We start from the raw sequence: 141,940 nt of genomic DNA, 5'->3' as shown, positions 1-141,940 counted from the left end.
TTTAGATTATAATTTTTATTATGGTTTTTCTCTTTTTTCCAGATCATTCTTGTTAACGATTTTTATGTAGTTTTGTTACTTTTCTCAAAGAATCTGCTCTTGGCTTTATTCATCCTCTACATTGTATCATTATTTTCCATTTTGTTCATTTCATTCTTATATTTTTATTTCCTTCCTTTTTCCTGTATTCTTTGGGTTTCTTCTATTGTTCTTTTTCTAATGTCTTGAGATGAATCCTTAGTTCATTAACTTTCACTCTTCTTTTTTGAACTGATGTATAACTGATGTATAACATTATTATTAGTTTCTGGTGTACAACATAACAATTTGATGTTTGTATATATTGTGAAATTATTACTACAAAAAGTCTAGTTAACATCCATCGCCTTACTTAGTTACAAAATCTTTTCTTTTACTCGTGGTGAGAACTTCAAAGATCTCTTCTCTTAACAGCTTTCAAATATGCAATACAGTATGATTAGCTGTAGTCACCATGCTGTAGATTACATCCCCATGACTTATTTGTGGCTGGAAGTCTGTACCTTTTGGCCTCCTTCACCCATCTCACTGACCCCCAACCCCTGCCAATTTGTTCTCTGTATTTATGAGTTTGGCTTTTAACGAGAAGAGTCCTTATATGAATAAGATCATATGGTATTTGTCTTTCTCTGTCTGACTTATTTCACTTACCATAACATCCTTAAGGTCCATCCATGCTGTTGCAAATGGCAAGATTTCCTTCTTCTTTATGGCTGAATAATAATTATAAATATATATATATATGTTTGTATATCTATCATCTATCTATAATTTTCTTAATTTTCTTTATCCATTCATCCATCAATGGACACTTAGGTTGTTTCTGCATCTTGACTCTTGTAAATAATGCTGCAATGAACATGGGGGTGCAGATACCTATTCAAGTTAGTGTTTTTGTTTTCTTTGGACAAATACACAGAAGTGGAATTACTGGATTAGACTTTCTTCTTTTTTAATGTAAGCATTTAAGCTTCTCCATTTCTCTAACAATCTTTCTAACTGCATCTCTAAAGTTTTGGTATGAAGTATTTTCATTATTGCCTAGTTTCTTCATATTTTCTAAATTTCCTTATGATTTTGCTTTGACCTGTGAGTTATTTTTTTTTTATTTTTATTTTTTGCGGTACGCGGGCCTCTCACTGTTGTGGCCTCTCCCGTTGCGGAGCACAGGCTCCGGACGCGCAGGCTCAGCGGCCATGGCTCACGGGCCCAGCCGCTCCGCGGCATGTGGGATCTTCCCGGACCGGGACATGAACCCGCATCCCCTGCATCGGCAGGCGGACTCTCAACCACTGCGCCACCAGGGAAGCCCTTGAGTTATTTTTTTAAGTGTGCTTTTTACATTTTGAAGAAAATGGAGTTTTATTTAGTTATTTAATTTTTGGCTGTGTTGGGTCTTTGTTGCTGCACGCGGGCTTTCTCTAGTTGCGGTGAGCAGGGGCTACTCTTCGTTGCAGTGCGCGGGCTTCTCATTGTGATGGCTTCTCTTGTTGCAGAGCATGGGCTCCTGGCACACAGGCTTCAGTAGTTGTAGCGCACGGGCTTATTTGCTCTGCGGCATGTGGGATCATCCCAGACCAGGGCTGAACCCGTGTCCCCTGCATTGGCAGGCGGATTCTTAACCACTGCACCACCGGGGAAGTCCGAAAATGGAGTTTTAAATACTATCTTTCGGTTATTGATTTCTAACATAGTTGCATTGTAGTCAGAACATGTTACCTATATGACAGCCATTCTTTGATGGTTGTTGAAATTTTCTCTGTAGTCTACTAAATGTTAAGTTTTTGTAAACGTTCCTATGTATTTGAGAAGAATATCTGTTTGCTAATTTTTGGTTGCAGGGTTCTATGTTCAAATCTATGGTTTGTCGATATATTAATTACTGAGAGAATCATTAAAATTTCCCACTGTGAAGACATTGAACATCTGTAGATTTCTCCCTGCAGCTAGAGTTCTGTCAACTTTTGCTTTAGGTTTTGAGGCTGTTTTATGAAATAAGTGTAGTATCATTTTGCCTTCTTGGTGAATTGAACTGTTTGTGTGGTGACCCTTTTAATTTCAAGTAACGTTTTTAGCCACAGTATCAATTTTGTCTCATATTAATAGAGCTATCCCAACTTTTTTTTACTATTGCTATTTTAGACTGTGGTAGATTACACATAACATAAAATTTACTATCTTAATCATTTTTAACTGTACCGACTTTCTTTTTTTTTTGCGGTACGCGGGCCTCTCACTGTTGTGGGCTCTCCCGTTGCGGAGCACAGGCTCCGGACATGCAGGCTCAGCGGCCATGGCTCACGGGCCCAGCCGCTCCACGGCATGTGGGATCTTCCCAGACCAGGGCACGAACCCACGTCCCCTGCTTCAGCAGGTGGACTCTCAACCGCTGTGCCACCAGGGAAGCCCCCGACTTTCTTTTGATTAGTACTCACTGTGGGGATCTATCTTACTTTCAAACTCCTTGTGTTCTTATGTTTTAAGTGGGTCTCTGTTAAACATAATTAGATTTTGTTTTGTCATCCAATCTGAGTAACCACATAACCGCATTAAGTCCATTTACATTTATTGTGATTATTGTTCTGTTAGAGTTTATTTCTGCCATCATGTGTTATGTTTTTTCATTGTCCTGCTTCTTCTTTGCTTCCCTTTCTTCACTCCTTTCCTGCCTTCTTTTATGATAGATTGACTAAACTTTTTAAAAAGTATTCTTTTCCCTCTCATGGCTTAGATCTTAGAATCTTTCTGATTCTTTAGTGGTTACCCATAAAAATGCTAACATGCATTCTTCTCAAGATCTAACATTCTTTACTGTTATTCTCCTTTCCAGGGATACTTAGTATGCTGTATCTAAAATCACCCTTTCTCTTTCTGAGGGTTATTTTTTCTGGTATTTTAGTTCCAGCTTACTTTTCCTCTACTAAATTAGTCATTGGTACTATTACTTGATACAGTCAATGTTTGTTTATATTTACCTACACATTTATCAATTTCTTTTCTCATTATTCTCTGGGCTTCCTTTGGGGATAATTCTCCTTTTTCTTAAAGTGCACGCATTAGAAGGGCGTCAGTGGGTGTCTCTGGTGGCACACACTCTCAGTTTCTGTTTGCCTGAAACGTCTTTGTTGCGCCCTTGTTTTTGAATCATAATTTTAGCTGACTGACACTTTGAAGTTATTGCTGGTTGACATCTCTCAACACTTTGAAGTTACTTCACTGTTTCTGGCTTCCATTGTTGCTGTTGTTTAATTGTCATTACTTTTATAGAGAATTTGTGGTTTGGGGTTGGGGAAGCACTGTTTTTAAGATCTTTTCATTTTTGATTTTCTGAAATTGTACAACAAAGTATGTATCCAGATATGAATTGCTTTTATCTTGTTTGGGATTTGTTCTTCCTGTACCTGAGGATTCACATCTTTCATCATTCTGGAAAATGATGAAAACATCTTGGCCATTATCCCTTCATATATTCCATCTCCCTCATTCTCTCTCTCTCTCTCTCTTTTTTTTTTTTTTTTTTTGCGGTATGCGGGCCTCTCACTGTTGTGGCCTCTCCCGTTGCGGAGCAAAGGCTCCGGACGCGCAGGCTCAGCGGCCATGGCTCACGGGCCCAGCCGCTTCGCGGCATGTGGGATCTTCCCAGACCGGGGCACAAACCCGTGTCCCTTGCATCGGCAGGCGGACTCTCAACCACTGTGCCACCAGGGAAGCCCCCATTCTCTCTATTTTTGACTTTTGCAATTAGCAATATAATAGGCCTTCTCACTCTCTCTTCCTGGTCTGTTATACTCTTTCTTGTCTACTTTTTGTCTCTCTGTACTGTGTTCTCATTATTTTTCTCTAGTTCTTTGTTTCAGTTCACTGATTCTTGCTTTAGCTTTGTCTAATGTGCTATTTAATCCATCCATTGAGTTTTTAAATTAGGTAATACATTTACCAAGATTCAAAAATCAAAACAATATAAAAAGATATATAGTGATTAAACTCCTTCCTGCTTCTTTACCCACCTGCCCCCGCTCTAACTTACCTCCACAGGTGCCACTTTTTTCCTTTTCTTTTTTCTTATTTTTAGTTTCTTTGGTGTCTTCTCAGAATTTTTTCACACTGATACAAGCAAATACTAGTAGAAATGTTTTCTTATTTTCTCCCTTTCTCACACAAAAGGAAGCATGTCATATGTCTTGCTTTGTACTTTGATTTTGTTATTAAATAGTATAGTTTGGAGATATTTACATATCAGCACATAGTTTCCTCATTCTTTTATTTTTAAACACTTGCATAGTATTTTATTATATGGATGAACAATAACTTATTTGACCAGCCTCCTATTGATGGACATTTGAGTTGTTTACAGTCTTTTTCTCTTACAAACAATGCTGCAGTGAATAACCTTGTAGATATCTTATTTTGGATATGTGCAGGTGTATCTGTGTATAAATTTCCAGAGGTTGAATTGCTGGGTCAGAACCTTATATACGTTCAATTTTGTTATAAACTACATGTATACATGCACACATGCATACACATATACACATATATATACACATATGTTACACATATACATATAGAATATATATATACATACATATGTACATATATACATATATGTACCCTCCATAGGGCTGGCATCAGTTTTCACTCCTACAGCAATGCATGAGTGGACCTGTTTTCCTTAGCCTTATCTACGGAGTATGTGGTCAAACTTCCAGATTTTTGTCTAGTTCATTTTTACTTTCAATGATTTATTATTTACTTATAAACTCTCTGTTTCATTCTGTTCCAACTTTTGTGATTATGTTTTCTATTCCTTTAAAAAAGTTTAGAAACATTCAAACATACTCATTTAAAATTTTATGTCTAGTCATGCCAATACCTGTAGCCCTTGGTGTATCAAATCCTTTATGTTGTTATATCAGCTCACTCCCCCCTCTTAGTGGCTTGCATCCTTGAGCGTTTTGCTTGTAAGTTTAGATTGTGAGCTCATGCTTGATTGCCTTTATTTGTGGGAATCCCACAAAGCCTGGGTTGAGAAATTCCTCCAAAGTAGGTTTGCTTTGGTTTTATGAGGCACCTCCCAGTTTTACCAACCCATCTATTTGTATTAATTTTTTGGCTTGGCATACTAACCCATACATGTGGTGTAAATTTGAACCTCAAATGAAGGGGGAGGGGGAGGTCTGTGGTTATGATGTTTTAGGAGAGATTTTGTCCTTCCACTCAGATTTGAGAGTGAGACAAACAAATATCTTTCTTGACTCCCTTTCCCAATAAATACTTTCTCTTTCTAGTCTCCCCTTTCATTGACATTATTAACCCTTTGAGCAGTTATTTAGGTTTTATGTGGGATGATCTCAGCTTCATTTGCCCTACCCCACCCCCGTCCTTAAGACATGATTGCCTTTTACTCCTCTGGTCATTATAACTTGGGCTCTGGTTTTCCTGGATAGGCACATGCCCTCAGGGCATCCATGGCTGGTCTGCCTGCTTTCCTCCCTAGTTATTACTTCTTTGGTTTTGGCTCCTTGGGATTTCTCTTACTTATTTTAAATCTCATCTATGTTTTCTGATACATGTCACTATATTTAATTTAACCTTTCTAGGTGTTTTGCAGCAGGGGAGATTTTAAGGATAATTATTCTATAGTATTTGATCTCACAAATATTATTCATTCAATAAATGTTTTATTCATATTTATTCAAATATTCCTATTATTCAAATAAAATAGCACCTACTATGTGCTAGACTATTTTATTCTATTTTTTCTATTTTATTCCAAAAGATTCAAAAGCCTCTGATAAGTATAGCAACCACCAGCGAATTCATACACCATTAAATTAATGGAAAGTTTTTCCTGTTTTAACAAAGAGATCTAAGCATGGTGGATGCTGACATTTTCATGTGAAATCAACCCAACTTGGACAGCACTGAGAGGGCATTTGTAACACCCTTGCTTTGAGGTTCACCCCACCACATTAATATCTACTGAGAAGTCTCTATTAATAAAACAGGAATCTAGAATGCTAATGTGTGTATCATAGAAATGAGTAGTAGAAGTAGAATCTCCTGCTTTTTTTTTTATCAATAGAGATAATGAGGGTTGCTGTAAGGATATATTACTGTGGGAATCTTTCAGAGTGCTGGAACTACAAAGACATCAGGCTCCTCCCTCTCTCCTGTCCTTTCTGTATTTCTCTTTCAGACTTCGCAGTCTTTCATCTCCTCTTCTTTCTCTGCTCCGTTCTTCACTTTTCACTAGGTGCCTTCTTGTGTCACTCATGTGCTTCAATGGTCCCTTCATGGCTGTTTAAACATGGCAGCCCAGCCTTCCCAGTTGGCTCCCATGGCTCACTCTTTTGATTTTGTATAGCATGGACTTTACAGTTTACAAAGACTGTCACATACGTTATTGAATGTACCCCTAACAATGTTGTGACATAAGCAGAATGTTGTTATTCCTAATTATTTTATTTAATGAAAGACTGAGACCCAGCAAGAAGTACTTGCCCAGCATTACACAGCCAACAACTGACAGAGCAGAGACCAAACCCAGGTTTTATGGCTCAAGGCTGGGTCTTTCTCAGAAGCCCAGTTCACATACAGCTGCCTAGTAAGTCCACATCCAAGTGAAATTCCAATGTCTGGAAAAATTGGATTTCTAACTGACCAGTGAGCTCCCAATTTTCTGATATTTCTATTAAAGAACAGTAGGTCTGGGATTTCTCTGTGAGAGTGGTGGCCTCAGATTATAGAGTTTAGAAAATTGATGTGGGTTTTGTGAATGTCTTGAGGGCCATGCTTGGCCATGTCTGGGAGTTTTGTAATGGGTTACTAGTGGCCAAGGGCTTGTGAAAATTTAAACGTCTCACTGAGCTTAAAGCTGAATGGAAAAAAAAAACAAACAAAGAAGCTCTGAGTAAGAGTCTGACTAATGGCTCTTTGGAAGAAATAGAGCAGTGTAGGAGACTTTTCCATGTGCCTTTCAGCTAGAAAAGTTTTGTCTTAAAACCCTGAAGCCTTATGCATTTGACCAGCACAAAGTACTGTGCACATTCATCTATTGTAACTCACCCATGAAGTCTTTACTGACCACCTACTATATGCTAGGTGCTGATGATTACAGAGCCACACAACATAGGATTCTATCTTTAATGGGGACTACAGTCCGGAGAAGTTTTAGCACCGTGGCTGAGTTTATAGTCTTGGGAGCCAGACTGCCTGGTCAAAATCACTGCTGTATCCCAACTAACAATCAACCTTGGATAAGTATCTAATCTCTTTAAGCCTCAGTGTCCTCATATGTAAAATAAGGCCAATAATTGTACCTATCCCACTATGCCTGTAACTGCAAGTATTGCTGTGGAGATTAAAAGGTAATGTATGTACAGGGCTTAGCACAGAGTAAGAGATCTAAATAAAAGGTAGGTCATTGGCATAAAATTTTAAAGGGGGTTTGGGATATGTAGCTTAGAAATGAGGAGCTTCAGTGGTCCAGAGTAGTGGTTTTAGGTTCAGTTAACCCACTGATGTCACAGGACTCAGACGCTCTTGACGGATTGGTAGGTGGCAGACATGGCGCATTGGTAGGTGGCAGACATGGTTTTCAGGGGGCAGGATAGCAGGAGCAATGGCATGGAGGCAGGAAAGAGAGAGACCCACATCAAGGAAATAGCTTGTGTTTATGAGTAGGACTAGTATGTAGGAAAAATGGGTAGGTATTAATGATTATAATTATTATAAATATCCCATATTTAACACTATCTGCCAGGCACCTTGAGAAGTGCTTTAAAATTATGATGTAAATTAATCCTCCCAGTAGCACATGAAATCTCCCCATGAAACGTTGAAAGTTGCCAGCCAAATATCCGTTTTAGGACAAAGCCCTACACTGAGGAGAAATGGCTGGGAGTGGAATCCAAACCAAACAGGACAGTGAGGAACCAAGTAAAGAGAAGATCCAGATGAAAGTAGGGGAGTGTAACAGGAAGCAGTTCTCAAGCTCCTCCGAAGCCACATCTTAAAGCCATTTTCCAGTACAACAGAAGGGGGAGCCCTAGAGCCATGAATCTTGGCCAAGAAATCTGCCCATTCTTCCTATTCAGGAGTACAGGGAAACCTACCCCACTTAAACACGGGCAACAGAAAAGAGTTGAGGGAAGGAAGCCAGCCCCACTCAGTGTTCTAATAAGAAAAGGGACTAATGAGCATAAACAGGTCCTCAGACAATGAGGTTCTCTGGAAAGGCATGCCTACAAAACAAATGACATTTTTACTTTAATATTTCAAAATGAGCTAAAAGAATTTTTTTGAAAAATGACTGAAGGTATGAAATTAAAGCATAACACAGGATCATAAAAATTCATAAATGAGGCCCTTCCCTGGTGGCGCAGTGGTTGAGAGTCCGCCTGCTGATGCAGGGGACACGGGTTCGTGCCCCGATCTGGGAAGATCCCACATGCCGCGGAGCGGCTGGGCCCGTGAGCCATGGCCGCTGAGCCTGTGCGTCCGGAGCCTGTGCTCCGCAATGGGAGAGGCCACAACAGTGAGAGGCCCACGTACCGCAAAAAAAAAAAAAAAAAAAAAAAAATTCATAAATGAGATAATTGGACAAAAGGAAGAATTGAAAAGAGTTCACATAGAATTTAGTAAGGAGAAACTATTTTTCTTTTCTAAAAAGAAAAACCATCTCAGAAATGAAAACTAGAGTGAATACCAGAGTGAATAAATAACACAAATAATATCATAAGGGAAACAGAAGATGAAAAGAAGGAAAAAGAAATAAAAATAAACTGGAGAATGGGGGGAGAAAAGATATGAGAGAAAATGATAGGTATGGAAGAGAAGATCCAGCCTGTATGTAAAAGAGCATCTTCTTTTAAGGGCACATTGAACATTTCTCTAAATTGTTTATCTATTGGGCCATAAAATAAGTCTCAAAAGTGGAATCAACTTCAATGGATTGAAAGTTTACAGAGAATGCTCTGTTATCTAATGGATTTAGCTAGAAATCAAGAACAAGAACAAAAGAAAATCCCAAGATGTTTGGAAATCAGCCAATATCTTTCAATATGACCCTAAGACAAAGAGTAAATTAGAAAATACTTTGAACTGGATGATAATAAAAATATAAAATGCTAAAATATGTGGGATGTGACAAAAGTCAAGCTTCGAGGGAAATTTATAGTCATAAATGCATATATTAGAAAAGGAGAAAGATTTACTATCAATAATTAAAGTATCTATCTCAAGATGCAAAAAAGGGCAACAGATTAAATCCGAACAGTGTAGGAAGGAAATAATAAAGAGAAGAAATTAATGAAACAGAAAGCAGATATACCATAAAGAAAAATCAATAGCCATAGTTGTTTTTTTTAAGTGACAAATAAAATTTATTAACCTTTAGCAAGACATATAGAAAAAGAGAGAGAAGGCACAAATTAAAAAGATCAGGGAAAAAAAAAAAGATCAGGAATGAAAAAGGTGATATCAGTACAGAGCCTACAAACATTAAAAAGATCATAAGATATTATGGACAATTTCATGCCAATAATTTTGACAATTTAGGTAAAATCAATATTTTCTTAAAACCATAGCTTACCGAAACTAACATGGAAAGAAATAAAAAATGAGAATAAGCCCATACCTAAAAATAAATGCTTTTCCTTTTTAAAATTAAGATTTGTGTACCATAAAAGTCACCCTTTTAAAGTGTAAAATTCAGTGGCATTAAGTACATGCATAGTGTAGTGCAACCATTACCACTATCAGTTCTAGAACATTTTCCTTACCCCCAAAAGAAGCCCATATCTAGCAACTAATCCACTTTCTCTCTCTGTGGGTTTGCCTATTCTGGAAATTTCATATACATGGAATCATATGATATATATATGTGACCTTGTGTGTCTGGATGCCTTCACTTAGCATAAGGCTTTCAAAATTTATCCATGTTGTAGCATTTATCAGTACTCAATTCTTTTCATCTCTGAATAATATTCCATTGTATAGTTATACCACATTTTGTTTACCAATTATCAGGTGATGGGTTGTTTCCACTTTCTGACTATCATGCACAACGGAGCTATGAGTATTCATATACAAGTTTTTGTGCGGACATACATTTTCATTTCTTTGAGGTATATACCTAGGAGTGGAATTGCTGGGTCACGTGGTGACTCTAGGTTTAACTTTTTGAGAAATTGCCATCTGCACGTGGGAAGTGGCATCTCGTTGTGGTTCTGATTTGCATTTCGCTAAGAACTAATGATGTTGAACATCCTTTCATGTGTTTATTGGTCATTTTGTATATCTTCTGTGGAATAATGTCTATTCAGGTACTTTGCCCATTTAAAAATTGAGTTATTTGTCTTACTGTTGAGTTGTAAATTTCTTTTATATATTCTGGATATTAGACCCTTTTCAGATATATGATTTGCAAAAATTTACCCCTGCTCTGTGGGTTGTCTTTTTCACTTTCTTTTTTTTTTTTTGCGGTATGCGGGCCTCTCACTGTTGTGGCCTCTCCCGTTGTGGAGCACAGGCTCCAGACGCACAGGCCCAGCGGCCATGGCTCACGGGCCCAGCCGCTCTGCGGCATGTGGGATCTTCCCAGAGTGGGGCACGAACCCGTGTCCCCTGCATTGGCAGGCGGACTCTCAACCACTGCGCCACCAGGGAAGCCCTTTTTCACTTTCTTGATATTGTTCTTTGAAGCACAGAAGTTTTTAATTTTGATAAATTTCAGTTTATTTATTTTTTTCTTTTGTTGCTTATGTTTTTGGTGTCAAATCTAAGAAACAATAGCCTAACACAAGGCAGGATTGCCTAATCCATGAGGATTTATACCTAAATTTTCTTCTACGAGTTTTGTAATATTAGATTTTAGGTTTAGGTCTTTGATCCACTTTTTTTTCAGGTGATAAATTAATTTTTTAAAAATATCCTAAGAAAATCTCCAATATTAGAAAGAAAAACACAACTGCTATCAATGATAAACATTATCATGAGAAGACATTAGTATGGATATGGAAAATCTACTCCTAAAGCATACAGAGTACAGTCTGAGTGAAGTTGTAATGGTGGAATAAATAGAACTCCTGCTTGCTATTACTTTTTCCTTTCAACTTTATTGAGAAATAATTGACATATCTTGTAAGTTTAAGGTGTAGGTACCGCATGATTTGACTTACCTATGTTGTGAAATGATTACCACAGTAAGTTTAGTTCACATCCTTTGATCCATTTTAATTTTATATATGATGTGAAGTGAAGGTCCCACTTCATTAGTTTTCCCTGTATGTATAGCAAGTATGTATTCCCAGACCATTTGTTGAAAAGACTAATTTTTCCCCACTGAATGGTCTTGGTACACTTGTTGAAAATCAATTGGCTATAAAAGCATGTGTTTAGGGAATTCCCTGGCAGCCCTGTGGTTAGGACTCCGGGCTTTCATTGACGAGGGTGTGGGTTCAATCCCAGATCAGGGAACTAAGATCCTGCGTGCCGCAGAGCGTGGCCAAAAAGGCATGCATTTATTTCTGGGTCCTCAGTTTTATTTCACTGATATACCTCTATCTATGCCACACAGAAGAACCTTATGAAGGTCATTCTGAAGGGGCAAGACCTCCAGTTACCAGGAGTGTTTTATTTCCACCATCAAGCTTCTATTCTGTCTGCATGCACTGGCCTTGGAGTCAACTTATCCTCTCCTGTGGCTTCCATTGCCACCCCAGAGGCTGATGATACTCGGATTTCTCCCCAGCCCAGGGATCTGGGGTGGGTTCCATGGGCTGAGTTCCAGAAACCTCAAACCTTTGTTCCAAGAAACTCTTCCCTTTCCCTTCTGAACTTCTCTTCCCCATTTCAGGGGGTGATTCCCACCTGCTCCCAGTCACCAAGACAAGAACCAGTGGGATCATCTTTATTTGCTCCTCGTCCCTCCAGCCCCTTCCCTCAATCCATCAACAGCTGTGTATATTCATCCAACCTCTTGGGTTTGCGTACCCTTTCCTAGACCTGCAGCCGGTAGGGTCAGGCCTCCTCATGTCACCCATGGCCTGTTGCACAGACCCTCATGTGCTCAGATCCTCTCCTGTAGAACAGGTTCATTCCCTGTCCAACCACCTTCCGTGCCTCCCTATCAACTAAGGGATAAACATCCAACTTGGGAAGGGAGCCAAGTAGGAGCTAGGCATCTGGAGGGTATAGAATCATGCGAGCAGAGGAGCTGGCAGTGAGGGGAGGGTGCATGCTGTGGATATTGGAGGATTAAAGTTCAAATTTAAAAGTATTGTTTTGAGCATCTATTGGGGCAGACACTGTGTTAAGCACTTAATGTGCATTATCTCATTTAATCCTTACGCAAGGTCACGTAGTAGGCAGCAGAGCTGGGCTTTGAACCCAGGTGGGCTCAGTCCAGAACTCCTGCACTTAACCACCAGATGGCTTCTTTGCAATGTTGCCGGCAGCCAGTCCTGCACAGGGGGTAAAGTGCCAAGGAGGAGAGCAATCCTTGCCTGAACAATCTCTCGCCCTCTTCCCCCGCATTTTCTTGTCCTGCTTCTCATTTTGCAGATGAGGAAAGTGAGGCTGAGCGGTCCCTCAGCCAGTGGGAAGCAGAGCTGGGACTGACACAGACCATCCGACCCCAGAGCTTCCTGGGAGTGTGATCCAACATGACGAACGTGGCACTGACCGAGGAGTGGGGAGGCCTGGCTTCCAGGTTGGTGCACTTGTTTATGCATGAACTGGAGGCGATGGGAAAGTGTCCTGAGTGTCCGCCTCTCCATCCGTGCCCAGACTAGCCCTGCCTACTGTTGCGAGGCTGTTGCGAGGCCCAAGGAGCTAGAGCCGGTCAAGTGTTCTAGGGACCGGAAGCACGCTGTGCGTGAAGAAAGGCCAGTGAGCAAACCTCAGGGGTCCTTACTGCTGTCCAGCGAGGCTGAGGGAGGAGCGTGTCTGGGTGCCCGGAGAAAAGACTAGACCATGAGGGAGGAGGGTCAGGCTTGAGCTGAAGGTGAGAAAACAACTGTTAATGAGTCATCCTTAACAGAATCATCCTGTTATGAAATGAGCATCCTTCAGAGGTAGTGAGCTCCCACCCCTGGGGAGGGGCAAGCAGCTGCTGGAGGGTGTGCACTGGGGGAGACAGGAGCTGAGTCATCTCGGTTCTGAGACCAGTTCATATGGAGATTCTATCTTTCGGAGAGGCTGTGCTTCTCAATGCAAATGGAGTTCTGAGAGTAGACCCTACTATATTTGAAAGTTTATTGTCAACAAGTGGGGAAAATGCTATTTTAGGTTGACCAGCAGATTTTAAAAATTGAAGAATAGTTGATTTACAGTGTTTCAGGTGCACAGCAAGGTGATTTAGTTATACATATATTTTTTTTTCAGATTCTTTTACATTATGGGTTATTACAAGATATTGAACTTAGTTCCCTGTGCTATACAGGAGGTCCTTATTGTTTATCTATTTTATATATGGCGGTGTGTATGTGTTAATCCCAAACTCCTAATTTATCTTCCCCCCTTACCCCTTTCCCCTTTGGTAACCATAAGTTTTTATTTTCTATGTGCCTGTGAGTCCATTTCTGTTTTGTAAATAAGTTCATTTGTATCATTTTTTTTTAGATTCCACATATAAGTGATATCATATGATGTTTGTGTTTCTCTGTCTGACTTCATTTAGTACGATAATCTCTAGGTCCATCCACGTTGCTGCAAACTGCATTATTGTATTCTTTTTTATGGCTGAGTAATATTCCATTGCCTATAGGTACCACATCTTCTTTATCCATTCCTCTGTCAATGGACATTTAGGTTGCTTCCATGTCTTGGCTGTTGTAAATAGTGCTGCAATGAACATTGAGGTACACCTATCTTTTTGAATTACAGTTTCCATCTTTTCAGGATATGGACCCAGGAGTGGGGTTGCAGGATCATATGGTAACTCCATTTTTAGTTTTTTAAACAATGTCTGTACTGTTTTCCATAGTGGCTGCACCAATTTACATTCCCACCAACAGTGTAGGAGGGTTCCCTTTTCTCCACACCCCCTCCAGCATTTATTATTTGTAGACTTTTGGATGATAGCTGTTCTGATCGGTGTGTACCAGCAGATTTTTTTGTTTGTCTTCATTTGGTTTGGGGAAGAGCTAAAAGATAGAATTTATCTTTGGGTTAAAGATGGAGCTTTGGTTAAAAATAAAAACCACTTTTGGGCTTCCCTGGTGGTGCAGTGGTTGAGAGTCCGCCTGCCGATGCAGGGGACATGGGTTTGTGCCCCGGTCCGGGAAGATCCCACATGCCGCGGAGCGGCTGGGCCCATGAGCCATGGCTGCTGAGCCTGCGCGTCCAGAGCCTGTGCTCCGCAACGGGAGAGGCCACAACAGTGAGAGGCCTGCATACCGCAAAAAAAACAAAAAACAAAAAATCCACTTTAAAATGGGCCTTTGGAGAAGAGGAAGAGAATAGACCAGATCCTGAGGGACCTTGGGGTCAGGCCTGTGGGTCTGAGGTGGGCGGTGAGGAACAGAATTGTCTTCCCTGTGACTGGGTCCCACAAGAGTCTTCAGGGCCTGGCCTCTGGGGGTGGAGTGGGGAGTGTGATTGTCTCCTGTCCCACCCAGGGTGGGTAACATGCAACATGTCAGCAAGCGGAGGACATCTGGGGATAGCGAGTCAGGAGCCTCTGTGGAGGTGGGCCGCCAGCAGACCCCACGGGCTTCAGATCCAGGGTCCCGCTGAAAGCGTTCTTTGCTGTGGCATAAGGCCCTCTTGAGGATTATAGGAAGGTTTTTGTTGAATGTCATATTCCAGTGGCTGGTACACCTCTTTCTTCAGTTTCCACCAAGAGAGAAATACACTCACGACAGGCATTTTTGTTGTTCCTTGGAACCCCAGAGCAGCTTACTAATCTCAGAGGGACCCGGAACTTTTCCATGAGTAGACCCACCCGGAGAGGGTTATCAGGACTGAGGTGGGTGACAGCGAGGCCAGGACAGCTCTGTTTGGTTCCCAGTGCAGGATGGGTAGGATGGAAGGAAGGCCCCTAAGTGGTCTCAGGAGATTTGGGGTTAGAGCAAAGTCAAGTTCATTGCAGCCCCTTCGCTCCCTGGACAGCAAGGGGCTCTGAGCAGGACAGGCCGGGGCTGAGAGCCACCCAAAGCCCACATCACAGGATCCAGGTAATTAGCAGCAGGCTGTCCTCCTTCTCAGAGCCCAGCAGCTCTAAGAATAAACCCCATGGTTCTCCGTGCCCGGCACAGCATTGGAGGGACCAGTTACGGGTCGTATAAGGATTCGTGAATTCATTGCCCAGCCAGGGCATCTGGAGAAGACACCTTTACAGAGCACCTGGTGGAATAAAAAGCAGGGGAGATCCCATCCCCATCCTACCTCCTCCCAGTAGCCCTTGATCTGCCCCGTCAGCCACCTCCTATCCCTTTATTTCCCTGGACGAAGGGCCTCAGCAGAGCTATGTCCCTTGCATTTCAGCTTCCTGGGAACCCAGATGTCTCGGTTGCTCTTGGGGAAGGCAGCAGGCCCAGCCTTTGGGTGGGATGAGCCCTCTCCGCAAGCCCCACTGCAGTTCCTGAGAGCTCCCCCAAGACTTCCTGAGGGCTGTAGCGCAGGCATCCGGCTCCTCTCAGGCGTGGGGCGCCAGTCACCTTGCACACGAACTCCAGGGTCCCTTCACTGAGGGAACAGGTGTCTTTGACCTCCGACTTCCGTGCAGTAAGCGTGGGGTCACAAGAGCCAAGGTAGTCATCGTCCCAGCCAGAGTCCTGCACCCTCAGGTCCCCCCACCCCGTGGGCAGGGCGTGTCGTCCACCTGGGGTGATCGTTGTACCACACCATGCCGGTCCTCAACTCCTGGCCGCCAAAAAAGACCTTCAGGTACGTGTCCGTGGCAGTGGTCCAGTCTCCCCACAGACCTGTCACCAGGAAGTTCATGACCCCCAGGCGGGCCAGCCCCTTCTGCTGGGACCGCAGTCCTGGTTGGTGGCCGCCGAGCCATGGCACCGGCACTGGCACAGGTCACAGGGGCTCTTTCACTGTCCCTCCAAGGAGCCAGGAAGAACCTTGTGGAAGCCACATAGGTAATGGATGTGGATGAGCCTATAGGTCTGATTTTGTTTAATGTTGCCCCCAATTATGAAAGCAATACTTACTCACGTTGAAAGTTTGGAAAGTACAGAAAAATCATTTAAATAACATAGTAAATGCTCTCTCAGCCTAATTCTCCATCAGTATCACCAACCACATCACTGACCCCCCTGTTAGTAAACTAGCACTGCTGGATCCATCCTATCCCGGGAAGGCTCCCGTGAGGCATCCTGAGTGTCCTCTGCTCATCCCCCTGTCTCCGTCTCTATGCTTCTCATTGCAAATAGAACATTGCTTCTTCTTCCTCCTTCCCAGCATTACATTCTCCTTGACCTTTCCCCCACCCAGCAGGCCTCACTCCTGCAAGAAGCAACACTCCACCAAGTTTGTGCTGAAGCTGTACTGGTTCTGGAACACTGGCCAACTTCCTCGGGAGTGCGGGAGAGCTGGATTTGGCCCTGGCCAGGTAACACTGGGAGCTGGAGCTGTAGGTGGGCCAGTTGGTGGGGGCCAAGGGCAGGTGCTGGAGAGAGCCCCACTGCAGGCATCGTGTCAGAGGGTGCAAGTGCCGTTGGGCCACAGAAAGTGCTATGTGTCCTCCAGGAAGGATCCCAAGTGCCGTAGGCTGGTCACATCCATGGGTCCCCTGCCGGCCACAAGCAGGGCAAATGGGCCGCAGTAGGAGGAGGATGCCTGGGAGGAGCTATGGAGACAGGAGCATCAGCTCACGTGGAGCTGAGCCCGAGAAGGAAGTATAAGAGCATATAAGTATATAAGTATAAGGTCTCTGCAGCTTCTCACCTCCTTCCCTCCTCAGCCTCTCCACACACCGCTGACTCAGCCACACCTGCCCTCTTTCTAGCACCTCCACCTCCAGCACGGGCAGGTCTCCTTGGCAACAGTGGAGTGAGTGTGGGGTGTGAAGCAGGAGCTGAGAATGGCTTCTCTGAGGGTACTCAGGGGCTCTCTGGAAGGGAATAGGCCCCATTCTGAAGCCAGTGGCTCCTGGTCACTGTTAACTGAACTGGACTTGGGTCTGCTCGCCCAACATGAAACAAAACCAATCTGCTGACCCTGGGTTGCGGTGAAGGAAAGTACAGTGTTTGTTGCAGAGTGCCAAGCAAGGAGAATGGGCAGCTAATGCTCAAAAGACCCAACTACCTGATGGCTTTCAGGCAAGGGTTTCTACAGACACATTAGGGGTGAGGGTTGCAGGGTGTGTGATCAGCTTGTGGACATTCTCTGATTGGTTGGTGGTGAGATAACAGGGTGGTATTTCAGGAATCTCAATCATCAGTTTTCTCGTTCCAACCTGTCTGGGGTCTATGTTCTGGTGGTCATCATGCAGTTAACTTCTTCTACCTGGTGGGGGGGGCGGGTCTTAGTTTCTGCAAAACAACTCAAGGATATGTGTTAGGATATTATCTATAGCCCTTGAGGAGGAACTAAGTGTCCTTGACTTTGTTTTACGGCTAAGCTATTATTATTTTGTTTTGTTTCACTGCTTTCCTTTGTTTTCCTCTAATTATTAACTGATTACGTTTGCTCTTTGGAACTCGGGGAATTCCTAGGAGGCTAAAACTTTTCAAAATATAAACAAGAAGGGGGGGGGCATGGGAGGTCTGACCCAGGAAGGTGCCCTCAGGGCCTGCTCGATTTCATGACCAACCATCGCAGTTTGCCTAACAGGGACTTTGAATGCTACAACTGGAAAAGTCCTGGGCAAACCAGGATCAGTTGCTCACCCTTGTCACGCACCCAGCCAATGCTTAATCTGATCTGTGAGAAATAGGACAGAGGACCTCTAGATGCTGTAGACCCACCCGGCTCTGGCCCCACTGTGGTCCCTACATCTTTGGGACCTTGGGTGTTCTGTTGAATGGGTTCCAGTGCTGGCTCTGTGACCATGGGCCAGAGCCTCTGTTTTCACATCTATAAACAGGAGTATCGATACCCACTTGTCCAGCGAAGCACACAGGATCGTTGTGGATATGAAAGGACCTAGTGGGGACCTCTGACAGGCGGCTGCTGGCATTGTGGTCATCTTCACCCCTGTTCTCATTCTAGTGTAGGGAGCTTAGAAAACTGAGCCCAGCCTGTGGTCACCATGTCCTTACCCTGCTGCAGCTCTATGTACTTGCTCTGCTTCCAGGCCTTTCTGATGGAAGCACGTTTCTGGGCCATTTAATCATTGCCTCTCTCACCTGCACAGCTTAGTATAGTTTAAAAGGGCTTTCACATCCATGCACAGTCTTATTTGGTAATTTCTCAATTTCTCATTTACAGAGCACAGAATATACCAAAGCCCCCAGACCTGTGTGTCTGAGTATTTTGTCATCCTCATTTAGAGCAAGAATACTAAATGCAGTCAGAATAACAGCTGACATTTGTCGAGTTCTTACGATGTGCCAGGCACTCTGCTAAGTACTTTGTATACAGTAACAGTCTGATAAACCAGCTCTGTGATTTTCCCACTATACAGATGGGGAAACTGAGACTTGGTGGGGCGGTTGTTTAAGAAACATTCTGTAAATCACAGAGCTGGTAAGTGGCGAGCCAGCATTGCTTATTTTCCTTAAGCCCTTTGGGATCCTGCAAACCAGGAGCAGTGCATGGAATCCCCCTGCCACAGTATCTACTGCCCGAGTTGGGGGTATCAGGCTGCTGAGGTTGGAGAGACGATGGAAAGAAGGAGGTAGAGTTGGTCGATAGGGCACCCCCTGTTGGTGTGGGTGCACAGGGCAGGATGTTGGGGAACTGGGTTGGAATATTAGAGCTTGTGTTCTCCTGCAGTGTGACTTTGGCCAATTCACCTACACTTTCTGCCTTCAGTTTTCCCACCAGAGAAATTGTTGGCATACTAGTTGTCATCATTCACAGCATTGCTACTTTGTGATAGCTTAGCCTTTCCCATGGGTTATCGGGTTAATCTTTGCAAGATTCCTCATGAGTGGGTACCATTTTCTTTTCATTTTACGGAGAAGGAAAGTGAGACACTTGAGTGGTGAAGTGACTTGGACCAGGTCACTCAGGTGGTTGGTTAGGCTTGGACGTGGACTTGAACCTGGTGTACTGGGCTTGAACCTGGGCTAGTCTGGTTCCAGAGCCCAGAGCTTTAACCTCTGGGCTGAATTTGTAGAGCCCTCAGGTTCCTACCATCTGGATGAGATCTGGGTTCCACTGGGACTTTCTGTCTTGTTAGGGTCGGGGAAGTAACATGGATCAAGCAGGAAGAAATCCCAAGGGTAGGGTCCTCTGTGGGCAGTCACATCTGAGTCAGACGCTGCACCCCGGGGGGACCTCCTTATCAGTTTGATGTGGTCCTGGAAGTCCCCACCCTGTCCCCAGCCTCCTTCCCTCTCCTGGACTCCAGTTACCTGGCTCTACCACCAGCCCTCCCCTGCGTTGTCTTGGATTCTGCTTCTAGATGCTCTAGTCCAAGGCAGAGCTCAGCCAAGGGCAGAAAAGGATGTGGCTCAGAGCTCGCCCTTGTGTTTATGGAGGCGGGTAGCCTCTCCGGCTTAGCTTACAGGCTTGCATTGCCCCCACAGTAGCTTTTGGGAGATGTCTATGGCTTTCTGTACAGAACTATCTCTTTGAGGATTTTTGCATAACAAATGGCCCTGCAAGGTGAAGATCTTATCTCTCCCCAGGGCAGAGGGCAGATTTTTTTTGCTGTGCCCCCAGGGCAATGATTGGGCAGGCTTGCTAGTAGCCCCTTATAAGATTGGAATTTCCTAAACTCAGGGCTCCTCAGCTGTGACCCAAACCCACCGAGGGCATGGCATCCACCCAGGCCCGCCTCCAACTTGGTGGAACTTGGGGGCAAGGGAATGTGAAGCTCATGCAGCTAAGAATGCTGTGAGCCAAAAGGCCCTTGATCTCTGGCCCGGGAGTTTCGTGTCTTCTGTCAGGGAACTGGGGATTGGCGTACAAGGGGGGGTGACATCTCAGGGTCTTCGCAGCTTCACAGGTTTGGTGACAAGGATGGGTGCTGATGGAGACGTATCTTTCTGGAAGAGGAGAGGATAAGAGCCCGACAGAGGCAGCTGTGGGGAGGGGGGGATATACCCCACAGACGTGGTAGCAAAGGCTCTCACCCAAGGGGTTTTTGGGGCATAAATGTTCCCCACTGTCCTTCTTGGTAATGAGGCTGTGGGGCTCGAGGGAGGAGGGAAGTGCGCTGCCCGCCTGTCACTTCGGCTGCTGTTTGCACTGCTGCAGCCAGGAGGAGGAGGAAGGACCAGGCGTCCCCGAGGCTGACAGACAGCGCTGGGTGGATCCAATCTGAGCCCAGGCTGTTGCAGTGCTGCTTGAAACCCAGAGCGCAGGATGGACCGCAGCTGTGGACATTTCTTCCGGTGACGGCTAAATCCACCTGCTTTCTGGGCCATTTGCCCCTTGACAGCGGTGCACCTTCCAAAAGCCGCTCCCTCGGGACTGAGGGAGGGCCCCCCCCCCCCCCGTAAGGCAGTTAGGTCACCGGGTGTGGCTGCCTCCAGAGAGGGCTCATCTCTCAGCTGCTCTCCGGGCCATGGGGCTGCAGGGGTATGTGGACCTACTTTGATCACTCAGTGGAGGTCGCTTGCTTCCGAGTAGGAGGAAGCTTCCCCTGGGCCAGCTGGAGCGGACTCAGGGAAGCACACGGCTCAGGAGCCCTGGTTCTGCAGCTTGTACTGTGCAGTCTTAGCCTATTTCACATGTGGGTCTTCACTGTGTACCTCAGTTCTCCCTGCACTTTGCTCTCTCCATGACCTCGTGTTTGCAGCTCTCTACCGCTCTGCCCGAGGCTCAGCTCCACTGACCCTAAGTAACCATTCGGTGACTGAATCAGGGGCCCTGGGAGGGATTTCTGCCCTGCTTCCCACCCACACAAGCCTCCCAGTTTCCAAGGCTGACTTGGCTAATTGATCTGGAGGCCTGTGGAGCGTGAATGTGCACGGCTGGCTGCAGGGCTCAGCTGGCCTCAGCTGCTCGGAGTTATAAAAAGAACAGAAGTGCTGGTGGCGGTTGGGTGACTAATGGTGACCACTGGGGGTGTTGCCATCAGCTGTTGGGTGAGATGGTGTGTATCCAGCCTCACTGAGTTCCCAAGGCCTGAGTATCCCTGGAGCCTGATAGCCTTTCTCACCTTCCAGCTGGGCCTGCGGGGACTGTTTCTATCAAGAGCTTGATCAGTGCACAGAACTCAGTCAGGCACAGAACTTGATCAGTACCCTGCAGTCTCCTGAGAGCTGGCTGTGGATCCAGCCCAGCTCCAGGCACCGTGGGGAGCCACGTGCTATGAGGAACCATTAGGAAGCTAACAATCTGGTGACAAATGCTGTGCTTGCAGACCCTCCAGGAGCTTGGAGAGCGTGGATTTTGGAGTCTATGAGCCGACTCCAAGTCCCAACTCTGCTGCTTACTTGGGCTGGTTACTAACTTCTCTGGACCTCAGTTTGTCTCATCTGTAAATGGGGACAATCCCTAACCCACGGGGGTTAAATGAATCAAGATGGTAAAATCAATTTTAACTTGACATTGGGTCCTAAGGGAAGGAGACGTTATCCTTGGCTGGGTCACACTTAGGACATCCAACCCTCCCTGCCCCCGCCCCTGGCCGAAGGCTGAGCTGGCCTAGACCAGCCCTAACAGCAGTCTGTGGTACCTGCACTTCGCTCCACAGATGTACCATTATCACTATTATTTAGTAACAGGAGATAGGAGAGGTTCTCTCCTTGGTGACTTTTTTTTTTTTTTGCGGTACGCGGGCCTCTCACTGTTGTGGCCTCTCCTGTTGCGGAGCACAGGCTCTGGACGCGCAGGCCCAGCGGCCGTGGCTCACGGGCCCAGCCGCTCCGCGGCATGTGGGATCTTCCCGGACCGGGGCACGAACCCGTGTCCCCTGCATCGGCAGGCGGACTCCCAACCACCGCGCCACCAGGGAAGCCCCCTTGGTGACTTTTTACTTAAGCCCGGGTTGGTAAACTATGGTGGTGATGGTCATCTTGGGCACGCTGTAGGAGCTGGCGGGCTTTTCTTTGCGATTAGCTCCCTGCCAATGGGAGCCTGACCTGCAGCTCCCCACACTGGTGCCAGCGTAGACATTTTCTATCCTAATCTAATCCCTAATCCACACGCCCTTCATGGCAATGAGTTCAAACTCTTAGAGGAATCATTGAGCCCCCTGGAGAGAGTGGCTCACCCAGTATGGAGGGCTGAGGGGAGGGTACCTTGATGCTGGTCCATGAAACACACATCCATTGAGCACCTACTGGGTGCCAAGCTCTGGTGAGACAAAACCTGAGCCAAGAATGGCCCCTGTCCTTAAGAAGTTGATAAGAAATGCTTCAACAGGAAATATGTGTCTTTCTCCAGACCACAACAGGAATCTCCTAACACTGCAGCAGACTTAAGAAACCACAAATGATTAATTGATGCATTCATTCGTTGATTCATCCAACATTTACAAAGCATTTACTGTGTTCCAGACTATATGCTAGGCAGTAAGTAAAGGTGGAATGAGATCTTTAGTTCACAGTTATTAAATAGATGGATGATTTCAGCACAGGAAGTCCTACGGACTTGTCCAAGGTATAGACGTGGAGCAGAAGAGGGTGTGATTGGATGATTTGCTGGCTGGGAGAGTGGGAGTAGTTCTATGTCTCGGAGCATTTCATGGAGGAGGTGACCACTGACAAAGGATTCGAAGGAAGGGTATTGGCCTGCTGGATGGAGGCGTGGGGCAGAGGCACCCGGGCTGAGGGGTGCAAAGCCCTGGGGGCTGAGTCATGGATGGTCGGGGCTTAGAGGCACCACAGAGATGATCTCATCTACCCACTCCTGGTGCAGAGGGCAGCAGGGACTGCCCAGAACTACCCAGTCAGTCAGCAGCAGAGTTCTGACCAGAGCCTGGCCTCCTCACTTCCCAACCAAGTTTTTTTTCTTGCTGAGCAAACGCTAGACATGACACGAAACATCATCTTCCCACTTGAATCACAAGCAGGTATGCATTCAGGTCATCTGAATTTAGCTCAAAGTTTGTAAATGGAGAGCAGAGCTGGAGGGGCTGACTGGGGTCAGAGCTGGGGTCTCTGCAGTGCTTTCCATCGTGCCCAGTACATAGTTGATGCTCAATAAACGTCTGCAGCCTTCTCCATGGCTGGATGGCAGGTGACAGCCTCTCCCTCTTTGGGAGGTTGCACACATGACAGTTTTTGACTCGCGATGACTTGAAGCTAGGGCTTATGAAAGCTCTGTGCGCTGGAAGGCAAGAATTTCACAGGCAAAGCGTGAGCACCTGGGTTGCCCTCAGTTTGAAAAGGGGCAGGTCATCCTGGAAATGAGTGAACGTAGATTCACCTCCAACCACTCTGCCCTTTGAGTGGTGCAGAGGGCAGGGTCTTCTAAGTCACTCAGGGCTTTCAGTTTTAGGGGCTAAGAAGGAAGCAGAAGTGCCAATAATATTATGCCTTCTCTGTGCTGGTTCTTAAAGAGCTTTCAGACATGGCTGGTGCGGTTAGTGTCTGTTCTTGATGGGAGGCAGATATTTGTAGTCTCATTATCCAGATTTAGAAAACTAAGGCTCAGAGAGGGGCACAGCCCAGGGCAACCTATTGGAGCAAAGTTGGCCTTGAGTAAAGAGAAGTCACCACCACCTGAATTGCATTTCAGAGACTCACCACCAGACTGCTACTCCACTGTGTTGACAATATATAGAAACAAAGTAGTATTCTCTGTCCTTCTGAAGTATATCAAATATATATATAAGGCAGATACCTTTTTCTGGAAGATTTATTATTTGTTTATTTATTGGCTGCGTTGTGTCTTAGTTGTGGTACGTGGGATCTTCATTGAGGCATGCGGGATCTTTCATTGCTGCATGTGGGTTTTTCTCTTCGCTAGTTGTGGCACGCGGGTTCCAGAGTGCGTGGGCTCTGTAGTTTGCGGCATGCGGGCTCTGTAGTTTGCGGCACGTGGGCTCTCTAGTTGAGGTGCGGGAGCTCAGTGGTTGTGGCATGCGGGCTCAGTTGCCCCATGGCATGTGAGATCTTAGTTCCCTGACCAGGGATCGAACCCGTGTCCCCTGCATTGGAAGGCAGATTCTTTACCACTGGGCAACCAGGGGAGTCCCAAAGGTATATATCTTTATATTATAGTTTATATCGATACATAATTATATGACATATAGTTACTAAAGTATGTATTGTATTATATATTAAATATGTTATACATTTATATATAATATATTATACATTTATTTATATACATTATATATAATATACATTTTATAGTATGTATTATATAAATTATATATTTAAATATAAACTATAACACAAAGATCTACATCTTAATATATGTATATCTGCTATATTTCAGAAAGACAGACAATCCTGTGATAAGCACCCCCTCCCACTATATCTTAACATTTTCACCCCTTCAGGCTCTAAATCCTCAAGTGCCCAGTACCACAGCGTGAGTGAGGAATTTGAGAGCAGTTTTTACATCTCACTAGCTTTCCAAATCCTAACACTGCTCCTGCCCACTCATAGAAGCTTCTGGTGGCTGCTGGAGCCCTCTGGATGGGCCAGAGCCCTGGACATGGCCTTTCAGGCACCTCAGGGTCGGATCCCTGCCCACTTCTCTCCACCAGCCACAGGGCATGTCCTCCAGGAAGCATCTTCCATCGGTTCACCTATAGGTTTGGAGTCCCTGCTCTGTGCCCTCAAGCACCTGTGCCTACACCCCTCCCAGCGGGTCACCCCCCCAACAGAGCCCCCTTGTCTGTGACCCTCACTATGTTGCAGGAAATAGAGTGAGGCTCAAGAGGATGGTCACGTCCCAGGTCTCAGACGAGTCCCTGGGACAGCCACCAAGCGTGGGTCCTTGGCTTTGCGCAGGAAAGAATTCAAGAACGAGCCGTAGTAAAGTGAAGGAAGGTTTATTTAGGGAGATACACACTCCATGGACAGAGTGTGGGCGATCTCAGAAGGCGAGAGTGGCACCAGGGTATGGGGTTGTCAGTGTTTATAGGGGTGGGTAATTTCATAGGCTAATGAGTGGGGGGAGTATTCCAGCTATTTTGGGGAAGGGGTGGAGATTTCCAGAAATTGGGCCACCACCCACTTTTTGACCTTTATGGCCGGCCTTGGGACTGTCACGGCGCCTGTGGGTGTGTCATTTACTTGCTGATGTGTTACAGTGAGCGTATACTGAGGCTCAAGATCTAGTGGAAGTCGACTCATCTGCCATCTTGGACCTATTTGGTTCTTTTTTTTTTTTTAAAAATAAATTTATTTATTTATTTTTGGCTGCGTTCGGTCTTCATTGCTGCACACGGGCTTTCTTTCGTTGCGTCGAGCAGGGGTTACTCTTCGTTGCGGTGCGCGGGCTTCTCATTGCGGTGGCTTCTCTTGTTGCAGGGCATGGGCTCTAGGCACACGGGCTTCAGTAGTTGCAACACACAGGCTGCAACTGTGTTGTCGCTTGGGGGCTCTAGAACGCAGGCTCAGTAGTTGTGGCGCATGGGCTTAGTTGCTCCGTGGCATGTGGGATCTTCGCAGACCAGGGATCAAACCTGTCCCCTGCACTGGCAGGTGGATTCTTAACCACTGTGCCACCAGGGGAACCCGACCTACTTGGTTGTAATCAGTTTATGTCGTGTCCTCGGGCTATGTCATTCTTTCGTTCTTTTAAAGGTTGTGCCCTGCCCCCTTCCCTCCTGTTTCAACTAGACGGTGAGTGCAGAACACACAGACTGGTCTGCCACGGTCACCTCTGACTCCCGGTGTCCAGCACAGAGCTGCGACGGGGGCATGCCAGGAGTTTGTTAGATGTTGGCCACGAGTTGGAAGCCAGAGCAGGGAGAATCTGTGTCCTAGGAGTGAGGAGGCCACCCTGACCATTAGAGCCGCAGAGGGAGACAGGACCAGCTGTGGCATTTTGCTGAGTTGGCTCATTTTGGAAAGTTGGAATCAATCTGGGCTTCCCACATAGTAACCATTCACTGCCCTCCCTCCTTTTTCATAGAAACATGATTTGTTCATCTTCTTCAGAGCAGCTATGGCTGCATAGGAGGGCCTTGGCCCTTGTTGGGGACTGGCTGAGGAATGGGCTGAGGGCAATTCTGGACTCTGAGGGCAAACTGCTGCAAGGGGGCCTCTGGAAGCCTTTACCTTGTTCGTCAAAAGGGGCACGAGAAAATGCAGAATTCTGTAGGACAAATGTCCTGGTTTCTTCAATCAAAAAATAGAGAGGAAAAAAAGAGGAGGAAATTGTTTAGATTAGGGGTCAGCAAACCTTCTCTGGAAAGACCAAGTAATAAATATTTCAGTCTTTGCGGGCCATGCTGGCTCTGGAGAAACGACTCCACTCTCTTTGTAGCAAGAAATGAGCCAAAGAACGTGTAAACAAGTGGATGTGGGTGGGAGTGTTTACAGGGCGGTGGCGGGATTTGGCCCTAGGTGTAGTTTGCCCACCCCTGGTTTAGATGAAAAGACTCTTCTGTGACACATCAGCCAAATGCAATGTGTGGACTTTGTTTGGACCCTGATTCGAGCAAACCAAGTCTTAAAACTAAACAAAACAAAAAAAGTCGTGCCAGTCGGGGCAGTTTTAACAATGATGGGATATAAGATGATCTGAAGGAATTGTGGTTAGGTGTGTTGTTAGGTGTGACAGAGACATTATGGTTTTTGTTGTTGATGTTGTTTTGTTTTTAAAGAAGAGAGAGTCTTTATCTATTAACTACTGATACTAAATGGGAGATAATGCCTGAGATTTGCTTTCAAATAACCCAGGGTGTGGAGGGGAGGAAGTAAAGAAAACGTGATTGGCCAGGGGCTGCTAATGATTGAAGCTGGGTTATGGGTGAAAGTGGGGAGAGGCGGGCCTTCATACTATTCTGTCATCTTTTGTGTATGTTTGAAAATTTGCATAGTAAAATTTTTTTACAGTGGGGACAAGAAAGAACTCCCTCTTCCATTGCCTCTGGTGATCTTCGCATCTGGTGAACACATGTTGCCTGGCACTAATGCAGCCACCTTGTGACTCAGAAGGGACAAGCCTGAGGATGAGACTAACCACCGAACATGGCAGAGTGGAAAGAGGAAGGAGCTGGGGTGTCGGATGATTCTTTTGGGTTGCCAAATTAACCAGGCCGGAATGGGCCTGCTCCAGTATTCCATATTACATGGGGTACTAAATTAAGCTATATTTAATTTTGTTGTTGTTACATGTAACTCAACTGATCTGGAGAAAGGAACAGAATGGAGGCGTGGCTCTTCTCTGCTGCAGGGTGCCACCATGGCATTTGAGGGGACACCAGGATTGGAAGAAAGGCTTGTGAGAAATGGGTCCTTGCCAAATCTCTCCGAGTCCTTCTGTCATACCCAAGGGGCTCCAGGAAATGGGAGTGGTCTCTGCTTTCTGCCTAGTGATGCCGAAAACTTGGCCTCTGTGCACTGGTGCCAAATCAAATCTCAGAGACAGAGTTTTGGGTGAAGTAGAAAAGAATAGGTTTATTGCTTTGACAGGCAAAGGGGGACAACAGCGGGCTCATGCCCTCAAAATCTGTGTGTCCCAACCTGGGGGATTTGGTGCGGAGTTTTATAGCACTGGTTCAAAGGTGGGGTCGCTGCTAAGGATCAGGGTGTGTGCAGGGCCTGCGGTCCTTTAATCTGAACTCAGGTGGTCTCCTGATGAGCTTCTGTGGTTCTCGAGGTAATCAAACTGTGACCTCTCTGGAATGACGAATGCTTCATCAAGTACTGTAGTTAACATCTTCCATTTGTTGGGGGTTTTAGTTCTGCAGAAGAGCTCAAAGATATTGTTATGTGTATCCTTTGAGGTGGAACCAGGACCCTGCCACAAGGCTGCACTATTGTTTCTTTCTTTTTTTCTTTAATAAATATATTTTTTAAAATTAATTAATTTTATTTTTTGGCTGCGTTGGGTCTTTGTTGCAGTGCGCAGGCTTTCTCTAGTTGCGGCGAGTGGGGGCTACTCTTCCTTGCGGTGCCTGGGCTTCTCATTGCGGTGGCTTCTCTTGTTGCAGAGCACGGGCTCTAGGCATGTGGGCTTCAGTAGTTGTGGCACGTGGGCTCAGTAGTTGTGGCTCATGGGCTCTAGAGCACAGGCTCAGTAGTTGTGGTGCATGGGCTTAGTTGCTCTGCAGCATGTGGGATCTTCCCGGACTAGGGCTTAAACTCATGTCCCCTGCATTGGCAGGCGGATTCTTAACACCGCGCCACCAGGGAAGCCCTGCACTATTGTTTCTTGATTGCTCCTTCCTTGTCTCTGCATCCCCTCACTTCCCTGATTAGCAACCCGTTGAACCTGCCCTTTGGAACTCAGGGAAGGTCACGGAGGCTGAAGCCTATTCCCTACAAACAAGAAACAGGGGACACAGGGTCCTGCTCGGTTTCACTACCTCTCTTGAACCCCAAAGGGCCAGTGTCAGGGGCTGCACTGGACTTTGGCTAGAGGGATGCTGGTATTGTAATTGTAGACCGACAGTTTGGGGAGAGGAAATGGCAGAAGGAGAGTTCCTGAAGGACAGCTGGCCTTTCTGGCATCCTTCCTTACAAGGCCAGGGAGACCTCCTCTCCCTGAACCCTCAACACACAGTAACCACGACCACAGAAGGTCTACACACAGGGCACGACAGCATTGTTTCTAACTGATCTCATGGTTCAGCTGGTCTCGGGGGTATCAGCTGTTCTGTAATGCATGACAAATCACTGTGGTTAACTTAGCCCATCCGGGTCTCCTAGATACGGTCATTAGACATTTGCCAAAAAATGTGCAGAGGGAATGCTCGGGGAAAAAGGGAGAAGGGTGATGTGGAGAAGGGCCTGGTTCCTCTGTATGTCCCGGAGCTCTGCCAAGGACTCAGAGTTCACATAAACTCAAGCTCAGGTTTTGGCGACGGGATGGGAGGTGGGGGGGGGCAGCCATCAATAAGGAACAGGTCACAAATCCTCAGTGAGTTTGTTCTCCGTCCCACTCTTGCCCCTATTTTCAAGGCTATGCTTACAATAATGATTCTTAAATAGGAACATGCATCAGAATGCCCTGGAGGACTTGTTAAAATACAGATTACTGGGCCCCTCCTCTGAGTTCCTGATTAAGCAGGCCTGGGGTGGGGCCTGAGAATCTGCATTGATGACAGACACTGAAGTGATGCCGATATTCTGTTGCTCCGGGAAACCCTGATTTGAGAACCACTGGCCTAGGACTTCTTGGCAGGACAGTGGCTCTCAGGTATCAGGAAGAAGAGATCCAAACTTTTCTTCATCTTCACTTTGGGCTGAGGTGGGAACCAATGATGAACGGCCAGAGGGGCCTGGTCCTGGGTGGGAGGAGCCTAGAGTGGTGATGCTCTAAGATCACCTGACCAGGAACCGGGAGTCTTGGGGTATTATTTTGCTCCTGAGTGATCTCACTGTGTGGCCTTGAAAAGGTCACCTCTGCTCTCCGGGCCTCAGTTTAGCCCTTTGTAAAACGAGCACATGGCACTTGTCTGTATGTGTTATAGTTTTCACAACAAAAAGGTTTTTTGAAAATAAAAGGAAGACAAAATGAACCAGGTGACGTCTAAGGGGACGAGGGTCGGGGAATCTCATGCAGGCACCACGTGTACTCAGAAGCTTGTGGGCTGGAATCCAACTTGGGAGTGAATATCCCTGATGTTAAGTAGCTGCAAGTACTGCCTGGGGCAATCGCCCAACCTTGCAGAGCCTGGAAGGGGGATGAGGATACTCATGCCTAGGGCTGTTGTGGGAACTGATGCAGATATGCAAAGTGCCTGGTCAGCAGGTGGCTGCTGTGGTGATTGCTTTGTTATTTTCAGTATCTCTTCAAGGGTTGGGGGGGACACAAAGGCGACTCTTCTCCCCCATCTCTGCCTGACTGTGGAGCCTGGTGACCTTCTTGTTGATGGTGGAATCAGAACTTGCAAGTATATGTCTCAGGCTTTCCCCTGGAACGATTATTCTGATAAATGCTTAACTCCCCAAATTTTCTTTCTTCCTTTCTTTCTTCCTCACTCCCTCCCTCCCTTCCTTCCTTCTTTCTTTTTTTAAATTTTTATTGGAGTGTAGTTGATTTACAATGTTTTGTTAGTTTCTGCTGTACAGCAAAGTGAATAGTTATGCATATAGATATATCCACTCTTTTCTGGTCATTACAGAGTATTCAGAAGAGTTCCCTGTGCTATACAGTAGGTCCTTATTAGTTATCTATCCTTATCTATCTATATATAGTAGTGTGTATATGTCAATCCCAGTCTCCCAATTTATCCCTCCTCTCCACCCTTTCCCCCTTGGTAATCATAAGGTTGTTTTCTACATCTGTGACTCTATTTCTGTTTTGTAAATAAGTTCATTTGTATCATTTTTTTAGATTCCACATAAGCAATATCATATGATATTTGTCTTTCTCTGTCTGACTTACTTCACTCAGTATGACGGTGTCTAGGTCCATCCATTTTCCTGCAGATGACATTATTTCGTTCTGATTTGTGGCTGAGTAATATTCCATTGTATATATGTACCACATCTTCTTTATCCATTCATCTGTCAATGGACACTTAGGTTGCTTCCAGTTCCTGGCTATTGTAAATAGTGCTGCAGTGAACACTGGAGTGCATGTGTCTTTTTGAATTATGGTTATCTCAGGGTATATGTCCAGTAGTAGGATTGCTGGGTCATATGGTAATTCTATTTTTAGTTTTTTAAGGAAGCTCCATAATGTTCTCCATAATGGTTGTACCCAATTTTTTTCTTATTTTTTAACAGCTTTATTGAGATGTAATTCACATACCATAAAATTCATTCTTCCAAAGTGTACAATTCAGTGTTTTTAGTATAGTCACATATATACTAAATATATGCAGTCATCACTACTATCTGAATTTAGATCGAAGCCCCACAGCCATTAGCACTCACTCCCTATTCCTTTCCTCCCCAAGCCGTGGCAGCCAGTAACCTAATTAGTATCTCTATAGATCTAGCTATGCTAGGCAGTTTTTATAAATGGTTAACTCCCCAAATTTTCCATGAACTGTTCCTTCTCCAGCTTCCATTCATTTGATTATTAATTTAACTAATATTTATTGAGGGCCCACTAGGTGCCAAACACAGGACAGGCACTGGGGATACAATTTGGAAAAAAATCCAGACAAGGTCCCTGCTCCCTGTGGAACGTGTGGTCCAGGGAGGGAAGCAGATGTTAATCTGTGAATCACACAAAATCAGGTGAAACTCAACAGTGAGAAGTACTGTGAAGGAGATGGACAGAGATGGTGTCCCTGGTTGGGCGGGCCAGACAGGCTTCAGGTAGTGACGACTAGAAGGCTGTCCAAAGGGTGAGCAGGGATTGACTGGGCAAAGAGGCAGGATAGAGCATTCAGGGCAGAGTGGACAGCCTGTGCAAAGGCCCTGAGGCAAGATGAGCATGGTGCCTACAAGGAGCTAGCCTGGAGGGCTGTGAGTGGGGGGACACGGAGGCAGGAAGGACAGCAGGACCACCCTGTGCAGAGCCTCATAGGCTGTGTTAGGGAGTCTGGTCTTTATCCCAAGAGTAACAGAGCCTTTGGAGGTTTTATAGCAAAGACACATGATCTAAGATGTGATTCAAATATGTCCTCGGATGCAGTTGGAGAAGAGGTGTCAGGGGCCAGAGCTGGGGGGAGGACCTGTTAGGACAAACTTATGGCAGTGGCCATTGAAGGGACGCTGGTGACCTGGTGGGGCAGGGGACGCATTTGAGATGGAAGTAGCTGTATTGGGGGGTCCTTTGGAGTTGAGCGCATAGGGCTTGGAGGTGAGCTGGTGACTAGGGTGGCCTGGCTGTCTGGCTTCCTAACTGGGTGGATGGTGTGGCTGTCACCGAGCTAGGGGGGAATTCCCTTTCTCCTCGCCTGAGTACGTCAGAGCCCAGAGGGCCACTGGTCCCACCAGGAGACACAAGAAAGGGCCGCTCTGTGTGTGTTTCAGGGTGACATGTAAAGCACAGCAGCTGGCACTCAACAAATGACAGCCACCTGCTGGGCCCCCAAGCTGTGACAAGCCTATGCCACTAGTGTGCCGTGTCCCCCATCCACATCCTGCCAGGGACTTCCGGGCTTCTTGCTGCGCAGACCTGTCTCAGGCTGAGGCTCTTGCTTCCTTAGGGGCGTCTGTGACGCCCCCTGAGGTGGGGAGATTTTGCTGTCTCAACCTCAAACCCCCTCTTCCTCCTCTTGGAAGGTGGAGCAGGGGAGGGAAAGAGCTGGTACCTGGGAGAGAGGCTGTGCTCCTGCAGGTGAGAGAGCAGGTACCTGGGTTTAGTCTCACTGTAAACTAGCTGTGTGACCAGAGGCGAGCCCCCTCCCTCTAGACAGAACCTGTAAAATGGGGTTGGGGCACTGGCTTGGAGACTGTCTTAGGGCACCTCCAGCTCCAGTCTCTAGGGTTTTGTCTGTGCTCAAAGGAGAATGTGCCAGTGGTTGGGGCTGTCTTCCTCCTCAGGGGGCGCTCGCGGGTGACCCTCCTCCCGCATCCACATCCGGTGAGCACTTCTCCGTCCCTGTCTCTCCTGGTTGTCAGGCTTTCTCTTGCACCTGTCATGTCTTCCAGGTGGTTGCCGACTGTGTGCAGTGCAAGCTGTTTGCAATCTCCCCATCTCCTGCCAGGGCTTTGGACGGGAGGAGTGTTGGACAAGTGTCGGAGGGCTGTGAGCAAGAGAAACATCCAAGCAGAATCTCAGGTGAGAGACTGGGAACCCAGAACCTGCCGTCCTTGGAGGGTTCCAGCAGATGCCAGGAGATTTCTTTGCTTTGGCTCCGATCATCTCCAGAAACAGGGCCGGCCACGCAGCCATTTCCTCCACCTTCTGGCCCAGGCTCTGAGCTCTGCTCCCATGTCCCCTCTTCCTAACAAAGGCTTCCTCAGTAGAAAAGAGCTTGGACATACAATATTTGCCAACAAAAGCAACCATTGTAGCCCCAGGGAAGGGGGTTGGGGTAGAGAGCCAGGGAAAGGTTTTGCTCTCTGCTTGCCGAGACTGGCTCCAGGGAAGGCCTCAGCCCACAGTTCATGAGTCAGGCTGCTGGGGTCCCAGCTGTAGTCTCTCCCTCTTGACTTACCAAGTCTAAGGCAGGAAGTATGGGGTGGAGTCCAGGGAGGGCGCTGCAAGCTCCTCTGGGATGGCCCTGCAGAGGGAGAAAATTAGCAGTCACATGCCACGACTTTTCCCTTCTGTCGCCACAGGGCCCCCACTCTGCAGCTGGGAAAACTGAGCCCCTGAGAAGGGAGGCAGGCCATTTAATCCTGAGCTCATCCGGCGGGTTTGCGGAGGGCCAGAATGGAGACGGTTCACTGCCTCTCCTGCAAGTTCCCACTGACACGTGGACACCTCACACTCTTGCTTCATCAGCCCTCACACACAAAACCACAGTCTGGCCCTTGACTTCACGGATCTTAAAGAACCAGAAAGAGGAGAAAGAGAACTCTGTTCTTCCCAAACTTAATATAGATCTGTTTGCTGGTGCCATTTCAAATAACTTGATGCTCTGATGTTGCTTGGAATAGAACACACTCTGCATTTCCACAGGACTTTAAAGTTTACGTCTGTGACTCCTGTGATCCTCACCATTTCCCCTTTGACAGATGAGGTACTGCAGCCCAAAGGGGGAAATGACTTGCCCTTGGTCACTTGGTCTGTATTGGCAGTCTAGCCTACAACAGCCTTCTGACCCCTACCCTTGTCTCTCTCTCCTGCTCAGCACTAGATTCTGGGTCCTGATGCCAGCTCTGCTGCAAATGAGCTGTGTGACCTGGGACATGTCACTTCAGCTCTCTGAACCTCCTTCATAAATGTACTGGCCCTCCAAAACCCTGACATCATTTCATTCATTCCACAAGTGCTGCTTTCCAGGAGGCCTGAGTCAGGTCCTGGAGCCGTGAGGATGAAGATTCCAGCTCAAAGTGGGACCATATTCAGAGCCCAGGGAGGGTGTGGACTGGGAAACCTCACATGGGGAGAAGAGGGCAGGAACTCAAGTTCTCTTTCAGGGGACCCAGGGATTCCCAAGAGAAGTCTGGTCAGAGAATTTGCATCCACAAGTTGGCCACCCTTTAAGAAAGCCCTACAACAAAATGTCTGAACTCAAAAGAAAGATTAGGGGTCTTTATACACTTTACAGAAGGGTTCTTTACTCTGCAGTTCTTAAAAACAAAACAAACCAAAAATAACAAAACTCCTTTCTCCACTTCCCACCTCTGGATTTACAGTGCATTCGAAAATTGTTAGGAACACATTCACAGAGTAAAGCAGGAAAGGAAAGCAGGAGTTGGCCTGTTTGCCTGACTACTGAACGGGTCTCAGCAGCATTGCAAAACCAGCAGCCACTCTTATCTCTTAGACTCAGTTTTTCCCACCTTAGGCTGTGTGGTGGATACATTGGTGCCAGGTGTGGAAGCAGAGAATGGTTATTTATTGAACCTTACTATGTGCTATAATTAACACCCATTTCGCAGACGAGGAAACCGAGGCTCAGAGCTAGGATTTCAATCAGGTCTGGCTGACTGTAACGCCAGGGCTCTCGGCTCACCTTGCTCAGCCCTGCTCTTGACTAAGACACAGATCAGTCACTGCACTTGGGGGCCCAGGGAGCTGTAGTCTGCAAAATGGGTAGATTCAAGGGGCGGAAGATTACTGGGGGCATCAAGACCATTATGAGAGAAAGGAGACACTCTCTTGGGGGGGGGTGCTCACCATCTCGCCATCCAAAGGCGAGACATCCCATCGGCCCAGGAGCTCTGGAAACTGGGCCCTGCAGTCAAGTAAAGGGTGGTGGGGCGGAGGAGCCTAGGAAAGTAAGGGCCATCACTCCCGGGGAGCCCATGAGCCTGAGGGGACACTCGCCCAGGGAGCCCGAAGCCCCAGCTCGGGCTCCGCGTGGCACTTCCGATCCGCGCCCTGCGCCCCGCCCACGGGCGCTCTGAGCCCCCAGCTCCGACCCGCGCCCGGCCCCGCCCCGCCAGTGTGCCCACCCCCGGCCCGCCCCGCGGTCCACTTGCCCGGCTCCCGCAGCGTCCCGGAGCGTCAAGGCGCTGGCGGATTGACCCGCCAGCGGTTGGCAGTGGGGGCGCTGGCGCGTCGGCCGCTCCGCTCTCGCGCCGGCAACCTCGGGCTCCCGGAGCCAGCGGTCCAGACGGCGGCGCCGCGCGGGGGGCCGGGATCGGGCGGCTGGAGGCTGCGAGGCGGGAGGCGGCGGAGGAGGCAGAGGCCGGCCGGAGCCCCGAGCGCGCCCCAGTCTCGCTCGCAGCCCGGAGCTCGGGGCTCGGCGCCCTCCCGGCCCGAGTGCCCGCGCGGCCACATGGCTCCTCTCCGCGCGCGGCTGTCCTGCCTGCTGCTCTTGCACTGTGCGCTCTGCGCCAACGCGGGCAGCAGGACCCCAGGTGCGTGCGGGTAGGGCGCGCAGGGGCGCGCGGGGTCCGGGGTGCACGCGGGTCAGGGTGGCCCGAGGGTGCCCGAGGAGCCCGGCAGCTTTCGAGCGGGTGGGAGGCTGTGCACACGCTGGGTCTGAGCTCTCTTTTCTTACCCCAGTGCCACCGACGCTGTCCGGGGATTTCTCTTCCTTTCTGGCACAAGACTAGGGAGAGACTCCAGGAGAGCACTTGAGGATAGGAGCCTTTTCTTCGGGGTTGTGTATCTGTCTCTTGGTCTCTGTGTCTCTCTCACTCTCTGTCTCTCGCTCCTGTGTGTCTTTCTCTCAGTGTCTTCTCTGTCTCCAGCTTGTATGCATGTGTGCACATATGTGTGTACGTATGTGCAAGTGTCTGTCACACACACAGAATCAGGCTGGCAGGTGGTTGCCCCACACCCCAGCGAACACCGGGCACTCACACTGCTGCACAGAAACACACACACATCCCTCTCCCCCAGCATTCTCACACTCTGTGCTGCGCAGCCTCTCACACGCAGATCAGACACACTCCACCCTCACTTTGCAGGGTGAGGTGGCCTCCTGGTGGCTCTGAGCATGGGGAGGGGGCTCTGGTCAGTTCCAGGCAGGGTGCCTGCTTGTCTCTGAGCTCTGTTCACGTACCAAACAGGATCCCCCCAGCTGAAGTCTTGGGGGTGTTCTGCTGCAAAGGGTAAAACCAGAGGAAAGTTCGTCATCTCCCTCCCCGCCCTCCAATAACTGCCTTGGGCAGGAGGGATTTTCAGGGCACATCATTTTCTAGGTTTTATCAGTGCCGTGAAGGGGGCTGGGGACACGAGATAGAGCTGTGTGGAAATGAAAATTCCTCCCTAAGTCCTGTCCATGAATCACTAGGCCTAGAAGCCAGGGAGCTGTCATTCCTGCCCTGCCTGGCTCGGCTTAGCGAGAGCTGTGTGAGGACGGGCTGCTGGCATGCGGCCTGGAGCATGGGGCCATGACCTCACGCTTAATTCAGTCCGAGTGGGCAGGTCACCCCTGTGTCTACTTTTATTTTTGAAGATCTATATTTACCCAGCTTGGGGCTGGGCCATGTGAAAATCTCGGCAGCCACTGCTGCTTAAAAAAGTTTTCTTTCTAAACCTGGAAAAATGTGGAACCTGCATTCCCTCCCTTCCCTCTCCAGCTCCTCTTTTCTCCTTGACACGTGCCCAGGAGGCCCTGAGCTTCTAGGTGTGTTTGTTTTGCCAGCTGTGTTCCGGGAGCTTGGCGACGAGGGCCCTACCTACCCCGGGGTGGGCTGGTGCCTTCAGGGCACTGGGGAGTTTGGGCACATCCAGCCATCCCTCTTTGCCCTGGGGGCTTTCGGGGAATTTCCTCTGTAGTGCCCAAGGTTGGAAGGTTTGTTGCTAGAGTGACAGGACTCTGGCATCATTTGTTTCCCTGCACCAGCTGTAACAAGGGCCTGGGGACTGTGGGGAGCAACGTGTGTCTAGCAGTTTACGAACTTGAACACCGATCATCCAGGTGCAGAGATCCAAGGGCTCTGGAAGCACTGGATGAGAAATAGATGAAATTGGGCTAAGGGGTTCCTCCAAGGTGACGGTCAAGGTTGCAGAGCCCTTCCTGCCCCCATGGGATTTCCAGCTTCTCCCGCTTAGCTCTGCCCAGACGGCACCGAAGTAACTCTTTCTTTATTTCCAACAGAGTTGCGCTTCTCAAGAAAGCTCAGTGACTATGGTGTGACAGTGCCCTGCAGCACAGATTCTCAGGGACGCTTCCTCTCCCACGTGGTATCTGGGCCACCAGCAGCCTCCTCAGGGAGTACAGAGGTGGACAGACCACCCGCACCACTGTCACACTCCGGTCACCTGCGGGTGGCTCGAAGCCCACTGCGCCCCAAAGGAGTGACCTTGCAGCCTGGCAGCGGGGGGCGCTCCTCCCTCTACTTCAACGTCACTGTTTCTGGGGAGGAACTGCACTTACACCTGCGGCCCAACCGGCGGCTGGTGGTGCCCGGAGCCTCGGTGGAGTGGCAGGAGGATTTTCGGGAGCTGTTCCGTCAGCCCTTGCAGAGGGAGTGTGTCTACACCGGGGGTGTCACGGGCATGCCAGGGGCAGCTGTCGCCATCAGCAACTGCGACGGATTGGTAAGGGACGAGGCTTTCATCAAGCAGCACCCCCCACCCTCCCCCTTTCCTCTCCGTCCCCCTCACCGAGCCAGACCTACATGGTTTTCTCCTTGGCTCCCGTGTGTTCGGGATTCCTGTGGGCACAGCCTGCAGTCTGGGCCAAGTCAGGGGCTGCGCCGCGTTCCAGAGAGAGCCCCGCGTGCCCCTTTGGCCACCAGGTTCATACTGTGCCAGCTGTAAAGTGGCCGAGATAGGATGGTACCTTATCCTGTTCATCCCCTCACCATCTACGGACACACGGGACCACAGCTCGCCTGTCGGGGGTCTGAGAGCAGACACACGCAGGCGTGAGGCGGACCGGCTCTGCTGGGGTTGGGTCCTGGCTGTGCCGCTCACTGGCCCTGTCACTTCGGATGAGTTACTTGCCCTCCTGTGGTCCTTTCCCTTACCCATGAAGTGGGATTTATTCATTCTGCACATATCTACCGTGCGCGCTCCACGTGCCAGTCGGGTGCTGGGGATACGGCAGTGCCTGAGACAGACACAGTACCCTGCCCTCTTGGAGCTGATGTGTGGTGATGAAAATATGACCTGCCTCACCAGGCAGCACGGCCAGTGGTTGGCACCTGCTTGGCACATGGTCAGGGCTGTTGGTATCAGCTGCTGTTATTATTATTATTATTAATTTATTTTTTTTTTGCGGTATGTGGGCCTCTCACTGTTGTGGCCTCTCCCGTTGCAGAGCAGAGGCTCCGGACGCGCAGGCTCAGTGGCCATGGCTCACGGGCCCAGCCGCTCCGCGGCATGTAGGATCTTTTCAGACCGGGGCACGAACCCGCGTCCCCTGCATCGGCAGGCGGACTCTCAACCACTGCACCACCAGGGAAGCCCGCCGTTATTATTTTTACTGCTGTGTCCTTCCTCGTGCCCCACTGTCTCTGGTCCCGAAGCCAGCCTGCTCTTCCGTGGCTCTCTGATGTGAGTTCCCTTTCTCAGGACCTGCTCCCTCCTCCCAGGCACAGGGAACCCCCTGCTAGTTGGTTCCATGTTGCAAACCAGAAAGCCACAGGTGGCTTCTCTCCTTCTTGTGCTCAACTCAGGCTGGATCCCATTCCCCTTGCTGCCCCGTCTGCTGTATATCAGGCCCTTGTGAGCCTGCGTGGCAGCTCCAGTGCCTTGATGGGCACTGTTTTCATGGTCTCTGCTTTGCCAGGCACGAGCCGATATGTCCAGGAAAGGACCTGCTTGCCCGTCTGCCTTTGAGCTTTAAGAGAGGGATGAGTCGGATGCGGGGATGGTAAGGGGAGGAGTCTTTCCTTACTGGCAGGGCTGGGAACGCTTCTTACCATCTTCCCATCCTTACGAGGTATCTTCCTGCTGAATGTCATGGCTGCCTTTCTCTAGACCAGGGTTTCTCGATCTTTTTTTTCATTATCATCCCCGAGGAGCCTTTTAGACATTTTTTTCCCCAATTGCTCCCCAGTGAAACCTTAATACCACAGCTATACTGAATATCTGTGCTTTATATATGAAAAGAGTAAATTTTCTGCCTCCCAGATAACCAATTTTTGCCCCATTGGAGGCACTAGAGCCCCCATTGAGAGGCATGGTCTAGGCAGTGGTCGGTTTTCAGAGTTGAGTGTGCACCAGGATCACCTGGAATGCGAGGGTTCTGTGGAGCGGACTCTGAGGAACACAGATTGTAAGGATAGCTGGAGAAGGCTGAGATCTTGTCCTGGTGCCAGGGTGAGCCTTGGCCGCCGTCCCGCCCTGGCTCAGCGGTCCTGGGACTCTCCTCAGCCTGTGGCTAGCGCTATGCTGTGGCCACAAGTTTTGGTTGAAAATCCAAAGTGACGTGAGGAATCGCCTAGAGATGCAGTGTCTGTGCAGATGGAGAGATAGAAGGCACCAGTGCACGTCAGTGGCTTGGGCTGAATGACATGGTGACCTGAAGTCATCAGCCGAATGGGCCGTAAGCTGTTCGGTGACATTCCTTGACAACCTCCGTCAGTGTCCACGGGGACCTAAACAGAGGCGTGAGTGGTTGATCATCGCCATTAATATGTAACTGCCCACACCCTTTGCACCCTGGAAACCTTCTTATCGTTGAACCAGCTCAGCAGACATCGACAGGTGGTCACTGGATGCTCAGCTGACGTTGCTGACTTTTGGCGGCTTCTGAGGAAACGTTCTCATTGGCTGTGTGACCCGGGCAAGTCACTTCCCCTCTCTGGGCTTTACTCTTCTCATTTGTCCAAGGAGGGGCTGCACTCACGCCGCCCTGGCAGACAGAACTCGATTCTGTGTGACATTTGCAGAAGCTGCGTCAGGTCTCGGAGGCTCCAGGGATGAGCTCCTGGAAGCCTGTTCTGCGGTGGAACTGAGGCTCCGGGAGTGGCTGGCCTGGTCCCTGCGTTTGGTGAGAGGCAGAACTGGACCTCCTGGGCTGGGCCCCTGCTTGTGCCCTGGGCTCCAGAGTCCAGTCCCTAAGAGCAGTTCTCAGGGGTCTCCCTGACCTGGTCCCTGACAGGGACCACAGCCCAGCACAGAGGCTCCTTGTCCAGGGCAGGGATTTCTTCACCTCCAGCCCACTCCAGAAAACGGCCCTGTGTCCCGTGAGAGCAAGGGCTGTTCACTGTCACCCAGCTGAGCCACCTTTGGATTCAAAGGCCACAGTGCAGCCCTTCTGATGATAAGATTTCACCCTGCATCTTTACGTGGACTCTGGGTTTTAACCCCATCTTCTTCCATGTCTCAAATGCTGAAGTCATTCCGTCCAAAAAAATACGTACTGAGCACTGGCCATGGGCAGGGTCCACACGGAGATGTGAGAAAGTGAAAGTGACACAAATAATAACAGCAACAGTCATGAGCCGTAGCCACAGCCCAGGCACAGCACACGTACTGTCACGTGCATTCATTAACTGAGTCAAGTGGGGAAACTGAGTCATGGGGAGGAGGTGTGAAGATAATATCAATACATAGAGCTTCTATTGGCAGAGGACTTTATAGTTTATAAAGCCTTTCAGTTGTATGAGGTGCGTACACAGATACTGTTGTAACCCTGCTTTGCAGAGAGTCAGGTCTTTAGGTCTCTGTCCTCAAGGAACTTGGGTGCTAAGCAGGGGGTACCCCACAAATAGTTTCAACAGTAACTTTTTGGTTTTCTGTAGCACAGCAGGGAGGGCTACTCGGTAAGTGGGAGTGATTATTATCTTTGTCTTAGAGAAGATAGTATTTGAACTGGGTCTTGAAGGATGAATAGAAGTTTGTTGGGGCCAGAGGGTGGGTAGGGCGTTCTGGGCAGAGGAAAGAACTTGCCAGTGAGGGAGCACCATGCTGGACGGGGCCGGGGAGGTGATCCTAGAAGACAGTGGGCAGGTGGGCCTTGGTCTGACCTCGAAGGGAGGGCAGGATAGGAGAGGGGGCCCAGGGCAGGGAAGCAGCAGCCTGTTATCTGAGAAGAGTCTGGGCTGGGAGTTGGGAGCCATGACTGTGTGACCCTGGGCAAGCTGCCCTCCTTCTCTGGGCCTCCCTTGCCTCCTGGGTGTATCATGGAGCCTGTAATGGATGAGCTCAGAGCACCTTCTAGCTCTGGCATTGGTACCTTGTGACACAGGGCAGGCCTTGCTGGAGGAGTTTGAAGCCAGGCCACTGTAAACGTGTAGTCGACTGCCCCTTCCTGGCGGGTCCTGGGTCTGCTCCTGCCAGGCCTGGGCGGGGCTGCAGGTGCAGAGAGGAAAGACACCAATCCTGAGCTTGGCCCTCATGGCTTAGCAGACCTTCCAGTTGGAAGATGGTCGGAACAAACCCTCCTCTGTGTGGACAGACTTGCAGCCGTTTGGACTTTAGCTGCTCTGGTGAGAAGTGCTGTGTCTAAACTGATGACTCGATCCTCCTTTCCAGCTGGAACCTGCAGTGGGAGCAGTGACCATTATCTCTTCCACGTCTCCTGCCGTCCCACAGAGTCAGTCACCACGGGCACCGGGACAGACCCTGGGCGGGTTCTGTGCACGGCGGTTAATTCATGCCTGACACTGAGGAATGGGCACTTTATCTCACTTCCCACCTGCTCTGCTGGAAGGCCTGGTGTGTCATAGTCAGGGAGGGGGTCGGAGGCGGGGGACCAGGAATGAGGAAGCCAGGACCCCTGCCCCAGATGAGTCTGGAGGATAATGGGAAGCCAGACATAAAAGCAGACGGATTACAATCCTGTGAGTCGGCAGCAGGAGGACCCGTTTGTTTTGGTTAGCGGATCAGGGAGGGCTCCTGGAGGAGGTGGCATTGGCTCAAAACTGTTCAGACATTATAAACGTGAAAGAAAGTGCCAGGCCCTTGGCCAGCAGAGAGAACTGCTGACCCAGAGCAGGCTTGTGGGTGTTTGGGGGAAGGAAATAGGCGATGTGGGGAGGCCCAGTCGTACCTGCAGTGTTTCCTCTGGGGTTGGGGGCAGCTGTCAGATACTGGGGTTCCAGATTGGGAATGCGCCCAGGCAGCAGTGGCAGCCTGCTGGTCTACTCTTCAGAGCCTCCCTTGGGGATCCTGGCCAATCAACGTGGCAGTCCCCCCAATGCTCCTGTGACCCGAAACCTCAGGTCCTGTGGGCAGGGAGGGCCTGGGTCATCTCAGGTCCCCTGGCTGGGGCCAGGTGCAGGACAGACTCTCTGCTAGCAGTTGTGGTTCTGAAGTCCTGAGAGGCACATAGAGGCCTGGGTGGGGGGGCCACTACTTTGTGGGTCCTGGAGGGGTTGTGGGGTGCAGGAATGAGATCAGCAGAGTGGGACCCCTGCATACCATCAGGAGCCCAGGCTGCCAGCCTCCTGAAGGCCACTTGCCCCGCTTCTGCCTCTGTCTCTGGGGCTCCTGGGCCTCGCTGCCCCTGCACTGGGGTCACGGGGGCTGGGAGGCGTCACGTCCCCCCCTCTTTGCCCTCAGTGCCTCTGTGAGTCAGGGGCCTGGCGTGGAAGCAGCCGCACGTGTAAGATTTGTCACCATCTGGTTCTGTTTTCCACCCTCTGCAGAACGTGCATTTTTAACGGGTTACAGAGTAGACCCCTGGCAGGCGGTATGGGGAGAGGGCAGGGGAGGCTGTGTCCCAGCTCTGCTTCCTATCCTCTGCCCAATGGTGTGCAAGTCCCAGCAGTTCTCTGAGCCTCAGTCCTTTTGTCTTTAAAATGGTATTAAGATGCCAGGTGGAGGGCGTGTGTGTTGGGACTGACAGTTGAAATGGCCCGGGGTTTCTCTGTGGGGTGATGAAACGTCCTAAAGATGATTGCGGTGGTGGTTGCACAGCTTTATGCAGAGACGAAAAGCCATTACATTCTGCACTTTGTTTTTTTTTTAATTTAAAAAAGAAATTTTTTTATTGGAGTAGAGTTGATTTACAATGTTGTGTTTCAGGTGTACAGCAAAGTGAATCAGTTATACAAATACATATACAGACATTCTGCACTTTAAATGGGTGGATTGTACGGTACATGAATTATGTTTCAGTAAAGCTGTTACCCGTAGGGCCTGGCCCATAGAAAGCCCCGTGACAGGCATTTTTAGTCATAATTAGGAAACAGTCTAGGGTGGCAGAAATTGTGGAGTCTCTCTACTCTAGTACAGACTAGCTGTGTGACCTTGAATAAGTTTCTAAATCTCTCTGTGCTTGGGATTCCTCATCTGTAAGGAGGAGAGGAGAACAATCGTCTATAGGACTGTTCAGAGGATTAAATAAGAAAATGTAAAAAAGTGAAGGGCCTGGTATATGGTGGGGCCTTAAAAATGGGGATTATTAATAGTAATATTTATTACTTTTTTATAGTAATTACTACAGTAATTACAGCTATCATTAACGGTGAGAAATACTAAAAGTATTGTTGGAGTCCCTTGTACTGCAACAGTACGTAGATTATCAGTGCTCTCTGATGTGAGCCCGAGGCCACCTCTGGTTCCCGGGTTCGCCAGGCCCTGCCTCCCCTCTGCTGTGGCAGCTTTCTCTGCAGAATGGTGCTTGCTCAGTGCGCGGGAGTATATTACGACTGGTCTGTAATAACCCCACATGCCTTCCAGGGCAGGAGGGTGCTGAGAGGTGCCAAGTGGAGCATTCTGTTAACAATCTGTAGGCATCTTCCCCCAGCCAGGCCCTTGACTAGCTCCTGGGGATGCAGGGTTGAAACTCACCCCTCTCTCCCTGTGCTTCAGAACCCATGGTTTAAAGAAGGCCGATATGCACAGTAGACAGCATGAAACAAGACTGATCGCACTAAACGTCAGTGTTGTGTAGGAATGCAGGGAAGTGTAATGCACTTGGTAGGTGGCCTAGAGGTGAGTACTGAGAAGGAGAGGTGCTCAGGGAAGGCTTCCCAGCGGAGGGGACATTTGGCCTGGGTATAAAAGCATCAATAGGAGCTTTTAAAGCCAAGAGCTAGGAATTTTAGGCATTCGCAGGGAAGGACATCCTACATCTTTGCAGGATTCAGGAAATGGTGAGTCATCTCAGCTACTCTCCACTGGAAAGGGGGGCGATGAAAATGTAGTTTGGAGAAACTCTGCCTCACTGTGGACTTAGATTTGCCCCTGTGGCCATAGGGAGCCATGGGAGGTTTGTAAGCAGGAGTCACTTTAGTGTTTGGGGAAGCTGCTAGTCTTTCCAGCTGCATGCTGGCACAGTCCTATTGTAGCAGATTTGCCTGGGGCTCATCGGTGTCTTTGTGCCAATATCTGTCCTTGCCCCGGGGTTGCTCCATGACGTCTAGGGAGTGAGTGGGCTTTCCTGGCAGCTCCTTGGCAAGCACCCAGCTCTGCCTTGCTGTCTGTGCCTGCCCTGGGATGTGGAGTGTGAGGCCTGGAGTTTCAGAGGTGCCCTCACCCAACTGCCCTGCAGGCCTGTCCCCACACATCGTGGCCTGCGGGCTGCCTGCCCCTACACATCTGTGCCAACAACCCTGGGAGGGGCGGGGGATGTCTGGCCCCGCATTGGTGCAGAGCTCGTCGCCTTGCTCCACCTGCCTCTCCAGCCCCGATGGTGGATCCTGCCCTGCAGACCCTCACCCTCCCCAGCCAGCCTGGTGTGTTTGCACCTCACTTTGGAGCCCATGCCTTTGCTCATGCTGTTCACGCCTCCCACGGTGCCTTCCCTTCCCTCTGCTTGAGGCATCCCCCATCTTGGCCACCCAGTTCCCAGAAGTCAGGAACTGTCTTAAATGTTTGCATTTCTCTTCATGCCTAGCACAGGGCTGGGTTCGCGGTACACAGGAGGTCGGGACTTCAGCTGCCTCTAGGAGCAGGGATTAGCGCAAGGGAAGAGGGCCAGGTACTAGGGGAGAGGTGGGACAGCGGCAAATTCCTGTTTAAAGGGAGTGCCGATCTGGTATCACATTTGAGAATTTTAAGAGAGAAATCAGAAATATGGATTTTTAAGCAAAGTGTTCTATTTTTTTAAGACAGTGTGTGGGCCCAATGCAGCAGGGCTCTTAGCTGGAGGCCTCAGCTTGCCAGTGAGCAGTGCAGGGGATGAGAGCATGACCCCTGCAACCAGACTGCCTGGGTTGAAATCCCAGCCTTGGCTTTTTCATGCTGTGTGGCCTTGGGCAATTACTAAGCCTCTCTGTGCTTCAGTTTCCTCATCTGCAAAGTGGGGATAATATTAGTCACTTCATAAGAGCTGTCATGTGTGCAAAGGGCTTTATTAGCGCAGTACCCGATATGCTTCAGCCGTCGCTATTAAATGGTGTGGATTTATTGGTTGAGTCTGCCGGGTCTGAGGGGATGGGAGCAGGAGAGAAGAGGAGAGGAAGTCAAGAGTACCCCAGTTTTCTGCTTTACAACCCCAGAGGGGTCTCTGGGCCTTTAGCTGGGCAGGCAGAGCCCATTCCTCCCAGCCTCCTCCAGGCTTGTTCATTTTTTTCTCAGGCTGCAGCTTGCTTCTCACTCCCGCCTACATTCTTCCCCTGGAACATTCCCATTGGGCTCTCAAGGGCAGGGTCTGAGCTTAGTCACCTGTGTGTCTCTATGACCCCGGCACCTGCCACAGGGCAGGCCCTCAGTGGATGTTGAGTGAGCTGACGGACCGGGAGAGGGAACGTGGCGGGCTCCCTTTCAGAGGCGGCATAAAGCTCACGTTGGCATCTTCTCACCTCTGTCAGGTGGGGAGGGACAGCGGGCCTGTCCTCCTCTCTGTGGCTGTCTGTCTGCTCCTAGGCCAGCGATGGATGACACATGGCACTCGCAGTGCCACTTGGCCTCCTGCACGCCCGGCAGGCCCAGCAGGCCAGCTGTGCCCGCTGCCCCCGAGTGCGTGTCCCAGTGTGTGCTCCAGGCACCCATGCCCCGTGGGCCTGAGCCAGTGGGTGAGGCGAGACTGTTTGCTTTCCTGCCCCCAGTGTGCCCTTTACTGGCGAGTTTCTGTCTCCAGAGCTCGCATCCTCTGCGAGGGTGCAAACTGCTTCATCACGTTTGCTCTTCAGGTAACACAGTTCCCTGAGAAGCCCTCAGTCCTTTGTAGAATTTATGTTTCTATAACGAAAACAAGAAATTGTCTTTTTAGAGAAAAAGGGAGCTTCTGACCTGCCACATCAGGGTGACTGTGGGTCTTTAGGTAGAAAGTGGCCTACAGCCCTTCTTACACTTCATAGAGCATGTCCCCCGTGGTCACTTCCTGCTTGTGGGGCTGTGGTCTGGGGGCTGCAGGCATGGGCAGCAGTCAGCATGCGGTGACTTGACCCCAGCCAAATCCCAGGAGGCGGGAGCACAGGTTTTCCTGGGGAGATAGGCAGTGTGGGGAAACTGAGTGACTGAATCAGTTATCCACAGCTGTGAAACAGACCAGCCTAAAACTGCTGAACTTAAAACAACGGCATATTCTTTCCACAATTCTGTTGGTTGGCTGGGTGATTCCTCTGCCGGTTGCTGCCCGGACAGTTGGTGAGGCTGGAAGGTCCAGGCTGACCTCATTCACACATCCGGCATTGGCGCTGGCTGTTGGCTAGGCAGCCTCAGTTCTCCTGTCTGTGGCCTCACATCCTCCAGTAGGTAAGACCAGCTTCTTTCACGGCAGTCTCAGGGTAGCATTGCAAGAGGGTAAAAGTGGAAGCTGCAAGATCTCGTAAGGAAGATCTAGTCTTGGAAGTTGCATAATGTTGCTTCTGTGCATTCTGTTGGTCAAAGCAAGCCACAAGGCCAGGCTAGATTTTCCAAGAGTGGAGGAATGGACCCTACCTCATTTCGAAGAGGCATGGGAGCAGAGACAGGAGGCATTGTTGCAGCCATCTTTGCAATCGTTCTCCCATACTGACCCTAGGCAAGTGGCTCGACCTCTCTGAGCCTCAGTTTCTGTATCTGTAAAGTGGGTGTTCCTACCTTGTAGTTTTGTTGATTAGAAATCAGGCACTTGCAAGTGCTGCCACAGTGTCCAGAACAATGAATGGTAGCATTTGCTGTTATTATTGTTGATCTCTGGGAATAAACATAGAAACTGAGGCAGGTTCCACAGTGGGTTTGTTTCCAGACCCCTGGACGCCCATTCTAGTGCTCTTGCCTCCCAGAAGGCCCCATCCCAGCAGGTCCTCTGTCTGAGTGGCCCAGGGTCTGGATCCTGGGTGGTTTTCCAGTCTTCGAGGCGGTCAGATCTTGCAGTTTCACTTCCCTAGTTTCCCCACGGCTGTGCCTTGCTGTCTGCTCTGGGTTAATAACTTATTTATGATATGGAATAGAAGCCAGACATCACCTCACTGCCGCTCCTTCCGTGCAGAGCCGGCCTCCCATTCCAGGGAGGGCTGGTCTAGGGGCTGGTTTTGTTTTACTTCCCTGGCATCTTCGGGCTGGCTGGAGGGAGGGTGGCCTCTGGGCTGCTCCGTGGGCTGGTGAGTGGGGTGGGGGCTGTGCTTGCCTTCCACCTGCCTTCCAGCCTCAGTGCGGTCCAGGCCCAGGGCTGGGCTTTTGGTGAGGACCTGGGGAATTTCCGCATTCCCCGGACCCTGCAGTGGAAAGTTCCCAAATCATCCGCCAGGGCCGGCCTTCTGTTTTCAGCATGTGGGCCTTTTCCGGCCTATAAAGCCTTAGAAACAACAAGAACAACAATAAGAAGAACAGTAGCAGTAGTATTTGTAGGCTGCCTCATCCCTGGCAGCTCCAGGGAGCTCCGTATCAGCACAAATAACCCTCCTGTTATGAACACCTCCGGCAGTGCATCTCAGCTCAGCGTCACTGCCAAAGTTCACCCTAACTCAGCTATGACCGGAAGAGGCTTTGGGGGCCTCTCGGTCCCCTTCTCACTTTTCCAGACAAGGAAGCTGAGGCTCAGGGAAGGGAAAAGACTCACCCAGGGTCACGCAGCGAGCGACTGTCAGGGCCAATGGGGTCCAGGTCCCTGACTCCCAGTCCCGTGCTCCCCCCACAATCCCACACAGCTTCTCCTGAGTTAGTAGACGGGAATCGTTCCTCGAGGTCCTAAACCCTGTAACGGCCAGGGCCTCGGTGGCCGTGGCAACGACTTCAGAGCGCAAACACTGAAGGGATTGGTCCCTCAGTTGCCTCGTGGGGGGCGTCCTGGGAGTTCTTGGGCCTGGGTGCCGAGTGGAGGTGTTTACGAGGCTTCCCCTGCAAGGGTGGACAGCTCAACTTCTGCGTGTCGTTGTCCTCCTGAAGACTGGGAAACCTGTTCAGAGAAAACAAATGCCAGCCTCCCAGTGAGCAGGATTTGAAGCTCAAACGAAACCTTCTGGTGCACCTCAGCTCCAAGTCGCCATTGCCACTGTTTTATCCATTTTCAGAATTTTGCAGGGCAGTGGGTTGCCGTTATGCACACATCACTTGACGTGGAACATTAAAACCCTGCACTCTCCTTTTCTTCTTCTTTCCATAACATGGCTGAGGGGGCAGTAGATCAGGCCCTTTTAGAGAAACCTCTGAATGTGGGAGTGTTTGTTAGGACCTGGTCGGTCTGAATGCAAACCCTGTTCCCAACACGTTGCTTGAAGCCCTTTGTCAGTTTTTGCTTTTAAGCCAGCCAAATATTTATACCTTTGATCTGTCCAGAAAACATTCGTCCCCCCAGGCCGCCCCGCCCCACAGCAGAAGTTAATTTCCGCCCCTTGAGGTTGGCAGGAGCCCACACTCTGAATTAGCTCCTCCAGCCCAAAGAGGCCTTGTTGAGTGCTTATATTTTCTCACCTCATAATTCACAGTCCCGAGGCTGTCCCCTAAGCCACAGCGTGTTTTGTGGGAGAGGACTCTCATTAAGGGTGGTATGCCCAAGGGGGTTCATTCTGGAGGCTTGGACCTGAGAATGTTGGCCGAAGGTGCCTTGTTCCGAAGTTGGTCCTGTGTTGTGGATCAGTACTTGTCCTCTTGTGGAGAAGCTCGCATCTGGAAGAGGGACAGACAGATATATGTGGGCGGGATAGAGCACCCGCCAGAACCACTGGGGACGTGGAGGAGGGGGCGGTGATGGGGTGACACGTGAGCTGGGCTGGAAGGGCATCCCGCAGAGCTCTCCGCAGGGCACAGGCACGGAGGCCCACGTGCACAGGTGTGGCTTTCCAGCTAATGTGGTTTTGTCCACTTGTCCCCACTGTGCAGAGGAGGGCGGCGATGCCTGGAGGGGTATGTGTGGTCAGGACCCCCATGTGGGGTTAGACCTGGGCCCGGCACAGGAGTTCAGGCGTCTAGGTCCACTCATCTTTCCATTCTCCTGTGCTCACCTGCCTCTGCAGGGCCCTCTGGGGGCAGGCTGATGTCAGGATGGATCAGAGGGGAGCCCTGGCTGGGACAAGTGACCTGCTGGGGGCCAGCCCTCCACTGCAGGTAGGACCGGCCGCACCCTTTCCTGGAGCCACCCCACTGTCCTCTGGCTTGCTTCTGAGCTGTAGGGTTCAGGCCTAGAGGCGGGGAACCATACCCCAGCTCAGGGCCTGGCAGCTACACCGCCTCCTGGCGTTTGAGGGCTGCTTCCTGTCTCCTTGTCTTGAAGCCTCCGCTGCTGCCAGGACTTTGGGCCAAGCAGGGAGCCAGGTGGAGCTCTCAGCCCAAGGTTGGTGGGCCGTCCGTGGTGGTGACTGAGGGGGGAAGCCTCAGAGCCACTTGGCTCCTGGGCGTAGGGAATGGAAATTAATGGTGGCTGCCAGCCTGGCAAGGTCTGCCCTTGACTCTGGCTGGGCTCCAGGGTGGGGGCTTGCGGCACAGGGGGACTCTCTGAGCACCTGCATGTGAGGCCCCGCCCTGCCGCTGGGCCAGGACCCCTGCCACTGGGCAGGGAGGGGTGTCATAAAAAGCAAGCACCCTTCCTGTAAGAACATTTGCCAAGCCTGAAGCAGAGCTGCAGGAAGATCTAAGCAGCTCTGTTCCCCGCAGAGCCAGAGGACAGACTCGGTCGCCGCCTGCAGCAGCAGGAGCAACGTAGAGATGTCGCTGTTAATGTCCTCACTCTCTGCACTGTGGGCTCCCAGTTGGGAGGGCTGTGACAACATTGACTGGCCACTGGCCGCCCAGTAGATCACAGCCTCCCTCCCCACCTCTCAGACCCACCCAGCTCAGGGCAATTTTGGCGAATTACGCTTCACTCGCAGTGAAGTGGCACCTTAAGGGCAGGCGGTGGCTGGGTTCTAAGGTAGCACCTAAGGCACAACTCACGTGTCGTCCAGGTGATCCTTGGTCGTGCTCAGCCCGGGGAGATGCGCACAGCGTAAGAGGGGTGCAGTCACCCGGCCTGTCTGGACTCCCCTTCCCCGCCCCCGCCCCCCCTTGGTCTGGGTGTATACTCAGTGTCCTCTTGTCCCCTGTCTGTCTTTCTTGCCCACTTCCTGTATTATGACCGACTGATTCTGGTCGGACACCTGATGCTGATACTGCTGTTTGTGAAACATGGATGATCACTTAAACATCCCATTTAGTGCCATTACACCATTTGGGAGCTTCTAGAATTGAGACCAGGGGTTCCTAGCCCTGGGTGCACGTGAGAATCACCTGGGCAGCTTTGACACAATGCTGATGCTTGCCGCTCCCCCACCCACCCACCGCCCCACCACTGCCCCATCTCCCCAGATGTGATTCATTTGTCTGGGGTGTGGCCTGGGCGTCAGTCGGTCTGCAGATTCCGCAGGTGACCCTAATGGACATCTAGGGGTAAGACCCACTGCTGTAGCCTCCTGGAAAAGTCTACTTTGTGTTTGATGGAAAAGTTGGGGGACCAGGGGAGCCAGTCCGAGGAAGGAAAGAAAGGAAAAGGCCACACACCTGCTGTGGGCCAGGCCTCAGCAGGGGGCATGTCCCGTTCATTACATCATTTCATTTCGTTTCAGGCATGGAAACTGAGGCTTGGAGAGTGTCACCCAGCGGGGAAGGGTCCAGGCTGGGACAGAGCCCCAGATATTTCACTCCCAAGTGTAGCTGCTGCATCACTTTGCAGGGAGGTTGGATGACAGAAAAGGAGGGTTACATTGGGTTCGTTTCCTTCTTTTAAACTTTGTTTTAAAGTGATTGTTATACAATTTTTTCTTGCTCATTGTAGCAGGCAGACATGCTGTGCGGAATCAGGTTTCCTTTTCAGATAGGGGAATCATAGAAACGTTAGAAAACACCTAAATGTTTAAAGAGAAGGAAATTGCCTACAAGTTCACACCCAGGTGGTGCATTTCCACCAGCCTTTGGTTTGCCCATGTTCTGTCTCACATTTACAATTCCTGTGAATCAGTCTTTTCTTGGTAAGGACTTTTCCCTTAAGGATGCCGGGGAGAAGGATCTTTGCTACAAATGGGCTGGGCCCACCAAGGCCCCAGTAGCCTTTCACCCAGCACCTCCCAGGGTGTGAGGCCTGCAGAGGTCATGACCCTGGGAAGTGGGCGGAGACAGCAAGCACTCATCCAGGGTAACTGCCTCCAGCTGGTGGAGGCTCTCCTCTTCCCGTGCTTCATCTGAGCCTCAGGGCCTTCTGGGACTTCTGCGGCGCCCGCCCGTGTGGGGTGTGCGTTGCCCTTTGAGGACAAACCTGGCGGCTCTCGGCTCCATCCTCCGAGGGCTCCTTCCTCCTGCCTGTCCCCAAGGCTGCAGCTCGGCGTGAATCAGCTTTCAGACTCCCCTTGGCTTGGGCCCAGGCCTTGGCAGCCCAGCCTCCAGCAGAGCTCCTGTGGCTTGGGGCTTCCACATCAGGTTTGAATTATGTGGAATCTCAGCGTCCGCAGGCTTTCATCCCAGCCGTGCTGACTCACGCTTCCATGGTAGCGGGCAGCCTGTGCACCTCATGCATGTGTGTCGTCTGAGTGCCTGTGTGTCGTCTGTGTGTGTGTCATCTGGGTGCATGTGTGTCCCTTGTTCCTGTGCATATGTGCATCTCCGTGCTTATCTCCCTGTGTGTGTCATCTAACAGCTTTATTGAGATTCACGTACCATGTAAGTCACCCATTCAGAGTGTACGATTCGGTGGATTTTTATTATATACCCAGAATTGTGTAATTATCACCATGTTCAATTTTAGAACATTTTCACTATCTCAGAAAGAAGCTCTGTGTCCTTTAGCTATCGCCGCCCCCTCTCGCCGCCCCCTCTCGCCACCCCCAGCTGGGATCCATTACTCCAGCCCCCGGCAACCACTAATCTATCTTCTGTCTCTAGATTGCCCTGTTCTAGAGTTTCAAATGAATGGAATTGTATAATATGTGGCCTTTTGTGACCGGCTTCTTTCACTTAGCATAATGTTTTCAAGATTCACCTACGTTGTAGTATTCTTCAGCATTTCTTACTTTTTTATGGCTAAATAACATTCCATTATATGGTTACACCACGTTTTGTTTATCCATTCATCTGCCGATGGGCATTTGGGTTGTTTCCACTTCTTGGCTGCTGTAAGTAATGCTGCAGTGAACATTTGTGTAAAGGTTTTTATGTAGACTTATGTTTTCATTTCTCTTGAGTTTATACCAAGTGGAATTGCTGGCTCATATGGAAACTCTGTTTAATATTTTGTGGAACTGCCAGACTGTTTTCCTAAGTAGCTGCATCGTTTTACATTCCCACCAGCAATGTATGAGGGTTCCAATTTCTCCACATCCCTGTCAACACTTGTTAGTGTCAGACTTTTTGATTCTAGCCATCCTTGTGGGTATGAGGGGTATCTCATTGTGGTTTTGATTTGCATTTCCCTAATGACTAATGATGTTGAGCACCTTTGCATGTGCTTATTGGCCATTTGTATATCTTCCCTGGAGAAATGTTTACTTAGGTTCTTTCCCCATTTTTAAATTGGGTTGTCTTCTTCTTAGTGAGCAGTAAGGGTTCTTTACCTATATTAGACGCAAGTCCCTCACTAGGAGGGCAGAGGCTGGTTTCATATCTTTTTGCACCCCACCCCCACCCCCAAGCCCAGCACGCAGTAGATGCTTCGTAAAGACCTACTGAGAGAGGGAACGATGGTCTCAGGCTATGGGGGCGTGTAGGGTGGCACTGGCCACCTCACGTTCGTCGTGAATCAGAGGCAATGGCCCAGGATGATCCCACAGAGGGTCTGGTCCCTGCAGGTTATGTTGGGTGTGTCTTTCAGTTGAATTGATTTAACAGAACCACTGGGGAGGTGGAAGGACTTGAAAAAAACCTAATCCCTGGGCCCACCCCTCCCCTTGGTTTTTGGCTTGAGTAACTGGGGAAAAGATAGTGTCATTTGCTGAGATGGGGGAGGCATGGGGAGGAGGAGTAGGTCTGCTTTAAAGTTTGCGGTGCCCAGCGGAAGCCCAGGGTCTCTATCAGGGAGACTGTTGTACAGTCTTACATGGAATTTCGGGAGGGGTCAGAGCTGAGGATGTAATTTTGGAGTTACCTGCAAATACATAATCCCCATAGGATCAGGAGAAATCCCCAGGGAGCATGTGTGTGTGTGTGGCTGGAGGAGCTGAGTGAGACCAGGACAAAGAAGTGATTTCTGGCTCTGGCCACATGAGGTCACAGGTGACTGTGATGAGAGCAGTTTCCAGGAAGTGGTGGTTCTAGAAGCCCCTGTGGTGTGGATAGAGGCGAGGCATGGAGGTGCAGGCGGTGAGTGTGGACAACTCTTTCTGCTGTGGAGGGAAGCAGAGACCCTGGCAGTAGCTGGACAGGGCTGGGAGGGAATTTCACATATGGGAGATCCTCAAGTGCGCTTATCAATACATGTCAACGAGACTGAATCAGGAGAGAGGGAGGGCCTGGTGATGCCAGAAAGAGGGATGCTAATTGCAGGAGTTAAGTCTTGAGGCGGTGAGAAGGGGGTGGTCCTGAGCACAGGGCACGGCTATGGGAGCTCATGTGGTGGTGGGAGAGCCCTGCCGGACGGTGTCTGTTTTCTCCTTGAAAACAGGAGAGGGTGGGGGCGGGACCAGTGTTAGATGTCCAAGCCAATGGGAAAACGGGAACACAGGTGTAACAGGGCAGTGCTGCAGAGTCCCCTGCCTGCATCGTGCTCACGTGAGAGCTCTGGACACTGATTCCAAGGGAGACCAGTGGGCACCGTGTGCGTTTTCTCCATCAGTGTGCAGACGTGGAGTGGGTGGCGGCTTGGGTTGAACCAGGGCAGAGGCTTCTCTGGGAGAGCAGGATGGAGGGAAAGGCAGGAGAGAGTTATGGGTGTTTGCACAAGAACTATTATGTGTCTGGATCGAGAAGTCCAAGGTGGTGAGAGGAGAAGTGAGGACTTGGAGGGGGGATTGACAGTGGTGGAGTGGTGGGGCCATGTGTTGGAGGTCTTGATGAAGTTTAATTGTAGCTGGAGCCAACGTGCTAGAGTTAGGTGAGCAGGATGGTGCGGGGAGAGAAGGAGACACCCGCAGTCAAGGTTTCTGAGGTTGTAGCAGGTGATGTGATCTCGGAGGCAGCCTGGCTGGCAGTGGCTGGGGATAGAAGTAGGTGGCTCTGTTGGGGGCGAGCCTAGTGGAAGCCACTGCTGATTCTCATGCCATTCCCAGGGTGTGCATCACCCAGCCTCCACTTGCTGGGTTTACTTTTGTTTCCTCCAGTGGAACAGTTTCAATCTGAATTTGCTGGAAGCCTAGAACCTGAGACAGCACAGCTGGCAGTCAAACCCTCGTAATGGAATTTCCAGAACAAGTTCAGGCCCGAGAATGCACTCTCCTTGGGAGGTGGCAGGATGGTAGGGTTGGGGGTGGCCTGCTCTGTTTCTTTCCCTGCCGGGGAGGCCCCACATAGGCCGGCCTTGGAAGGAGGAGGAAGGGGAGACCTGGCCCACACCTCAGCTGGCTCCACTGCAGCCGCCATCTCGAAATGGGCCCTCCTTCTGGGCATTTGACAAAGGTTGGCCAATCTGAGGGGGCAGCAAGGGGGCTCGGGATTCCCCTTTCCCAGACCCGGGCTGGGTCCTTGCTCGTTGTCTCTGCACCTGACTCAGCACAGATGGACCCCTGTCCTTGTCCAAGTCTGGACTTGTGCACTGTCCGAGGTGTCCTTTGGGATCTCGATCTCTGGCCTCCCTGGAGATCTGTTTGTTGGCTCGTTTTACCTGTGCCTCCCAGTTTACGTGCAAGTCCATGCAGTTTTAGAATAAACATGTTTATATATACACATTTCCACATACATACGAATTTCAAAATAGTATGACTTCAGTTATCTGCTGAAATATTTGGGACCTCACCCTGATGCTAGACAGCTGCTGGTAACCAACTGAGCTCTTCAGTTATGACCCATGGCAGGACACAGGTGATTTCTAAGGCAGCAAGTCACCTACGCTGTCGTCACGCGTCTCCTTCAGGTGCTCTGGAATTACACTCTGGGTTTGGGGTTTTTTTCCTGTGGGGAAGCTGGACTGGAAGACCTTAGCTAGCATGGCCTGAGGGCCTCTGGATGAAGACGCAGAAGAAGCTGTCACCTTTGCAACCAGAACGGTGTCACAGCCGTGTTGGAAAATTCAAACAGGCCCCTCCCTCAGCCACACAGCTTCCAGGAAAGAGTCCTCAGGAGCAGCCGTATTAACGGGTCTAGAGCAGGGCTGAGCGGGCCAGGCTTGCCCTCTGGTGGGTTTCCATTTGGAGAAATTGCCCGAAGGCCTATATAGTATGTGGCTCAATTGGATATAAACAGCTATTTGTTGTCATTTTTATTGCACGAAGGATCTTTCTGGAATATATTTCCTACTTATCTGCTGTTTCCAGAAGAATAACTTATGGGTGAAAACAGATACAGCTGACATTTATTTTCCATTCCACCAGAACTTAGTTTCTCCCCCTTTCTTGATTTCTTATACAGAAATTTGATTTGATTTTAGTGCTTAAAATTAGCCACCACTTGTCGGAAATATAAACATCTCATAAATTGAGAGACGGGAGTAATTTGGTGAGGAGGCAGAGAGCCAGAAGGTTCCCGTTGCCAGGCTGTCTGCCCTGAGCGGTGCCTGGTTTCCTGGCCAGGGCAGCGCTGGAGGGGAGCGCGGGCCAAACCTCTCCTGGTGCAGACGGGGAAACGGAGGGCCGCGGGGAGGAACTGGCCCAGGCCGCCTCCTGATCTGGTGGCCGGGCCTGCCTTGCCATCCCTTCTCCAGGAGGAGGGTCTCAGAGGCCAAGAGGGAGCCCAGACGTGGCCCAGAACTGCCAAGGCCTGGACACGATGCCCTAAATAGATGAGGGTGATCACTAGGGAGGTTCTGATCTGGATGTCAGTGAGGGGGTGGGGTGGAGGTGGGGCTGGTGGGATCTGCAGTTACAAAGAGGTTTGAAACTTATTTCCTAGCATATGACAGGGCTTGGGTCTTTGCCCTAAACAGTTCACTGGGTGGAAAAATAGGGGTTCCTTTAACTCTTCCCTGGGGAGAGGGCTGAGGGTATGGGGGCTGGTCCAGTCCCAGGAATCCCGGGGCTTCCATGGCTGGTAGAGGAGAGCTGGTGTGTGCGTGGAGGGTGGTCACCAGGCGGTGGGAGGGGTCTGCACCCCCTAAGGCTGTGTGCTGAAGTTTCTCCTCATCCTCACGTCAGTGGTGGCAGGTGGACTGGCTTCCATCGAATGTTTTCGTCCAGAGGTGGGAAATGAATATCCTGCTTGCTCTGCAAGGCCAGACCAGAGGCCCAGGGACTTGCAGTCGGGACTACGAAAGAATGCTCCAAGTGGGCCGCCAGGGCAGGAGCAGGGCCCGAGCGGCCTGAGGTAATAGAGCCTAGGTCAAACAGCCACACAGAGCTGGGCTGTTGTTCTAGTGCTGTTCCTTACTTGCTGGGTGACTCTGGGCAAGTTACTTAGCCATTCTGAACCTCTGTTTCCTCATCCATGAGATGAGTCTATTTTTTTTTTTTTTTTTTTTTTTTTTTTTGCGGTACGCGGGCCTCTCACTGTTGTGGCCTCTCCCGTTGCGGAGCACAGGCTCCGGACGCGCAGGCCCAGCGGCCGTGGCTCACGGGCCCAACTGCTCCGCGGCATGTGGGATCTTCCCGGACCGGGGCACGAACCCGTGTCCCCTGCATCGGCAGGCGGACTCTCAACCACTGCGCCACCAGGGAAGCCCGAGATGAGTCTAATATTAGTGCCTATCTCATAGGGTTGTCGTAAAGATGAATTAAGATGTGTAAATATAAGTGGCAGGTACTGTTATTAATAGCAGTGGCAATAAGACTGTTCATAAAGGGCAGAATGTAGAGAAGTGTGTTTCAACTCAGTAAGCCATTACGAGTGTCCCCACCCAGAATAGGTTATATCTTGAGAGGGGGAGCTCCCTGTCACTGGAGGCATCCAAGCAAATGTCAGAGGTCCCCTGACTGGGGATGTTGTCAGGGTATTGAAGCCTCAGACTGGGGCAGGCATGGCCATCCTGAAAGGGAGGGGTGGGCTGGAAGGTAGTACCTTGCAGCCCAGCCCTGTGCTGTGCGCATCATTCTGGAACCTGCGTCCCTCATGTGAGGCACTGAGGTCTGGCGGCCACAGGGACCCAGTGGGTGATGTGGCAGGGAATGCCAGATTCTGAAGAATCCTCCTGTGTAGTAGGTTAACCAAGTCCCAGAACGGGGGAGGCTGTGATCAAGTGACCCAGTGTCGGGGGCGGGGGGCGGTAGCTGGATGGAGTCTCCTGCCCCCTGGTCTGGAGAATTCTCCTCTGCCGGGCTGTTTGCAGAGCTGTGATGGGCAGAGAGAAACAGAGCAACTATAGCCCTCAGTGAGCCTGGGTTTGTGTGAGTTTGGCCTGGATGAAGCACAGGTTGTCTGACTTGTGCTGTGAGGGTCTCTTGCTTTGCTTGGTCCAGGGGGGCTTTGGTGGGGTGGCAACAGTGCCCTTGGGTATCGGATGGGGGTACAGAAGTTGGGATGGGATGGATGGGCGTGGGGCTTGGCGGAGAGTCTCTCTTGGCAGCCGAGCTGCAGTAGCTTTGGGGGGAATGCCCTGGGCCCTCCCATCCTGCAGCCCTATGTACCCTGGAAGACAGCTTCCTTCGGCAGGCTCTGCGGGTCCGCAGTGGCAGAGGACCTTCGACTTGGGCCTCTCACTTATGCAGGTAAGAGGCCCATCACTTACGCAGGTTTGGCTCAGTCTCTGCCCACGAGCCTGAATGCCTCCCCAGCCCCACACTGCCCTTCCTGCTTCCACACCTGTGCCTGGGTCCCCTACCTGCTGTGCCCTTTCCAGCTCACGTAGGTTTCTTTTGCTACCCTGTCGGTTTCTCCCTTCTTCCGATGCACTGATTACCCTGCCGCTGGCCGTGGAGGTTGAGCGGAGACTGCCAGTCCCAGGGTGACCATGTGACTCAGGCCGGACCAACCACAGTCTCCCTTGGGCTGTTCCAGATGAGACTATGCAAGGAAAGCCTGCTTGTCTGTGGTGTCAGAGCAGAGCTGTGCCTCTAAGAACATAGCCTTGTCCGGGAGAATGAAGCTGATGCAGAGCAGCCCATGAGGAGGGTGGAGAGGGAGCCATGGGCACTGGGCCCCTCACTTCCAGTGCCTGCACCTGCCATGGTTTGTCCAGGGGCCAACACGCTCCCCTTTGGTCCACGGGGGTTCAAGTTGAATTTCTGCCCCTTACAACCGAGAGCCTGATGGATACCTGTCCCTCAGGTATATCCGCCAGTGCGCCAAGCCCAACAATTTGGATACCCTCTGCTCCTCTGTGGGCCCCTCCGTCCAGACAATGAGCAACTCACAGCCAAAGGCTGGGCCTTATTTATCTGTTTCTCCCTGCCCTGGGCACATGGCAGGTGCAAAAGTAAAAAAAAGGGAAAGTGCTTTAAATGAAAGGACGTGTGCTTAATATAGAGTTTGACGTTGTCATTTTAGTAAGCAGACCAGAACTTTTGCAGACAATTGAGTGTCACCTGATCAAATGGTTACCTTGGGAAGCCCCAAACTTATTCGGGTAAGGCTGGCTATTTTCCCTAGAACGTTTTTTGGCCTCCTGATTGGAGCAGAAGGCCATCCTGGATTTGATCCAACATGGTGTTTGCAGTTTGATGGAGAGACATAGCAGGAAGGGACAGGAAGAAGATGGGCTGCTGCTGGGAGTTCGCTGTTGTGTGCTCAGGAAGCCTTGAAGGGGGTTCCCTAAGAAGCCAGCTCAGAACAGGCTGAGGTGGGACAGTTGGTGGAATTTTGTTGCGCACAGTAGCGGCTGCTTTACAAAGAGGCAGCTCCTATGCAAAGGGGAAGGTTTATAAAAATGGCTCCTTCCTTCCCTGCTTTGTGTTCACAGCTGCGTTCCCAGCGTCTGGCGCAGGGCTGGTATGTCGTAGGCACTCCGTAGGTATTTGTCGAATGAGTGAAGGAATTCAACAAGTATATATTTTTAAAGGATTGCCTCCTGTTTTCCAGGCACCATGATGGGTGTCTCTTACTGCTTTATAGAGCTGATGTGTGGGTGGTAGGTAGGGGACCTGTACCACGTCTATTCACACACATCCAGTTATATGTTTCATTGGCCCCTGTGAATATTGCCTTCATTGGGACCTAATAACATGTTGGCTGGGCTTGGCCAAGGTTATATTTTTATGTTTTCATTTCCAAGGCAACACTTGGTTTTTTTTTTTTTAAGGGTCTGTTTTGATGCAGGCGAAAAATTAGAGTAAAAACAGAGCGCACACTCCTGGGGCACTGTCCCGGCTCATTTATCGTCAGCAGACACGAGCTGCCCTCCCTGGTGTGTATGCGCACATGCTTTAAATCTGAAATAACAGCGCTTTGTCCTGGAGTTGGGGTCCAGTGCCCACCTTAGGTAGGGATAATTAACCTTTACTGATAGGACTTTCCCCTCTTGTCTGTCTGTAGATACAGGCAAATCTGCAGGATAGTGATAGCACTTTGGGGTGCTTTGGTGTGTGTGCCTAGTCCCTGTGACAGTGACCTGCCATTTTAAGCACTGGAACCCTTTGTTTAAATGAAATGTTACGTGGAACCCCGTGAGTGTACAACACAGTGGAAGTGGATCTGCTCTGCTTGCAGTGGGCATGGGAGCCCTTGCTTGGCCCCCTGACACCCCCTCCCATGTCCCTGCTGGCATCCCAGGGCCCCCCAAGCCCCTAGAGGAAGAGTCTGTACTCGTTTAGTCGCACTCGTTTGCAGTCGCACACGCTCACCCGTTCTGTCGTGTGTTCACATCTCTTCTCTCTCCCCCTCTTTCCTTCTGCTTGCTGTGCCCCTGGTTCAGGCGGGCCTCATCCGCACAGACAGCACTGACTACTTCATTGAGCCCCTGGAGCGGGGGCAGCAGGAGACGGAGGCCAGCGGGAGGATGCACGTGGTGTACCGCCGGGAAGTCATCCAGCAGGCGTGGACAGAGCCTCTCGGGGACCTTCACAATGAAGGTAGGCTGTGGGCGGGGCCCCCAGCTCTACCTCCGTCCACACCTCAGGGGTGTTTTTAGGTAACTTCTGGCCTGAACTTCTCAACTCCTGGCCTCAGTCTTCTCAGCTGTGTAATGGGACTGGGCCATGTAGACCTACTGCACTAGCAGAGAAATGCCACTGGGTTTTAGGGGCTACCATAACAGGCTGGAGTTGGGGCCCAGAAGGGTACTTGAGTCCCCTGAACTGTAGTCCTTGGGACTCCAGTGTCTCTGAGGGGCTCAGTGCTGCGTTGCAAGGCTGTTTCTCTGCCAAGGCAGAAGGTGGAATGGCTGCAGTTAGCTCTTCCCCCCCTGAAAATCATCTCAGCCCCTGGGAACCACGGGAAGGAGGTTCTTAGGGCACTTGTAGGGAGACTGCCTGGGGTCAGACCACCAGGGTCAGCTCTGTGTCCAACAGACCATTTAAAAATCCTACCTCCACCACTGTCTACTGTGTGACCCCAACAAGTTACTTAACATCTCTGAGCCTCTTTTTCTAATCTGTAAAGTGGGGGCGATCGTTGTTACCTCTAAGGCTGTGTGTATTATAGTGTGTACAGAAATCCCCGCATGGAGCTTAGCACCTAGTAGGTGTTTGATGAATGGTTGCTCTTATCACGGTCTTGTTATTGAGGTAACTGCTGCCATGTTAGGGTGAGAGCCCTGCGAGGGGCGTCTCTGCACCCCAGTGACCAGCACTAGAGCCTGCACCCCGGCCTGCACGCCTACTCAGGACGCGTGGTTAAGTGAATGAAGGAGTGGATGCAACCTGTGCTGGTCCTGGGGCCGTGCCGACTTCATAGTCGGACTGAGCTTTGTCTCGAAGCCCCTTTGGCCACTAAGACATGAGACCCTGGGTGGAATCTGGCCATGAGTGACCACACCCTCCTGCCTGGGCCCTGGCAGGGTTGGGCCCAGTGTGAAGGAATGCCTGGAAACCAGTTGTCCCCACATATAATGCCTCCGCTGAAGCCCCAGCTGCTGTCCCCCTGTTGCTCACAGTGATGCTGCACTTACGTTGCGATGGTGGAGGCCTGGCGGCGGCGGGGTTGGGGGCAACTGAGGGACTGGGCGGAGCCTCCGGGGGGCTGGGGAGGGTCTCAGGAGCAGGTGGTGACCGTTCCCACCACCATGGCTGGGAGGAATGACAAGTCTCCCTCGGGCTCCAATTTTATCTGAGGCCAGTTCTGAATCAAAAGACCGTAAATCCTCCCTTATGGGGAGAGACCTTGGGGAAGTCCTACTCCAGGGCTGTGAGCCTGGAACCGACCACACAGTCCACCACCTCGGTCACTGGCTGGGAGGCTGAGACCGCTGAGCTCAGGGTGGGGTTCAGGCCCCGAATGCTGCTTTGACTCCCTTTCATCAGGCTGCCCGGCTGAACCTCCTGTGGGCCTGTGGGTGGTGTCGTGCCCTTGGCCCATGTGGGTCCTTCCTTAGAAAGACAAGGGTGATAGGGGACTTCCTTGAAAACCTGTGACTCACTCACTGTTAATTTAAGGCCAGCTTTGCATCTGAGCCCAGTTTGTGAAGTGTTTCTGGGTGCGGCTGTCTCCATTTAACATCTCAGTTAAGATGAGAGGTTTGACCTTGGAGGCTGTGCCCTGGACGTTCCTATGCTCCTAATGCTGTCCTTTCCTCAGTCCTGCTTTGTAGCCGCCTTCCCACTGTCCAGGTCCCTGGGACCTGGATGCCAACAGGACATACGTGCCTGTTGCCAGAGTTCTGGCTCCTCGGCTGGGGGCCGGGGCTGCCAGACGCCAGGGCAGCTCGTCCCCTGGCCAGGCTGGGGCTTAAGGCTGCTGCTGCTTTTTTTAATCGAGAGAAAATCCATTTTAACATATACAATTCAGTTTGGGTTTTTGTTGTTGTTTTGTTTTGTTTTTTTTAACATCTTTATTGGGGTATAACTGCTTTACAATGGTGTGTTAGTTTCTGCTTTATAACAAAGTGAATCAGTTATACATATACATATGTTCCCATATGTCTTCCCTCTTGCATCTCCCTCCCTCCCACCCTCCCTATCCAACCCCTACAGGCTGTCACAAAGCACCGAGCCAATATCCCTGTGCCATGCGGCTGCTTCCCACTAGCTATCTACCTTACTAAGTTTGTTAGTGTGTATATGTCCATGACTCTCTCTCGCCCTGTCACAGCTCACCCTTCCTCCTCCCCATATCCTCAAGTCCGTTCTCCAGTAGGTCTGCGTCTTTATTCCTGTCTTACCCCTAGGTTCTTCATGACATTTTTTTTCCTTAAATTCCATATATATGTGTTAGCATACGGTATTTGTCTTTTTCTTTCTGACTTACTTCACTCTGTATGACAGACTCTAGGTCTATCCACCTCATTACAAATAGCTCAATTTCGTTTCTTTTTATGGCTGAGTAATATTCCATTGTATATATGTGCCACATCTTCTTTATCCATTCATCCGATGATGGGCACTTAGGTTGTTTCCATCTCCGGGCTATTGTAAATAGAGCTGCAATGAACAATTTGGTACATGACTCTTTTTGAATTTTGGTTTTCTCAGGGTATATGCCCAGTAGTGGGGTTGCTGGGTCATATGGTAGTTCTATTTGTAGTTTTTTAAGGAACCTCCATACTGTTCTCCATAGTGGCTGAACCAATTCACATTCCCAACAGCAGTGCAAGAGTGTTCCCTTTTCTCCACACCCTCTCCAACATTTATTGTTTCTAGATTTTTTTGATGATGGCCATTCTGACTGGTGTGAGATGATATCTCACTGTAGTTTTGATTTGCGTTTCTCTAATGATTAATGATGTTGAGCATTCTTCCATGTGTTTGTTGGCAGTCTGTATATATCTCTTCACAGTTTTGTGGGACCATCACCATTATCTAATTCTAGAACACTTCCATCACTCCCATAAAAAACCTGATACCCATGAATTAGCTGTCACTCCCGTTCTCCTCTCCTCAACCCCCTGGCAACCACCAATCGATCTTCTCTCTCTAGAGATTTGTCTCTTCTGGACATCCCCTGTATGTGGAATCATACAGTCTGTGGCCTTTGTGACTGGCCTTCTTTCACTTAGCACGTAGGGGTCATCCGTGCTGGAGCATGTATCAGTACTTTACTCCTTTTTATGGCAGGGTAATAGTCCATCCTGTGGAGAGACCACATTTTGTTTATCTGTTCTTCTGTTGGTGGACATTTGGGTTGTTTCCATTTTTTCGCTATTATGATAATGCTGCTATGAACATTCTTGTACAAGGTTTTGTGTGAACATATGTTTTCAGTTCTTTTGCATATATACCTAAGAGTGGATTGCTAGGTCCCATGGCTACACTGTGTTTAACTTTCGGGGGAGCTGCCAAACTGGTTTTCAAAGCAGCTGCAGCACTTTCCATTCTCATGGGGCTTCTTGGGTGGGCTCAGTGAACGTTCCCAGTGACCTGCTGCCCTCACCTCTCCTCGCTTTGAGGATTCCCTATATCTGGCCCATGAAAGAGGGTGTGACTGGAACATCTCCAAGGTCTATAGCTGATGTCAGCAGGCCCTCCCCAATGCCCGTTACTGTTTTTGTTGAGAGAGAAACCTGGGTGCTGGTTAGGGTGTGATAATGGGGAGTGGCAGGTCTGGGTTTACATTCTGGCCTTTTGCCGTGAACTTGCTGTACGACCTGAGATGAGTCAGGCAACCTCTCTGAGCCTCCCTTTGACAGGCCTGGCAGGGAGAGCTGTGAGGGGTCAAGTTCCCTGTTTCACTTGCACTGCTGCAACCTCCGGGCACTGCTCATGTGTTGGAAGTGGCTGTTATGATTGTACTCACTCCGTGGATAGAGCCCTTGCCCCTCCTTCTCCCCTCCTGGGGGTCTTCTCCCCTCCCAGGAATTTGTCTCTGGGCTGCTGCACTCACTGTTGGACTCAGACAGCAGGGCCACCAGGAGCTCTGGTGCAGTGTCACCTGCAGAGAGAGAGGCGTTGGCTTCAGGGGCAGGGAGGGTGGACACCAGCCTGAGCCCTGCTCACCAGGCTGTGCATTGCATTGTTCAGAGGGCCGGCTGCCCATTTCTGGTTTCTCCACTAGGCCAGTGGCCATACATTTTCCCAACTCTTTTTTTTTTCCCATAAATTTATTTATTTATTTATTTTTGGCTGCGTTTGGGTCTTTGTTGCTGCACGCGGGCTTTCTCTAGTTGCAGCGAGCAGGGGCTACTCTTCGTTGCAGTGCGCGGGCTTCTCATTGCGGTGGCTTCTCTTGTTGCGGAGTACGGGCTCTAGGCATGTGGGCTTCAGTAGTTGTGACACACGGGCTTAGTTTCTCTGTGGCATGTGGGATCTTCCCGGGCCAGGGCTCAAACCCATGCCCCCTGCATTGGCAGGCGGATTCTTAACCACTGCGCCACCAGGGAATCCCGGCATGCGGACTCTTAGTTGTGGCATGCAGACTCTTAGTTGTGGCATGCATGTAGGATCTAGTTCCCCAACCAGGGATTGAACCCGGGCCCCCTGTACTGGGAGCGCAGAGTCTTACCCACTGGACCACCAGGGAAGTCCCCATTTTCCCAACTCTTAAATCTAGTGCTTTCCTTCCTTTGCACGATAGCACTACTAACCAAAGGGAAAACAGAAACAGTGACATGGAGCCCTGTGGTTCCCTGTTGCCCTGTGATCTGATTTCAGTCCCTGAAGTACCCATGTGCATGGAGGCTTAGAGGCAGAACTCGGGTGTCCGTTGATTCATTCCTGAGGGTCAGTGGGCGGGGTCTCCTTATACTCACAATAGATGCTGCAGGCGCAGCTCCCCCTGCTCGGGGCCCTGTGTTCCCCGCACTCCAGCGGGTTGTCTCCTGCTCTCCGCCAGCCAGTTCCGATACGCCCTTCTCCAGAAGCCTTCCCCAGCTCCCCAGTCCTGGTGTGGGTCTCGGTGTGGAAGCCTGCCCTAGTCAGTCCTATTATAGCCCTTGTCATACAAGTTAATCATGCAAGTTTAAATCATATCATACAAGTTAATAAATGCTGGTTAAAGAAGTAAATATTTTGCTTTCATCCAAAAGGCCAAAGCTGTGATGGTGAAATTTGGAGTTGCTGGCGGTGATTGGGAGGGATTTGAGGGGCACAGGGCATACTCCAGGGGTCCCTAAAATGCCCCGCATAGGCCACGGTAACATCACAATTTTTTTCCTTTATTAAGATGTTTACACCCAGCGCCACCTTTGATTTTTACAGCAAGCTTGTGGGGCAAGAGATCAAGGATTATCCCTCCCCATGTCACAGCGGGGGAGGGAAGCCTGGAGCAGCAGCGGCGCTTGGGCTAGGATGCACGGGGAGATGGGACCGAGTAGGGACTGGAACCCGGGCCAGTTCTCGCCTCTCTGCTCTTCATTGCCTCAGAGACTCGCCGTGTCCTCGTGCCAGGGAAAGGGCTCATGCCCACCAGTCACCTGGTATGGCACAGACCCTCATGATGCCTTGGCTTTCAGAGGCAGGGAAAGGGGCACGCTTGACGGGGGCGGTGTCATGGTGACAGTCCCTTATGTGGGTTTGACCTCGGTTTCTTCCCGTCCCGGTTCCAGCTTTTGGCCTGGGTGACCTTCCCAACCTGCTGGGCCTGGTGGGGGACCGGCTGGGAGAAGCAGAGCGGAAGCGGCGACATGCCAAGCCGGGCAGTTACAGCATGGAGGTGCTGCTGGCGGTGGACGACTCGGTGGTGCGCTTCCACGGGAAGGAGCACGTGCAGAACTACGTCCTCACCCTCATGAACATCGTGAGTGTCCCCGAGTCCCGGGGCTGGGGGCAGGGGCTGGGGTGGGGGCCCCCGGCGCTGGTCTGATGGACAGTTTCTCCTGGGCCTGGTGTTTTCTGGGTAGACTCGGGGAAGTCACTGCCTGCTCCCTAGTCCAGCTGGACAGCGATTTCCGTGGTGAGATGGGCCTGAGCAGGCATGACGTCCATCCCAGGCCTCAGCCTGGTCTCAGCTGTGCATGCCTGTGCTGAGGTGCCTACAGGCAAACCAGAGCCCATGGCCAGTGGCTTCTGGGCTTGGACACATTCAGAGCCTGGGTCAGGCACGGCCGGGGGCCTCACTTGCCTTAGAGTCGAAGGGACTTCCCTGAGATTCATCATCTGGAGAAAATGCCCAATCCCAGGCTGGGGAGACTGGCTAGTGAGCTGTCCGTCTGCTAGGGGGTATCCCAGGCCGCCAGGGTGGGCCTTGGGTGTTCGCAGAGATCAGACGGGCAGGGAAAATGAGGGTCATGGGCAGATTTTGAGACTGTGAAGCAGAGAGGCCATGCACTGTCCAAAGCAGGTGGTCACTGCTCAGCTGCCACTGGAGGCTCTCATGCTGAGATGCAGGGCTCTTGTCACAGAAAGGCCAGTTTTTTAAAGAAAAGTTAGAAATGCAGACAGTTTTGTTTTTTTAAAAAAACTTTTTATATGGAAAATTTAAATTGAGATATCCAAGTGGAACACCCAATTTTTTAAAATGCTAAAATAAAGAAACCCACTGTGAATGCGGAATAAAACCTATTTACACACCACATTTGGCCTGTGGGCTACAGTTGGGCACCTCTGACCTAAAGGGGCAGAGACGAGGGAGGCCAGGGGAAAGGAGGGTGAAAGCGTCAGGGGTGGGCTTGCACTGTTTCTCTTCCGGCAAGAGGCCTTTGTCAGAGGCGCCTGCGGCTGTGGCTCTGGGAGGATGGCGACCGGTCTAGGCACAGTGGGACCTATGGTGGAAACTGCTCAGGCCTCGGCCGGATGCTGGAGAGACGGGGCAGGACCTTAGGCCCTCCTTTATGAAGCCAGGTGGAGGGGTGACGTGGGGGTCAGGCCCCAGCTCAGAATACTAGGGTGCTGTGGAGTTCAGGCAGGAGGAGGCAAGCACCCCATCAACAGGAGACGACAGGGCGGGGCCTTCAGCTTGGAGTCTGCAGGAGACCCAGCTCGACGGCTCATCATAAACATTCATCCGGAACATAAGAGCTGAGAAGGAAGATATATATACATGGTGGGACCTCTTTATTTTTTATTTTATTTAAAAAAATTTTTATTGGAGTATAGGTGATTTACAGTGCTGTGTTAGTTTCAGGTGTACAGCAAAGTGAATCAGTTATACGTGTACAAATATCCAGTCTTTTTTAGATCCTTTTCCCACATAGGCCATCACAGAGTATTGAGTAGAGTTCCCTGTGCTAATAAGGACCTACTGGTCCTTATTAGTTATCTATTTTGTATATAGTAGGGTGTATGTGTCAATCCCATTCTCCCAATTTATCCCTCTCTCCCCCTTCCCCCCGTAACCATAAGTTTGTTTTCTACACGTGACTCAATTTCTGTTTTGTAAATAAGTTCATTTGTACCAGGTGGGGCCTCTTTAGAAAGCCAAAGTTTCCAGCCCCTGCATGGGCCTCCACTGGCCTGAAGGTTAGGGTCCTCTGACCTGAGGCCTGTAAGAGAGTTGGCTGGCTGCATTCTCGCGCAGACCAAAAGGTGACTGCAGGCGGGCCAGGGCTGCGATAGGATCAACTTACACTCAGTCTAACATGCAAGGTTCTTGGAGGCTGTGACAGACGGACGTGCAGCCAATCACAATGATCACAGTACTGCGTGGGGAGGAACATTAGTGGATTGGCCAAGAGCGTGGGCTTTGAAATCAACCAGTCTGGCTCTGCCCCTTCCTGTCTTTTGACCTTGGGGGCAAGTCAAAACCCCAAAACACCAACCCTCTCGAGTGTCCCTTTTTTGGGTGCTTCAGGTCTTACTTGCGGCATGTGGGTTCTTTCATTGTGGCGCGCGGACTTCTGTCTAGTTGTGGCACGTGGGCTCTAGAGCGCATGGGCTCTGTAGTTGCGGCACGCGGGCTCTCTAGTTGATGCGCATGGGCTTAGTTGCCCCGCGGCATGTGGGATCTTAGTTCCCCGACCAGGGGTCGAACCTGCGTCCCCTGCATTGGAAGGTGGATTCTTTACCACTGGACCACCAGGGAAGTCCCTCCCCACTTTTAAAACAGCATTACCTGGGGACTTCCCTGGTGGTCCAGTGGTTGGGACTTCACTTTCCAGCACAGGTGGTGTGGGTTCGATCCCTGGTCGGGGAGCTAAGATCCCACATGACTCGTGGCCAAAAAACCAAAACGTAAAACAGAAGCAATATTGTAACAAACTCAATAAAGACTTTAAAAATGGTCCACGTTAAAAACAAAAGCAAAAAACCAAAAAAACCAAATAAAACAAAAACCCCCCAGCACTACCAATACTTACTATGCAAGGGTTTGGGGAGATTAAATGAGGCGCATAGCACATAGCATGGTACCTCGCATGGCATAAGCTCCCAGTAAGTAGTTGGTGATAATAATATGGCGTTCATGAGGGACGTGGTAACACATTTCTGGGAACTAAACAGCTGATGAGCAGAAGTGTCAACTCCATGGTCATGCCAATCCCCCTGGCAACATTTGTAGGAAAATAAAATAGTGTGATGCTGCCTGTGCTGTCTGGGGTCCATAATCCAGCCACACGGGAGGCAAGGTGGCTCTTAGGAGGGCATGCAACCAGACCCTTGTAAGCTGTGTGACCTTAGGCAAGGGACCTGTATTCTTCGGAATGTGTAGCTTGTAAGTGATGGAAAACGAATTCAAACTAGGTTAAGAAAAACAGGGCTAAAAGAGATGGGCCAGGTTGTGGAAGGGACAGGATGGAGCTGGTTGTAAGTGTAATCGGTAGTAGAGGCTTACATGGACTCTGTTTTTAGGTTCCCTTCTCTCTGTGTGACATCCTAATTCTCTTTGACCAACATCTCTACAAGACAGATTCTGGCTATTAGCATCATGAAGCTCTTCTTTTTTTTTTTTAAATTTTTGTATTAAAGTATAGTTGATTTACAATGTTGTGTTAATTTCTGCTGTACAGCAAAGTGATTCAGTTATACATATATGTACATTCTTTTTTTAAATATTCTTTTCCATTGTGATTTATCATAGGATATTGAATATAGTTCTCTGTGCTAAACAGTAGGACCTTGTTGTTTATCCATTCTATATATAAAAGCTTACATCTGCTCACCTCAACCTCCCACTCTATCCCTCCCCCAGCCCCCTCCCCCTTGGCAACCACCAGTCTGTTCTCTATGTCCGTGATTCTGTTTCTGTTTGATAGATAGGTTCATTTGTGCCAAATTTTACATTCCACATAGAGGTGATATCATATGGTATTTGTCTTTCTCTTTCTGACTTACTTCACTTAATATGATCATCTCTAGTTGTATCCATGTTGCTGCAAATGGCATTATTTCATTCTTTTTTATGGCTGAGTAGTATTCCATTGTATATATGTACCACATCTTCTTTATCCATTCATTGATCCATGGACATTTAGGTTGTTTCCATGTCTTGGTTGTTGTGAATAGTGCTGGTGTAAACATAGGGGTACCTGTATCTTTTTGAATTAGAGTTTTGTCTGGATATATGCTCAGGAGAGGGATTGCCAGATCATATGGTAGCACTATTTTTAGTTTTCTGAGGAACCTCCATACAGTTTTCCACAGTGGCTGCACCAACTTACATTCCCACAAACAGTGTAGGAGGGTTCCCTTTTCTCCACACCCTCTCCAGCATTTATAGTTTTGTAGACTTTTAAAAAATTTTTATTTATTTTATTTATTTTTGGCTGCGTTGGGTCTTCGTTGCTGCACTCAGGCTTTCTCTAGTTGCGGCGAGCGGGGGCTACTCTTCGTTGTGGTGCACGGGCTTCTCATTTCGCTGGCTCCTCCTGTTGCGGAGCATGGGCTCTAGGTGCACGGGCTTCAGTAGTTGTGGCTCACGGGCTTTAGAGCGCAGGCTCAGTAGTTGTGGCGCACAGGCCTAGCTGCTCTGCAGCATGTGGGATCTTCCCGGGCCAGAGATTGAACCCATGTCCCCTGCATTGGCAGGTAGATTCCTAACCACTGTGCCACCAGGAAAGCCCTGTAGACTTTTTAATCGTGGCCATTCTGACCAGTGTAAGGTGGTGCCTCATGGTAGTTTTGATTTACATTTCTCTAATAATTAGTGACATTGAGCATCTTTTCAGTGAAGCTGACTCTTATTGCCATAGCTCCCTGGCCAGAGACAAAAGAAGTTTCCCCTCAAGTTCCCAGTCAAAAGTTCCTGGGGCTGGGCTCTGATTGGTCTAAGTTTGGGTCACATGACCACACTTTGGACCAATCACTATATGCTGGAGAAGGAGAGAGTTTTTCAAAGGAGGAGAGGGACTGGACATAGGCATGGCCACTGGAGAAATTGTTCTGAGCTCACGAGACACCCCATTCTGTGTCTGTTATACTATTTAATCCCTGAGAGCCTCCGTTTTTCAAAATAGCGTCTGCTCTTGGGTTGAATATGTGTAAAGTATTTAGCACACACCTGGCACATAGAGAGTACTCAAGCAATGTGTTCTGCGTTCTTATAGCTGTATTGTCTTTGTGTGTGTGTATATGTGGTTCTTTGTCAAAGTCTCTGAAGGTGGGGTCCTTGAGGGTGAGAACTTTGACTTAGGCTGTTTTGAAACCCAACAGCACACAGCATAGGTGTCTAGTACAACACCTGATAGGTGATCGGTAAATGTGGAAGTGAATGGTGTCTATGGGAGAAGCAGGGAGCCAGCATGGGAAAAGGAGAAAACAGCAGATTTCTGTCTACAGTGCCAGCGTTAAGAAAAGGGCAGGGGTAGAAATCAGCTCCAACTACAGGAGCCCCAGGGAGGGGAGGGGGGCCAGAAAGTCTACCCCTTGCCACCTCTTTGTTCGGTTACTAATTCTTTTATCCCTAAAGTAGCATGTGGTTTGCCACTCAAAGAGCAAAAGCTACCATGTGCAGCCATTTGAGAAAGAGAGGGAGGGGGGGAAGGTGACTCTGCCTATGAACACACCCACCTCACTGGAGCACTTGACCGCCCACCCAGACTCTATAAATTGCTAGCCCGACCTAAGACCACACAGCTGAGTACTAATCCCATTAATGGCAGAGCCAGGCTGGCCCCTGGAGCCAGCAGGTGGAGAACAGGAGGGAGAACAGGAAGCGGGCAGGGGAGACCTTAGGAAGCGCTCGGTGCTGGGACCCTCGGTCCTGAATCCTGAAGACCCCAGGAATGTGAGCTGGGCTCTATTCACAGCCCCAGAGTTTGCTAAAAGAGAATTCTCAGAAAAAGGTAAGATCATGACTCTTCACACAGAAATAAAAGCAGACGTTGTGTTAAAGATTTTACTCTACTCACTGATCAGTGAGGGAACCAGACAGATGTTACAAGCCATTCAAAAGAGAACCCAAAGAACAGAGACATTTATAGATCAGGAATTTTGAAACGAAAACGTGCAAATAGAGCCAAAATTGGCTTTTTCACAGGGTGGAAGGGAAGACAGAATTTACATGTCTGTAGACAAGAGTTTTGCATTGCTATCAGTTACCTAACACCGCTCTCAGTTGCAAAGTAGCTTCTGTAGCATCAGATTCAGATAAGGCCAATAGGTGTGCTGTGGACGGTGCATAGCTTTCACGGAAGTACACATTTTTATTCCCTGAATTTGCGGCCTGGACTGGGTTGCAGGTAGAGAGCCCTTTCCACGGATGGCAGGGAGTCTGGTGGTGCATCTGACTTACGGGCTGCATCCTCCCTCCTGGAGCTAGAGAAGTGGCAGATTCCCTCGGGACACAAGGGCACACCCTGGATTCTGGCTGTGTGAGAGGACTAAGCAACTACATGGTGGGACCTTCCCCCCCATACCTCCCCAAGAGCTGACCTGCCAACGCCCCTCCCTTTCTGGATTCTGGTTGGGGAGTAGGGTGTGGAGAGAAGGCCTAGAGTTTGGAGTGCTTGAGAGTGGGTAGTCTGAGGAAGACCATAGAGCTCTCTTTTCTTGGGCCACATGCTCCATTCTCTCTCGCATCTCTCAGAGAAAGCTTCCCGTCTGGGCCCCTGCATTAAGGATTGCGTTGCTCAGCTTCTCTTGGTTGGACTGAAGTGTGAGCACGGCAGCAGGTTCTGGAAGGGTAGAACAGACTTGCTGGAGCCCCATTCCCCAGCCGGCCTGAGCCCCAGTCTGGGCTGTCATTCATTCATTTGTTCAGAGCGAGGTGCTACGCTGCCTCAGTGGACCTCCCCTGTGCCAGGCATTTGGCAAGATGGGGGTGGGTGTGATCTGGGCTCTTATGGTCATAAGTGACAGAGACCCAGCTCACACTAGCTTAAGCCAAAGAAGGGATTTATGGGACAGGACAGCTCCAGGGACTCGGGCCTTAGGTCCATTAGGATGCTCTCTCCTTTCCTCCCTGCTTGTCTGCTTGGTGATATAAGCCAACAGGAGCCAGGCTTTCTCTCCATGGCAGGAAACAGGACCACTGGCAACCCCAGATTCCCACACTTCCTGCTCTTAGGACCCAAAGGCAAAGGGATCCTTTCTGCCCTCCTAGGGAGGATTAGCCTGGGTTGGGTCACATGGTCATCCTGGACTAATTGCTGTGATTGGAGCGTTGGCTTGGGCCCCCAGGTGGAATCTACTGCTGTGAATGCGGTCAGGTGGAGCAGTGTCTGTTCCTAGAAACCAAGCGATGAAGCATGCAGAGAGAAGAATAGCTTCCACAGTGGAGGGCTCCGAAAGAGTGGAAAATGTATGTACTCCCTTCCCTCAGAGCACGTCAACTGTTGTATGTCCACAGACAATCACAAATTGGGGACTTCCCTGGCGGTCCAGTGGTTAGGACTCCACACTTCCACTGCAGGGGGCCCAGGTTCGATCCCTGGTCCAGGAACTAAGATCCTGCATGCTGCACAGCACGGCCAAAAAAAAAATAAATTAAAAATAAAAATAAATAAATAAGACACCATAGTGAAAGCCTTCATTTATTCATTAAAAATACATTAAAAAAACAATTGCAAAGTACATAATTCTTGAAGTCATTAGAATCATTTTTGAGCAACCGCCGGGAGCCAGGCTCTTATAAACGTGACCTCGTTTACTCAAGTCTCCCAATAACCCTGTGAGAGGTCTGAGTATCCCGGATGTCCTTACACAGAAACCGAGGCGCAGAGAGCTGGCTGTAACTTTTTGGTCTCCCAACTGGTCGGGTACGGGGCTGAGATGTGAGTGACAATCTGTCGACTTCAGAGCCACCCTCTCCCCACGGCCTCTGCAGAGGTCTGTAGCCTCAGCCAGGTGGTGTTGTCCATGGCTGGTGACCCAGATGTCAGGGAAGAAACAACTCTTCCTCTACGCTCTTAGGTTTAGTACCTGGAGACATGCAATTGAAACTGACAAAAGACAGATTAGCAAGAGAAAAAGAAAGTTTGTTTACGTATGCAATGTGCTTGTCCCTGCAAGTGCTCAGTGATGAGTAACTCACAAAAGGGTGGTTTAGAATTTGGGGCTTATATGCTTAACTTAATGAATGGACGAGAGGGGAGAAGAGGCTCTATGGGAAGGGCAAATAGGTTTCTTTAGGAAAGATAAGTGGGCTTTAGGAGAACAACTGGGAAATAAGAAAGTTTGTGATAATATATGTTTATGCAGGTGCAAGTGGGCTTTCTGCCTTTTTTTTTTTTTAATGACCATGAAATTCCCCTGGGGAGGGGATTTATAGTAGCTCATTTCCCCAGAAGTTGCTGCTTTGTCAGAGGTGGGAATTTCTGAGATGGTTTCTTTCTGCATCTGTTGAATCTCAAATGTCTTCAGCTTAAAATAATATTTATACCAACTCTACAGTTCTGAGTGGGTCCCCACACAGGCCAGGAGTGGGACCCTGGGAGTGACCCCAGGAAGTGAGTGATGATATGTGTGTGTGTCCTGGAGGGACCAGGGCCCCGTGCCAGTCCCTGAGGTCCCCGCTTAGGGTAGAAACCCACATGTTGTGGGCTCTGTGCCACTGTGTGCCCTTGGCAAGGCCCCTATGGGACACACAGCACTGAAGGCCGTGCCAGGAGGGCCTGCTTTGGAGGCCTGTTTCCATAGTCTTGGTGCTACCTTCCTTCTCACAACCTACCAGAAAGTAGGCGAGGAGGAGAGTAAATGTCTTCTCTCAGAGGTTCTGGAGGGCTGTTTGAGGCTGGTTCCTTGCTCACTGCTGCCTCGCCCTTGCGGGTGTGGGAACAGAAGTGTGCAGCTGAGACAGAGCTTCCCTCGAGGGCTTGTTCCTCGGGGGAAGAGAGGCTCACAGCACTGAGATGGACCACGCCTAAGGAGCTGCTGCCTTGCAAACCTGCGGCTGCCCCAGGGGGAAAGTGAGGGTTTGGGGTTCGGACTTTCCCAGGTGCAGTGGACAGCTAGCCAGAGTTCCTCCTGTGGCAGTGAGTGGAGGGGCTGCCCACAACCTCTCGCTCCCAGGGGACCAGCAGCACATCCTGTCCATCGTGTGGGAACTTGTATTTGGCTGGAATGCTTGAAGCGCTAATTCCCTTAGGGATTTCATGAAACCGGTAAAAAGGGTGTCCCTTTGCTCTTCCCTCGCAGCACCTGCCTGCCTGTGACCGTTTCTGATCCCGGTTTCCGGGGCCAGGGCTGGCCTGGTGGGATCAGAGAGAGATCTGGTTCCCAGGATGGATGGTCTCATTGTGCTAACGCAGGGAGGAGGCGACAAAGCCCTTAGTGGAACTCGGAATGATCTGATCAGGCCATCAGGCCCCAGTCACTGTAGCTCTCAGGGGCATCTTGCCTCTCACTTTACTTTTGCATTAACCTGGGCATGTGCTATAAATATTCATGCAGCTCCAGATGGTGGGCGAGGACTCCTCCTCAGCAGTCCCTCACATGCTGCTGGGCCCTGGATGGACTTGGCTTTCCAAGCCGTTCCTTGCTTTACCCATCTGTAGTGGGTCTCTTTCCTTAAGGCTTCTTCAAATCTCAAGGCAAGGGAACCATTAAAAAAATTTTTTTATTGGAGTATAGTTGATTTACAATGTTGCGTTAGTTCCGGGTGTACAGCAAAGTGAATCAGTTATACATATACATATATTCATTCTTTTTCAGACTCTTTTCCCATATAGGTTATTACAGAGTATTGAGTAGAGTTCCCTATGCTATACAGTAGGTCCTTGTTGGTTATCTATTTTATATATAGTAGTGTGTGTGTGTTAATCCCAAGCTCCTAATTTATCCCTCCCCTCCACGTTTCCCCTTTGGTAACCATAAGTTTGTTTTTGAAATCTGTGGGTCTGTTTCTATTTTATAAATAAGTTCATATATATCATTTCTTAAACCTAGATTCCACATGAGTGATATCATATGATATTTGTCTTTCTCTGTCAGACTTCACTTAGTATGATAATCTCTGGGTCCATCCATGTTGCTGCAAATAGCATTTTTCATTCTTTTTTATGGTTGAGTAATATTTCATTGTATATATGTACCACATCTTCTGTATCCATTCATCTGTCGATGGGCATTTAGGTGGCTTCCATGACCTGGCTATTGTACATAGTGCTGCAATGAACATTGGGGTGCATGTATCTTTTTGAATTATGGTTTTCTTCAGACATATGCCCAGGAGTAGGATTGCTGGGTCATATGGTAGTTCTGTTTTTAGTTTTTTAAGGAACCTCCATACTGTTCTCCATAGTAGTTGTACCACTTTATATTCCCACCAACAGTATAAGAGGGTTCCCTTTTCTCCACACCCTCTCCAGCATTTATTGTTTGTAGACTTTTTGATGATAGCCATTCTGACCTATGTGAGGTGATACCTCATTGTAGTTTTGATTTGCATTTCTCTGATAATTAGTGATGTTGAGCATCTTTTCATGTGCTTTTTGGCCATCTGAATGTCTTCTTTGGAGAAATGTCTATTTACTTATTTTTTATTTTTTTGGCCACACTGCACGGCTTGCAAGACCTTGGTTCCCCGACCAGGGATTGAACCTGTAGTCCCTGCAGTGGAAGTTCGGAGTCCTAACCACTGAACCACCAGGGAATTCCCAAGGAATGTCTATTTAGATCTTCTGCCCAAGTTTTGATTGGGTTGTTTGTTTTTTTCTGACATAGAGCTGCATGAGCTGTTAGTGTATTTTGAAGATTAATCCCTTGTCGGTCACTTTGTTTGCAAATACTTTCTCCCATTCTGTGGGTTGTCTTTTTGTTTAGTCTATGATTTCCTTGCTGTGCAAAAGATTTTAAGTTAAATTAGGTCCCATTTGTTTATTTTTATTTTCATTACTCTAGGAGGTGGATCAAAAAAGATATTGCTGTAATTTATGTCAAAGAGTGTTCTGCCTATGTTTTCCTCTAAGAGTTTTATAATGTCTGGCCTTACATTTAGGTCTTTGATCCATTTTGAGTTTATTTTTGTGTATGGTGTTAGAGAATGTTCTTTTTTTTTTAAATTTAACTAATTAATTTATTTTTGGCTGTGTTGGGTCCTCATTGCTGAGCGCGGGCCACCTCCACTTGTGGTGAGTGGGAGCCACTCCTTGTCATGGTGCGCGGGCTTCTCATTGTGGTGGCCTCTCCTGTTGCGGAGCATGGGCTCCAGGAGCATGGGCTTCAATAGTTGTGGCTTGTGGGCTCCAGAGCGCAGGCCCAGCAGCTGTGGTGCACGGGCTCAGCTGCTCTGCGGCATGTGGGATCCTCCTGGACCAGGGATCGAACCTGTGTCCCCTGCACTGGCAGGTGGACTACAAACTACTGCACCACCAGGGAAACCCAGAGAATGTTCTAATTTCATTCTTTTACATGTATCTGTCCAGTTTTCCCAGCACCACTTATTGAAGAGACTGTCTTTTCTCCATTGTATATTCTTGCCTCCTTTGTCACAGATTAATTGACCTTAGGTGTGTGTGTTTATTTCTGGGTTTCCTATCCTGTTCCATTGATCTATATTTCTGTTTTTGCGCCAGTACCATACTGTTTTGATGACTGTAGCTTTGTAGTACAGTCTGATTCCTCCAGCTCCCTTTTTCTTTCTCAGGATTGCTTTGGCCAAGGGAAACATTTGAAACATAAGGGGCAATTTTCAGCATTTAGTGAGTGCCTGTTGTGTACCTAGTATGACAGACAGACTCCTGTTCTAGGGGACCTTTGAGGGCAGTGCTGAAGGAGGCGGTATCCCTATGGACTTGGGGAGAGAGGAGAGCTTTCTGGAGGAGGTTGGTCCTGAGCTAATCTTGGCAGGGAGGGGTCTGGCAAGGTGAAGAGCATACAGGCCAAGCGTGGTGGCAGCCAGGCTGCACAGCCCTGGTGTGCAAGGGAGGTGACAGAGGCCTGCAGAGAACTCTCGGTAGTATAGCTGTGGTAGGATGGTCCATCAGGCAGTAACGTGGGCTCTTGAGTGGAGAGAATGCATGAAGAACATTGCCTGATGGTGGTACCCAGGTGGATGAGGGCAGGAGAGGATGGATGCCAGAGGCCAGCTGAGGCTTTGATGGGGCAGCAGAAAGACCCAGGATGTGGGGACTCTGAGCTATCCTGTCATTCCAGTACCTACCGCATATCAGGCACAGAGCTGAGGACTTCACAGGCAGGCTCCTTGAATCCTCACTGCTGCCTTATGCAGGCAACGTTCTGCGGCTCTGAGAAGCTAAGTGGCTTGCTCAGAATCTACACAGCTAACAAGTGGCAGAGCTGGGATTCGAACTCATACCTGTCTGATTCTAAAGTTTGCACCTTCCTTCCACTACTGCTGTGGCAGAACTTGAAGAGGGAGAAGGAGGGTCGCCGGACTCCCGGCCCAGGAGGTGGGAAGAACGCTGCCCCTTTGCAGAAGAAGCCTCTTCCTGAGATGCGTCTCCATAGCAGAGTCAGGATCCTGACGTTTCACCCTGGGGCACGTTTCCTGCTCTTGGCTCCTGGCTGTGGCCAGGCCTGCTGCCGCCGGCAGGAGCCCCCTCCTTGCCTGGGGCGACGCACCGAATCTTCTCTGGGATGAAGAATCCCTTTGATGTGAGGATATGGGGATCCTCCTCAGGCCTGGAGCCAGGGCAGAGGGAGGTGAGAAGAGCAAAGAGGCCCTTTCATTGGTCCTCACCAAGCCAGCCTGCAGCCGGACGCCTCTTGGCATCCCACCTGTCTGGGTGGTGGACCCTTTGCCCACCCTGCTCCTTACCTGCCCCACTCGGCTGACACTACGAAGGTGTTGAGCACCTCTTAGATGGCCTGCGAGGAAAAGCTTGGCTCCCCTTCTAGATCCAGGAGGTTTGGCTGTCAGACCTGGACCTTGGTGGCCTCAGCCTGGGAGCGTGGCTTTCTGTTGTCACTAAACGTGTTAGATATTCATCATAACAGCTGGTTTGGAACACCATGAAAACTGCTTTCCTGCTGACAGAGTGTTGCTTTGCCAGACCTCTTCCTTTCGGGGATATGTGAGCAGGTCAGCCTCCCTGCTCACTGGAAGGATGCAGATCCCCTCCCCCCTCTCCTTTTGGTCCTTTCTCTTTTTTTGACTCTCCCCTAGAAACTTTCCACTGTCTTCATGACACTCAGAGGCCACCCCCCAAAAAGGGAAAGCAAAAATTCATTTACTTTAAGGTAGTTTTTCTTAACCAGGGGCAATTTTGCTCCCCAGGGGACACTTGGGAAGGTTTGGAGATATATCTTGGTTGTCACAGCTGGAGGGGCTGGGGTGCTTCTGGCATCTAATGGGAGGGGCTCAGGGATGCTGCCAAACACCTTCCAGGGCACAGGACGCCCCCAAGAGAGAGAATCGTCAGTGTCAAAGTATCCCTCGTGACCACGTGCGACCCCCGCCCTAAGGTGTAAGCTCCTGAGTCCCCTGGCAGTCCGGTGGTTAGGACTCAGTGCTTTCACTGCCAAGGGCCCAGATTCAATCCCTGGTCGGGGCACTAAGATCCCATAAGCCACGTGGCACGGGCCAAACGAAAAAAAAAAGGTATACACTCCTGTTGCCCCACGCAGGCGAGCCCACCGGGAAGAGAACAGGCCCGGTGCTGGGATTCCCGGCAGGCATTCCTGGCAGGAGAGCCGTGATAACAAGCAACACCCTTCGGGGCTGAAGAGAGCCTGACGGCTCACCAAGGGCTGTTGTATCTGGCTTCTCCCTCGCAGGTGTGGAGGTCAGACTCCTGACTGCTTCTAGGGTGATCTCATGGGCCGCTCCTCAGCCGCCGAAGTGGGAGGTATAAGCTTTAAACTAACTATAGCCGTTGCTCTTGGTTGAGCGCAGGCCGTGTACCAGGCCCTGTGCCAAACGCTTGACCGCTGCCTCCCCTGCTGTCCCCAGGCCTCCACAGGCTCAGAGGAGGGTCGGCGCAGGGCGAGATCACGCGCGGAGCACGGGTCTCTCCAGGCCTGCTCACTGCCTCTCTTCACGCACAAGCAGGCTGACCTGGGCTGTAACTGCTCCTGCATTTTGGAAACAGGTCGCGGGGGATAAATGCTGAGTATTGTGGACTCATGAAAGGGACTCTGTTGGGCTGGGAGGCCTGGCCCTGAGCCTCTGGGACCAGGCTGCACGAACAGCCCGGGTGTGAGGTGGGCTGAGTGGCCGGGCCCAGGAGGACGGCACGGGCCAGCCTGCAGGCTCTGGGAGCCCCAGGGACAGCCGCACCTGAAGAGGTGTGCTGGTTAGAGGCCGCTGAAAGTGCCGGCCTGTAGCCCACACCAGCCCGTAACTGAACTCGCGGGGAGGGGATGGAGTAGGTGAGCCTGTGGCAGCTGAGAAAGGCACCTGGAGATTCAGCACCCTCCTCACACCACCCAGAGAGCAGCCTCATATTCAAGAGCTCACTGGTGACCTCAAAGGCAGGGCCTGCCAACGTGGCACATAAGTCAGCATGGCTCCCTGGTGAGGCCTCGGTGTCCCAGCCCAGGGCACAGCAGGGCCCAGCTCTGGCTCCTGCGTGGGTCAGCGCCCGAGGGCCTGGGGAGAGCAGGGACCCCAGGCTGTGGGCAGCAGTATGTTGCTGACACACATCCGCACGTGTGCATGCAGGCGTGTTTACAGTACATGTGTTTACACACGTGCATATACATATGCCCGCATCGATCCGTGTGACATGGATACATGTGCACACACAGATGAGTTCAGGTGTGTGTGAACACATATTTACTACATTTCATGAAATCTAAGACCCCATCAATCGTCAGATGCTCCGTTATTTCATCGACTCGAGAAAGAGAAAAAATGCTAGTGATTAAATTCTGATATGATGTTTTCTTATCACTTAGCATGTGTATTTGTACTTATTGGAAGAGCTCTTTAGCCTTGTTTAGGCTTAGATTTTGACCATATATTACTCTTGTATGTACACAGATGTGACAAAGTGGGGAACTAAGGTATTCCCATAACTTCCTCACGTTCAGAGTATTACTTGTCCAAATCACTTTCAGCATAGAGTCATCAAACTCCGTGCTTTTCCACACAGTGTTGTCCCCTGTGCTATCAGGAGCCTGGGTGATGACGCAGGAACGCTCCTCTCTTCCTCTGGGACGTCATCCAATCCAGGACACCCATTCTGCAGGCTTCCATGCGGCGCCTTCTTGGTCCTTCCTGAAGGTGGCAGTGGAGGTTTTGGGACACCCATGATTCACATTCCTTCCTCAGATAGTCCCTAAACGTTCATTGCCTGAAATGTTGAGGGATTGCGGTATCCTGTGAAGCCAGCAGGAATAACAAGAGGATCTTGCTTGCACAGGCAGTGGCAACACACCTGAACTGCCACCTGGCCTCCTGCAATCATAAACAAGGGGAAGGAAGAGCGTCCTGGCCTCGTGGGTGCCTTGGAGGGTGCACTGGAGCGCCTGATCTGCAGAGTCGCCATGTGCCGTGTTGCTAGAAGGGTCAGGGATTGGGGACAGTAGGACTGGCCCCAGAGCCCAGTATTGAGAAAGGGCCAGAGAAGTCATTGTAGCCATTCCCCGACCTTCAAGCAATGCTGCCGCGTTCTGTTCAGGTTCAGAGGCACTCAGTGGCCAGGGAAGGCACATGAGTGGAGGCTGCGCTTGAACGCCAGCTGTGGTTGCTGTCCCTAGACGAGCGCTTCCATCACTTTGGGCCAGCTTTTCTGGCCATGAAAACAGAGCTAACATACCATGCCCCTTGGAGCTCCTTAGAGGAGTGGCTGACTGTAGAGCTGGGGCAGGGACTGCCCAAGATGAGCGTAATGTCTTGTAATGTCAGAAAGTAAGGAAGTGCTCCCCCAAGCCCCCCAAGCCAAAAACGATGGGAGTGTGTTAGAAGGACAGGAGCCAACTGGAAGAGCTAAAGCTGGGACCATTTGAGCAATAAAATAAATAATGAGGTATTGGATTATAACCCAGAGTATAAAATAAATATCTACGAGTCCATACTGATAAATGAATGACTGAATACATAAATAAATGGGGAAGAAGAAACAAATCTCTGCAGAAGAATTTCAAATAAATGACGTAGGTCCTCTGCCCTCAAGGAGGTAGATTTTAACTCCCCACTCCTGAAGGGGGGGACTGTGCATAGTGACATCCTTCAAAGAGCAGCGCATGGAAGCCAGGGCCAGGTGGCGGGGGGAGGGAGTCACTTTACAGCGGAGGAACCTGGCAAGCAGCCTCTCTTGCAGGTGATCAAGGTCAGCATCACCAATGATGTTATGTTGGTAGCTCGCACTCCTTCTGTTTTTTTGGCCACGCCGCGTGGCATGCGGAATCTTAGTTTCCTGACCAGGAGTCGAACCCGCACCCCCTGCAGTGGAAGCGCAGAGTCTTAACCACGGGACCGCCAGGGAAGTCCCACAGCACGCACTCCTGACACGATGTGATGAGGGCGCTCACGTCTGTGTGTTTCCTCCCTAAACCCGTAACCTCAGTCTAACCATGAGGAAAACATCAGACATACCCAAACTGAAGGACGGCCTGCAAAATACTTCACCAGTGTTCCTCGAAACTGTTTAGGTCATCAAAACGCAGGGAGGTCTGAGGGCCACCAGAGAGGATAAACAGCCCGGAGCAGTCGAAGGAGATAGGATAACTAAATGTAATGTGCTGACCCAGATGCGATCTCATAGCCAACAAATGGGACAATACCCTTACATTAGGGAAATCTGAAAAAATATGGCCTTTAGTAAGTACTAATGTGTCCGTATTGATTCATGCATTGTGACAAATGTACCTTGGTAAGGGCAGATATTAATAACAGGGAACTCTGTACTATCCTTGCTGCTTTTCTGAAAATCTAAAGCTAAAATGGAAAGTATATTGATTTAAAAGGAAAGAAGGGCAATGACTTCCTTGCGAGCAGGTTGCTGGGAGGATTCTGTGAGGTGATGCTGGGAGGTGATGCTTAGGTGGCAGTAAGTACCCTCTCCTGTTTGAGTGAGGGGCGGGCTGAAGACCCCAGGGCCTGGCTTTCTCCGCACTGCCCCTCCCTGTGGAGCCCTGCTGAACCCGGCTGCCAAGCAGTAGGTGTACATTCTGCTCCGTCGCCCCACAGAAGCAACATTCCCTAGGGAGTGAGGGAACTTGGGGTTGGTGGGGGACCATTCTCTGCTGGAAGCAAGGAGAAGCCCATCTTGCCTTGGTCCAGAAGGGAAGGCTGCCAGCTGCCCTCGCATGGGCTCCCCGGGGCCTAGCTCTCCCCCGCCAGCCGTGGGCTGAAGCCTGGGCGTTGCTGATGCAGGTGCCCAGAGATTCTGATCCCCCCTTCGGGCAGGAGAACAGATTCAGAGCTCCCACCCCAGTAGACCCCCCTTCCCCTCTTCCTGCTCCCTGGGCTTGACCACAAGGCCCCCGGGAGGCCTGGCCACACAGGGTTACAGGAGAAGAGGGAAGGGGTTCTTATAGCAATCCCTGCCTGGCCGAGTTGCTGTTCACTGGACATGGAATCCCACACTCCTCATCTTCTCTTCTAGGCCAGAGAAAGCCCACCCCAGCCAGCCTGCCACAGAAGCTGGTTCTGGAGAGCAGCTGTGTGTAGTGGCTAAGACTCATAGAGATCTGAGTTCAAATCCCAGCCCTCCCACTTTGCAGCTGGGTAGCCTCGGGCAAGTTACTTAACCTCTCTGAGCCTCGGATTTCTCACATATGAAACAGGAATAGGTCCTCCCTCCATAAGATTGCGTGAGGTTGCATCAAAGCCCTCAGCACAGTGCCTGGTACATTGTAGGTGTTCAGTGACTAGCAGTCACCCTCCAACCTTAGTGCTCTCTAGCCATCCTCTCGCTTCTGCTGTTTCGTCTCCCCTTGGCCAGAGGGAGTCCTGACCTGTGCTTGTTCTTCTGATACACAGGCAAGAGCCATCCCAGGCCAATATGTTATGTGGAACTCTAACCTGGGTCGGGGGGGGTCTTGGTCTTAAACTTGGCTGAGGTTGGGGGAGCAGGGAGACCAGACACAGTGTTCTTTCCTGCCCCGTGGGTGTGTCTTGCAGCAATCGTGCTTTTTCCCACAACCACGGGAAGCGATTCTTGATCTCCCCTGAGCTGGCGAGCTGGCCTCACCTCTGGCATTTGGGAGACAGCCGTGGCGGGCAGAGGCTGACAGAGCCAGGCCTTGAGTGCACAGCCAGGCTGGAGCCTGTCAGGGAGCAGCTCTGTGTTTATTCCAGAGGGCTGGGGTCCTGGGTCTCTCAGGCAGCCTCATCTCCTTGCTGGGGCACCAGTTCAGGGCTGTGGGTGGAACCTACGTGCCCACGGCCTCTGTGGTTCTGCTGGACACGGCAGCCCTGTCCAGCCCCCTCCTTGGCCTGTGCACAGTGTCAGCGTAGCTCCAGCTGAATCAAAGCCACTGAGGTCCCCACTCAAGGGCTAATAAGGGTGTGTACAGATGAGCCAGGGCCCCAGAGACAGACCAGACCCCTGGAGTGGCAGGGCCAACCCTACTTTTGGAGGGGCGGAATATGGGAGAAAATTTAACTGCTTCATTTTCATTATCCTTATTTAATATAAGAAGAGACCAGACTATCTCATCGCGGAACCTATCCTGTGCTCCTATCACAGGCTCAAAACTATTCATGCATTCTTGTATTTAGGCTGCCTTCCATCGCCCTTACCTGCAGATCCTTTAGTGGGTCCGTGTGCCAGTCGCAGGTTTCTTTCACTCGATAATGTCTTTATTTCATTATGGTTCTTAAAAGATGGTTTGCTGGGCCCAGGATTCTAGGTTGATGGTTTCTTTGTCATGGTGCTTTGATGGTGTTACTTCAGGGTCTCCCTCGTTGCTGTTGAAAACCTACTTCTAACGCAATGGTCCTTCCTTGGTGAGTGATCTGTCTTCTGTCTTGCTGCCTGTAAGACGTTCTCTTTGACTGATGTGAGCTTAGAGAGGAGTCCCTGGGAGTCAGTGGTGACTATCTGTCTCCAGGAATGGAGCCGATGTGCTCAGTGAAACTTCAAGAGGGAGACTTGAGGCCAGTGGGGGAGGTGGACAGGAAGGCCGAATGGGGCTCATGGCACAGAGAGCTTTCTAATGGCCGAGAGTGCGCTGTTGCTGGAGGTGTGCGGGCACGGGCTGGGAAGAAACTCCCCGTCACGTGGGGATTGGCCTCAGTTACCCTGATTGCCAGTGACCTTGGGGCTCTCTTGGTGGCTCCACATGGTTCCTGTGTTCCTCTCTCCTGCATCGAGCCTCTCCCCAACTCCAAAGGGTCAATGACCTTCTCAGTCCAGGATCGTTCTGGCTCCTCCAGTAAGACCTGCCTGACCCTCCTTCCCACAAGCACCCTCTTCCTCTCCCCTGACCCCTGGGGTGGGGCACGGGGGGTCTGCGCCACAGAGATTGATACACCAGTGACCGGAAGCCTGTGGTGTCCAGATTATTTCAGAAGCCTGTGGTGTCTCACGTGGGAGATGAAAAGGTTGTCTTTCTGTCTTTGTAGGGATCTATCTATTTAGCTGATTAAATGTGTTATTTAATGGTGAAAGTGAATAATTGTGTAGCATTGATTATCAAAAGAGTTTTGTGCTTTTTTCCCCTAACCATGAAGGTTGATTTCAAGGTAAATTACTGTGCAAGAAGTGTGTATTTGACTTCTTTTTTATTTCTGTAGAAGAGGCAAAATTAATTTTTAGTATTAATTGCTCAGTATTTGCATCTGGGCCAGTTACCTGGGAGTGGGAGTTGGTGTCAGGAGGCCCCACTCAACCCCCTACTGTACTGGACACTCAGGCTCTGATTCTTCCTCCTACTCAGAGAGCAGCAGCCCCCTTTCCAGTTCTGTGAGGACCTCCTAACATCCTGGCCTGGAGATGCAGTGTAGAGTAGGGGTCACTGCGGCCCTTGAAGAGTGGGTTTGGCTGGCGGAGTGTGGGACAGAAATGAGTAATGTGGCAGGATTCTGGCAGCAATCTGCCTGGTCCACTTTGGAGACAGAAGAGGGCAGGAAGGCAATGGCCTGGGTACTCTAGATGGCCAGAGGCCCCACAGATGCCCCGCCCATGTACCCAGTGACCGCTTCCTTCCCCTGCCCTGGGGTCACTGGTGGGTTTACACACGTATACGAGGTGTACAGATGTGGCTGTGTGGAGCATGCATTGCTTGTGACCCCGTCCTTGGTCTGCACTCTTACAGGGCACCATCAGGGAGGTCTGAGACACTGGCCACACCCTTGTGTAGAAGGAAGGCCATGTACTGGTGTCGGAGGGGCTGAGATGTTGGGCTTATTTGAGTCATCCTACTGCAGATCGAGTGTGGTTTCAGTGGGTCAGCAAAGAGTACTCAGGTTGGAATTCTGTGAGGGAGAAAATGTGTGCGTGTTCTCCTAGGATGAGTCGGGGCAGGCGGGTGGAGAAGGACATCATCTATTTATGCATTTGGCCACTTTGCTCCCGTGATGTCTTTGCTCCCGCAGGAGAGGGGAGGAGGGTGGAGGGAGGTGCTCCCACCCGTCGGACTTTCCACTGTTATGTGTGATGGGGTTCGTGGGGCCTGCTGTCCCCCAGCAGGCACTGGTCTCTGGTCTCAGTTGGGGTCAGACATGGGTGCCAGGCAGGCCCTTGGGGGAAGCCTGGTGCTGGCTGCTCTGGAGTCTGCACGCTCACGGGTTGGGGCAGCTGCCAGGTGTGGGAGAGTAGGCTGGGGCTCTGTTCTTGTGTCCCAGGAGGGGTGCGTCAGCACAGGAGCAGACCTCTGGTCCGCCAGCTGGCCTTCCCCTCCCCATGGGACTCTCATAGGTAGGGTTGGCCACACTGTCCCTCTCCATCGCGTAGACAGCAGTCCCTTTGTGGGTTGTAGGCTGGTTCCTTTGCTCATGAGCTGAAGGGCGTGGAGAGGTGAAATGGTGAGAACAGGGTCATGCATGAATCTCCAACCCCGCTCCCGGGAAGCCACGTGGGCAGGAGTCAGAGGCTGGTTCCACTTCTGCCTCCATCACTGACCATGCCCGTGGGCCTCTCTGCCTGTGGGGCTCACTCATAATCCCCAGATGTTGAGTTGGCGTGAGCTTCCACGTGCCAGCCCCACGACAGCCATTATGATCCCCAGTCTACAGAAACAGAGGTTCTGAGGAGTTACCTGATGTGCCCCAAGCCACCCAGCTCCTAAGAGGCAGTGCTGGGGTTTGAACCCAGGACTCTGGCTCCTGGCAGCTACACTGCTGTGTACTGACACTGACTTGCTGACCACGTCATTCCTCCTCCTGGACAAGTCACTTCTCCTAGGGGAGTAGTTACGTAAGTGATGGCCCATCACCTGTAGACATTAGAGGTGATGCTTTTAAATTCACAGAATGATGTTTCAGGAAATAAGAAAAACACAAACAGTATATTCAGCATGATTCCAGTTTTGTAAGATCACACACACACACGCACACGGCAGGAAGCTGTGTTAACCATAGTTATTATATATCTGGCTAATATATAATAGGAGACAACTTTTTTTTCTTTTCATAACTTGGGAGCTTTTTTTTTTCATTGAAGTATAGTTGATTTACAATGTTGTGTCAATTTCTGCTGCTCAGCAAAGTGATTTAGTTATACACATTCATTTTTAATATTCTTTCCCATTATGGTTTATCATAGGATACTCAGTATAGTTCTCTGTGCTATGCAGTAGGACCTTGTTGTTTATCCATTCCATATATAATAGCTTACATCTGCTAACACCAACCTCCCAGTTCATCCCTCCCCCAACCCCCTCCCCCTTGGCAACTACAAGTCTGTTCTCTGTATCTGTGAGTCTGTTTCTGTTTTGTAGATAGGTTCATTTGTGTCGTATTTTAGATTCCATATGTAAGTGATATCATATGGTATTTGTCTTTCTCTTTCTGACATACCTCACTTAGTATGGTAATCTCTAGTTGCATTCATGTTGCTGCAAATGGCGTTATTTTGTTCTTTTTTATAGCTGAGTAGTATTCCCTTGTATATACGTACCACATCTTCTTTATCCATTCACGTGTCAATGGACACTTAGTTGTTTCCACATCTTGGCTATTGTGAATAGTGCCTCTGTGAACATAGGGGTGCATGTATCTTTTTGGATTAGAGTTTTGTCTGGAAATATGCCAAGGAGTGAGATTGCTGGATCATATGTAATTCTATTTTTAGTTTTCTGAGGAACCTCCATACTGTTTTCCACAGTGGCTGCACCAACTTACATTCCCACCAACAGTGTAGGAGGGTTCCCTTTTCTCCACACCTCCAACATTTATTGTTTCTAGACTTTTTAATGATGGCCATTCTGACTGGTGTGAAGTGGTACCTCATTGTAGTTTTGAATTGCATTTCTCTAATAATTAGCTATGTTGAGCATGTTTTCATGTGCCTATTGGCTATTCGTATTTCTACTTTGGAGAAATGTCTATTTAGGTCTTCTGCCCATATTTCTATTGGGTTGTTTGTTTTGTTGTTGTTGAGTTATATGAGCTGTTTGTATATTTTGGAAATTAAGCCCTGTCGGTCATATTGTTTGCAAATATTTTCTCCCATTCTGTAGGTTGTCTTTTCGTTTTTTTTATGGTTTCCTTTGCTGTGCAAAAGCTTGTAAGTTTGACTAGGTCCCATTTGTTTATTTTTGTTTTTATTTGTATTGCCTGGGGAGACTGACCTAAGAAAAACATTGCTATGATTTATGTTAGAGAATGTTTTGCCTAGGATCTCTTCTAGGAGTTTTATGGCATCATGTCTTATGTTTAAATCTTTAAGCCATTTTGAGTTTATTTTTGTGTATGGTGTGGGGGTGTGTTCTAACTTCATTGATTTACATGCAGCTGTCCAGCTTTCCCAACTCCACTTGCTGAAGAGACTCTTTTTCCCATTGTATATATTCTTGCCTCCTTTGTTGAAGATTAATTGACCATAGGTGTGTGGGTTTATTTCTGGGTTCTCTGTTCTGTTCCACTGATCCATATGTCTGTTTTTGTGCCAATACCATGCTGTTTTGATTACTGTAGCTTTGCAGTATTGTCTGGAGTCTGGGAGGGTTATGCCTTCTGCTTTGTTCTCTTTCTTCAGGATTGCTTTGGCAATTTTGAGTCTTTTATGGTTCCATATAAGTTTTAGGATTATTTGTTCTAGTTCTATGAAAAATGTCATGTGTAATTTGATAGGAATTGCATTAAAAATCTGTAGATTGCTTTGGCTAGTATGGACATTTTAACAATATTAATTCTTCCTATACAAGAGCATGGATGTCTTTCCATTTCTTTGAATCATCTTCAGTTTCCTTTATTAATGATTTATAGTTGTCAGCATATAAGTCTTTCACCTCCTTGGTCAGGTTTATTCCTAAGTATTTTATTTTGGGAGTTGTGATTTTGAAAGGTATTGTTTTTTTACATTCCTTTTCTGATATTTCATTGTTAGTGTAAAGAAATGGAACCAATTTCTGTATGTTAATCTTGTATCCTGCTACCTTGCTGAATTCATTTATCAGTTCTAGTAGTTTTTGTGTGGAGTCTTTAGGGTTGTCTCAATATAGAATCACATCATCTGTCTATAATGACAATTTTACCTCTTCCCTTCCAATTTGGATACCTTTTATTTCTTTTTCTTGTCTGATTGCTGTGGCTAGGATTTCCAATACTATGTTGAACAGAAGAGGTGAGAGTGGGCATCTTTGTCTTGTTCCAGATTTTAGTGGGAAGGCTATCATCTTGTCACCATTGAGTATTATATTGGCTGTGGGTTTGTCATAAATAGCTTTTATTATGTTGAGATATGTTCCCTCTGTAGCCACTTTGGTAAGAATTTTTATCATAAATGGATGTTGAATTTTGTCAAATGCTTTTCCTGCATCTATTGAGATGATCATGTGGTTTTTATCTTTTCTTTTGTTTATGTGACGTATCACATTGACTGATTTACATATGTTGAAACATCCTTGTGAACTTGGGATGAGTCACACTTGGTCGTGGTGTGTGATTATTTTTATGTGTTGTTGGATTCGGTTTGCTGATATTTTGTTGAGACTTTTTGCATCTGTATTCACCAACGATATTGGCCTGTGATTTTCTTTTTTGGTGGTGTCTTTGTGTGGTTTTGGTATCAGGGTGATGGTGGCTTCATAGAATGTCTTTGGGTGTGTTCCCTCCTCTTCAATTTTTTGGAAGAGTTTGAGAAGGATCAGTATAAATTCTTTTTTGTATGTTTGGTAGAATTCGCCTATGAAGCCATCTAGTCCTGGACTTCTATTTGTAGGGAATTTTTTTTGTGTGTGGTACGCGGGCCTCTCACTGTTGTGGCCTCTCCCATTGCAGAGCACAGGCTCTGGACGTGCAGGCTCAGCGGCTATGGCTCATGGGCCCAGCCGCTCCGCGGCATGTGGGATCTTCCCGGACCGGGGCACGAACCCGTGTCCCCTGCATCGGCAGGCAGACTCTCAACCACTGCGCCACCAGGGAAGCCCTGTAGGGAATTTTTTAATTACAGATTCTATTTCAGCTCTAGTGATTGGTCTGTTCAAATTATCTGTTTCTTCTTGATTCAGTTTTGGTGAGCTGTATGTTTCTAGATCCTTGTCCATTTCTTCTAGGTTGTCAAATTTGTTGGCATATAAATTTTTGTAGTATTCCCTTAGGGTTTTTTGTATTTCTGTGGTATTCATTGTTATGTCTCCTTTTTCATTTCTTATTTTATTTATTTGGGTTCTCTCTCTTTTCTTCTTGGTGAACCTGACCAGAGGTTTGCCAGTCTTCTTTACCCTTTCAAAGAACCAGCTCTTGGCTTTATTGATTTTTTTCTATTTTTTAAAAAAAATTTAATTAATTTATTTATTTGGTTGTGCTGGGTCTTAGTTGCAGCAGGTGGGTTCCTTAGTTGTGGCTTTCAGGCTCCTTAGTTGCGGCTCGTGGGCTCCTTAGTTGCGGCATGCACGTGGGATCTAGTTTCCTGACCAGGGATCAAACCTGGGCCCCCTGCATTGGGAGCGTGGAGTCTTAACCACTGTGCCACCAGGGAAGTCCCTCTATTGTTTTTTAAATCTATTTTATTTATTTCCCCTCTGATCTTTATTATTTCCTTCCTTCTGCTGACTTTAGGTTTTGTTTGTTCTTCTCTTTCTATTTCTTTTTTTTTTTTAAATAAATTTATTTATTTTTGGCTGAGTTGGGTCTTTGTTGCTGTGCATGGGCTTTCTCTAGTTGCAGCGAGCGGGGGGAAAAACTCTTTGTTGCGGTGTGCAGTTTTCTCATTACGGTGGCTTCTCTTGCTGTGGAGCATGGACTCTAGGTGTGCAGGCTTCAGTAGTTGTGGCTTATGGGCTCTAGAGTGCAGGCTTAGTAGTTGTGGTGTCCGGGCTTATTTGCTCCGTGGCATGTGGGATCTTCCCAGACCAGGGCTCGAACCCGTGTCCCCTGCATTGGCAGGTGGATTCTTAACTACTGCGCCACCAGGGAAGCCCTCATTCTAATTCTTTTAAGTGGTAGGTTAGGTTGTTTGAGATTTTTCTTGTTTTTTGAGGAAGGCCTGTGTTGCTATGAACTTCCCTCTAAGAACTGCTTTTGCAGCATCCCATAGATTTTGTATGGTTGTGTTTTCATTGTCATTTGTCTCAAGGTGTTTTTTAATTTCCTCTTTGATTTCATCATTGGCCCATTGGTTTTTTAGTAGCATGTTGTTTAGTTTCCATGTAATTTTTTTTTCTCATTCCTTTTTTTGTGGTTGATTTCTAGTGTCATGCTGTTGTGGTCAGAAAAGATGCTTGAGATAATTTCTATATTCTTAAATTTGTTGAGGCTTGTTTTATGCCCTAGTATATGGTCAATCCTAGAGAATGTTCCATGTGCACTTGAAAAGAATGTGTATTCTGGTTATTTTGGATGTAACGTCCTGAAAATATCAGTTAAGTCTTAACTGTTCTGTTGTATCATTTAGGATCTCTGTTGCATTATTGATTGTCTAGAAGATCTGTCCATTGATGTGAGTGTGGTGTTAAAGTCTCCTACTATTATTGTATTCTTGTCAGTTTCCCCCTTTATGTCTATTCGTATTTGTTTTATTTATTTGGGTGCTCCTACATTAGGTGCATTAATGTTGACAAGTGTAAAATCCTCTTCTTGTATTGATCCTTTTATCATTATATAGTGTCCTTCTTTACCTTTCTTTATGGCCTGTGTTTTAAAGTCTATTTTGTCTGATAGGAGTACTGTGACCCCCCACTTTCTTTTCATTTCTGTTTGCATGAAATAACCTTTTCCATCCCCTCACTTTCAATCTGTGTGTGTCCTTTGCCCTAAAGTGGGTCTTTTGTAGGTAACATATTGTAGGCTGTTGTTTATTTATTTATTTATTTATTTTATCCAATCTGCCACTCTGTGTCTTTCGATTGGAGCATTTAGTCCATTGACATTTAAGGTACTTATTAATAGATATGTATTTATTGCCATTTTAGCCTTGTTTTCCTGTTGATTTTATATTTCTTCTCTGTCCCTTTCTTTTTCTATTTCCTTTTGTTGTTTGATGATTTTCTTTTGTGTTATGCTTATGTTCTCTTCTTTTTGGTTTCTGTGAATCTCTTGTATGTTTTTGATTTGTGGTTACCCTGCTTTTCAAGTATGTTAACCCCATCCTGTTTCTACTTGCCTTAGACTGGTAATCATATAGACTCAAACACATTCTAGGAAATGAAAAAAAATCTACATTTGCTTACTCTCCTCCCCTACTTTTTATGATTTTGATGCCCTTTTACATCTTTGCGTTCATCCTTTTGCTGTTCACTGTGGTTATCATCACTTTCACAGAAATTCTTTGATCTTTTTTTAATCTGTGGACTGGCTTATTTAAGTGATTTGCTTTCCAATTGTGATTTTCTCTTTCCTATATATTCTTACTTCTTTTCTATTTAGAGATGACCTTTCAGCATTTCCTTCAGAGTAGGTTTTGTATTTCTGTATTCTTTTAGTTTTTGCTTGTCTGAGAAATACTTTAACTCTCCTTCTATTCTAAGTGATAATCTTGCTGGGTCGAGTATCCTAGGTTGCAGATTTTTCCCTTTCAGGACTTTGAAAATATCATGCCACTCTTTTCTGGCCTGCAATGTTTCTGTAGAGAAATCAGCTGATACCCTTATGGGGATTCCCTTGTAATTAACTCTGTTTTTCTCTTGCTGCCTTTAGAACCCTCTCTTTACCTTTTGTCATTTTTATTATAATACATCTTGGTGTACGTGTGTTTGGCTTTATCTTGTTTGGGACCCTCTGTGCTTCCTGTACCTGGATATCTGTTTACTTCTTTACGTTTGGGAAGTTTGCAGCCATAATTTCTTCAAATACATTTTCGATCCCCTTTTGTCTTTCTTCCCCTTCTGGAATCCCTATTATGCATAGATTGGCACACTTTATAATATCCCATAGGATATTATATTATCCCATAGGATATTATATTATCCCATAGGATATTATATTATCCCATAGGATATTATTGCATATCCCATATGCATAGATTGGCACACTTTATATCATTCCCTTATGTTATCCCGTAGGCACACTTTATATCATCCCATTAGCACACTTTATATTATCCTATAATATATTATCCCATATAATATCTTATATTGCTTTCATTTGTTTTTCATTTGACTTTCTGTCTGCTCTCCTGATTGGGTGATTTCCATTGTTCTATCTTCCACGGCACTTATTCATTCTTCTGCATAATTTATTCTGCTATTCATTGCCTTTAGTTGCCTTTTTGTCTCGGCAAATGAGTTTTCTAATTTTTCCTGGTTCCCCTTTATAGTTTCTAGTTCCTTTTTACAGTACTCTGCATTTCTGTCGATAGCCTTTCTTAATTCCTTCAGTATTTCCATTATCTCCTTTTTGAAATCGGTGTCTCTTAGAGTGAAGAGGTCTGTTTCATTGTTTGTTCTTTCAGGGGAATTCCCTTGGTCTTTCAACTGGGAGTGGTTCCTCTGCTTCTTCATTTTACTTATATTTCTCTTAATTCTGTGAGTTTAGGAGAAACAATTATCTACTGTGGTCTCGGAGGGCTATTTATATGTGGGAGTGTCCCTGTGTAGCTTGTGTGGGTTTAATATTTTTGGCGCGAGGGCTGTTTTTCGTATGGATGCATGCTGCGTCTTTCCTCAGCGTGTGCTGGCCGTTATCCCCTTGATACAGGTGTGCCGATGCAGCGGCTGGTGCCTGGTCATGGGGTTCTTGGCAGTGGTGGCAGCTCATGCGCACACTTGGAGCATGCGTGGGAGCAGAGGCAGCTCGCCACCGCTCCTGGAGCCCGTGTAGGCAGTGTCCTGCTGCCTGAGAGCTCACACAGGGAAAAACGCTGGAATAGCAGGTCCTCCCCTTGCCCGCACACACCGCCCACACAGTGGCGTTTGGCCTCTAAGGCGGCCCAGGCTTCCTCTGTGTACACCCACAGTTGTGGTCGCACCAGACTCCAGCCCTCAGGGTGTTCCCACGCAGCCCACCCCAGTCCTCTCCCCGGTCTGATCTCTGAAGCCCAAGCTTCCACACCCAGCCCCCGTCCACACTGGTGGCCACGTGTCTCAGGCTGGGGAGTGCAGAGCGATGGCCCTGACCATCTGTGCAGGTTTCTTTCCATTCTAGCTGCTGCAGACCTGTCACTGAGTTCTCCTCCGAGGCTCCAAAGCCCCCCTCTGTCCCTGCTGATCTCCCCACCAGTGAGGGGACTCCCCAGGTGCAGGAACATTTCCTCTTTGACAGCTCCCTCCTAGGGGCACAGGTCCTGTTCTGATTCCTTTTTTTTTTTTCCTTTTTTCTTTTGTCCTACCCAGTTGCATGGAGATTTTCTGGCCCTTTCAGAGCTCTGAGCTCTTCTGCCGCGTTCAGTAGATATTCTGTGAGAATCATTCCACATGTAGATGTGTTTTTGATGTATTTGTGGGAGGAGGTGAGCTTCACGTCTTACTATTCTGCCATCTTGATCGCCTCTGACTTTTTTCTTTTACTTTTTTGGGGTATTTTTCAGAGTTTTTAGAGTGAAATATTTTATATCCAGGAATAAAAGTTATTTAAAACAAAGAAGATGGACTTGTCCAGTGGGACCACTCAGGAGATAGGCATCTTCAGGAGTGGGTGAACTGCCTGTCCTTGGGGGTGGGCAGGCAGAGGTGGTGTCCATCTGTTATGGACACAGTTCCGGGACTTCCTGAACAGGGGAGTGGCTGGGGGCTGCCTTCATCGATGAACTGTGCCATGACCGCCCCAAAGGTCCCTGAGCCTGTGGGAGAAGGGAATAATCCAATGCACCGCTCCTGTCCTCAAACTTGACCGTGCCTGAGTATCACTGGGGATCTTGTTCTAACTCAGACTCGGACTCAGGAGGTGGGCCCAAGACTCTGCGTTTTTAACGAGCCCCAGGGGATGCTGCTGGTCCAAGGCCCTAGAGCCCTTTCCTCCTGGGTTTGCCCTGGAGGGGGGCCCAGGCACTGCAGAGCCCACGGATGAGTCCAGAGGCAATTGGAAAGGTACACAGGGCTGTGAGGATGAGTGACCTGAGCTGGGTGACATTTCTGGAAGGACTCTTCAGAGATATAAAAAGACAAGATTCCATCTGAGTTGTTGGGTTTGAGACCAGGTCCCCTCATGCTTTGGCTTCGTGGAAAGAGCTCAGTGTTGGAATTTGGTGGGCCAGGATTTGAAAACCAGTTGTGCATCTTGTTAGCTGTGTGTCCTTGGGCAGGTCGTCTTGCCTCCCTCTGCCTCAGTTTCTTCATGTGAGGATAGGAATGCGTGCCAGGTAAAGCCATGGTAAGGGTGAAGGAGGGTAGCGTGTCAGATACCTGGCATGCGGTGGGCCTTCAATGAACTCTTGCTTCCCCTAACACCACACGCTCATCTCTTCTTGAAGGTGGATGAGATTTACCACGATGAGTCCCTGGGGGTCCACATAAACATCGCCCTTGTCCGCTTGATCATGGTTGGCTACCGACAGGTAAACCCCTGTGTCAACAGGCAGTGTTTGAGGGAGAAGGGATGGGGGGCCAGAGCATCAGACCAGCTCAGGTATCGGGGAGGGATAACAGCATCTAGGAAACATTTTGTTTCCAAAATTAGAACCCCCAAACCATTAGCGGAGGCATCTGGGGTTGGTAAGCGGGGACTTACGAATTCCCTCCAGTCGGGTAAATGGACAGTCCTCAACCCCTACAGCTGGAGGTCCTGCTCCATGAATCGGTGGGGAAAGTGGGGCTTAGAGGGGGGGCCAGTGACCGAGACAAGTCCTGCTAGGGTTGTGGCCGGGGGTTCTGGGCTCTGTTGCTTGTTTTCCCCCATACGGGAGTAAAAACAGAACTCTCCTCTGGGGGCTGTTGTGGAGATAATGACAGTGACTGCATAGAGGAGATGCTCAGTACAGCACCTGCCTGTGGGTTACTTGAGGAATTAGCAATAATGTGAGTTCTCAGCAGACAGGTGCCCCAGCACAGGGCTTGGCACGGGAATGTTCCCTAAAACGGAACGGGGCTGTGTGCCAGTGGCAGCCGGAGCCGGGACAGCAGTGACCTTGGGGCAGGCCCTGCCGTTCTGCGGGCCTCCGTGTCCCCTGCTGCTGGGAGCACAGGGCAGGGTGCCTGCTGCAGTCCGTGGGCTCTGACCGGCGCTCTGCTCTCTGGCCCCCCAGTCCCTGAGCCTGATCGAGCGTGGGAACCCTTCTCGCAGCCTGGAGCAGGTGTGTCGCTGGGCGCAGTCTCAGCAGCGCCAGGACCCCGGCCACGCGGAGCACCACGACCACGTCGTCTTCCTCACCCGGCAGGACTTTGGGCCCTCAGGTACGCAAGGTACTGTATTTGCCGTGGCCAGGTGTGTGCAGCTGCAGGGCAGAGGCCAAGGCTGTCTCTGGGGCCAGGTCTTCTGGCAACAAAGAGATCCTTGGGACTTTGGAGACAGGACCTGGCCGGACAGGTAGGCGAGCTTTGGAATGGTTTCTTGGGGGCCAGGGGAAGTGAAGGGGCCCCGCCCTGGTCCCTGCTGCCTTGGTTGAGCCTGCAGGTCGCTGTGAGTCAGGCCCTAAGCCCTGTGATCACCATCCCGGAGCCTGGCTGCTCGAAGACCTCAGTGATCTTCAAGATGCTTCTGCCCACATTGTATCCTTCTGTCCTCACTGCAGGCCGTGGGGCACCTAGGGCGGGGCTGGTGTGGACTTCAGAAAGGATGGCCCTGCTCTACCCGCAGATCCATGCCTCTCCAGCCTAGTGATCCAAACTCATTCATCTCCTGAGATTCTCCCAACTGTGGAATGGGAGAAATAGTAGTATTTGCCTTCCTCCATTCCCGGGCTGCTAAAAGGGCTGAGGGATGCATCCCATGTCTGTGACAGAGGATGGCTGAAAGCGCTCTGCAGACATAGGAAGCTTTGATCACCCCCAGGTTTCTGTATGGGGAAACCAAGGCACAGAGTGGCAACGAGGCTTGCCTAGGCCTCACAGCAGAGAGGAGACAAAGCTGAGACTCAGACTGTATCTTCAGGCTCCAGGTTGAGGGCTTTGTAGTGTTTTCTGGTTTGATGCTAGAAGAGAGGCAGCGTCTACCAAAAGGGCTGCTTGTCTGAATCCCTGAAGCCCCAAAGGCAGGCTTGTACGCACACAAACAGATTTACACACCTACACGCAGACACATGCGTGTACAGACACATGCATACTCATGCACAGACACACATGTGCAGACACACAGACACATGTGCAAAGAGACACACATACACGTGTGTACTTGCATGCCCTGAAGAGTACATCCAGACCTCCAGGACAATCGGGACCCAAGAAGCCTTCTCACCACAGCTTCTTGTTACACCCCCAAAACCATCTCAAATAAGAGAGGATTTCAGCAATTCCGAAGACAGGGAATAGCTATCTGGTCATGGTTGGCTGAAAGCCCGAGGCAGGGAGCGCTGTCTACCATCTCCCCCTCCTCAGATGTCTTCCTCAGCCCAGGCTGCCCTCCCAGCTGATTACGGGCCCTGGGGAGGCGGGGAAGCAGCCCCCGTAGATCACGGGCCTCGCACACAAAGCTGCTTACTCAGTGCCACGTGCCGGCCCCCTGCACTGCCCGCGGCTCCTGAAGCCTGCGCAGCTGTGTCTGCACCTTGCCCGTGTCCTCCCCTCCCCCTGCCCGCCCCCCACCTCGCCAGAGTCTCTCGCCTGTCCTCCAGGCCCAGCTCTAGGCCCCCCCGTAAGTCATTCCCTGGTCCCGCTCAACCCCTGCGGTCAGAGGCCTTCCCCCTAGCCACCCCACACACCCCTCTGTGCTCCTTGAACTCCGGCCCTGCAGGCCCACACCTAGGCTGACCTCGTGACCCCTAATCTCCCCGCTAAGCCGTCTGCCCCTCCGGTGTGTGGGTGTGCTGGGGGGATGCGGGCTCGCGCCTGTGTTCCCCGTAGTCTCTAGCACGGTGCCACCTGCTACCCCGCGTACACACATTTGGAGCTTGTTTGTTGACTCACCAGCGGACTGACTGTCTGGAGGGATGCAGCTTGGAAGTCGGCTGTATGCAGGCTTGGGGCCGACAGGCACAGAGAGCTGCAGGCCAGGAGGGAGGGCGGCAAGCCTTAGGACGTGGGGGCAGCTTGGCCCAGGAGCTGTACTGCGGGTGCGTACACACGGGGGGCGCGTTGGAAGGATCCTTCTTCCTCCAGGGACCCTCCGGTGGTGACCAGGTCTGGACGCCCCTGCGGTGGCTGGCTCGGCACAGACCTCGTCGAGTCCTACCTCACCTGCACGTGACCTCTCTCTCTGCCCTCTCTCCCTGGCAGGGTACGCACCTGTTACTGGCATGTGCCACCCCCTGAGAAGCTGTGCCCTTAACCACGAAGACGGCTTCTCCTCGGCCTTCGTCGTGGCCCACGAGACCGGCCACGTGTAAGTGGCACTGAGGGGCGAGCGGTGCCTTGAGCTCTGCGGAGGTCTGCGGGTGTGGGAGGCTTCGCCCCAGTTGGGACTCCCTTCCTAGTGTCCAGGGAGATGCCAGAGGAGCTGCCCCGACGGGGATGGAGCCCTGGGGCCCAGACAGCAATTCTGGCCCTGCCTTGGGCCCAGCCCCAAATCCAGGGCCTTGGGAGACCAGATGTGGCCCTGCCTCTGGCAGGCCAGTAGCAGTGTCGCCTTATAGGCAGTGCTCTGCTCTCTGGGTGGCCTCTATCCCTCCATCTCAGCCACACCTCAAGGCCCTCCCAGTGCTCCGCGATGGAGCCCTGGCCTGAGTCCATCATAAACAGGGGCACTTAGACCCAGGCCTCGGGCCAAGCGGGTGGCGGGCTTGTGTGATCCTCGGGCCCGGATTTGGTTTAGAGCATGTTCATTCATTCATTCAACCAGTATTTCTTGAGCGCCTGAGGTGTGCCAGGCCCTGTTCTAGAAATAGGGCTGCAGTGGAGAATGGGACAGAAAAGCATGCAAGAAGCTACGTGCTGGGAGAAAACAAATAATCCACCATCCAGTGTCTGGTGGTGACATATACCTGTCACAGTCACGTCTCCTGGCCTTGTCTGTCCACAAGGGCAGAGCTACGGGACCCGCCCCCAGCTTGCCCGCCCCCAGCCCACACACAGAGTGAGGGCTGTTTTCTGCAGCTGGAAGGACATGGGAATGAGAGCAGTGGGCCAGTCCCGAGGGCGAGCCTGCCATCTGTGGTTGGCCATGCCCCTCTCTGCATCTGCCTGCCCCTGCGATTTCATCCCAGCCCTGCCGCTCACTGGGTGGGTAGCACCTCCTCTCTGGGGCCTCCGTTTCCTCATCTGCAACACGGAGGCTGACACCAGGGGAACCTCTGAGGTCCCTTCCTGCCCCGGCAGCCAATGTTTCCACATATCCTGGAGCCAGGAGTTTGTCTTCCTGTATGTGGGGGGGCAGGGCGTGTCCACTCTTCACTCACAGAGCCCCTCCCTATGGAGAGACAAGGTCAAGCTTAGAGGCCCATGTGTCTGTCTAGTGGTCAAGGCCAAATGCAGACTCCTGGGAGTGTTTAAGAATTTAGAACCTTTGGGCTTTGGTGTTAACTAGAAAGAGCAAACTTTTACATTCAAACTATCATCACGGCAGGTAGGTACCACACACAAAGCTCTGTGCTGGGTACCGCGGGGTCTAGGAGAAGCGAAGGAGGCTGGCACCCAGGGAGGGCGCAGTAAGGGAGGTCGAACTGAACAGAATGAAACTGGTCCTTGCACGTGAGACCTTGGGTCTGGAGGGAAGACAGTGCATGGCGTGTGAGTTCTTAACGGTGGTACAGGCATTCCCTGCTGTGGGAGGGCGGCCCACAGGGAGCGCGGCCAGGAAAGGTGTCCTGGGGCCAGAGTGGAGCTGGAGCTGACCTCGGAAACTGTGAGGATGTGGGTAGGGTTTGAGGAGGGGTCAGGAGGGCAGAATGAGTCCAGGCCCACTGGGGGGCCAGGTGGGGTCTCAGCTTCCATCCAGAGGGGTGGCCTTCTCCACTGCATGGTGGGGAAACTGAGGCCAGAAGTCACAGTCTGAAGCCTGGTCAGGGCAGGGTCTCAGGCCCGCCTGCTCATCTCCCCAGGGGTGGGCTCCCTGGGCATGACTGAGGGCTCCCCTCTGTCCTCCCCCACCCTCCAGGCTCGGCATGGAGCACGATGGTCAGGGGAACGGCTGCGCAGATGAGACCAGCCTGGGCAGCGTCATGGCGCCCCTGGTGCAGGCTGCCTTCCACCGCTTCCACTGGTCCCACTGCAGCAAGCTGGAACTCAGCCGCTACCTCCCGTAGGTCACCTCCACCCTCTGGGCCCGGATGGGGAGCAAGCGGCCTGCCACTCCATCTCCCCCAAGTCATCTCCCCTCCTAACACCATCCTACTCCTGACACATGCTCAATTCTGGGTTTGCCGGTCAGCTTCTGGGGCTCCGGGGACGTGGAGGCCCAGGACAAGCATTGGACTCAGGAGCTCAAGGCCGAGAATGGGCGCAGAGTGGATTTGGGCGGGATGGGTGCCGGCAGAGATACTGTCTCTAACCTCACGCAGCAGCCGGCCAGCGCCCAGTGTACGTCCTGCATGGCGGGCTGACTTGTCTTCTTCTCTCAGTGCAGTGAGCCCTCAAATTGTCCACGAGCCAACCCTTCATCTGGGCCATGATGTGTCTCTGTAATGCGGGCAAAACAGGCCCCGTAAGAAAACCACAAGCTGAGTGCCTAACCGCAGTCCTGGGTCCCCTTGCCCTGGAGCTCCCAGACATGGTCGTGGGTGGAAGCGAGGGGAGGGCAGCCTGTCCTCCCTGGACAGCACAGCTCCTGGCACAGGGCAGCGGAGGCAGATTCCTGCAGGCCTTCCTTGCTTGGTTAACACCCCCTCCTCTGGGAAGGGAGAGCTTGGGAATTCCTGTCCCCACCCTGCTTACCTCCCTGCCTCTGCCGGCAGCTCCTATGACTGCCTCCTTGATGATCCCTTTGCACCTGCCTGGCCCCGGCCCCCGGAGCTGCCTGGCATTGACTACTCAATGGACGAGCAATGCCGCTTTGACTTCGGCACTGGGTACCACACCTGCTCAGCGGTGAGTTCCCACGGCCTCTGCCAGCTGGATGCCAGGTCAGGTCTTCCTGGGATGCAGGCTGGTCATTCACAGAGCACCTTAGCCCAGGCAGGGTGACCAGGGCCCAGGCCCTGCCACTTTCTGCCATATCCCCGCCCCACGCAGGGGTGGGGGGCCAGCGTGTGTGGTGGCTGGAGAATGCCTGGAAAGATGGGAACAGAGTAGAACAGAGAGGGTGGGCCACCGCTGGGGTCCTGGTTGGGCTGGTCACCGGGGGAGTTTATCTGTCAGGTGGCCCATGTGTCAGATCAGGTGCTGGGCTCTGGCCTGGTGGAGAAATACTTGCCACCCTCTGCTCTTTGGGCACCTGGAGGATGTTTTGGGCAGACTTCCCACACTGGTAGAGTTCTCGTGTGCCCCATATAACCTCTCTCCAGGGGGTCAATTGCATGCTTCCCTACCCCTCCCCCACCCCCATCCCCTACTTGAGGAGATGGATACAAGGGAGCAGAGCCCTGTCCCTACTCTGCAGGACAGGGCAGGGGAGAACCTGGAGCCACCTAGGAGAGAATTGAACAGCTGCTAACCAGGGCCCAGGTGGAGCCTCAGAGACGCGGACATCCCAGGGCAGGGGGCTCTCTGAGGGGTCAGGCCTTGATGCCTCGAGTACCTCAAACCGCCCCCATCCAGGAATGCAGCCCCCTCCTCAGCTCTGCAGGACCAGAAGGCCCTGTGTGTGGCCACCTTGCCCACTGCCCAGGCCACACTGGAACAGCTGGTCTCTGCTTTGGGAGTGGAGAAACAGCTGGGATATGGGATTTCAGTGCCCAGATGCTGTGTTTGTAGGACACTAGTCTGGCCAGCAGGGGATGATAGGAGAGAAAAGGAAATTGGGGCTTTCCTGGACAGTGTGAAGCAGAAGGGTGCCAACCTCTGGTGTGGCTGGGTGAGATTAGAGGGAGGTGGGAGTCCTGACCTTGTCTGGGTGCTGCAGGGTCTGGGCTAGACTGGCAGCCCTCTCAAAGCCCTCCACATGCACAGAGCTCAGGGGGTATCAGTGGACCCAGCCTCCCCAGAGCCTCAAACCCTGGTCCCTGCTCAGTCACAGAGTGGCCTCTGCAAAGGCAGGGAGGGAGGCCTGGGGAGGGAGACCAGAGGCGTGTGGGCTGTGGCTGGTGCCTTCTCTTCGGTGCCCTGTTGGAGAGAGGAGGGGTCACTGAGGCCAGTGGCTCTTGTGGTGGGGTCGAGCTTGTGTGCGCGCGGGGCTCTGGCTAGACGGGCCCCTCCTGCCCCCCTCGCAGTGTTCTGGCCCCAGTGCCCACCACACCCTCCCCTCGCTCTGTCACTGTCCTTTGCCCCCGGACAACGTGTCAGAGCTGGGGAGCTAGTCCGGCCCAGTGACCCTGAACCTGCCGTGCAGTTCAGGACCTTCGAGGCCTGCAAGCAGCTGTGGTGCAGCCATCCTGACAACCCTTACTTCTGCAAGACCAAGAAGGGGCCCCCGCTGGACGGGACGGAGTGTGCGCCAGGCAAGGTACCTGCGGACCGGGGGCTGCAGCAGGAGCGCCTTCCTGGGGCGCAGGCCCCACGGGAGACCCATCTTGCTGCTGAGTGTGGATATGAATGCGTGGTGGGGGCTGGGGGAGGGCTGAGGACAGGAGCCAGCCTCGCGTGCGGGCAGATGGGCAGGGAGTCCTCGCAGGAACTCACACACACGCCCTCTCCTCCCTGGCACCACAGTCCTTGGCTTCTACAGCAGCAGAGTTTGGCCTTGTCTCCCAGCCCATCGGCAGGAATGCTTACTGCCATCTGAGGAGAATGCAGCCCAGGCAGGTTAGGGAACTTGTGGAGGTCAAGCAGAGGGTGACTAGCTGAGAAGGGGTGAAGGGAAGATTCCAGGTGTTCTGCCTCCTCCCCCCGCCCACCATGCTGTTTCTTACCCCTCCCCCGCAAACCGGCCCTTTCGTGTACTTCCTGGGGTGTGTTTGCACCCTCTTGTGTGTGTGTGTCAGGAGGACCCCGGATCTGAGAGCCCTGAACTGAGGTCTGAAACCCACCTCTGCTCTATCGCTGGCCCTGCTCCCGCCCCCCCATTTCTGTGTGGTGACCTTGGTCCATTCTTTGACCCCTGCTGAGCCCTGACCAAGCATCCTTCCCGCTCCTCAGGTTGTTATGAAGTTGTGAGTCATGTCAAAGCAAATGAGAGGCTGGGAAGAAGCACGTGCTGCCCCCAGCAGCCTGTCCTCTGCCCTTCACCCTCTGCCCTTATCTGTTCTTCCCATTCTCATCTATAAATGGTCTGTCCCTTCACAGATATGTGGGGCTTCCCATGGCCTTGTACAGGCCCTGTGGGCTCCAGACCTGGAGGGCTATTATCCTGGAGCCTCGGGTCTACCTGCTCCAGGTGTGTTCGAGTTCCCAGGCCCTCTCCTATCACAATTTCACATAAGAGTTAATCAACGGCTCTCAGTTTTGTCTGCGTATTAGAACCATCTGGGGAGCTTTAACATCCCCCACACCCCAGAACAGGGAGTGACTGCAAACGGGCACAAGATATCTCTTACGATGGTGGAAATGTTCCAAAATTGTATTGTGGTGATGGTTGCCAAATGCTGTAAGTTTATGAAAAGTCATTGAATTGTACACTTGAAATGAGTGAAGTTTATGGCCTGTAAATTTCAGTTGACCCTTGAATAACACAGGTTGGGACTGCACGGGTCTGCTTATACGCGGATGTGTTTCTTTTCAACAGTAAATACCACAATACTACCAATCGGTGGTTGATTGAATCTGGATGCAGACCATGGATATGGAGGACCGACTCTAAGTTGTATGTAGATTTTCAACTGCAGAGGGCAGGCACCCCTAACCCCTGAGTTGTTCAATGGTCAACTGTATAGTGCTTCTTTTAAAAATTACCACTTCTTTTAAAAATCCCTACCTCTAGAGAGCCTGACTCAGTCTGGGGTGAAGCTGAGGCATCCAGAGTTCTTAAATGTTCCCCAAGTGACTCCAAGACTGAGAACTACTGAGTTATCTCTTGAAAAAGACCCAGAGAGCTTTGCTGTATTTCTTACCTATGGCCCTACAGGAAAAGGGAAGGGGGTTGACTTTGGTTGAGCCCTCCTTTGTGCCTGGCCTTGTGCTGAGGGCTTTGTGAGTGTTGCTGCCTTCAGTTCTTAGAACAGTCCCATTTAACAGGCAAGTACACTGAGGCTCAGCAAGGTGAAGCTATGCCAAAACCACACATAGCTAGTAGTGGCCGAGCTGGGATTCAAACCCAGGCCTCTTGGACTTGAGGCCTATGCTCCCTCCACTGCGTGGATGGACCTCCCGGGTGGCTGGCTTCCCTCCCATGAACATACCTGCCTGGGGTCCCTGGATGGTGATTTCAAGGTACAGAGCCAAGATCAACTCTAGATGGTGTGGGAAGATTGTGTCTTCTCTCCCTTATCAGCCCTTTGTTTCTCTGGGGGTGGTAAACCAAATAATTGCACAGCTGTTGTCACCATGAATAATACCATCTGCCGTTTCTGGAGGGCTGTGTGTGCCAGGTGTTATCTCATTGAATGCTCACAGCAGCCCTGTGGGCAGGTGCTGTTATCCCCATGGTACAGTCGAGGAATAGGGTCAGAAAGGGGAGCCCTTTGTTGAGGGTCCCTCAGCGCATGGTAGGGCTGGGATTCTGGGTGACCCTGAGGCTTGGGCTCTTAACGTTCCTTTTTCTGGGCTCACCTGTGGTGCCTGCCAGCTGTGCCGTGTGCCTGGTTGGGCACTTCCTATGGCAGGCTAGGCAGCGGTGGCCCTGGGGTGACCTCGCACCCTCTGCTCCATCCCAGTGGTGCTTCAAAGGTCACTGCATCTGGAAGTCGCCGGAGCAGACTTACGGCCAGGATGGAGGCTGGAGCTCCTGGACTAAGTTCGGGTCATGTTCACGGTCGTGTGGGGGCGGGGTTCGATCCCGTAGCCGGAGCTGTGACAATCCCCCGTGAGTGCACTGGGCTGAGGTGGGCAGGGCAGGGGCCCGAGGGGGTTGGAGAGGGAGTCGCTGGGGGGCAGGGCACAAGAAAGAAGGTCCCCTGCAGGTGGCTGTGTACGTATTCCAGTGGATGACGGCCCAGAATTGTTGGGGGCGCCAAACCACTTCCACCTGGGTCTGACATCTCCCTTTGTGTCTGACTGACATCTGAGAATGGGTCCGAACCAGTGATTCTCAGATTCTCGTCTGCGAAGAATCTGGGTGGGCCCAAGGCTTGGCCAGTTTAACGAGCCCTCCTGTGACCCTCATCCTCCAGCTAAACGTTGAGAAAACACTGGTCTAAATGTTCACTAGCCATGTCTTGGGAGGATAAATTCCCCAAGTCTGTTTCCTACTACCTGAAGCAAAACTTCCTTCAATTTTTCTTAACTTATCTCTTTCGAACATCAAGTCCCCCCCCTCACTACCCGCTACCCGTATGTCAGCATTCTGGGGGAATAATCTCTTTCTCGCATTTATCCCCTCTATGGGGACCCCCTCCCATGGTTTTGGAACCTCTGAGCACCAGCTTTTGATGGCCTCCGTCTCCCAAGCTGAAGCAGCCTGCTTAGAACAGCTTCGTGAGAGATGGGGGCCGGCTGGGGCCGGCCGTGTGGCTCAGCTGTCTCCACGTTCAGTGATTCTGAACCTCTGTGGGGCAGGGCCGGTCCCAGCCCTCACAGTGCTGAGTGATGCGATGGGGACCTCAGAATGGCAGGGTCCTAGGATCACAGAGGCTCGGGGGTGGTCACCCTCCCTCCAGCATCCTCAGGAGTGGTCCTTCATACTCTGCTGTGTACCTCCAGGGATGGGACGCTCCGTGCCCCCTGGAGCAGCCTATTCCTGTGTACTGACCCTTTACAAATATGAGACGAGATGAACAGCCTTCGACCTGTTGGGGGTAGGAGAGCCAGGTTAAAGAAAGGCACGGTGATGCCCACTCTGGATGGACCACCTCCCAGTCACGAGAGAGAGTTATCCCCATTTATTGAACTCGTCTACGATAATAACTATTTTTATTTTATGAGGCTTAAATGAAGTATAATCTATGCACTCTCAGCACCATGCCCATGCCCAGCACAGATTAGTAAAGGACAGCTGCTGTTATAATTACCCCAGTGCACGGAGCACTTTCTCTGTGCCAGGCGGGGTGCTAAGCACGTCCATGCATAAACCCATGTAATCCTTCCAGCATCTCTGGGCAGAGTTCCAGTAACCTTGTTCACTTGGGTACTTTGTATCCATAATCTTACCGGATCCTTTTAATTTCATGGGGAAGAGAGTACAGATTTAAATACCTTTTTAAAATGTATTCTTCACAGACACACCAGGAGGTAGGTAAAATAAGAAGTGTTATGGTCCCTCCTTTAAAGCAGAAGTTAAGACAGCAAGACTCGGGGTTAGATTTAGCCAGGTCTTCTTACTGCACATCCAAGTCTCTTTTTACCACTCCGCAGTTTATTATGATATTAAATGGAAGTGGATGCAAGTAGGAGCAGCTGAGTCATTTATTGAGGGCCTACCATGCGTCAGGAGCTGTGTGACGGCCGAAAGAATAAACAAAGATGAATCAGATTGATTTCTCTTCTAGCCCGCTGGAGGGGGTTAGTCATTCCCTCCTGTCTTCCTCCCTCTCCCTCCCCCCATCCTTTGCCCCCTTTCTTTTGCTCATTCTCTCCTCTCCCCCATCACACACACACACACACACACACACACACACAATAGGTGGCATATGCCTGAAGGGACCACAAGGCTCTGAGCTCAGCAGTCCTCACAGTGGGGGTTCCTCTCTAGTTTGTAAGTTAGTGGAGCCCCTTTTTATGCTACTCTAAAAGGCTGGGCTACCCCAGGTCACCATGTGGGAAGCCTGCCCCCACCCCGAGCCTTTCCAGCCAGCACGGTCTCTCTGCGCTCGCCCCAGCCCAGCCTATGGAGGCCGCCTGTGCTCGGGGCCCACGTTCCAGTACCAGGTCTGCAACGGCGAGGAGTGTCCGGGGCCCTACGAGGACTTCCGGGCCCAGCAGTGCGCCAAGCGCAACTCCTATTACGTCCACCAGAATGCCAAGCACAGCTGGATCCCCTACGAGCCGGACGACGGTGAGTGGAGTCCTGCTCCCCACGCCCACCCCGTGGCCTTGGGCATCTGCTGGGTCCGTGTCTTCCCAGGCAGGGCTTCCCAGGCCTGGCCCACCAGTGAAGGTGGAGGGACAGCGGTGGCACCAAAAGGGATATTGCAGTCAGCAAGTTTGCCACGCGCCTTTGTGCAGGCCTTTGCGCTGTGCACGTTGGGGGAGCCCCAATCCTCAACACAGCCATCCTTGATTTGTACGCTTATGCTGACCGTGTTCTGTCAGATGCAAGGACAATGTCTTGAGCAAGGGTTACTTGGCCCAGAGGCACCGGCTGGCAGCAGTGCTGGCTGTCGGGGTTGGTGCCTTTCGGACATGTCCTTACCTGTGCAGAAGGCCCGGTACAGGTGCGGGTGCCCCTTGCTTTGCTCCCGAGAAGCTTTGTCCTATTACATACCATGTTTTTAGGTTTTACTGATGGTGCTACTGTTTCAGTAGTTAAGGAAAATGATTTGAAAGTCAGGCCGATGGGAGTCTGTGGGATCCTCCTACTGACCCCCTATAGGCTACCCTGGACACAGGTCTCAGGACTCAAGCGGAGGGTCTGAATTCTGGGGCCAAGCCAGTGCCTGTCTGTTTTGGAGCATTTCCAGGGATGGCTCTCGCAGCGGCAGAGAGAACCCAGTGAAGGGCTGGATTCATGCCTTCAGGCTGGAAGGGCCTTTAACGGTCCTCTCAGTCTACTTTCCCCTGCCGGCCTCTCCATGGTCCTTCCATAGCCTGATGCTTACCCCCTACCACGTAGCCCTCGGCATCAGACGGCGCCGATCAGAATGGCCGTTCCTGAGCCCAGGGCCACCTCTTCGTAGCCCTGGTTCCAGAGTATCAATTACAAGACCCTCCATCTTCAGCTCACGTTGAGAATGACAGCCTTCAAGTTGGAAGGGACCTTGGAGGCCTGTGTATTGCCCGCCAGTGCACAGACCCCTCCAGAACATGCTTGTAGGGAGTGTCTTCTCCCTGCTTAGACTCCTCCTAGCCTGGGGAGCTCACCACTCCCGTGCCACTGTCGGCTGGCTTCCAGGGCTGCCCAGAAACCCACCTGCCTGGGGTGCACTGGTCAGGGTCCTGCCTGTCTTCGGGAGGGATGCAGCCCCCCACCCCTTAGCCCCTGGCCCAGGTCCCACCAGGAATATGACTCCCCCGCTGCATGAAATCCAAAGTAGTATTGGATGTTGTGGCTCCGGACTTGAGTCCTGAGTGCTGGGGCAAGACGTCACCAGGTATCCCGGGAGCCCAGGGATGAGGACCCTGGAGCCAGATGGTTCCTTACAAATTTTGCTTTGGAAGCCTTGCACATCCATGCAGACCCACACAAGCTGCTGCCACAGGGGTGGAGAAGGGCTGCAAGGCCAATGGGACAGCTGGACTTTGGGTTTTCCCAGGACTTTTAGTCAAATTCCAGGAAGTTAGCTAAGCCCCAACCTCCCTTTTCCTAAGAAACACAGCAAGTGTTTATATGTTCTCCGGAACCTACTCTTGTAGGACGTTAATAGCCTTGATTTGATTGTTAGAACTAGAAAGGATCTCCCTCCTTCCCTCACTGCCGCTCCGTTTTGTAAACCCAAGCACAGACCACTGTTCTGCCTTACTTTCATGCAGCCTTCTCATGTTCACGAGCATGGTAAGGTTCACCATCATATGTGTGACGGTGATGTGTATGTAGAGGTCAGAGCAGGACTCAAGCCAGACTGCCTGGGTTAGAATCCTGGCTCTGCCACTTACTGGGTGGCTGTACGGCCTTGAGCAAATTCCTTAGCCTCTCTGGTCCTTGGTTTCCTCCTCTGTAATGCTACTTCCTTGGGGGTATTGAGAGGCTTAACTTAAGTTAATTCACAAAAAGCATTTAAAGTTGTACAGTAAGAATGTATAAAGGTTTTAGAAGTCTGGCACATAGTAAGCTTTCATTAAGTGTGGGCTTATTATTATTGTTATTATTATTGTTTTATCACTTGATGTTTCTTAACGACGTGATGTGGCATTTTACTGATCAGGCGTAATAAATAAGGAACTGAGGCTCAGAGAGGTCAGATAATTTGCCCAAGGTCACATGGCTCGTAAGTGACACAGCACGGATTTGAAGCCCAGCTCCACACCTAGTTCTCCCCCCGTTGCCCAGAGCTGGCCCCTGGAGCTTCCTGTTCGGGCCACGTGTTAATGTCGGTCTAGGCCAACCCACCTTCTCCGAGCCCAGCTGGCTCAGTGTGGTTCCTTTCCCCACAGACGCCCAGAAGTGTGAGCTGATCTGCCAGTCAGAGGACACAGGGGACGTGGTCTTCATGAACCAGGTGGTCCACGACGGGACTCGCTGCAGCTACCGGGACCCGTACAGCGTCTGTGCCCGCGGCGAGTGTGTGGTAGGTGCCCCCCTCCTGGCTGCCCACCCTCTCCCTGCCCCGGGAGACTGGAGGGCTGCACTGCCTCCTTCTGCTCCCAGGGAAGACAGGCATTGCCTCCCCTTCCTCACCCATGACACCCCTTGGTCCTCAACATGACCTTGGGATGCTGGAAAAGGGTTACTGCCCAACCCCATTCGATGGGAGAGGCGTGGCCAGGTTTCAGACCTTGCCCATGTCACACGGTGACTCCAAGAATGGCTCTCGGTCCAGGGTCCTCTCCTGTCAGGACCTGGGGACTGAGGAGGGGGCCAGGGGCTGCCGACCTGGGGGTGGTGGTGGGGCATGGAAGCCTCTTCCCGCTGACCCCGTCTCTGGCTTCAGCCCGTCGGCTGTGACAAGGAGGTGGGGTCCATGAAGGCAGATGACAAGTGTGGGGTCTGCGGCGGCGACAACTCCCACTGCAGGACTGTGAAGGGGACTCTGGGCAAGGCCTCCAAGCAGGCAGGTGAGCAGGTTAGGGCTGGGGGACGACCAGGAGGGGCTGGGGTTCTGGCCCAGCTAGCGTCCCTAGAGCCCGAACCATCCCTTAGGTGGGCCCTCCCTCCTTGAGCTGGGCCACAGTTCTGGTGCGGGGGGGCGCCCTGGAGCCTGTCTCAGACCACAACTGCCCCCGGCTGTGGTTCCTCATTTTCCAGGCGTGCTGCGCCTGCACTTGGGCTCGGGAGCTCAGAAGCATTTCCTGCTTGGCACTGTGTTGTCCTAGGAACTCAGCCATCTCTTTGGCCTGGGGCTGTTAGTGGGAATGAGGGTCCAGACAGATCTGTAGATGAGGCCCAGGCTGGACTGGTAATTTCCTTTTTGCTCTTCTCTCTCACTTTTTTTTTTTTTTTAACTGAAGTGCTTCCTGCTTTGAACTCCTGGTGCCTTAGAGTTCCTTGACTTCCCTCCCCACCTCCAATCTGGCCACACTTGCTGTTGAAAAGGGCCAGATATTAGTCCTTTACACTTTAGTATGAACTAGATTCATTTCCCCTTGGGGATTCACCTTTGCCATGCCTCTCCTCGTTGGGGGAAAGTTGATTGCTCTGAGAAAGGTTAGTTTTCAGGCCTTGGATTGGGAGGATCACGGGGGCCCCCCATGCTGGATCTTCATGGCCTATTTCATCAAGATTCCTACAGTGGCTTAAAGTGTGAGAAGAAAGAGGGGAGGGAAAGTCAGGAGAGAAAAGGAGGGTCAAGAAAGTGGCAGATAATAGGAACTAACACACACACAGAGCCCAGTAGTATTTATAGAGCATCTTAAGTGATATGAACTGCGATCCTCTCAGCACCTTATGGAGAAGGGCCCATTCCTATTTTACAGACAAAGAAACTGAGGTTCCTGGGTATCTGTGAGGAGAGGGGGTGATGGGGGATGCTGGCAGTGGGGCTACCAGCTCAGGATGCTCATGGTTTTTCTGGATCTTCCTCTGTGGCAGGAGCTCTCAAGCTGGTGCAGATCCCAGCAGGTGCCAGGCACATCCAGGTTGAGGAGCTGGAGAAGGTCCCCCACCACATTGGTGAGTGCCAGGGTGCCAGGAGATGGGCAGCCAGGCCCTGGGACCTGCCCTCGGGTGTGGGGGGAGCTGGGAGGGCAGAGGAGAGGATTCTAATGCAGAGGGCATTTCATGAGTTCGAATAATGGGAGAGAACCCTTTTTTTTTTTGGTATGCGGGCCTCTCACTGTCGTGGCCTCTCCTGTTGCGGAGCACAGACTCCGGATGCGCAGGCTCAGCAGCCATGGCTCACGGGCCCAGCCGCTCTGCGGCATGTGGGATCTTCCCAGACCGGGGCACGAACCCATGTCCCCTGCATCAGCAGGTGGACTCTCAACCTCTGCGCCACCAGGGAAGCCTGAGAGAACCCTTTTTTATTGATTGATTGATTTTTATTCATGTTGAAATGGGAACCTGCTCCGTGGTTCAAATATCAGAAGGTATGAAAGGAGATCCAGTGAAGATTCCCCCCCAGCCCACAGCCCCCATGGGCAGATTTCTTTGGGGGGTGATGAAAATGTTCCGGCGTTAGACAGTGGTGATGATTGCAGTCACTGAATTGCATACCTTGAAAGGCAGAATGGTTTGGTATGTGAATTAATCTCAATTTAAAACATGCAAGCATGGTTTGGCGGAGGCTCCTGGCGAGCAGGTGGGCAGAAGGCCGCTGCCCGCACGTCGGGCTGTGGCTGGGTTCCCCCACACTCGCCTGTGCTCAGGCTCCTTACTGAGGGCGTGTGGGCTGTGATGTCACTGGGCCTCAGCATGTCACAGAGGCCGCTCTTACCCACTGTGCCCACCAAGTCACCCTGCTTGTCACCAGCTCGTCATAAACACGAACCCAGAACCTAACGTCTCTGGGCAAGCTTGTATATTACAAAAGTGCTAACTTTTCATATTTTTAGGTTATTATTAAAATAATACAAGACATTTTTAAAGTCTCCTGGAGAACTTGCACTCCCTGGAGAATACATCTGCATTAGCACAGCTGTAAAAATTCCTAACCTGCTCTGGAGGGCACCTGAGTGTAGTCCAAGCAGGCATAAGGCACAAGGGGAAACTGATGCGCAAAGTGGCTGTGGGCCCTCTGCGTGCCCTCATTCACTTGCGGGGTGAGCCAGTCTGGGCCTGGGTCTGCCATCTTCTACCCCGTGCCCCTGCCAACTGCACCTCTGCACAGGGGGTGTGAGACGGGAGGGCTTTGGCTTGGCCGCCTCCCTGCCCGCTTGCCTGTCTGGCTGTGGAGTATTACGCCTGCACAGGGACAAGGGGAGAAGGTCATTTACCCCTGGAAGAGGATGGTTGCTTACAGACACTCCTCCTACTGCACCCCTACAGATGATTCCATAATGTCAGCAGCCCCTTGGGCCCCTGGCCAGCCCCTTCCACCCACGGCCCCCCAACCCCGCTCAGATGTCCAGCCCTTCCAAGGAGCTAGATGCGCTTGTAGGCAGCAGATGGGCTTCCCTGGAGGTCGGGGCAGAGGCTCCCAGCGCCTGTGGCAGGCTCTGGGCAGGCACACTTGCTGTGTGTTTATGGGGTGAGGGGTAGAGCTCTCCGGGAGCCTGGGGGAGAGGGAAGCAGCACTGAGACCTGTCGTCAGCACAGGTTGTGTGATTACACGTGTGTGAGATCCGCAGCGGCCCTGGTGTAAACGTGCAGAGTGTGTATGTGGGAGTGAGTGTGTGTGTGCCCGTGTGTGTGCACACGCGCGCTAACAGGGTATGTACTCTCTGGAGAAGCCCGGGACAGGTGGCAGCCTTGGCAGTGAAGGCCGAGGCCCTGGTCCAAATGTGTGAGGCGCTCCTGGAATTCGGGGTCACGGACTCTGAAAGGAAGTGAAGGGAAGACAAGCCGTGCTGTTAATACCCACCGTGTGGGGGGCTTTGAGCTGGCGCTTTTCATTCGTTATCTCGTCGGAGCCTCATGATAACCCTCTTGTTATCCCATTTTTGCAGTTGAGGAAATTGAGGCTCCGAGAAGTTAAAAGAGTTGCTGGAGGTACCGAGTGGGTCAGTGGTAGGACCTGGGCTCAGAGCTGGTAAGAGGTGGTGGAGATTCCAGCCCACCACCCCCAGGAAGGCGGGGGGTACATCCAGGGACCGGGGACAGCAGTGGTCGTGAGCTGCAGAGGCAGACAAGGGCCTGAGGAGATGCTCAGCTCTAGCCTGGAGGGTCTGGTGATTCTGGGGGCTGGCAGAGATCAGGTTGCGGGAAAGGAGGGGGCGTCTCTCTTCCCACTCAGCAGGGAGGCTGGCCCTCCGGAGAGCTGGGCTACCAGCCTCTGTGTGTCCAGGACAAACCCTTGCCCCTCTCAGGGCCTCTGATTCCCCATCTGGATTAATAACAGCACCAACCTCAGGATGCGTGTGAGGACCCCACTGAGGCGGGAGCAGAGTAAACAGCATGTAGTTCATGCCCTGGATCCTTAGCTCTTATAATTACACCAGGTGGGGACACCCCGGGGCTCCAGAGCCTTTGCCATCCCCACCTGGCTGGGGGCTCGGGTCCCACGATGCAGCCATTCTCTGACCCCTGATGCCTCCAGGGTGGATGAGGCTGTAACTCGGGGGCCTTTGCTGGGGTGTCTGCAGCTACACACCTTCCGCCTGCCGGTCACCCAGCGCCTTTCAGTTACAAGTTGTGAGTTACTCGCTGACTGGGACTTTAAGGGGGAAAAATGAACAGATATTTTTTATACTCCGGCTCTGTGCCAGGCGCTGTGCTGGGCCAAGGACACTGAGATGGAGGAGGTACACTGACAGGCTATGGGAGAGACAGGATATCTGTAATTGCAACAGTGCTAAAAGTCAGGGGCTGATTTGATGACAGTAATAGTGCCTACCATTTATTAAGTGCCAACTGCATGCCATGCACTCTGCCTAGTTCTTTATATATATGAACTCCTTTGATTGTCCCAAGAGCCCCATGGCAGGGTAGGTGGGCAAGGGATACTGCGATTATCCTCATGGGGCAGCAGCCCTATGAGCTAGGTAGAATTACCATTCCCATTTTACAGATGGTAAAACTGAGGCAGCACAGGGAGGCTAAGTAACTTTCCCAAATCAGTCTGGCTCCAGAGCCTGTACTCTTAGCCTCTATGCGCTGCTGTCGAAGTTGTAGGGAGGGCAAATCCCTGAGGACTGGACAATCAAAGAAGGCTTCCTGGAGGAGGGGAGAATTGTGCTGAGCCTTAAATGTGGGTGGAGATTAGTCGGGCAGGAAGAAGGGGAGACAAAGTGAGAGGAATGGTGTGTACCAGGGTCCAGAGGCAGGGGTGCTATGTGGGGGCAGTGGGATGATCCATCGGACTGGAGAAAGGCTCAGGTGGGAAGGAGTGACAGGTGGGCAGGGAGCCCCTAGGGGCCCACTGGGACGGCCTTGAAACCCCTGAGGTGTGGCTGGTGCTCCTGTGGAGGGGAATAGAAATCTGTGTGACCCTCTCCCCATGGCCAGCGGTGAAGAACCAGGTCACAGGCAGCTTCATCCTCAACCCCAAGGGCAAGGAACCCACGAGCCGGACCTTCACTGCAATGGGCCTGGAGTGGGAGTACGCGGTGGAGGACGCCAAAGAGAGCCTCAAGACCAGTGGGCCCCTGCCGGAAGCCATTGCCGTCCTGGTGAGTCCCCACCCTGCATGGTGGCCCCTGCCCCCGCCCCCGCTTGCTGCCCCAGCCCAATCCCCTAGCTCACCGTCTCTGCTGCTGAGCCAACGCAGGCCTGGTGGAAATCCTCCTGTTCTGGTGTCTTCAGGAGCCTGGGCAAGGCCAAGATGCCCTCTGTGCTTCGAGGCTGGGAGGATGGCAAGTGAGGAGGAAAAAAGAAATGGTTGTCTCACTGTCTGATCAGAGATGCCCCACACAGGGTGTTCTGTTCTCCTTAACACGGGGTCAGAAATAGGGCCCAGGAGGAGCTGGAGGGACCTGGCTTGGTTCCCCCATCGTTCTGCCATCATCCAGTATCCAGTTGCATTATGGCTTTGCCAGCAAGTGAGTCCAGGAGTCCAGTGGCCTGTGGCCCAGGAGTGCCGTCTGGCACTGCCAGCCTCCTGTCCCAGCTGAGGCCCACCTCTGCCCACACCCCCTCTTCCTAGACCATGAGCCAGGGCTTATGGAGCAGGGATTGTTAACTCAGGAGACCAGACCGGGAGGGGCTCTATTGGCACCGGCTGGTGGCAGGGAGACCTTCTACAGGCTTTGTTCCTGGTGCTACCCTCATTAGTCAGGGAGGTCCTAGAGGGCAGGGTCTGAAGCCTATTGATGTCAGCATATTAATTCAATCCAGCGTGTGCTTCCTACTCACCCTATATTTGTTGTCCACCCGTACACCCATGGCTGATTAATTTTCAACGAGAGTACTAAGACCATTCAGTGGGAAAAGAAGAATCTCTTCAACTAATGGTGCTGGGACAACTGGATATGCACATGCAGAAGAATGAAGTTGAACCCCTGCCTCACACCGTATACCAAAATCAGCTCAAGATAGATCAAAGCCCCAAGTACAAGAGCTAAAACCGTAGAACTCTTGGAGAATAGAGAGGGATAAATCTCATGATCTCGGATTCTTAGATATGATACCAAAAGCATGAGCAACAACAACAAAAAAGAGAGAAATTGGTCTTCATGGAAATTGAAAGCTTTTGTACATCAAAAAAGACGTTTTGAAGAAAGTGAGAAGATCACCTGAACAGACTGGGAGAAAATATTGGCAATCCTATATGTGATAAGAGTCTCTATTGTAGACCATCTTCTAGAGTCAGGCAGTGTGGGTGCTCTGGTGAGCAGGACAGACCAGCAGACATGGTTCCTGCCTTCATTGGAACTTAGGTGTGTGGGAAGGAGAATCGCCGATGGGCACACAGGCTGTTCTCAGGCCTGGCACACAGTAGCTGCTTAGCTTGAGTTGTTTTTTTTTAAAAAAAAAATCTTTATTAGAGTATAATTGCTTTACAGTGGTGTGTCAGTTTCTGCTTTATAACAGAGTGAATCAGTTATACATATACATATGTCCCCACATCTCTTCCCTCTTGCATCTCCCTCCCTCCTACCTTCCCTATCCCACCCCTCTAGGTGGTCACAAAGCACCAGCTGATCTCCCTGTGCTATGTGGCTGCTTCCCACTAGCTATCTGTTTTACATTTGGTAGTGTATATATGTCCATGTCACTCTCTCACTTTGTCCCAGCTTACCCTTCCCCTTCCCCACATCGTCAAGTCCATTCTCTAGTAGGTCTGCGTCTTGATTCCCATCTTGCCCCTAGGTTCTTCTGACCATTTTCTTTTTTAGATTCCATATATATGTGTTAGCATACAGTATTTGTTTTTCTCTTTCTGACTTACACTTCACTCTGTATGACAGTCTCTAGGTCCATCCACCTCACTACAAATAACTCAATTTCATTTCTTTTTATGGCTGAGTAATATTCCATTATATATTTGTGCCACATCTTCTTTATCCATTCACCCGATGATGGACACTTAGGTTGCTTCCATGTCCTGGCTATTGTAAATAGAGCTGCAATGAACATTTTGGTACATGACTCTTTTTGAATTATGGTTTTCTCAGGGTATATGCCCAGTAGTGGGATTGCTGGGTCGTATGGTAGTTCTATTTTTAGTTTTTTAAGGAATCTCCATACTGCTCTCCATAGTGGCTGTATCAATTTACATTCCCACCAAGAGTGCAAGAGTGTTCCCTTTTCTCCACACCCTCTCCAGCATTTATTGTTTGTAGATTTTTTTTTTCTGTTTTGGAGTTTATATTATTTTGCTGTTGTTATTTTTAAACATCTTTATTGGAGTATAATTGCTTTACAGTGGTGTGTTAGTTTCTGCTTTATAACAAAGTGAATCAGTTATACATATACATATGTTCCCATATCTCTTCCCTCTTGCATCTCCCTCCCTCCCACCCTCCGTATCCCACCCCTCTAGGTGGTCACAGAGCACCAGCTGATCTCCCTGTGCTATGCGGCTGCTTCCCACTAGCTATCTGTTTTACGTTTGGTAGTGTATATATGATGATGGCTATTCTGACTGGTGTGAGATGATATCTCATTGTAGTTTTGGTTTGCGTTTCTCTAATGATTAATGATGTTGAGCATTCTTTCATGTGTTTGTTGGCAATCTGTATATCTTCTTTGGAGAAATGTCTATTTAGGTCTTCTGCCCGTTTTTGGATTGGGTTGTTTGTTTTTTTGATATTGAGCTGCATGCGTTGGTTGTATTAGCCTCGGTTTTGCCGTGTGGCTACAGGTCTGAAAGGCCTCGCCAGTGCGTGCTCAGTGCTGCCCCCTCCTGGCTCTCACTGGTTCTGCTTCTGACCCCACATCCTCCCCTTTGACCCCTCCTCCCCGGTCTCCCTATGCTGGCCTTGCTTCCCTGCTCTCCAGTCCTTTGCCACCTCGTCTGTCTCCCTTCAGGTGCTCCCCCCAGCTGAGGGTGGCCCCCGCAGCAGCCTGGCCTACAAGTACGTCATCCACGAGGACCTGCTGCCCCTTATCGGGAGCAACAACGTGCTCCTGGAGGAGACGGACACCTACGAGTGGGCACTCAAGAACTGGGCACCCTGCACCAAGGCCTGCGGAGGAGGTACTCGCTTGCCTGACTGCAGACGCCTTGTGGGAGGAGCGGGAGGGGTCGGGGGCCTGACATCGTCTCCACTTGGCATGTCCCCGGCTCGTGCCTCAGTTTCTCCTTGAAGGTCTCTGGGGGTGTGGCAGGGTGCCTGGGCAGGGCCTTGGGGCTGGGCTGGGGGTGCTAGAGCAGTATCCGGGGCAGGTCCTCTGCCCTGTAAGGGCTCACCAGCTGCGCGCAGAGACAGCAGCCCACGTCCCCACCTGTGCTATACCAGTGACACCTGAGATGGGCTGGTCAAGGAAGGCTTCTTCAGAAAGTGACTTGGGGATGGCAAGATGCAAAGGCACAGAGGGAGGGGGGATTGGCTGCAGTCTCTCCAGAGCTCACTGTCCCTGAGGCTCTGGGCAGGACAGTGGGGGCCTGGTGAGACTGACCCCCACGGCAGGCTGTCCTCCCTTCAGGGATCCAGTTCACCAAGTACGGCTGCCGGCGCCGACGAGACCACCACATGGTCCAGCGGCACCTGTGCGACCACAGGAAGAGGCCCAAGCCCATCCGCCGGCGCTGCAACAAGCACCCGTGTGCCCAGCCTGCGTGAGTGCTTTCTGGGGGAGGGACAAGAGGCTGACAGCAGACCCTCTCTCTGCCCTGACGTCAGGACGAGGGGCGGGTGAGCCTGCTTCCGCCAGCGCTGGAGGGTGGAGGCACGTAGCCCCCGCAGCCGGGACTTCTTGAGCAGAGAGCACCCACACGCCAGCCTCTGCCCATGGCCCGTGCGGCCTTCCTTGCCCGTCCATCCCCTCTGGGATTTCTGCATTAACTTTCACTCCCAGAAGGAGGAAGATGCTGCCTTTGTTCTGCTCCTCCCAGGATTATTTTACAGATGGGGAAGCTGAGGCCCGATCTGGGGACACAGCTTTCCCTCAGTGATCCAGGGGGTCCATGCAGGTGAAGAGGATTTCAGTGTTTCCAGGCCCTAGGCCAGGACGCTGTCTACCAATTCCTCCCTGCCCAGTCATGTGGGGCCCAGGGATGCGGTCTGGCCTTTCAGCACCCAGCTGTGGTCTAGCCCTGATTGGGATTCCCTGGCCTGAGGACACAGGCTCTTTTTGAGCCCAAGGTCATGTTCTTGGGGTTACTTGGAGGTGGCTTTGGGGAGAGGAGAGAGCTATAATCTGTGGAGGATCGATGTCTGGTCTCTGGGCCTGTTGCCCAGCTCGTCCTCAGCCCCAGCAGGCTTCTCTAGTGGCCCCCAGGTAGGGCCGAGGGTGGCTGGCCAGTAGGAAACCATGAAGAGCTGAGTCCATCCTCCTGCCTCCCAGGAGTCCTCCCAGGGTTGGGGGGTTCCAACTCGGCCTTGCTGATCCACAGCAGCTCTGCTCCCACAGGGTAGAGGGACCTCAGAGCCAGGGCGGGAGCTGCTGACCGGTGCTAGAGGCTGCCATGGCCTCCCTGTGCCCGGCCCAGGCCACGATCCCCAGCCCCCTGGCTCTCCATGGTTCTTTTTTATGTATTACTTTTTATTCAGGCCACTTTGCCCACAAACATCTGTGATCACAGAGCACGCGGGGCTAACTCTTCCATGACCCCTAGCAGGTCACCCCACCCCGGCTTGTCTCCTTATCTGTAAAATGTCAAATGAAGTTTCGGGGCTTTTTGTTTTGTTTGTTAAGGGAAGGGGTTGGCTAAAGCCGTCGTTTACTAAATGATGCCTCAGGAAACAGAGGGGAGTGGGAGTTGGGGGCTGCCCCTCCCTCCACCCCACCAGAGCAGTTTTGCTTTTGTCTAACTCTTCCAGTGGGCGCCTGCTTAAGATGCTGCTGGAAGTTGCTCTATGGCTAAAAGACGCTTGGAGACTAGCGGCTTAGCTGATCAGCACCAAAGCTCTGCAGGCACTGACGGTGATGATAATAGTGCCTGCACTTATGACATGCCTACTGCATGCCATGCACTCTGCCATGTGCTTTACATATACAGGTCCTTTAATTGTCCCAAGAGCCCCATGGTAGGGGCTTCTGCTCTGCAAGCTGTGATTTTCATCTGTTTGTGCCCGGCTGAATGTCAGCACCTAGGACAGTGCCTGCACATGCTAGACACGCAAATATTCATGAAGTGTTGAAAGGATCCTGATGTAAAGATGGGGTAACTGAGGCTTAGAGGGGTTAATAGCTTGTCCAAGGACCTGCAGGGTGTCAGGATTTAAATATGCATTATACCCATTTTTCAGATGAGGAAACAGAGGAGAGAATACGTGACCTCCCTAAGGCCACACGCCTGACAGCTGCAGAGCCACGTGGGTGGCTGACTTGGCCCCCAAGCATTCTGAAGCCCAAACCATCTCTGTGGCTCCTGCCTTTGGTGGTTCAGGGAGTGGGAGTGGCCTTGGGAGGAAGTGTCCCATAGTCCTGCCTTTCCTCCACCTTTCTCCCTGTCTGTCTCCAGGTGGATGACGGAGGAGTGGGGCACCTGCAGCCGGAGTTGTGGGAAGCTGGGGGTGCAGACTCGGGGAGTGCAGTGCCTGCTGCCCCTCCCCAACGGTACCCACAAGGCCATGCCGGCCAAGGCCTGCCCCGGGGACCGGCCCGAGGCCCGCCGGCCCTGCCACCGCGTGCCCTGTCCAGCCCAGTGGCGGACGGGAGCCTGGTCCCAGGTGAGCTGTCCTCAGGGCGTGGGAGGGGCTGGGCCGACAGGCGCCTTCCTTGCAAAGTCAAGGAAGAGGAGGGTCTGGGTGGAGGAACTGCAGAGAGATCTGGCGCTCCCTGCAGGCCGAGTGTTTCTGGCTGAATCCCTCTCCCCACATCTGATCTGATTTTTCTCAAAACTAAGTCCAACGGTATGCTGGGCCATGGTTTTGGGCTTGGCCTTTATATCCATTCACTATCAGCTTTGACCTTCACAGAGTTAGGAGGCCTGGGCTAATATCCCTGTGTTACAGATGAGCAAATTGTAAGACACTCTTGTATTAAGAAATATTTACTGGGACTCCCCTGGATGTCCAGTGGTTAAGACTCGGCACTTCCACTGCAGGGCGCACGGGTTCAATCCCTGGTCGGGAAACTAAGGTGCCAAGTACGTTCCAGGCACACTGTACTAAGAATGCCTGGAACCCACTACCAACCAGACAGACCTGATTCTTGTCCTCATGGTGCTTACAGTCTAGTGAGGGAGACATAAGAGACAAGTACCAATAACAAAAGCATTTACAGGTTACAGTTGGAGCTGAGCAGAAGTAAACAGGGTAACATATCAGGGAGGGCCTCTCTGAGGAGGTGACATTCGAGCTGAGACCTGAGATGTGAGCCATATGAAGACCCTGAGACAAGAACAACCTTGCCATGTTCCAGAAACCTAAAGGACATTGGGACTAGAGCTTAATGAGAGGGGCAGGGCTTACACGACATCTTTGGAGAGTGGGCAGGGGGTCAAATCCTGCAGGGCTTTATGAGGAGTTAGAGTTATTCTAAGAGCAGTGGGAAACTTGAAAGGTTTTAACGTGTATGTCACCAGCTCTGATTTCAGGTTTAAAGATCACTCTGGCAGCTCTGTAGCAAGTTCATTGCTGGGAGGCCAGGGAAGAAAAAGGCAAACAGTAAGAAGGTTGTGGAATAGTCCAGGGGCCACAGGGAAGTTTTTTCAAGTTTGGGGTTTTTTCTTAAAAACGCGTTTGATATGAACCTTGAAGACATTATGTAGAGTGAAATAAGCCAGACACAAAATGACAAATACAGTATGATTCCACTTATGTGAGACACCTAGAGCAGTCAAATTCATAGAGAGAGAAAGTAGAAGTGTGGTTGCCAGGGACCAGGGGAGAGGGGAATGGGAAGTTAATGTTTAATGGGCACAGAGTTTCAGTTTGGGAAGAAGAAACCGTTCTAGAGATGGATGGTTACACAGTAATGTGAAAGTACTTAGTGCCACTGAACTGTACACTTAAAAATGGTTATGATGTAAATTTTATGATCTGTATATTTGATTACAGTTTTTAAAACCTCTTTTGATCATGGAAATAAGCACAATGATGTTTATTGTAATAACAGAATATCAGGAAATATTCTAAATATCTATCCATAGGAAATTGGACCCCCCCCAAAAAAAACCCCATGGTCTATTCATGCAATAAAATACTATACAGCGAGAAAAATGAATACGCTTGAACTGTACTCATCAGTATAGATAACCCTCAGGAAAATAGGTGAGAAAAAGCACTGAAGTATGAAGAAAGTAGCCCTACCAATGGGGATACCATTTACTTAAAGTTTAAAAAGGCACAACACGGTATTTGAAAATGCGCCAGAATACTGATCTACTAAAGTTGCGAGTGGGGGTGTTTGAACAGGCGTTCATGACCAGCTTCCTCATACCTTCCTGTAGGCTTGACATATTGCATAATACAGAGTATTTTAAAGAACTAAAAATCCCCACACAACCTGTGCAGATTTTATATTCTTCTCCATAATATATAGCTTTATTTGTTTGAATATAAACCAGAAAGACCGCTGATCCATAAAGGGCCCCTTACGTAAAACAGAGAGGTGACAGCTGGTGGAAGATAGTTGCCCCTGTAAGATGGGCAGAGCATTCCAGAGCTATTGCTGTTTGTAATTATTCCTCCTGGGAAGATGAGCCGTCTTTGTCCCACTGTTCTGTGTGGCATGTGACCCTTGTGTCTCCCTTGCTCATCACCTGCCCTGGCATGAGAAGTGGACCTTTGCAAGTCCTTCCCATCCCGCTAGGAGAGGCTGTGCTCAGTGCCTACAAACCCAGTGACCTGGTCACGTGGGGCACCCTTGCTTTTCCTCAAGCCACTGCACCCCTTTATCAGAGTATGTGGGTTCCAGGGCGTGATGTGTGTGGCAGCCCTTTCAAATGGCCTTCTGTTCCTTGTACCCACACCTTTTCCTCTTAGAGAAGAAGACACTTTTGAGCATGTCTCTACGAGCTGAGTGCTGGAAACACAGTCATTGAATGTCAGAGCTAGAGGGGTCCATGGTGACCCCATCACCCAGCTCTCTCAGCTTAGCCGTTGTTACAGTCTGGGTTCCTACATCCCCTTAACAAGGTATCATCAAGTGCGTGGACCTGCCTCAGGTCCCTTGGGCTAGTGGATGGCGGCAGGGTGATACACAAAATATTTAAGGACACAGGCACAGGCCAGACAGAGTGAACACAAGCAGTAGTGCCGGAATGGGGTCCCACAGGCCCCCTCCAGATGGTGGGAAGGTTCAGGGGGTTCCAAGATCAGGGCAGTGGCTCTTTCCCACCTGGTACAGGAGTATTTGACAGTTGCTGTGCTGTCCTGGAGAGGCTGTTGAGAGCAGTCCTTGCATGTCCCTCTGGTCCAGCAGAGACTTGGCACCCTTCTCTGTCCCCTTTCTGTCCTGGGCACTGGCTGGACTGCAGAGCTCACCGCCTCCTTCCACTGTCTCTCCACACCCCCCGCCCCCATCTCCCCACGGCAGTGCTCCGTCACTTGCGGAGAGGGCGTCCAGCTGCGGCAAGTGGTGTGCCGGGCCAACGCCAGCAGTCTGGGGCAGTGTGAGGGGGACAAGCCGGACACGGTCCAGGTCTGCAGTCTGCCCGCCTGCGGAGGTGAGCCGGGTAGGATGGGGGTCCAGCCCAGCTCCTCTGGCCTAGACCTGAGGCCCAGCTTGGCTGGCTTCCCAGCCCAAATACTAGAGCTGCTTTTCCCCCTCACAGAAAATCTCCAGAATTCCACAGTGGGGGCTGACGTCCGGGAACTTGTGACCCCAGACGGGGAGTGGGTGCCACAGTCGGGGCCCCTAGATCCCATCAACAAGATCTCATCAAGTAAGTGTATCTCTGGACCCCACCCCCTCCCCATTCTTCCAGTGTTCACGGCATCGTGGGCATGGGCCGTGCAGTGGAGTGGACCCGGCTTCCCGTCTGTCCACGTGACCTTAGCCTCTTGGAGCCTTGGATTCCTCAGCTGTGAGGTGGGGGTGATGCTTATATTGGTCCATGACTCCTTATCTGCAGTTCCAAAATATTGAAAGCTGCAAGCGTCCCCCTAAATTTGGTGCAGACTCACTGGGAAGCAAAATCTGAACTGAACTAACGAGAGATTAGTTATTCTTTTGCTACGGAAACATTGCCGTATTTGGTTGCAAGGTGACCTCCAGTCTCCACTGGGGACCTTAATGTAAATACACTGAATATTACTCTTCTAACCTCAGAAGTTCTGAATTATGAACCATATCTGCTTTTTGGATGAGCAGTTGTAGTTCTGAGCTCTCTTTATAGGGCTGTTGAGAGAATTAAATGAGATAATGCATGCATTCCTGCTTAGCAGTCAGCCAACAACAGATATAGTAGCAGCCATTTCTCTCTGCTTCATGATCAGGAGCCCAGCAGCTCACCCTCTCATCTTTCCATCCATCCACCCATCCATCCAACCACCCATCCATCCATTAATAAATATTAACTAAGTACCTACTATATACCAGGCTCTATGTTCTGTGCTTCCTTCCTAGGTTCCTTCTCTGTTTCCCTTTCTTACCTTCCCAAGGACCAGGGTCTGACAAGATGAGTAGCAGAAAGATCCCAGGCCCAAACTCCTAGGTAGAGGATCAGTTGGCTGTGTGACCTTGTACAAATTCGTGAAACTCTCTGAGCTCAGCAACCTCATCTGGAAAATAGAGGGGTCTGATTAAATGTCCTCAGAGGAACTTCTGGCTCCAGCCTTGCTGCTGCTCTGCTCCTGTGCTGAGGCTCAGGCTGTTCAAGTGCTTGGGTTTCCTTTCCTTTTCCTCTGGGAGCAAAGGGGAGCTCTGATTCTGACCCTAGAATTCTAGCGCCATCTAGAGGCCACTGGCTTTCCATTTTCTCTAGTCTCTCTCCTGTTCCCCTAAGCCAGCACCCTACCTTTTCTCTTTTCTCTTTCTCTCCCCCTCCTCTCCTCTTCCCTGTCCCCCTCCTTTTCTCTTTCCCTGGAAAAATTAATAGAAAGCAAAGCTCCTGCCTTCACATCGTCTGGAGAGACCTACCTGAAGTTATCACAGAAATGCAAAAACATTTTTAGATGACATTTGAACAAAAGCAAACAAAACTAATATAATGAGCACCCCTCTATGCCAGGAACTTTACAAATGCTACTTACAATAATAATATAATTATTCATTGGTAAATGTCAGCGTTATCCCCATTTCACAGAAGAAACTGAGTGTTGGACAGTTTAAATGACTTGCCCGAAGCCTTGCAGCTTTTTAGTGATAGAGCCTTGATCGGAACCTAGATCTGCTTGATTCCAAATTTGTTGGTGGGGGGCTTACTGTTCCAAGTGCGTGCTCACCAGGGGCAGGACGTTTAAGCCGCTCGTCACAGTGTGAGTAACCCGGGCATCTGCCTGGCCCCGGTCAGGGTGGCTCGGATTCCTTTGGGTTGATTGGGAGGTGGTGAGGGCGGGAGGTGGAGGGCCGAGTGGGAGCTGTAACCTGGCTGATGGGCGTCCTCCAGCGTCGGTCCTTGTGCTGTGTGTGCAGCGGAGCCCTGTGTGGAGGACAGGTCCATCTTCTGCCAGATGGAAGTGCTTGGTCGCTACTGCTCCATCCCCGGCTACCACCGGCTGTGCTGTGAGTCCTGTACCACGAAGGCCTCGGGCCCTGATGCGAGCCCGGACCCCAGCCTGGCCTCACCACCACCCTTCTCCACTCCTGGGAGCCCCTTCCGAGGACCCAAGGCCCCTCCAGAGGCTGTGGAGCCCACTGTGGGACCAGCGGGATCAGATGGCCGTCAGCATGGCCGAGCCACACAGCTCCCGGGACCTCTGGGCACAAGCTCCCCAGTGAGCCAGCGCCGCTTTGCTGCCCAGAAATGGAACCCTACAGTATTCTGGGGCACTTCTCCTAGTGCCCCCCGGGGACTGCCCTGGGGCTGGGCTGGGGCTCCTACACCAGTCTCTGAAGATAAGGGGCAGCTCAGGGAAGACCCGAAGCATCCAGGCACCAGCCTTCCCACCACCTCCCCGGTGACATGAGCCTCGCCTTGCCCATCCCTCCGGTCAAGTTTACACTCTCTGTGCTGCCCCAGACATCCCGGCTCAGAGGACACGCAGCGGGGCCGGGGCAAGCACGGACTGCCTTTTAAATTATTTGCCTTCTTATTGTTCTAGTTTGGGGCTGTGACACTTTTCACCCCATGAAGTGGGTCTATGAGGAAGAAACAGATCAGGGAAAGCCCTAACCGGAGATACCTCAGCAAGCAGCCCAGGTGACCGAATTGAACCTCTCAGGGGCTCCTGGCTGTCTCTCCTGCCAGGACTGAGGGCCAGCTAAGTCCCCCCAACACACACACACACACACACACACACACACACAGACACACAGACACACACACACACACAGACACACACACACACACACACACACACACACAGAGCCACCGGGCCTCACACTGCCTCCCTTTGCCAGAAATTGTGGGGACCCCTGTGGAGACCCCGAGTACCAGGCTCCTCTGCCAAGAGGGGCAGCGCAGGGCCGGGGAAGGTCGGGGGAACCCTCACAGGGTGGTCCAAGAGGAAGTGGCTGGGGCCGAATGTGGTCGTGAGGCTCCAGCTGCAGGGCTGGGGTGGGCGGGAGGCCAGTTCATCTCAGACCCAGCTCTTCATAGCGAGAGCTCCAGACAGCTCCTCTGGCCATGGCCAAAGGGCAGAGTCCACCTTGCACTTGCTGGCTGGAGGGCCATGTTGGTGGCCACCTCTGCCCCTGAAGATGGCATTTCCTATTACTTCTGGTGCCTCCAGTTTACAGGTGGGCCTGTTAACCTCACCCCAGGCCCCCCTGAGAAGGGGGCTCTGGACACTCGGGAACATGTGTCCTCATCATCCAGGGGGTCCCCAGCTGGTGCTAGGCCCCCTGGCTGGACCAGGAACGGCAACTGTGGTCGTCACTCCGGTGCGTGAAGAGAGCATGGGCTGGAAGGTGACTTTGTGGGGCACAGAGGAGACGTGAGTTCTCAGGCTGAGCCCTGCCAATCATTGCCCTCTACCAAAGACCGCTCCTGCTGGAGTCAGGCGTCTTCTTCTCCCGCCCGGCTTAAGCTGGACTGGAGGTCCGTTCGTGGTACTGGGTGCGGGTGCGGGGGTGACCAGGCTCCAGGGCTGAGGACCGGAGTCCACTCATAGCCGGGTCCTGGGGATGACAAGGGCCCCAAGTGCCCCTCGTGCAGGTGGGGAGGAGACACACTGTGGAGCTTCAGCTGCACCCATGTTACCTCCAAGGGCAGGTAACTTCCCTGGGCCCTCTGGCCCTCAGGAAGCCACCCGGTTCCCGGGACCTCTCCCAGGGCTCCTCACTCTAAGTCATGCAGAGGGTCTCCCAGACTCCTCAGCAGGCCGTAGAGGTGCTGGCTAGTTCTTCTGTTCCAGGGCAAGGGGGCCACTCTGAGCCAGGCTAGAGGAATAGGAGCAGTGGGCCCCGGGTGGCAACCCCCGGAGAGTGGAGGCCCTAGAGGGGCTCCCCAGGTGCCCTCTCCACCCGCTGCCTGCCCCCTCCCGGCAAGGCTGGGGCACACACTGAACCATTCCTGCGCGACCCAGCCTGCCTGTGTTAAGTACCTTTGAGATCCAGATCCTTACAATTTTATGTATTTATTAACATTGTCCTTGGTGTTTGTTTTGGACCCCAGAACGTTGTGCTGTGTTTTTCTTTTTCTCTCTGTTTTAGTTGAAAGGGCCAGCAAAGCCAGAGCTCTAATGTGCTGGGCTGGTAAGATGATTGGGGCTGGGGGTGGACAGGGAGGGGACAGAGCCACGAGAAGACGGCCCCCAGCCTCCCCGCCGTGGCCCCGCTTGCTCTGGGGCTCCTCTAAACATCACCTCAGGGTGGAGAGGCAAGAATGGGCCTGGGGGTCCTACTTACAAGTAGCTGTGTGGCCTCGGGCAAGTCACCGTCCAGAACTTGGTCCAAAGGGTGGAAGCACCTGGGAGGTAATCTGGGGGTCGGCATAGAGAAGGACGTTCTAATGAACTTTCAAACACACAGGGGGTGTCTCCCTTGGAAGGTGGTGAGCGCTCTTTCCCTGGAAAAGTCCGTGCAGGATGAGGGTGCCAGACAGGAGGTGGAAGGAACGTGATGCCTCTTACTGGGCAGGGAGGGCCGACATGCAAGGTGCTGTATAATTCAAACTACCCCTTGCCCATGACAGACATCATTAATCCTTACCACACCCTTTCAACGAGTGTATCACAGGCCCCTCCCTGACATTTGTGGGGGCCAGGGCAAGAGGAGACCCCTGTCCAGGGACCTCACACACCTGTGTGTGTCTAGGCCTCAAGTCCAAGCTCCATTTACATCCCTGTGCAAACAGCTTCCCCTTGGAAACTGCCCCTTCTAAACAGCTACCACTTGGGCCTAGGGGTGCCTACATGGTGACCCAGTCACACCTTAGGGGGACTGACCTAGGGAGATGCTACCACAGGCCCTAGATTTGGGACTGTTTGGGCGGGGCATTCTGTGGGCCATTGTACTCAGAGTGTAGCCTGCAAGGAGGGAGATCATGGACCCTGGGTGGGCACATGCCCTTGGTGCAGTGCAGTCCTTGCCACGGTGGGTAGTATGGGTGGAGTGGGGCCCTCTAAGAGCCCCAGCACCCCAGCTCTGACAGCAGTCCTGGCACATTTCACGGGGCAGGGATAGCACATGGAAGCGCACGCCGATGCTTCCCCATCTCTTGCCCGCGGCAGACATTGCCGATCCATCAGTGCATTCTCCCCTAAGAGTCCTTCACAGGGTGGTCCAGGTACTGACCTCCGATCAGCTGCCATCAGCAGGACAAGGAATGCTGTTAAATAGGATAACGCTTGGCTGCCTGTGCCACTCATGCCGATGGCGGGGTGATCATAATGGAAACACCTTTGGTTTTGATGAGGCGTCCAGCAACAGGGAGATAACGTTCTTGGGGGCACAAAACCAGACGTACAAACAGCAACCACCACCACAGACACTTGGAGCATTTCTTTTGGTAGTTCTGCCTCTTGCTGCCTGAATTGTCATAGTAAGTAATGAGCTGTGACTCAGGGAAACCTCAGCTGCCGGGTGGCCCTGATGAAGTGCGGAGGATTGGGAAGCAGCTAAGGAAGAGGGTTTTTATCTTCTTTCCCACAATGTAAAGTATTATAACTAACAAGGCTACACAGTTTTTTTTGGTATGAGAAAACCAGGTTTATCTGCTGTTGTCAGTTCTAGAGTATTGCAAACAACAAGATCATAGATTTAAAAAAAAAAAAAAAAAGGAGAGCTCATCCGACCATGCCACAGGAGTGGGCCAGAGTCAGGGGTTTGGGCTCCTCTAAGCCCCCAGGCCTCCACCTGTGGAATCCTTCCCCTTTTCCAGTCTCCCGGTGGCCCTCCCATCCCTGAGGGGACTGTGGTCTTGGAAGCCCAGGCCACGGCCCTGACCAAAAGTTACCTACACCCTGCTTAGGATGCAGAACGCTACAAAAAGATATCAGTCCTACCCTAACGATGAGAAGAAGCTAATAATCCACAGAGTCATACCTCTTAGCCCCAGGTGGACTAAATTTCAGAGGGTGACAAGTCCCTAGAAGAGAGAGGGCCCATGCACTCTTCCACCTCTGGCAGAACATGGAAGAGCATGGAAGAAAGTGGTCAACAGAGAAGCAGAAAATGCAACTGAAATTTTAACAGATTTTTAAAGGTTAGGGTGACAATTTGGAATCATAGGGAGCCCTGTGCGCAGGGGAGTCTACACCTGCTCATCCCCTCTTCTCCACAGGCCTCCTCCGGATGCACACGAGGAATATCTGGGGCAGGACAGGAGAGCCTCGACAGCATCCCCGGGGGCTCCAACCAAGTTTGAGAGTGCAAATTAAGAAAGCAATACCTGTTCACAGTGCATCAGGACATAAAATACCTGTACATGAAAAACTATAATGCCTTGCTGAGAGAAACATGAGAATATCTAAAAGAAGCCTCAATATTGTTAAGATATCAAATTCTCCCCAAAATGATCTATAAATTTAATGTTTTTCCACTCAACATTCCAGCAGACTGCGTGTTTTTTAGAAATTGGCAAACTGATGATAACATTTTTATGGCAGATCTAGAATATCCAAAACAATTCTGAAAAAGAACGAAGTGGGAGGATTTACACTACCTGATTTCTGGGCTTACTGTGAAGCTATAGTAACCAAGACAGTAAGGCTTTGGTGTAAGAATAGACTCACAGAACAATGGAACAGAATAGAAAGTCCAGAAATAGACTCACACAACCGTGGTTAGTTCTCAACAAAGTGCCAAGGTAGGTCAATCAGGACAGGGTAGTCTTCTCAATAAATGATGCTGGAAAAATGGAAGATCCGTGTGGAAGAAAATAAATCTCAACCTTCACCTCATATCATGTGTGAAAATTGACTCAGTCAAAATGGATAATCGACTTAAAGGTAAGAACTAAGACCATAACACTTACCGAGGAGAAACATTTTAAAAAATCTTTGTGACCTTGGGTTAGACAAAGATGACACTAAAAGTATAAACCATAAAAGAAGAGCTTGACAAATTGGACTTGGTCAAGACTAAAAACTCCTACTCTTCAAAAGACAGTGGTGAAAAAATGAGAAGGCAAAAAACAGAAAAAAACGAAACCCCACAAGCTGGGAGAAGATATTTTCACATTGTATATCTGATATTGGACTTGTATCCAGAATATATAAAGAGTTCTTAACCCCCCCAAAGAATGGACAAAAGATTTGGACACTTTACTAAAGATATACAGTGACAGATAGATACAGGAAAAGATGCTCAGCGTCATTGGTTATTAGGGAAAGGCCCATTAAAACCACAAAGATCCTACTTCCTACCCATTAGAACAGCTAAAAGTAACAAGATTGACCACATCAAGTATTGGGAGGATGCTGGGCAACTGGAACTCTCATACATTTGGGTGGGAAAGCAAAGTGGTGGAGCCGCTTAGGAAAACATTTGGACTGCTTCTTATAAAGTTGAACAATACACTTACCTACAAATCAGCAACGACTGCCCTATGTACTCACACAAGGGAAATGAAAACTTTTGTCCACAAAGCGACCTGTATGCAAATGTCCATTAACAACTTTATTCAAAATAGCCTTCAACTGGAAACAACTCGAACGTATAGCAAATAGTGAATGGATAAATAAACTGGCGTATCCATACAACGGACGGAATACTACTCAACAATAAAAAGGCGTGAGCCACTCACGTGTACATGCATGCATCCACACGCACAGATACTCACAGCGTTCTGCGAAGTGAAGGAGCCAGGCCCCAAGAGACTACACACCAGGTGAGTCCCTTCACAGGAGATTTTGGAAAAGATAAAACCCTGAGGACAGAAAACAGGTGACTAGTTGCCAGGGCTGGGGGTAGGAAGGAGACTGGAGTGGGCATGAGGGAACTTTGTGGAGAGCTGGAGATGCTCTGTACCTTGATTCTGGTGGTGGTTACACACATTTTCACACACATTTTCCTGTGTGAAAATTATATCTCAGTTAAAAAAAAATTTTTTTTAATCACATAACCAGGGTAATGGGAGACCTCTGTCACCCAAGATCTCTGCGAAAACGCCTGCGCTGTTTTCCTGGGGAAAACTGCTCCCCTCCCCCAATTGGACAGGGATTCTTTTGACTCCCAGCATCACCATTTACCAGCTGGGTGGAACTGGAAAAGTTATTTTACCTCCCGGATCCTTAGACTCTCATCTGTAAAATGGGCACACTTTTCCCTATCAGAATTGCTGATCACTCCTTGAGCTGCTGAGTGCAGTGTCTCTGCCTCCCTAGGCTGTAGGCTGCTGGAGGAGAGGCATGCTTTTCTTATTTGTATCTTTCTCTCTCCACCCACTGCCTCCCAAAAGGCCTCAGTAGAGGCCTCCGGGACTCCTGGCTGCGTGCTGCTGGAAGAAACGTGCACGGACAGCCAGAGGCGCCTTGGCAAATCCTCCGCTGCTGGGCGAAGGCCCTGTTCCTGCTGCCAGGACTCCCTGGGAGGGGGTGGCCACCAAGGCTGGCGGTGCCTCATCGCTCCTGGAGAGGTGGAGGCAGCAGGGTGCCCGCCAAGCTCAGAGTCCCCCTGGGACAAGCTCAGGGAGGCCGGGGGCCTGGCTCCACACCAGCTCTTGGACCCACGTGCAGCCTGCCCGGCCACAGCCTCCCTTCCAGCCTCAGCTCCCTTATTTGCAAAATGGGAATATGGAACGACTCACAAGCTTGGTTTAGAGCAAAGGAGAAAGTGTCTATGAAAGTGCTTAGTAAGTGAGGAATTACTATTGTTCCTGAAAATCTGATGATGAATAATAACATTAAAGAGATCTTTTGTGTGTGTGTGGGGGTGGTTCAGTTCTGCCTCACAGGGGCCCTGCCAAAAGCCATCCAGTGGCTTCCATTGCCCTTAGGGAGAAGGCCAGAATCCTTCCCGCAGCTGCTGAGGCCCTGCCGGTCTTCCTCAGAGGATGTTTCTCCAACCTCTGCTTCAGAGAATTTGGTGCACTTGTGAGTTGATCTCCGTGGTGACTGAATAAGGCCTGTCTGCCCCCTAGACCGTGAGCCCATGACGGCGGGACTTGCCCTTAATAAATGCAGCATTTGCAGGATAAACAGGGATGCACAGAGGTGGTGGGTTCCCTGCCTCCCTTCAAAGTCCCACAGGGCTCCCTAGATTCTTCCTGGGGACTGCGCCCTAGAAACCAAGAGGCAGCTGGAAGCCAGGAGAGGGGGTGAGCAGCCCGCCGGGCCTTGCAGCTGGAGGTCGTGTCTCCTAGGAGGAGCCTATCACTGGCTGGTCGGTAAGAGGACACTTAGGCCTTCAGTTCATACAAGACTAGCAGCAGGAGAATGACCCGCTTGTGCAAATGGGGAAACTGAGGCCCAGAGAGACCAAATGACTATGCCCAAACCAAACCAGTGGTAGCAGCGTCCAGGCCAGGAGTTAAGATTTGCCTGTGCTCATGCAATATGTTCCTGACAGATCTCACATCTCCTCTTAGGCCAGTGGTTTCCCACCTTCTGTTCCATCTAAGCTCCAGGTGTTACCATGTGGGTTGGGGGGAGCATAGGCCCTGGTGAGGGAGACGATGGGGGCTCAGAAGCCTCCTGTGGAAAAGAGCAGAGACCAGATTGCCTGGCTTCCAGTTCTGACTCCATCACTCACTGTGTGATTTTTGGCGAGTTACTTAACCTCTCTGAGCCTCAGTTTCTTCACCTATAAAATGGAAATAATACATATTTCACAGGATTAGTGTGAGGATTAAGTGGTTTATTTTTGCATGCGTTGCATACGTGTTTGTGGTACGTGTAAAGCCCTTAGGAGAGTGCGTGCACATGCCAAGTGCTACGTACGTGTTAGCTGCCATTTCCATCCTATTCCTCCCTCCCCCAGCTATTCCTATAGCCTATCGAGGGGAGAGTGGTGGTGAGGGTCCCATACAGCGGATGCAGGGGGTCTGGGGATGGCTGAGGGGACAGGAACATCTCCAGCATTCTGTCCTGCTCCGGGTTACTGAAGTTCAGGAAGTCCGTGTGCGGCCAGGGAGACTCTGAGCGGAGGTGGCCACGTCCCCCAGGGAGGGCTGGGGGTGGGCGCAGGCCAGGTCACACTGTGGAGGCTGAGAGGATAGGAGGAGGGCGAGCTGAGAGAGGCTTTCAGCCATGCAGGGATGCTGGGTAGGCACCCATCCCAGGCAAAGGGAGCTGGAGGTGTTCATCTCTGGGCAGTTGGGTGAGCCCTTGGTAACACCCCTTGGGGGGATGCTGGTTCAAGCAAGGGTCCCCTAGTACAAAGACTGCCGAAGGCTGGGGGCGGCAGTTTGTGAGCAAGGGGGCTCCGTGAGAGCTGAGTGGGAGGTGGCACTGGGCGGAGAGAGATGGGGGAAGGGGGGAGTGGTGGTTGAATGCCAGGGGCTAACAGCGGAGCTCTTCCCTGGGACCCACACGACTCCTGCAAAACCTCCAGAAATCCCAGACGCTCATGAGGACTGGATTCCTCCTGACAGTTTGTGCAGGAACCAAATTCTGCATCTGGGTTGGTATGAGGGGCAGAGCTGGGGCCACAGGCAGTGGGCCCCCAAGTCTCTATGTTTGCAGGAGCCCCAGAAATCTTCAATCTATGGGAACCTGGAGGGTTCAAGGATTTCTCACCTGGAATGCCATGGGCAGGGGGATGGAGGGTCACAGAGCCACAGGGGACTAAATACTGGGCAGGAGCCCTGAACCAGGAGGCTGGGATGTTATTTTTTGCTAATATATACTGTACTTGGGTCTGATACTGGCATTGGACCAGTTTGCAAGGTGCTTTCACTAAATAATCTCGTTCTGTGTTTCATTATTCCACCTTACAGATGTGGCCACTGATGCACTGAGAATAAAGGAACCTGTCCAAGGGAGGCATCCAGAGCTGGAAGGTGAGCCCCAATGGGGGTTCAGCCCCAGAGCGTCTGGGCCCTGCCCCTAGGAGGCCGGTGAGTGAAGGGACTTAGCCCTAAGTCCCCGCGCCAGGCCGAGACAGGCGAGGGGCATTTGCTGGGTAAGCGGTGAGGGGTGCTTCCCGCCTGCAGCCCCTCCAGCTAGCTCCCCAGGTTCCCGGGGCACCCTTTGCTGGGGGGGTGGAGCTGGGTGGGGGAGAAGAGGGATGTTGGGGTGCAGCCTTGCACCCCGGTTCGGGAGGGCTGGTGCTCCAAGGTGCGCGGGTCCCACCTCGCTGTCCTTGACCTTCCCACCCACACCGGGCACTGCCAGGCTGGCACTGAGGCTTCCACCAGGTTGCGGGGTAATAAATCTCACGCTTCCCTGAGGCCCGAATTGCAGGACTGCACTTTATCTCAGCGTTGTGCTGTAGGAAAGAAAAAAATCTTTGGGATTCAAATGTATGAAAGTCTCATCCTGTTCTAAACGTAACTAGGGGAGCTCACTAAAGAAATCTCAGGAGGCTTTGATAGAGCAATCGCCACTGACAAAAGAAATGTCACTGAAAGCAAATGACTGGAGCCACTCTTGCCTTCTAAGTGAGCGGCAGAGTTTGTATCACCGAGTAAGTGGGTCTGCGCTGCTGGGGGCGCTGAGAAAAGTGAGGCTGCATCAGGGGCCCCTTGTAACCACGGAGAGCACCCTTAATGCGGAGAGAAAATGGTTGTGGAGACGGGGTGGGGGGAGCCACAGAGACAGAGATGGCAGCGGGGGCAGGTGGGAGCGGCTGGGGGCTTTTTAGGATGCAATTTGCCTAATACGTCTAATACTTAATTGTTCTGGCGTGGCTGTCCCCTCAGTCCTTTGGGAATGTCCAAATTAAGGGCTTTGCATGAATCAGGATTTTTGTTTATTTCGGTGGAAATTGAGAGAAATGAACTGATGCATGGGTGAAGATAAAGGGGTGAGCACAGCCCTGGAAATCGGAGCTCAGCAGGCAGTCCCTCCCACGCACACACTCACTCCGGGAAGTCACAGAAATACTGAGGAGGGCCCCAAACTCTGCGCAGAGATTCTAGCCGCTTGAGGACCTCAGGGGGCAGGAGCCCCACGCTGACGTGTGGGTTTCAGTAGAGAAATCGCCTCTGCTTTAGCGACTTTGTTGACATGGCACGTATTTGTGTTGGGATAGTTGGGGTAGTGCCCATCTGCAAGCGTACCCCACTTCTCTCCTGTGGAGTCAGAGCCTGTCTGGACTTGGAAGGAGCCTGAAAATTTTCTGGACCCTCAACTTTACAGAATGGGGAGATGGGCCCAGGGAGGAAGTACGTACGTTCTCAGGGTCACACGGTGGGCTGTGGCAGCGCTAGGTGGCTCCTTTTGTCAAGAGGGTCTCAAACCCAGAGTGAGGAAGAGGCTGGAGTGGCAGGGGCAGGAGAGACACACTGGGGGCAGGGAGGCGACAGGGCCTGGCTGGTGACGGGAGTGGGGGAGCTGGCCAGCCACTGCCAGGGTTCCCCGCAGGCTCTGCCCGGAGGTGCCCGGGGGAGCTGGGCAGGAATGAAGAGACCAGCACTGGCTGTTGCCTGGAGGGAGAAGGGCAGAGAGAAGGCACCCATCGCACACCCACAGTCCCTAGCCCCGGCTCTACCACCCCACCCGTCCGCAGAGGATGTTGTTATTCCGTGGGGAGGTGGGTCGCAGCCGGCAGAGTCCCCTCCACCACCACCACTCAGACCCCACGTCGGGGAAGCCCAAATGCCGAGCTCCTGGGTGAGTCCTCACCGTGCGCTGGGAGCCCCTGCCCCACCAGCCTATTCTAGGCCTGGAACCTTTGGTTCTGGTGGGGCAGCACCCACCTGCAGGTGTCTCTGGCCCCCACCGTAAAGGGAGAGGGAAAGAGTGTGTTCCTCCTGGGCCCGCACCTCATGGGTCAGGCCCCACCAAGGCCATGGCGGCTGAGGCTCCAGGGCTGCCAGCACCCACCAAACACCTTCAGAGGCAAACACCAGAGCCCAGCCTCAGTGAGTCGCGGGGAGGGGTGCAGAGGATGGGCGGGGGCGTCCTTGGAGGGCTGGCATGGGCGTGGATGAGACGCTTACACAGCCTGTCCAAGTCCTAGGGAGCTGTGAGGATGGAATAACCCATTCTCTCTCCCTTCTACCCAAATGGTAGCTCACAAGGGCATGAAAAGAGGACTTTGGTCTCCCTTCCTGCAGCCAGAGAGTCTTAGAATAAGGAAATCTTAGAATTTTTGAATCATAGAATCCTAGAAATACTTGATATTGGGATTCCAGGAATAACTGAAGCATAAGATTTTAAAACACATTTCAATGCACCTTGCTCTTTTATTTACCATCATATCTTGGAGAAGGAGAAAATATGTTAAAAAAAATACTAGTAGTTTTCTTTGGGGTCTTGACTCTATTTTTTACTTTTCCCAATTTTCTCTATTTTCCAAACATTTGCAATGAGCATGGATTTTTTTTATATATATAATGAAAAATAATAACATTTAAAGATAGCACGGTGCCTCTCATTACCAGAGGTGGTAGGCTCTTATAACTGAGTGGAGGCTAATAATGTCCTGTTGGCTGGGTAAGTCCTTTTTTTTTCCTCACATGCAAAAATATTGGAAAATAAGATTTGTGTGTATGTCTTTTTTTTTTTAATTGGAGTATAGTTGTTTTACAATGTTGTGTTAAAACATAAGATTTTAAAATCAGTTGCTAAAATATAAAAATCTTACACTTGCAGAATCTTAGGAAAAAAGACACCAACCTGCCCAGAGAGGTGAAGCAGCTTAGAACTTTTGGCCAGGGGCTCTCGAAGGACTTCAGAATCACCTGGTCCAGCCCCTTCGTTTATATCTGAGGACTCTAGCGAGAGGGCAGGAACTTGTGTGAGGTCACCTTCTGTGGCTCCCATCTCTTCCAAGGGTGGCAGTGCATCTCCCGGCTAGCAGGCAGGCAGGGGGCCGCGTGATGTCGCCGGCCACTCCTGACCCTGGCCCCAGTGCTGTCTCAGACTGGGGCTGCACCTGAGGGAGACGGACCAGATCCAAGGTCTGGGGGCCTCCAGCCTTGTCTCCATACAGTGTGTCCACCTGGCCAGGGGGAGGCGGCAGAGAAGCCCTTGAGAACAGGAGGTCATAGGAAGTGCCTGATATAGGGGAGAAACTAAAACACTGTGTTTTGAGTGAATGAATGAATGAGTGTTTGTGATGGTCTTAGTGATTAAGAACCTGGAGTAGGACAGACCTGGGACCTGAGTCTTGGCTGTGCCCCTTAAGCACCATGTGGCTAGGTGACGAACCTCCCAGAGACGATACCCGTACCCGTATCACAGGTCGGTGAGGACTAAGTGAGATCCTGCCCGATGCCTGATACACAGCAAGTGCTTGCCGAGTGCTGGCTTCATCGTCATTATCGTGAATATTAGTAACAACAGCAAGCCGCCTTAGGACTAGCACTGAGGGCCAGGCCTCCTTCCATTGCAATGTTGGAAACATCCCTCACTTCTTTTAGCTTGGAAAGGTTGCACAGGAATGATGGAGAGCAGGGTCCAGGTGTCAGGCCGCCTGTCTCTATCCCGGAGGCGGTTCTCAGGGCCCGTGCAACTGCACGGCTGTGTCCACGCCTGCCCCACGCTTAGCAGAGCCCTGATGGGGTGACCAGATGCTCAGGGTCTGTCCGCCCCCACTCGCTCTCAGAGCCCTGTCGTGGTCTGCCAAGCTTTCTCTGGCCATGGCCACCTTCCTGCAAGGGGCCACCACAGCTGTCACCTTAGGAAGGCTCCTGGATCTCGGAGTCTCCTTGCCCTTGGAGCGGTAGGGACAGGTCTGTGTTGGGGTGGGAAACGTTTTCCTCAACACTCTTAGGGTCCCTGTCTGGGTCTGAAAATTAAACCGATAAAGACAGATTTATAGGAGAAAGGCACGCAGATTTGTTTGATAGAAGTTTTATGTGTCATGGGAGCCTTCATAAGAACATGAAGCCCTGAAGAAACCGGCCTTAGTGTTTCTGTGCCGGGGGTGATGATGGGGGGTAGTTGTGCGAGGGTGACAGGTTCAGGACTGTGAGGTGAGGGTAGGAAACTGGGGACAGTAGTGAGGCCTGTGTGTTAGGATTCTTCTCGCTGACGCTTTGTCTTCAGAGCTGGAGGCTCCTTTCCTCTGCGTATAAGGGCACCTCTCCCTTGAGGGTTTATGACCTGCTTCAGAGGAGAAGGACGGGGGAAGGGCAGAGTGACCTTCCTGCTTCTGTTGTTTCCTCAGACTCCTTCAGATTAAACTATTCAGTATGCCAAGGTGCCATATGTGGGGGCAGCGTTTCTTAAACTCCATCATCTGCATAGATTACCCTCACTCTCTTGCCCATGTGGCCTGGGAGGCCCTCACTATGACTGTCCTCTGTGCCCAGATGGCCTCCCTGGGGCTCCAGCCTGTGACTTCTGTTGGGACTCAGCTGTTGGCCCTGGGGCTCTTGCAGAGACGGGGAGGGAGATGGGAGGGAGAGGGGGAGGAAGAAGGCTAGATCTCAAGGAGGGCAAGAAACTCAGCTTCCCAATCTTCTAGGGGAGCAGCCAGAGCCTTGTCACGTTCCCGGAAACAGCCAGCCTCCGTGGGGCAGCCTGGCCTCTGGTCCCTTTCTTGCTGGAAACTACCTCCTGGTAGACCTCCAGGCTGTCCACCTGAGACGACCAATCAGGCAGAGGAAGAGGGGAAGACACAGAGCCTCTTGACCTGGAACTCCGAGGAACACCTGCTCTCTGCATCACTTCAGGTGCCTGAGGGCTTGGGGGAAGGGGGAGGTATGGGTGGAGGTGGAGGTTTAGGGGGTGGGATCACGGCTGGGGAGGAACCCAGCTTCCACTGAGGAGAAATCCCCAAGGCCTGCACCCCAGATCTTTTTCTCCTTGAAAAAATTGCACAAGGCATATAGGCTCATTATTGAAAAAAATCTATAAACCTGATGAGAGAAAAAAAAGTTCGTGTTTCTACTTAGCAGACATATTCAGATGTGTGCATTTATGAAGTGCATGTGTAAGGGAGGGTGTTTGTACACACACACACACACACACACACACACACACACACACAGGATGTTACTTTGTGTACCATCAGTAACTTCTCCCCTCCCTACTGCGCCTGCAACAATATAAGAATGACAGCTTTCCATCCTGAAATATGTCAAGCTACATATCTACTTTTAATGACACGTAGTACCCCATTGTATGGCAAATGATCATTTATTTAACCAAATCCCCTAGTACCATAAATTTAGGTTGTTTCTAAATTTTGTTATTGTAAACAGGGATACAAGGTTGATCTTTTCATGTTTACCTCATTTTTCTCAGAAGACATTTCCAGTTAACTTCTGAAGTTAACTTTCCAGAAGTTAACTGGAGTGAAAAGTCTACCAAAACCACACCTTGAAGGCACCTGACATATATTTCCCAGCGCCTTCCAGAAGGATGTTTACATTTTAGTCTCTCCAATGGTGTGAAAGCACCATAGCCCAAATATTAAAAATTTTGGTTTTCATCATCTTCTCTCAAAAATCTTACGGAAGAAGTCTTGGGCATCCAAACAGATGATATTATCAGAACGTTTTGAATTTGCTGTCTGCATGGTGAGAATTGACATTCATAATGTTGTCCCCAAGAGCGTAGGACATTCAAAGAGCCTTCTAAATCACTGTCCCAGGGACTTCCCTGGTGGTGCAGTGGTTAAGAATCCACCTGCCAATTCAGGGGACACGGGTTTGATCCCTGGTCTGGGAAGATCCCACATGCTGCAGAGCAACTAAGCCCGTGCGCCACAACTACTGAGCCCTCGTGCCACAACTACTGAAGCCCATGCGCCCAGAGCCTGTGCTCCTCAACAAGAGAAGCCACTGCAGTGAGAAGCCTGTGCACCACAACGAAGAGTAGCCCCCGTTCGCCACAACTAGAGAATGCCTGCGCGCAGCGACAAAGACAACGTAGCCCTTCCTCCAAAAAAAAAAAAAAAAATAATAAAATACTTCTAAAAAAAAAATCACCATCTCAGCTGATCCTCTTGCCAAGTGGTCAGCAAGATGTAGGAGGCAGAATACTGGTCTGGGGGGTAGGAGACCCAGATTCTAGTTCAGCCGTCTTCGAGTCTGACCATTAGTGTATCACTTTACCCATCATGTAGAAGACAGGAAAAGCCATCTCTGGACTGAGCCTTCCGCAGGGCAGTCATGAAGATTGGGACAGTGGCCATGAGATCCCTTTGTGTTAGCCTGTCCCTTGTATAAAGTGTTATCAAGGAAGTAGGTGTGGTATTAGTAATGTGGCTTTCATTCTAGATTAATTTCTGGAAATGAGTGCTTGAGTGTAGGGAAATACATTGCTAACATTTATTGAACACATACTATATACCAGGCGCTGTGACATGCCACCTAATATCTCACTAAATCTTTACAGCAACCCTATGAAGTTGGTGCTATTATCATTCCCATTTCACAGATGAAGAAACTGAGACTCATAGAGGTTGAGTCACGTGCCTAAAGTCACACAGCTAGCAAAGGGTACAGACAATCTCTATATAGGCAGTTGAGGGGAGATCGTGCAACTGACAAAACACACACCTGTAATTCTGTATGCAGGACAGCCTCAGTTTTCCAGTAAGTGACAGTCTTTGCAAAAAGAGAAGGGCTGGGGCTCCTAGTATCGAAATCCACTTACTGATTAATCTAATGCTCTAGCTGGAAACAGTTCTCATATGAATCAGAAGCCAAGACTCAGAGTCACGAGGTAATTGCAGAAGGCCACACGATGAGCAGTTGAGCTGGCTCTAAAGCCACCAAGCCTATCCTTCCACTCAGTGAGTAACTGCAGAGCTGGAATGTGGTCAGGACACAGTAGGGGGTCAGTCAACACCTACTGCAGTGAATGGAATTGGAGTCCCTCTGGGAATTTTCTGTAATTTAGAATGCAGTAGAATACACTTCACTCAGAACTTTTCCTGATCCGTGACTATGGACGAAACCTTCCCCGGGACTTCCCTGGTGGCGCAGTGGTTAAGGATCTGCCTGCTAACGCAGGGGACACGGGTTCGAGCCGTGATCCGGGAAGATCCCACATGCCACGGAGCAACTAAGCCCGTGTTCCACAACTACTGAGCCTGCTCTCTAGAGCCACAACTACTGAGGCCACGTGCCACAACTACTGAAGCCCGCGCGCCTAGAGCCTGTGCTCCGCAACAAGAGAAGCCACTGCAATGAGAAGCCCGCGCACCACAGCGAAGAGTAGCCCCCACTCACCACAACTAGAGAAAGCCCGCACAGCAACGAAGACCCACAAATAAATTAAAAAAAAAATACCTTCCCTTCTCTAGGGCTCAGTGATTTAATGAAATGCTCCTTGGGCAATTGTTGCAGCCGAGAGCTTGTCCCGTTGTCTCAGGGCCTTGAGGCCACTGTTACGTGGATGCAGCGAGTTAGGGGATGGGGAGCTAGAGAGCTGAAGGGCGGACCTGAGCAAGCTAGAGTAGCCACAAAGGGGCAGTGTGTGTGTCCAGGGTGGGGCTCTCAGACACGAGGCAAGTCTTGTAAATGAGGGTGTGGACTATGGTGAATGAGAGCTCATGCTAGTGTATCAAGGACCCTGGGTTTCCACAGCTTCTGGTGTTTCAAGAGGAACCCTAGATCCTGAGTTTTAAATCTGGTCTGCTGAGCTGGGCAAAGGTGAGCTGGGCTGGACCCTCCCACGGGAGCATCTTGTCTTGGAGC

At 50.8% G+C, this 141,940-nt stretch overlaps 1 protein-coding gene and 1 long non-coding RNA gene across 3 annotated transcripts in view; both read left to right on the top strand.

Moving 5' to 3' along the window:
- Positions 1 to 35,016: 35,016 nt before the first annotated feature.
- Positions 35,017 to 125,763, top strand: ADAMTS14 (ADAM metallopeptidase with thrombospondin type 1 motif 14). 2 transcript variants are annotated; one of them, XM_079900549.1, is made up of 22 exons: positions 35,017 to 35,570; positions 37,262 to 37,704; positions 60,260 to 60,416; positions 65,981 to 66,171; positions 95,549 to 95,632; positions 96,320 to 96,476; positions 98,445 to 98,550; positions 100,261 to 100,404; positions 101,057 to 101,189; positions 102,589 to 102,702; positions 105,008 to 105,156; positions 107,108 to 107,283; positions 109,539 to 109,672; positions 110,036 to 110,159; positions 111,133 to 111,213; positions 114,646 to 114,809; positions 117,610 to 117,778; positions 118,228 to 118,360; positions 120,209 to 120,416; positions 123,229 to 123,358; positions 123,467 to 123,577; positions 125,269 to 125,763. In XM_079900549.1, the coding sequence occupies exons 1-22, from the start codon at positions 35,489 to 35,491 to the stop codon at positions 125,760 to 125,762; spliced, it is 3,684 nt and encodes a 1,227-aa protein (XP_079756675.1). In that variant the 5' UTR covers positions 35,017 to 35,488; the 3' UTR covers position 125,763. The 2 variants fall into 2 exon arrangements, with proteins under 2 accessions (XP_079756675.1, XP_079756674.1); XM_079900548.1 differs by having other exon boundaries at positions 35,233 to 35,570; positions 96,320 to 96,467.
- Positions 125,764 to 138,824: 13,061 nt separating this feature from the next.
- LOC307175236 overlaps positions 138,825 to 141,940 on the top strand; it is a 13,637-nt gene continuing 10,521 nt past the window's right edge. The window contains exon 1 of the long non-coding RNA XR_013824273.1: positions 138,825 to 138,964. This is a non-coding gene — a long non-coding RNA (uncharacterized lncRNA). The remainder of the gene's footprint in view (positions 138,965 to 141,940) is intronic.

The sequence above is a fragment of the Stenella coeruleoalba genome (assembly GCF_951394435.1).
Source record: "Stenella coeruleoalba genome assembly, chromosome: 16".
NCBI lineage: Eukaryota > Metazoa > Chordata > Mammalia > Artiodactyla > Delphinidae > Stenella > Stenella coeruleoalba.
Note: the sequence above shows the minus strand (reverse complement) of the source record. Positions and strands in the feature narration are given on the sequence as shown.

Excerpts from the sequence above, each read along its gene's own strand:
- ADAMTS14 (XM_079900549.1), top strand. The coding sequence starts at position 35,489 with ATGGCTCCTCTCCGCGCGCGGCTGTCCTGCCTGCTGCTCTTGCACTGT. Across the intron at positions 101,190-102,588 it reads GGTACCACACCTGCTCAGCG|TTCAGGACCTTCGAGGCCTG; the intron begins GTGAGTTCCCAC and ends CCTGCCGTGCAG. Across the intron at positions 118,361-120,208 it reads CACCCGTGTGCCCAGCCTGC|GTGGATGACGGAGGAGTGGG; the intron begins GTGAGTGCTTTC and ends GTCTGTCTCCAG.